Source organism: Serinus canaria, chromosome 1 (genome assembly GCF_022539315.1).
Source record: "Serinus canaria isolate serCan28SL12 chromosome 1, serCan2020, whole genome shotgun sequence".
NCBI lineage: Eukaryota > Metazoa > Chordata > Aves > Passeriformes > Fringillidae > Serinus > Serinus canaria.
Genome location: NC_066313.1, coordinates 86,776,772 through 86,920,950, shown reverse-complemented (window position 1 = coordinate 86,920,950; position 144,179 = coordinate 86,776,772). Strand labels below are relative to the sequence as shown.

The following is a 144,179-nucleotide window of genomic DNA, read 5'->3' as shown; positions in this document are numbered from 1 at the left end:
CTCTAGCTAGAAGACAGAAAGATTCTTTATGTGTATGCAATAGATTCTTAAGGCAGGAGCTGAGCTCCTTTTTCAATATCTTTTCCCGTGGTTAGACAAGACATAGGCTGTGCATTTAATTTCTGCTGGATTAATACCACAATGTGGATTACATTAGACTTCTCTTTAACAGCCATTTGGTGTCAGAACATTAAATCATTTTAAATATACAGGAACTGATGCAGACAAGACAGGTTTCTTCTCTGCTTGAAAAATAAAGCGAAGTTCATGAGAGGAACTGAACCAAGATAATGTCATTATTACAAGAGAATTAATGAGACATGCAGGACAAACCACGGACATAAAGACAAAGGACTTACAGACTGGATAAAGAATTGTCAGTCACAGATGTAACCTGGCTAGCAGTTGAAGAAAATAATGAAAAGCCAAGTGCATTTTGCTTTAAAAACCAGATCCAATATTAATATATTTTCAACCCCTCTCACACATTTTGCAGGCTTTATTTTGCCATGGGCAGACCAGTGTGATGCAACCTGACAATGTGCACAATACCTGAAAAAACACATCATATCAGTGGCAAGGCATCCCATTGAAGAGAGAGACAAATATCTGCAAGGGGTTGTTTGTGTGACTGCTTGCTCCATTTAGGAATGTGCTGTAAGGGATATAGTCATTATAGTTCAGCCTTAGAAGATGTAGAATTAATTGGAGAAAAATGAGAGGTTGAAGACCTTTAGTATCTAGAGATGGCATCAGGAGGCCTGTACTGTTGTCAGACAGCATGAAATACAGATGGGGGGAAACCATCTGTATTTCAACCAAATACCAAACCAAAGTTGTCACTTTGGCCACCTTTGCAATGCTAAATTTTACAGTTTTTAGTGCTTCTGTGGGCTGCCTGAAATGTCATTGGGTGAATAGTTTCCATTTCTTGAAAGCCTCTTTTTGCTTGGGTCAGCTCTTGGTAGAACATTAATACAGCAGAATGATAAATCATTCTTAAAAATGCACTGATTTTCTCAGACAGGAAATGCAGCAACCTGAAGCAAACAGTGTAAAGCACAGCAGTACTGGAAATTGATGCACTAACTGAGCCTCCAAACTCCTGTTGGAAACCTGGCATTTTGGTGCTGTAGTCACAGAAAAAGCAAAACCTTGATTAGGTCTAAGCAGCAGGATACGAGGTGGTACTTGCAAAAAAAAAAAAACAAAACAAAAACAAACAAAAAAAAAACCACCAAACAAACAAAAAAAACCAGGCGTACTCTCATTGCCAAATCTCCATAATGCTCACCCCAAAATACTAATCCTGGAGTTGCAGAGCTGATAAGAAATATTCTCTAGCTGTGCACAGAGGTGAATATATGCTAGAGCCATGACTCTGCTGTGACACAGGGAAAGAGACTTGACTATGGATAAGCATCAACAGAAAGCTGATTCTCAGGGGGGTGCACAATATAATGAATTGCTGGCTCTGGGCTCCTTAGAGCACCCATCTCTATTGTGCTCCTGGTTACACACACCCACTCTTCCCTTAACAATCAGCACAATTTAAATAATGCAGCCCCACATATTTTCTAAAGGAACTGAAATTCTTTTCCTCCAAAGACAGATTTTCCTCTCTTCCCTTGTACTGAGTTGTTCAAATATGGGTTGGCTCACAGGAGCAGAGCACAGCCCAGAGGCAGGTCTTGTGAAAGCTGGGTTTACAGGAGGTGGGAAAAAAAGGTACCTGCTCAGCAATATCTGGGGGCAGAATGCTTGTTTTGTTGCCCACTCTCCTGCTGTAGTAGCTGCCTGCTTGCAGGAGTTTAGCTATATGCACACAATTCTCTGAGGCATAGAAAATTTCATCTGTTGTTACTGCTCATGTGCTCTTATGGCACATTTGGAGGCAATTCTGCTTAAAACTGCTTAGATAAAGCCAGATGCATTTGATGAATATTACAGGGAAAAAAATCCTCTTTAACAGTTTCAAAATAAGGCTTTGGTTTTTATTGCCCATGCCTGGTTACCTACAATATTTCTTATAATGTAATGGAATTAGAAAAATAAAAGTTTATACCTTCTAATTTCGACTCTCAGATGCTTTGAACAGAATTGAAGCTAAAAGCATATCCAGGAGCATCTTGTCAGGGAAGGGGACTGGGATGAAGAGAAAACAGATATGCTGTGGTTCTACATCATCCCATGTTTCCTAATGACATACAGTTGTATCAGAAAACTACTCAGAGGTTATAAATGCTTATTTCATCAGTATGCAACACTGAAAGCATGGCTACATTATAATGAGCCACTAGGGAGTGCTGGAGGAAAACTCAATATCTAAGAATATAATAGAGTTTTCCCTATCACAACAGTACCATATTTTGCCCTTTAGTTTTAGGTTGTTTAGTTGATTGTTTGGTTGGTTTTTTTTTCCTTTTCCCGGAGCTAGGCACTAATTACCTGAGCCATTTCCTGCACAGCTGTAAATGGGTAATGTATTACTCCCTCAGAGCAGCACTGCTGTAACACATCTGTCACCCACAACAACTGCAATTGCAGAAAACATTGCAGATATTATTGTTATTACTCCCAAGTTTATAATCAACAGTTGATCTCATTTTCTACATCTGAAAGCCTATCAGGTAGAGGACATCTGTATAGAAAAGAGATTTATTTACATAAGTACTAATTGTTTTAATGCAAATATCAGTAGCAGACCAACAGTGTGGAATTATCTTCTGCTTCATCTATTTCAGAGGTCATACATCAGCCATACATCTTCAAATGCATATCTCTCCACTGCCTGGCTTCCAGTCTTAAAACTAATTGTGTGTTTTAACTGGTTACTTAGATGCAACAAGCAATATTTCAGGATTTTATTGCCTCTCCTTATCTCTTAAGCTTTACAGAGTAGTGGTAGTTTTTCAGGACAAAGAGAAAGCAGTTTTTTGTCAAGTTGAGCACAATGAGTAAAACTGAGTACATTGGTTCCTAGACTGAATATCCACTGCCACCAGCTGAGGGAGAGCTTCTGTCCCCTCACGTACTGACATCCAAGGCTCATGCCAACCTCAGCTTACCCTATGAATCCTCACAGAGTGTGTTTCATACTGTTGATCCTTATGAGGCATGTATGCTTCCCTGAAAGCCAAACTCCATCTCTCTGACCCCGCCAGGCTTCTCTACTGTAGGCATTTGTAGCGAGCAGAAGAACACTTAGCAAAAAATCCCACATTTCTTTAAAGGTTCTAGTGCATTTCTCCAGTTATCAAGTGGGTAAAGCAAAAGCAGTACAGGGCCATCAACTCTTCATATACAATTTTTCCTGACAGAAGAGAAGCTTAGAAATATTTAGAGGTATTTTCATTCAAATATGTTCTCAAATATTTTCATTAAATGTTTTCTAATTTTCTAGAGCTTATCTGAATTATTCATATCAATTTTCACTACCCAAGCATAAAAACGCATGTTTTGAGTTATTAGCACAGTGTGAGAAAGAAGCCTTTTTGAATTCCAAGAAGATTGACCTGTTTTAAACTGAAATGTCATTTAATTTCATTTAGAAATTAACTTTCTCAAATGAATGTATTTATTGACATGATATTATTTAGGTTCTGGTGGGAAGTACTGTGCATTTCCTTGAAACAAAAATAAGACTTTTGCAGGGGCATTTAGTGAGACCACAACTTTACAACTGGTACCAAGTAGTCCACAAGAAAATAGACAAGGATTGCATGCCGTGCAGTGCGAAGGGCCGAATCATGCCACATCTAAGCTCACAGATGTTACAAAAAACAGGGGAAAAGATCAAGGAGGAAAACACAATTTTGAGAGGAAGATACAAGAGACATGGCATGAATACTGGGGGAAAAAAAAACATAGCCAAAATGAAAGCCATCAAAAGTCATGGGATGCCATCAAGTGCAGGGACATGGACCGAAGATTACTCAATCAGTTCCCATTGAAATCGCAAGATTCTGTTTCCCTTCCTGAAAGGAAATGAAAAGTCATGCCGAGCAGAACACAAAATTGCCACAACATGGCTTCCTCCACAGCTTTTTCCTTTGAACCAGTCTTACTTCCAGGCTGGTTTTACTGCCCAGGCTTAGGGTTATGCCTAGGGTTAGGGTTTTGAAAGCAGAAAGCTCAGAGCTCCATGCACACTGCAGCTGCAAAAAGCATGCCAAGGAGAACAGAAACCTGCCACAACATGGCTTCCTCCATAGCTTTTCCCTTGGAACAAACCTTAGCCCTAGTCTACTTCTACTGCCTAGGCTTACAGTTCTGGAGACGCCATGGGTTAGGGTTTTGAAAAGGAAATGGAATTTCTTGTCCAGAAGGGAAACAGAATCTTGCGAACCCAAAAAGAAAGGCTTACAAACCCTCTGGAAAGGGGATAGGATCAAATGAAATGCAACAGAAAAAAAACCCAGAAAATTGGGACATTTAGTGACTTCCAGAAAATGGTCTGGGAGGAAATGAGTTGCAGAGAAAAGGAAAAAAACATGCCAAAACTAAGCTCACAGCTGCTGAAATGGAAGGGGAAAAAGCAAGGAGGAGAACACAACTTTGAGGGGAAGAGAGGAGAGACATTGCATGGATACTGGGGAAAGAAAAATTCATTGTTAAACTGAAAGCCATCAAATCGATTGGGATGCCATCAAGTACAGGGACATGAACCAAAGCTTGCCAAAATTCATCCTCACTGAAATTGTGCAAACAGAAAAGAAAGACTTAAACACTCCGGAATGTCTGGAATGGTGATAGCATCAAAGGAAATGCATTGAAGAAAAACAAAGAAGAAAATTAAGAAATATAATGACTACAAGAAAAAGGAGCAGGATTACAGCAGGTGCAGTGCAAGGGACCAAAACATGCCACAACTAGGGGGAAAAATCAAGGAGGAAGACACCTTGGAGGAAAAGACCTAAAGGACAAGGCATGCATACTTTAAAAAATAAAAAAAAAAAAAAAAAAAAAGGAAAAATCTTCCCCAAAGTCAAAGCCATCAAAAGGCATGGCATGCCATCAACTGCAGGGACATGCACCAAAGCATGCCCAATTGATCCCCACTGAAATCACAAGATTTCCTTTCGGGAAAAAAAAATTCCTTTCGGGAAGGGAAATGAAATCTTGCGGAACAGGAAAAAAAGACTTACAAACACTCTGGCAAGGAGATATGATCAAATGAAATGCAATTGAAAAAGAAACCAAAAAAAACCCTAAAAATTGAGAAATTTAATGAGTACTAGAAAGTTGTCTAGGAGGAATTGAGGTCCAGTGCAAAGGACCAAATCAGGCCAAAACTAACCCCACAGAGGTTGCAAAAGCAGGGGGAAAATCAAGGAGGCAGACACAACATGGAGGGGAAGATATGAGGGACACAGCATGGATACTTAAAAAAAGTTTTAAAAAAAGAAAAATCTTTGCCAATGTGAAAGCCATCAAAAGGCATGTCATGGACTTTTTTTTAATTCTTGTTTCTATATCATAAACTTAGGAGAACTCATTAATTAATAAAGTTTAAGCTTTAAAGTATCTGTTAATATTTTCACATGGAAAAGTCCTGCCTTGTGAGGGATTAACAATGGATAACAAGCATTTGTCAGCAGATTTTCACTGGCCTCCAAATACACTCTAAATCTTTGATTCGGTTTAGTGCAGGCAGCTTAAGCATTCAGAATTTTTATGCATGATGTTCCTGGAAGAGATGTGTGTGGACAAAGAGCTGTGCTCTCACACATTTCACAGAAAACACATTTCTTGGTGTTTTACTGCTCTGGGAGTGTTCCATGTTTGTTACAGCTGCTAAGGATGCTCCAGCTCCTTCATCTGTGGAGAAGTTTTTCCAAGCAGTGGCTGCTGGCACTCTGGACTAAGTCTTCTCCTTAGATGGATTAAAACACTTTGGCAGAGAAACTTGAGTGTTGACTAGCCTTCCCATCTAGTCCTTCTCTCCACCACCCATGGAGCCTACAAAAAAGCTCTCATGGTGGTGGCTGTGCTGTGGAAGTCAACATTTGGGCTCACATAAAAGGAGCACAAGAACCAAAAAGAAAGCACAAGTACAAGACAGCCTATGAATGTGAAGAAGACAAAACCTGCAGCGTATAGCTTTGTCTCCCTGTGATGGAAGGTGGAGTAGCTACCCCAGTGCAGCAGTTTCTTATATATGGCTGGGAACAATGAGCTTCCATAACTCAGATCCTGCCATCCCTGAAATCTGCTTCACCTTATTTGCACATTTTTCCAGCCACTCCTGATGTCAGGTGTGTGACCAGTTGTCCTTTCCAGTCTGGTTCTCCACCAGCTTGTCCTGCAACCTCTGGCTTGTGGTGTCTGTGGCCCCAAATTGTAACTTCCCACTCATGTTTATGGAAACAGGTGGGGAGCTGGGGTTCTTGAGAGAGAGTTCAGTCCTGGATGTGCAGATGCCCACAAATCCACAGCATATGTGTCACTTTAATACAGGTATTGATTGAAGGGTAAGAATCAATCAAGGTTTAAACCTAACCCACAGCTATACAAGTGATGTCTGTGGCACACAAGGGGATTGCTTTGGTTGGTTTTGATAGCTTCTATGGTTGTTTCATGCCACAGCTGCCCATCTAAAAGAGCACTGGTTTCCTCTATGTCCTATGTCAGGTCCTAAGGCATCTTAGACCTACACATGGCTCCTACACATGGCCAACTAAGACCCTAACACAGAGAGTCAATGAAGAAGACATCAGATGAGTAAACATGAGGTGCCTACTTCAGAATTAATTGAGTTGTGCTCCAGGCTACTCTGGCTGGATTGGCAAGAACTGTCTATATGGAGAGAGCCAAACCAATGAGCTTGGAGCTCTCCTGCTCAGAGGTTGTTACAAAAAATGTGTTAATCTCAAACCAATCTCAAAGAGATCTCTCCAAACCTGTGCTACTGGCAGTTAGTTATGATTGGAGCTGGGGCATCACAGTCCCGCAGCTGAGCAAGTCACATGCATCCTGTGGTGTGCTGTGCCCCCCTGGCTGTCCCAGCAGTGGCACGAGGCAGAGATGTGATGCTGTCCTTTGGAAGTCAAGCTCGTACGAAAGTTATGTCATATGGAGTTGTGAGGAACAAGGTAATTCACTTGACTTTGCTAGTTCTGTTGATACTAGAAATGCAACCAGCTCTGCAAACAACTGGGATCAGCCTGAGATGTGAATTTCTAGGCTCTGGAAGTAAATTTTTAGCATGTCCATTCTTGTAGAAATTTCCATTTCATCTGCTGTATGTGACACAAGTGTTAACTAGGAAATGAGGTAACACATAATGGTTCAGAAGTGCAGTGGTGGAACATGAATGCTATTCTATACACTCAACAGGAGGGTTTTAAATATAATCATAATGGCACATTGTGAAACAAGCCATTAAATTGTACTTTAGCTTTCAAGTGCTTCAGGATAACAAGTTGCCACCATCAACATCTGGCATCGTAGCATTTTATAAAAATATAAAAAGACAACTTTTATAAATGGTGAATAATTATTAGAAAACCAGAGTGACAGTTTCGTATTCTACACAGTATTTCCATGCAATCAAGACCACAAACAAAGGTCCTCCACAAAACAAATGAGAAACATGAACAACTTTGGCAATGGTTTCCTTTGACCTATCAGTACAAATGCTGTCATGCCTATTTCAATTGCAAATCACAAGTCTGTAAAATAAAGAAAAAAAATCTATTACATGTGACAATGGAACAGTGCTGTGCACTTAACAGCCAAAGGATTTATTTCCTCTATCTAAGAGCACTCCTAAAAACATTATCCATAATCCTCCTGCATTGGGGACCTACATTTGGTGGGATAATCCCATAATGCATTTGTCCAGCCATGTGATGTCAATACTTAAGGCTTAATTTATGTAAGACTTTAATACAGCTCCCATGCAAATGTGTGAACCAAAAGATTTTGGGTAAGTATATGTATATATATAAAATACACTTAGTCATACTTGAAGTAGGTATGTTGAGTTTAGGACTGCTGACCTTAGAAGAATGCTTTGTTTTTCTGACTTCTCATGTTAGACTAGGAAAGCACTGGTATCTGCATAAGAAAAGTATTTTGACCTTAGTATCCAAATGCAATATTACTGTATTTCACTTTTCATAAAATTATCAAACCCTTTAGACTTGGTTTTCCATGGGAACATCAATATCAGTACTTTAAGGCCAACAGGTATTGTAGGATGCATGCATGCATGTGGGGACTTTACTAAGGAACCAAGTAAGCCCCATTGTAGATAACACTTGCATTCAATGCCCCACTCTGGGTCATCTCAAGAGATTAAAAAGCTCTGGGCTCACCTCCTGTGTAGGCACCTGTTCAAATGACAATCGCCTGGAGATCTGCTGCAGTCCCTAGGGATGAGGGATCCTTCACACATGCACCATCAGTCCTGCCCTGTGCACACAGGCAGCTGTTTCTGTGTTTCAGGTGTTATCAGTGGCCCACAAAGGGAGAGCAAAGCTCTGCAGCAGTGAGATTAGTGAGCTGGATGCAATGGCACAGCAGACATCAGGTAAGATCAACAGTAAGTGCAGTGTCCCATGCAAGAAGCAAGGATACATGAGACAGCAATCCAAAATGCAGAATTTGGTGGGAGGATTCCCTTGTGCTGACATGCTGTTTTCTCTGGGTGCCTGATTACCCATTCATTTTCATTCTGATTCTTGGTCTGTGTGTACATAGCACCAAACAGTGAGGTGCTTGTGTTCACTGGAGTACCTGGGTGCTATGGAAACCCAACTCAGTCTAAACCCAAAAATCTGCAAATTTCTAGCTATTGATAGAAGAGCTGTGGCCCTCATTTGTAATACAGTAAAAACATTATCTTACAAACAGTACATTATCCTAAAAACAGTACAAAACATTATCTTACTGAGAAAGCATTATCTTGTCTAACCATAGAATCCTTCAGCTCAGTGAACGTTCAGGTTTTGCTATAGGAATAGCCACATTTACACAGTCCCTATTCTAATTACTTTGATCCTTTCATTTTCTTGAAGTAAAGAGCCAACTTCCAAAAGCAAAACCAAGCAACCTCAGTGCTCTCCCAGGTTAATGTACTTGTCCAAGGCTGTTGTTATTATACTGCAAAGGTTCCATATTGCTAGAGTTTGGTACCTCCTCGATGTTTCTCGTAGGCAGCTCCTCTAAGCACTGCTACTTCCTTCTCACAGTAGCCAACAGACTCCAGTCCCCCTCAACCAACCAATCCACTCTTTTATAACATTCTTCTTCTTATTGTCTACTGCTATGGCCTGTTAAAGCCAGGCCTGTTCCTAATCTCTAATAATTGGCTCAGCTGCGACTCCTTAGGGGTAAGATTACTTTCTATACTACCTTTAATTTCTTATATTGTATCCCCCTACAAAAGACATTTCAAATCTTCACTAGTTGAAATATAGTCGCTGTCATGAAATTTATGTCAAAGAACTCAGTTTGGGTTTTGTCTCTTCCTGATTCAAACTAAACAGTGACAGTTTATTGTGGTTTGTTGGTAGACACATTCTTAGAAATATTTTCTATATGTGGAAAAAAAAATTTGGTAAATGAACATGATTATACATTTTATAAGACAACACAATAGCCATTTAAATATAAATAAGCTATTCTTTACATGTCAAAGAGAAAACATGAACAATAGTAACACAGTCCAACAGAAACAATGATCTTTTGTTCAAGTTATTACCATTACCTGAGCTGTAATAACCATTTAAGGATATACACAACGGTGTCAGAGATATCTACTGCACTGGCCCAGAGCTAATAATTGTGCAGGGCAGGAGCATGTAATAGCTGAAATTTCATTTCAAAAGAAATTTTTTTCCAGAAGAATTTACCATTTTGTGTTTATTCTCCCCCACTGAGCAAACTTCACTTGACGAAGTCTAGGGAAACTGCTGGGTTTTCTTTTTTTCAGGTAACATTTCTCCAGTCTCCATGTGCACAGGCTCAGAGACTGATGGCCTAAAGTGATGGTTAGAAAGGGGGAATTGCTGGATCCATTAGGTATTGTTCACATTGACATTGCTACAAGAACTATACTAATGATTTTCAGAGGAGGCAGGAGGATGGCTGGACGGCTTTTATCCTGGGGAATATAAGACAACATAATTTCATTGGCATTGCTTCTCTACTGCAGAGGAAAATTAAAAAACTTCATCTTGTGCAGTTTGCACTACTTAGCTGTAAGGGGAAACTAGGGCAGCTCTAAAACAAGGCCTGTGAAGGTCAGCAGATGTGCCAGACATTGTCCTCTTCATCCTAATGCATTAGAGAGTTGGATGTCTTTTGATCTGATACTTTAACACACCGAGGTTGGTTGGGGTTTGTGGTTACAGGAAAAAAACATAAAACCACAGAGCATGAAAGAATTGATTTGGAAGGAGGCTGATTTTCAGTGTCTTGCCAACACTTCAGTAGCTGGACAGTTTTACAGCTGAGGGAAGGCTTTTGTCACCATTGTCTTTAACCATCTGACTTATTTGCTCAGCTCCATTCAGTAATCCACCTACCCTCACAGAATTTGGAAAGACAACATTTCCAGGTTCAGCTGCTTGTCTTAGGATGGAGTGAATTACTCTACAAGGTAGCCTTATTCTAGATTACTATCTTATAAGAGCAGCCTGTTTTTCAGGTGAGTGGCATGAATCCCACCTAGAATGTGAACATCTAAGTCAGTTGTAGCCAACAAGAAATCTTCTGTGGATTCCAGTGAGGACTGCTCCACCATCCAAATATCTGAAAATCCTCTCTCTGTATCTGGCTTAAAAATACTGATGTAGAGGATTCTTACAAATTTAAAAGTTGATACTAAAGCTATCACTTGGCAGGAAGGGTCTCTAATGGCAAGCAGAAAAACTGGAAACAAGATGAATAAGACAGGAAGCAAAAATATCCTTCTTTTGGGTCAAGTCTGTGTCTTGTGCTAAAATGGAAGCCTGCTCCTGGAAGTGTTGAAATTTTGCTCCTGAAGGGGCTATTTATTCACTGAAAAAGATAAAATCTCCACTGAGTATTTTTTTTTCTTCACTAAACCTCCTTGGAGTTCTGTCCCCACTGTGGGCATCCTCTGCAGTCCTTGGGGTGAGTTTTGTCATTCCTGTAAATCATTTCAGCACCCAGAGAAGGCAGCTCTGCTCTCTGCAAGTACAGCACTGAGATGTCTCCAAGAAGAAGGAAAGAGGAGAGCAATATAAAGAGACAACCTTGTGATTGCATGTGGTGTTTCCTTTCTCTGACTGCAAAGAAACAAAACAGCACTTGGCCAGCTCAGCTGGGGACTGCATTCACCTCCTCAGCACATCTTCATCCCACTTCTGAGCTCCTGCAGGGCACCAGTTGTCTAAGGATGCAAGAGAACACAGCAACTGTGACACCTGCCAGGGACAGGAGGGATGTGTTAGCTGCCCTTCAGCAAGCAGCTCCCATTCCTACATTGTCCCTCTTTCCCATGCCTCAGTCTCCCACCATGAGCAATGTTCACACCTGGAATAAGCCTCTTCTTGGCTCCAAGATTATCTTTCCAGCCTGATAACCTGGTAGAGGTCATGCAGGAACAACTCTGCTGCTGTAGCCAGTGCATTATCCCATATCTGAGCTTGAACCTGAGCCAGGACAAGCTCCCAGGGCAGTTTCTCTGCCCTGGCTGGCAATAGGAAAGTCACAGGACTTCTCTGATGAACCAATGCTCTCAGAGTAGAATAGTTTCTTACAAAAGTAACCTGAGGTTTTTTTCCCTCTGCTTTCTTGAATTTCTGTCTCCTTCCCATCCTTCCTATCTCTCCTTAATTTGACTAGGATTTTAATTTATCCAACTGTGCTTTTAAGTTCCAAAAATACATTTATAATATGTGTACCATTTAAAACTACTGCTTGAATTATTTATGTAGACATTATTTAAAAAGGCATAATGTGACTTGGTTTTTTTTCCCTTGCAAGTACAAATACAAATAATTAGGTCATCAATCTTCTTTTCATAATAGAAATGATTGGGTGATTTACCTAAGCTACAAGGATGTTATAAGATATCTCTGACTGTAAAACTTTCAGTCCCCAGTTTTATAAGAGATGTCATGAGCTTTTCAAACTGATCAGATGTACACACTTGAAAAATATAAATCTTGAATATCCTTGGCTTTTGAAATCCATTTGGAGGTCATATTTTTAATGGCTTTTAATTTGAGGGTGAGTAAGCAAGCTGACAGATAAACACTCTAAGGGCCTGCAGGATGCATTTTAATTAGTCATGAACTGTCATGCTTCCACACAAAAATTATTTCATATTTGAAAAGACATTTGAAGATTCTAGGAACTAAAATAACTTCAGTCTGCACACTGATTTCTGTTCTTATGCTTGCCTTCAGCTCTATATTATCCCTGATAATTTAGAGACTTTTAGTGTCTTGGACATAAACACAGTAAGAACAATGGCAATTCAGCAGCTGTTCCTGAAGTAAGGAGGAAATTCTAAGCAAGAAGTGAGAATAATATTGATGTTACACACACACACACACACACACACACACACACACACACACACATATTAAAAATAATACAAATACAGAATTATAGAAGAGAAAGGCAAAATTCCTCTGCCAACTTCAGAACATCACAACAAAAATACATATTTTTTTCAAGAAAAACTGCATTTTTCTTGACATTATCAGACATCTACTATATATTTCATTACATAATGAAATATATAATAGATGTCTGATGATCAAGAAAGGAACAGTGAAACTTTCTTTTGAATGAGTTGCATCTTATGCTGAAGTTTACAACAGAGGATCTAAAAGTCATCTGGAATATTTGGCCTTTTTTTATTATTATTAAGTAAAAATTTGTTTGGGAGATTATTTTTGTTTCAGATACAGAATCTGCATATTTAGGAATCTCATTAACTCTCTTCAATAAGATTCTTTATCCTCTTTTCTGCACACACTTCTGTATGACATGTATTACTATATATAAATTTATCTTATAATAAAATGTGTAGTTTTACTAACGTTTTTACTTAATAGCTTCTGGCAGCAGAAAAGGAAAAAGGACCATGGTGAGGGGCTAGAGTCAAATTCACATTTTCATTAATATTGAAAAATAATCATTACATATAGCTGGGTCACTTGTATTATATGCTTCATCTGTATTGTATCTAGTCAAATAAATTTATTCATTGCACTGTGTTACACTTGTCAGCAGATACAAAGAACATTTTCAATTGACAATATATAATTTTCAAATTTTTGGAAAACTAAATTTTTCCAAGCTGTGTCTCTGAAATCCCCTTGACTGAGAGCAGAAGTCCTGTACTCCTCTTCAGGAACAATATGACCAAAATTCAGAAGGAGCTCTCAATAACTGATTTAGAAGGAAAATAACTTGGATCTGATTTTATTACAATGAGTTTCTCCAGAAGAATGTGTTTTAGCCTAAGATGCATTACAGCAAAAGTCAAAGCTAAGTATTCCATGTACCTGATCTAATTTATTTTTATAATTATATTCCAGTTATGTTTTTCCTTTTTTTTTTTAACAATGTTTCCCATTTATCTTGGCTAATAAAAACATCACTGTTTAAGTTTATAAACTACTGCTTTTACTCTGTGTGAAGATGAAATATGACAAAATAATTTGGGTTGATCCAAAAAAGATGTCTACTGGATAAGAGATATAGAGAGGAGCCAGTTTTATTTTATGGAAAGAATAATAAGAAACGTTAGATAAAAATAATATTCTAGCCAAAAAAGGGCAAGCCAAAATGTTCCTTTTGTGTTTTGAATATTTTCAATGACTTTTTACTAGCCCTGCACAGTATACAAATCTGTTTTCTAAATACCAACCCTGTAAACTCAGGACAGGATTAGAAAGCCAAGTTGTGGTATTTGTTGGCTTCTATACTGTCAGGAATAAAATAATTTTTTAAAAATTAACATTTTGCATTCTTGCACAGATCAGCATCTTTAAAATTCCAGTATTATTTGAACTCTGTGAAGGCACTAACTTGGTAATATTGAAAGAAATAAAATATCATTATTGATGCTGCATTTTTAGCTCCTTGAAAAGCACTAAGAATTTCTACTTATCTTTTCTCATGTAATTTTTAAAAACTATTTTTGTTATTCCAGGTACATTATACCATCTATCATCACTGATATAAACAAAACTCCACTGTAGTGAAAACAGTAAACCCTGTGGAGGTACAGACAAATATATTTATATATTCTGTACTATGTTTTGCTCTCTCCTACTATTTCAAAATTGCAGAAATGTACAGATAGTTGGGATTTCTAATCTCGATGTCCACGCACTTATTTTAACTATTAAAGAGTTACAATATCTGTGGTTGTGCCTGGAAATTCTTATGACTAATAAATCTAACTTTTATGAAATGGATAATGTTTGAGGAGGCTAATGGGCTGTTGTTTCAATAAAAGCATTATAAAACTGTACTCACTTCCTTGAAAATTCCTAATTTTTATTATTTCTCTCAGAGGCTGCAAAAAAAAGACATTCAAAAATCTTTCACCAGTACATGTAGCCTTTTGTGCAATTAGGATAGGGTTAGATTACTGTTGGTTTAGCTGTGATCAAAACTGAATTTTTGCCTGGCAAAACCAAACTAGTTTCTATGATTGTTTAGAACCACTTTACACCACTGAACCACCACTTTGACTACAGTCTGTCTTTTGTGATTATGCTCCTTCTGTCACTGAACCACCTCTAGTCTTATATTGCTGAATGACCTCTGCTGAGATATTTAACCTAAAGCAATTAACTTCAAACCTGTTCTTAAAAATCCTACCTTCCAGTTCATGCCTTGAACATTTATGCAAGTCATATGCTTTGAATGGGCCTGACAGAGCTAGTTCCCAGGAGTATAAAATATGCAAGAAAGAAATTCTGCATTCAGAAACCCCTTTTCCATCTCTTAAACCAAAATTACATAGGCTTTTATCTTGACACCCACCCAAGCTTCCCAGATGCTGCTATATTATTCATAATAAGAACAACATCCCCTTTTTCAGTGATTTCGTTATAGTACTGTAATTCACGCACACAGAAACAAAAACATGAAGATAAATGAATTCCTAAATAACACCTCATTTATCAATATACATTTATAAATGGATTTGGCATCCACATTTACAATTGTGATCTGAGAGATACCAAGAAAGCTGCAGATTTCTTGATTTTTTCTTTTTTTTCCTATCAGAAAAGTGTAATAACAAAAAATTTTTATGGGGGAAGGGGAAGAGGAAGAGAGTCAGTCATGAGCATTGCTCACACAGATATAATGATACAGATTTTTTTCAATTTGATCTTGGTGGGTACAGAAAACATTCTGAACAGTGAAAACTGGCTAATAATCCAGAACATGTGCTAATAACACAGAAAAACACAGAAGTGCTGCAGTGCATTTCTATGGCACTTTTAAAGGTAGACAGTTTAAACATTTTGCTGTTTTTACATTCAGAAAACTGTCTAGTGTATTATTCTTTAAAAACAAATTCAGTTTTCTGCTTAAAAATGTCAACATAAAAACAAGGTTGGGGACTAAACCCCAGAAGAATGTGACCACCAAGAAACTCACTCTTTAAACAGATCTAAGATAATAATGTAGCAATGTAGGATACAAAGGGAATTTCTAGCCCACAGGTGAGTTGACAGCTGGCCAGAAATTGGGGAATAGAAAAACATTTGTGTCCTGCCTGTCTGCTTCTGCCACCAAGCTGTGAACAGCCTGAAATAAGGACATGGGGCTCTTATGTACCCAAGTATTCAGTGGATCACAAAAATGTGAATTACTGTAACCATCATTCCTTTGTTTGCATGAACCATTTTGGGAACAAAGGAGTGACAGGCATTCATATTCATGCCCCATCTATTGTCTACCCTGTTTTCAAAGCATTGCTACTGCTGAACTATAAGTTCTGCACCCCTACCTCTCTGTCCCCCTGGCTCTCTCATCTGAAGTGTCTGATTTTTAGAGTGAAAAATAATCTCTGACTCATAGAGAAGCTGGAGCCGGAACTTTTTAGATGGATTTACCCTGACCAATTTGTCGCTTAATTCTTTTTCCTGTCACTGAAAACAGGTCCAGCTGACCTACTGCTGTGGAAAGCCTCCTCAGGGCCTCTCTTTCTTCTCTCTTTTTAACTTAGCTGAGCAAACATCTTCCAGATAATTCTGTATTCCTAACGGAATTCTTTCTCTCTCCTTTATGTGTGTGTGTGTATGTTTAGGTTTTATATGTTTGTTGGGGTTGTTTGTTATTGTTTGGGTTTTTTTCCTTGGATGCTTCCACACATGTATTATTTTACTAACAGAATTCTCATGAAGTCAGGGATCTTCTCTCAATATAATTTCAATGTCACACATCTGATTTCCCTTTGGCACCCTCTTGCTGTCTCTACTTTTTGGAGACTCTTATGTCTGCCTTTAAAAATTCTTAATACACTGAGAAGAAAGGAAAGCCTTATGGCTGTGGGGATGGATGAAAGAGGCATAAACACACCTCCTTTTCCAGATTTTTGTATCTTACATTTTTTTATTCACCTGAACAATCGTTGCTTCACTTTAGTTAGATACAGCTATTTAGAATATGATCATTTGAATATGTTCTTCTGTGTTTCTGATCAAAATAACACTAGACAATGGGCTTTATGGTTTGTTTGTGGTTAGCATACCACTGAACACATCTTATCAGAGATATATTACATAGATAAAAGTATGTATAAACAGTTTACTATGAACTGCAGACATCAAAGATTATGCTTTGTTTTATTTGAAAAGTGCTTTGATAAGCACTTTTCTTGGCTTTGGGTTCCACCACAAACAGTGAAATAATAATGAACTCTTGGCTTTCTCTCCAGCTACTTAGTCTAATATATTTTCTCCCCTTTATACACTATTAAGACATACTAAACTTTTCAAAATAATTGTGTTTTGCTTTTTACACATTTGCCATTGGGAAACCGGAATTTCTGAGTGATAAAGAGATGTTTTTCAACACACAATCAGATTTAAAAAAATGGAAATAAAAGAAAACAAGATGGAAAAAAGAGAACTTCAGAATCACTTGCATGCCAGGCCATGAGACAACTACACATGGATGCTTTTTTCAAAAGACTTCCAAGTGTCTGAGTTTATGATATCACAGAATTTTTACCAAATTGTACCAAGGACTGATGGCTTTAACCACTTTAAAATTACATGTGTGAAGTGAGCTACCTTCCTGGGCTCACTAGGAACAGATGACTACTTCTGAGGACTGGTCATCTCACACTTAGGTGTCTGAACTGAAAAGGTTCAGTCACTCTCTTGATATTCTGTCAACACTGCATGAAACCCTAAAAGGTTCAAAGAGTTGAAAGAATATGATGTGCTTAAATGACTAATAAAGAAGTTTTATCTCACACAGAACATTAAGGAATGGCTTTCTTCTGTCCAAGAAAAAAAGAATTACACAAATAATGGACTCACTTAGAAATGGAAAATATTGTTCCCAGGAAAACACATTTATTTTATGTCACTACCAAGTGGAAAAATTGCAAAATTGTTTTCCATGATTGAGTTAACCAGGGTGGGTAAAGATCCCCACCAACCTACCACTGCTGTTTACTTCTACTGTAAGAAACCACCCCCTGAGTCTCCGTGCAGAGAAAAAGCTGCCCATAGGTGGGCAGAAGGAGTAGGAATCAAGATGGTAGCACTCATGACAAAGCCACCACACAATTAAACCATGACCTGAAATCTTCCTTAGAGCTGCACTGCCTGATGTTTGGTAAACTGTGAGATAAAATCTAGCACTAGGCTCAAAGCTGGGGAGCAAAAGCTTAATTAAGTTGACTAACCCAATTAATTCTTTTAATTCTCAGTGCAAGAGACTTCATGACACTACAAGCTGCAGGGCTGGACACTGCTTGTGTATGATTTTATGCTCTGCAGCAAAATGTCAAATGTCCTAGATATTTCCATAAATTGAATCTAGTGCCAGTAGTGCCAGATGTATGTTAAGAATATATAAATATATAAATATATTCACTGTCCTAAAACACTGGTGCTAATTTTGTTTATGCAGATAAAACTCTGTAGTGATACAATTTTTGATACTTATGGAGATTTTTTAGCTTGAGGGGTTTTTATTTCTCTGCTGCTAGTCTGTGATTTATCATTCATCTAATTTACCAGTAGTGATATATAACTTGTTCCCACCTGCTGGCTTTTTCTCCATTAGATGCACTTAATGTTTCCTTTCTGCCAGAGCATCTATAACTGTAAAAGCTCATATTTCAGACCTATTAAGGGGTGGAAAGGTGATTTAATTTTCATTTCTTTGCTTTTTTCCTGGAACATAACAAACTTTTTCAAAATTAAGAGAGATCTTCCTTGGTAATTATCAATTGTTCATTTCTCTCAAGACAATGACAACTGATGCTATTAGCTTTCTTTAAACACACTGTTAATGCCTATATAAACAAGCACAAAAATTCATGCTGTAGCCACTGTAATGTCCTGATTTTTCCTGATGGCTTGCAAAATATAGAGTAGGAGGAGCAGCACTAGAAGGTGTACTTTGTATTATGAAATCTAATATTTGTGCCATGTTTTCATAATCCTGTTTTTCTGAACAAAATTAAAATAGTTATAAAAATGTGTATTTGATATGCAAATAATGCCTTGCACTTCACTGAATTACTGTAATGGTGACATAGAAATTATAATTCTACTCAGCTGAATACTGTAAAACTAGTCAAAATGCTTGATTGTGGCCCTACATTATGAAGAGATGATTAGTATATATTTTCATTCTATTCTTTAGGCTATTCCCTTGAACATGCACTTTGCTTTCTGTAGGCAATACAGGCTCAATCCTTTTCCCATTGGCAGCCAATAAACCTTCCCAAGAGATGCTGTTATTGTGGAAGGCTTGTAGGGTGTTTGTCTGCCAGATGTTTAGAAGGCTGGATTCTATATCTGACTATTTTTTACCACAGCCAGAGAAAAAATAATCAATTTTTGAACTTTGTAATAAGCATTGTCAGTCTGGGTCAGCATTTTTGACAGTTGAGAAGCTCTATTCAACACAAGGTGTTGAGATGATTATTCTTCTCTGAATAGGAAAAGGAAAGTAAAGGGCAAAGGAAAAAAAAAAACCCAAATGACAGAGGTTTGATGACCTCCTCTTGCAAAATGTGACATGAGTAACAAAGACAGCACTGTGCCTAGTAAGATTAATATCATTGTGCCAAAATACAATTCCCCAGGCAACTTCACCCACAGTTTAAAACAATTTGCCTAGGAGCACTATCTTCTCAGCATCTTTGGGACAGTGATGTTTACAGACACATAAAGCATTCCCCCAAGTGGTGGTTTAACACTAACAATCCATTAAGAACATGCACTGACAAAGCCTGTACAGATCATTACCATCACCCCACTGGCCTCTAAAAGACCTTTGAGTCCTACTCACAGTTCAGCATCTCCAAAAGAAATACTACAAAGGAAGGAAACAGGAAAATTCACTCAAAATTTCCAAGACATATGAAGTTTTTTAGCCTCTTCTCTCACAACTCCTCAGTGAGAATTTGGTTCATAGGAACAAAGCCACAAGCACCTTCCAGGGGACTGTGTGGTCTCAGAGACACAGGAACACCAGCTACATGAGGATGTCTGTCCATACCTCACTTCATATCAGCTTCTCTAGAGGCCTTATTGGAAGGCCAAGAGGGTGAAGAGGAGTGGGGGCAGATCTTTCTGGTGTAATGCAGGAGATGCAGGCGGCCCAAGAGGCACCTTAAGAACCAGATTCTGAAGACCTTGTTTATGAACTAAGGTGTGGTACTGGTTGGGGTAAGATTATAAACTCATGGTGCTGCCCAGTGGTGAGCAGGGCCACATTACCACTTTGAGCTCACCTCCAGAAGCAGTGACACAACTTCTTTCAGAGTACTTAAAGATCTAATTCCAATTTACTCTTTTTTGCAAAAGTCCTTTTAAGGGCCCCACCTTTTGAGGAGTGGTGAAGAGATGACATAATCTGCCCTTTTTGTGTTGCTCAGCATCTCTGAGGTGGTGCCACATGGAGGTTTTCTGCAAGAGGGACAGTTTTATCCCCATCTGAATCTGAGTAAAGGCACAGCTTGTCACCCAGCCTCCTTTGCATCCCTTGCATCTTGTGTCCCTTCTTCTTAATTCCCTCTGACACTTGGGGTGTCTATCAGCTTTTTCTTTCAATCTCTTCAGGACAGACCTCCTGCTGGAGACTTCCCATCAGGTGGAAGAAGATTCACAGCACTAACAGGAACCTTCCTTGGAGGGGCTTTGACTGCTTTTTAGGCTATGCACTGTATGCACTTTCTGGGTGAACAGACAATTTTTCAACAAGGGTATCCTGCAGCATATGATGGAATTAGAAGACATCTCACATATTAACATCATGATTTGAAGTATAATTTTGTGCCATGAATAGGCCATCATTTGTCATTAAAAAGAGAGAGAATGATTTGCAGCTGAAAATGTTTTAATTATTTCTTCTTGAAATTACTTGGTCATTCAGCATCTCACACTATGTTGCCTATTTGATAGAAGGAAACAAATAACATCAGTAAGATCTTAGGAAGCTAGATAATGAGATCTCCTGGTATCAGTTCTTTAGTTACACTCATCTTACAATTTCTGATCTAATGTTTAAAGCTCACCAGTTGGTCTCAGTGTTTGTAATAGATAATACACAGAACTTCAGAGTCTTAAAATGAGAGCTGCTGAGCGCATCTCTATTTTTGTCTTCATAGCTCTCAGGCTTTTTGCATGGAAATAATTGAAGGTTATGAGAACTTTCACAAAAATGAACAAACTAATTTTAACAGCTGATTTAAAACTCTTGGTCTAATATGGTAATGTTTTACTGATGTGGAATGTGTTTGAAGTAGAGCTGTATAGAGATAAAGCAAGGCGGATTTTAGCCTTAACTTCATTTAGTAAGCCCATTCTCCCAGTTACAGACAGGTTCTTGCATGTCTGCTTAGTACAGTTACTATAGAAATAATTGAACATATCTATTTGCACCTTCTTCTGTTACTTCCTTTAGGGTCTGCAGAGTCATCCTCTCATTTCTTGTCTTCTTTTTTTTCAAAACTGCCTACAGGACTCCGACCCTTTGACAATTCTTTTTTGATATTTCTTCTTCTGGTGCTTTTTGAAGTTAATCACTTCAGCTCACTACAAAAACAAAAATAAGATCAAGTGCAATCAAGTAATCCAAATGACAGTTTAAAGTATCTTCCCAGTCATAGACTAAAATATTTTTTCTCCTTTCCCTTTTCCATTGTAAGATATTTTCATGTTGTTTATTTGAATCTGAATCTGAGTACATTCTCATGCAGCTAAGGTCTGGAAATTGGCTTCAGAAAACCAGCAACCTGCAGAAATGCTCAGACAGAGCAAAGGCCATTCTTACTGCCACCAAGCCACCCGTAGCTCAAACCTACACATGAGTCCAGATTCCCTGACTGCAGCTGGAGGATGAAGCCATGGAGAATGGAGCTCTCCTGGCACAGCAGGGTAATGCCCCTTGCAGCAAACCTGGCCTTTCTCTGCAGTATTCCTATGGCCACAACCTGAACTGCTTCTTCTGAAAATTTAACCCCAAACTTCAGCACAGTAGTCAAATGTGTTGTTCTCATATATTTCATGACACAATATATAAAGGGAGGTGAGAGCAGCACCTTGTGTCCTCTGGAGACTGTGCATTGCTGGTCAGCCTGCAGGTAACATCCAGAGGTATCAACACCTTTGTAAGAGAGACAGCTGTGAATTTCTAAAACAGCTAACAGGGACAGGAAAAATATTTTAGCCACTGTTTCCATCTATCCAGCCAGGATTCTGGTTGTTTCGGAAAAAACTTGTCCCTCTGGTATTAGTGTGCAAAGTGTCTTGTGCAAGGGAACCTTGGTGCCTCAGTAGAATCCCTAATTTTCTACAGTTGAAATACCCATGCTGTGCACAAATAGGCTAAAGGTTTCACACTACAGCTTCCTAATGTATTTTTTCAAATGCTATAACAGCCTTTTATTCTTTAACTGCTCTTTCATTTGTTAATTTTTTTCCTTTAAGTAAAGTTTGCCAAGGAGACTATTCTAACATGTATATCAGACATGAAAGCATTCATGTTTTATTTATAATCCTGACTATAAATTTGCTTTTCCTAGTGGGGTTCCAAAAGCCAACTACTTCATTTTCCCATTCCGAGTGGAAGTTTTGTATTCATTTGTAGCAGAGATTTGTGAGTCAAGTTCAGCAGTGGGAAAGCAGTAGCAGCCTGCAAACACAGCAAAGTGCATAATGAGCATATGTACCTGAACTACTGCAACACTTCACAGCAATAATATTACTATTTAAAAAAATCTGAGCTTCCAAAAAAAACCCACCACACCCTGCTACAGATAAAACAGGCTCTTTCCCAGAAAATATTATATTTATTAATATACTATCCCAGAAAATATGTAATAGGATGGTATCTTTTCAGCACCTCTGAGAGGCATTTCCATGGGTCTCTTAGCCAGAAATGATATTCACTGTATCAGCGGCTGGGGCAGAGTGGTGATGAGAAGCTGCGGTAGCCGTGTGACCCCTGCTGGCAGGAAATAATTAAGAGTTAAACGTGAGAGGAAATGAGACTCTGATTGTAATGAATGACACGCTGTGACTCAATCAGTAACCGACATAAAGATTTGCAGTACCAATAGAAGAAATAAATAAAAGCTCCTGTCGCTGTGAAACGGAAGAGAAATTATTAAAAATTCTTCATTTAAAATGTCATTTTAGCATTTCACCAAGAGAGGATGAAAACCTCTGCTAGCCACCTCTGCACTAGACTTGTCCTGATGTGTTGTGCCTCATATTCATCCCCAAGAGCCAAACCCATCTGTGATACAGGATGTGCTGACAAACTGCCCCTCCTGGAGCTAAGGCAGCGCTCAGAGCTTCCCTTCTGTCCCAGTGACGGCAGCTAACCCAGGCCAGCATCCAGGCTGCTGCAGGAATGTCTGAAACAAGAGAAGACAATGTGCAAATGCCAATCTTGGATGTGGTTACTGGAGTTTCCTAATGATTTTGGCCACTACTACTGGCCACAACAAATCCAGGCCTCAGTGGCACAGAGTTGAGCGTGGTCCAGAGCTGACACCTACCTCCCAGATGGATCACACTGAAGTCAATAGTAAGCTATAGCATATTTCACACTGCACTTTTTCTTGAAGCCAAGTAAAACTTAGGAGGTACAGGAAGGAAAATGCTCCAACAGACTGTCCGTGCTCTTGTTGGTGTATAACATTCCTGTTAGCATATAACAAATACCTTAATTTGGATTACACATTATTCCCCTTTCAAAACACAGTAGATTTCTAACACACTTAGACTAGCTCCATGTTGAAAAGCTGTCATGCATTTTATTGGTAATTTGCATTACTAAGCCTGAGACTGACTCATGCCCTATCAGTCCAGTGCTCCAGACTCTCCCTCCTGTCTGGGCACAGCCACTGAAACACACTCCCAAAATGAGGACCTTTTTCCCACGGAGAGGTCAGCTGAGCTCTCTGCTATAACTCACAAAGTTATTTTCTTCTCTGAAATATCTACAAGGTAATGAGGTTCAAAGAAAAAAAAAAGAGAGAAAAAAAAAGAAAGATGGATGCAGCTGAAATAGAAAATAACAAATACAAAGAGTTTAGTGCAGCTAAATTGCATCTGCCATTTACATGGGAGGAACAACCCCAGGCAGCTTTACATGATGGGGCCACCCAGAGATGAAAAGCAGATATGCAGAAAAGGACCTGGATATTCTGGTGGTCACTAAGTTCAAACCAGACATATACCCTTGCCATCAAAAGCCCTTTGCCACAAACCCTACAAAAGCTGGCTTTTGTAAATCATCAAAAATCATCAAAATTGGTAAATTTTGGTAAATTGGTAATTGACTGGTAAATCATCAAAACTGAAAGCTCATCGTGTATAGCAAATACTTACATTTCTGGTATTGCTCATGCAGCTAATTAAAATTACTGCATATTTGCCAGACTAAATGTATATAATCAGTCCCACATCCCCATCCCTTCCCTCAAGTCTGCCAATTCAGTGAGGGTCAGTCTTTCCCAGTTTTTAATCCACTGATCATTCCAAAACTCCATTTCACATACCACCTCCATGTTACAGAGACCAATATACAAACAGTTTTACACATCTTGCAATCCCAACTCACAAGGTATGTGTTCCCACATTCCGTAGAGAGAGGAGACATGGAATAAATAAGATGTATTTCCTGAAGAAGATGTCCAAACAAGAAGCTGAAATCAGCTATGTGGGAGTTAAAAAGCAAGACTGCACAGAGAGGACAGAAGAAATTACTGGTTTTCCATGCAGGTTGGACATCCTACAGGGCTTTGACTTCCAGCAGGGGTAGAAACAAACCACTTTAACTCATTAACCAAGGGCTGAACTTGGATAAAGAGTAATGAACTTGGGTGAGCTTTTTGGTCTAGCAATTTTACACTAAGTTTTCTTAAGTTTAGGGAAATTCAATATGACAAAGAACTGAACTGCCTCCTGCAAAAACTCGTGACAAAGCACTACAAGGCAAACACATACTGCAAGTAAGACTGGTGACTTATTAAAGACATCACTCCTCAGGTGAGTCCCAAGAGCTGAGGCAGAAATTTTGATGCATTAATGGCATTCAAAACAGAGCTATCCCTTCACTCAGTGAGCTGGAAGGGTATTTTTCATTTATTTCTCATGTGTGTTCCTGCTTCTGCATCTGCACTCTAGAGATATAGACACTGAATATGTGCTTTCTATAAGAAAACTCCTCAGGAAAATGGCAATGAAGAATGACTTTTATAATTGGTGCTAATATATGCATGGAAATTGCTGGTCTTAAACAAGCTAAGCAGGGTTTGGAAATATTACAGCATTTCTATTTGGTTGTGTGTACAACAAGCTGTTGAATGCTATTCTGACAATATTTGCAGAGTAAATATTTCTTTGTCTTAAACAAAAAGGCAAATATTCTGCAGATTTGTGGGCTTGCAGATTATGATTATTAATTAATATCCTCAGTGTAACTTTGGGCATTGAATTTCTTAAGTATAGTAGTCTACAAAAATAAGCAAGCAGAATTTGTTTATTTTTGGACAAAAATAATATGAAACTTGAATTTAGCTAGCCCTCACTGGACATATGTGGTTTGGCCATGCATATCAGTAGAGTAGGTCCATTTTATAGAACAAGTTTATAAAGGAAAAATTAAAATTAAAAAAAATTAATAAAGATATAACTGTTCTCAGTATAGATTATTTCAGAGGAACTAAAAACCCATGACAGGTGTATTGGTGGGCAGAGACAAGTTAACAGCTGAGGTCACCCAGACAGAAGTCTTGCCACCAGAAAGAATGTTTGAGTTCCCACATATTATCTTGTGTCAGGGTCACAACCAGCAGACAACCCAGACACTGATGACCATAAAAGCATCGTGACAGGAATCAGCCAGACATGGTTTCTTTTGTCTCTTTTCACTCTTTGCACATTGTGATTTTACAAATGCCTCTCTACCCTTTTAGCTGTTTTGCTGGTTTTAGCACTTCTCCTATCACAACACTTCATGTTGCCATTCCAAATCAATTCCATTCCTCTCTGCTGGATTTTCTCTTTTCTGACCTTTTCTTTTCAGAATGAATGAAGACAGACAAAAACAGGCATATGACTGGAGCAGTATGTCCCCACTTACAGCTAATCAGCAATAGCTGCAGTACATTCAATTCACACTTGAAAAAAAAAAAGGTAATTTAGATTGATTTTCAAGGGAAGCTGTGCTTGGAAAACAATAGACTTCAATTTTCAAAGATATAGTAAGAGAGACTAAGAACTCATTACCACAGCTCTTCTATTATCCTTCCTTCCCCAAAAAATAAAAATTGAACACTGCTTTGAAACAACCATCAGAGGGTGCATATACATCATGAGTTTGGTTTGATCCCTATTTTAGTGTTGGGCCTGGTACATTAGCTGCTCATACACATAAAATGTGTTCATTTCAACTCTGGGACCCAATTTCTCCCCTGAGGATTCAGCCCCAGTCTAAAGGATGTGGGCCAGATCTCATTAATTAGTCTGAAGGAGCTCATAGAAATTGCATGAATGTACTTGAAGCATTCTTTTCCTAAAAGAGGAGGACTGACCCTTAAAATTTATAGACTGATCTGAGTGTGAAGGATATTTCTATCTCTGTCGATAGATGCTTTGAGATAAGAATGGACTTGGAAGGTGTAAAGAATTTTTTCACTTCCTACTACATAGCCCATGGAAAACAAATCAGAGAAGAAGGATTTAAAATATAAATGGGGTAGTTACAAATAAGTTATATTCAGATTTGTCTGTGCAATGGTCCAGATACCTCCCAGTCATACGTTTTCAAATGTCAAAAACTGCTATACTAAAATTGACCAGAAACTTTAAACTATGACAAGAATCAATCAGGAGAAAACCAAGAACAAATGCAAAAGTTACAATCATATGATTTTGTGGCTTTGGAAGTTCTCATGATTACTGATCTAGCTGTGATGATATTTCTATGGCTATTAAAGAAAGAAACTCAAACGTGTCTTTTTTTTTACACTTCACACAGAATGTCCAGAAATAAGGCAAAAGTTCTCCTATTATATAAAAAGAGACAGGAATTTTCTCTTGGAGAAACTCACTGGCATGTATGAGGCTGTATTTCACAATCCTGTTTCCCATGGTTCAGAATTTTACTGAAGTCAACAGGGAGGTGAAGCACCAAGTTTCATCTTCAAAATTTGGCTGTATTTCATTTATGGTTGCCAAAAGAAAGAAAAAGCAATATTGTTATTTTAGAGGGAGAAATTAAATTTTCCACTCCACTCTTAATTAAAAAAAAAAAAAATTGAGAGTTAGTAATGTTTTTTTAAAGCAATCTATTGCCACACTGAAACCAAGACAGAAAATCAAAAACTGAGAAGTAGCAATCTGATAATCTGTTTGGTCTTTCATTCCTTATGCCAGTAGATGGTCCACACCCTCCCTCTGAATTATGTTCACTGAACACAGTTCAACATGTCATTTTGGACTCTTGAAGATAAATCTGCTCTCAAATGTTCTGATGAAAAGAAGTGATCCCGTGGCTTTAGCCTATGCTAATACTTCAACTGCTTTCTCTTGTTTTGCACATCCATAGATCCATATGGTTTAGCACACATTGTGCCATACATCCATCCATACAGCAACGTTTAGAGTATAGCCCCCTCACAGCAAATGCCTCTTTTATGAAAAATATGAAGTATTTACAAAAATACCTTTTAACAATGGGTTAGGGTAAAGACAAATACCAAATCACAGAATTGTTAAGGCTGGAAGGCAATGCCAGAGACCTTCTAGTTCAATCTTGCACTCAAAGCAGGGTCAACTAAAGCAACACTGAACACTGACCAGGAAGGGTTTGGATCTCTCCAAGGAGATCCAGAACCTCTCAGAGCAGCAGAGTGCCAGTGTTTGATAACTTCCACTGGAAAAAATGCAAACCTTGTATTTAATTGTAAATTCCAGTATTTAGTTTTTTTCCACTGCTTCTTGTCCTGCCACTGGCCATCACTTAGCAGAATTTGGTTTTGACTTCTATTTTCTCTTGCAAATGTTCATGCACTTGAATAAGACTCCCTGAGCCTTCTCTTCTTCAGGCTGAACAATCCCAACTCAGCCTCTCCTCATACAAGAGATGCTCCAGTACCTTAATCATCTTAGTGGCCTGAGTTGGACACACTCTAGTCCATGTCTTTCTTTTACTAGGGAGCCTAGAACTGAACCTGGAATTCCAGATATGTTTCACCAGAGCTGGTTAGAGAGGAAGAATTGACTCCCAAAATCTGCTGACAGTGCCCTTTCCCATTCAGCCCAGGATGCTGGAACTATTGTGCAGCTTTCTAATATTTACAGAATTAGCATCCTACAGAATCTATGCATAAAAATGCTATCTTCACATGAATTTGATTTTTTACATGGAAAACGCCAACTGTTTATATACATGACACTTACATAACAAAATATATCACTCAAGAATGTACAGCTTTCAGAAAATCCAGTCTGCTTAATAATAAAAAAATACTTTGTCTTGGAGCAACTGGGAAAAGACACAAACTCTTTAACCTGCAGTCGCTCATAAAACAAAAACATGAAAGGCAAAGCTATTTATAGTGCCTGAGATTATATAACTTCAGGACAAAAATCACTAAGAAAACACTGCTCGGTTTCCTCAGTCTGTTTCAGAAGTTGTTTGATCTAGAAAAGCAAATAAATTTAATTACTTGAAATAAAATACTAAAACGGCAAACATGATCAGAAATATCTCTAACCAAGGTGCAGATAGGATGCAACAAGTACAATTTAAAAGGGAATATTCACTTCCTGTGCTATATGAAAAAGCTTTTGGTGTGCTTTCTTGGGTATTTCTACTGCAATTGCCAATGGATAAATATCCTAAAGTGTAGCAGGGGCTGTAAAATCTCTGTCCTTAGTAGTTTCAAGACCTGCTGGACTAACAATCCTCCAAGTTTTCTTGCAAACTGAATAATTCCATTAATTCATGGTCCAGATGATCAGATTTCTTCTCTGATATATACAGTGTTTGGAGACCTGTAAGGCCATGCAGTCCCATATGAAAACAAGTTCTTTGCAAACTTGTTGAGTATTTCTTACTTTATTTGTACTGGGCTGTGTATGAAGCAGGAGGAAATATTAAAATTTGAAAGTAGAAATTCACTCCGAAAATTCATTTATGTTACTTAAACTGTAAGTAATTTCTTCCTTCCCTCAAGACTGTCAACAAAAAAATAAACTCTGAGTCTATCTGAGGAGGTTTGCAATCTGACAAAATAGGGGATGGGAAAATGTATCAGAGACTTATCCTATTTAAGCCTATCCCAAGATCTGAATGTCCTTTATGTGTTACAGAATTAATCCCACTTCTCCTGATTTTCTGCAGACTCTGGTACTCAAAGAATTAGGTTCATCTTCCCCTACACCCCCAAGTAAGCAAGATATGGAATAGCTCCAGAGTGAGAGGTACCTCTTTATGTTAAAACACATGTATTTCCTTGAATATGCTTGTTTTTCAGATAATTTCACAAAGATGGAATGCAGAATTTCACATTATATAAAAGATTTTATGAAGAAAAACACGACTGAAAACTGTTTGTCAATTGAAAGGAATAAAAAGCTATTCTCTGTGGAGGAAAAGCTTTTACAGGATACAAAAAGCTTTTACAACACAATCCAAAGCCAAACAACATCCATTTCACTCCAAGTCTGTCTTCCCAAGTGTTTTGCAGAGTTTTACAAACCTAAAAAAAAAGTTTTGTTTAGTACAGAGAAACTTTGGCATAAAAACTCCAGAACTTGAGTTTAGAATCAAAATATCACCACTGTTTTAACCACCTTTAAACCAAAATCTGTCAAAAGTGAAATTTGCAAAGAACTTTCCTCTGGAATTCTCCACTAAGAAAAAAAAAAAATCTGTTTTCTAATTTAAATAATTTAGTTAAAGAATCAAAAAAATTCAAGAATTCTAGCCAACTGAAAACTTTTTCTGTGAAGGTCTATTGACCTGGTATCCCTAGAGCATCATAGTGTTTTCTTTAAGATTTGCTAAGCAGTTCATCTCCAAAGTATGCAAAATAGTGAATCACACCAATACAGTGTAAGGAGTGAATTGAGACACAGCAGGGTTAATTCAAATGGAATTATAAAACTCAGTTTGATAACTACTAAAATTTCAAACAAATGAGTAAAGTTGAAAGGCTTTTTTCCCTTTGCTGTGCCTTCACACACACACTTAGTACTGACCTTCCACTGTAACCTCCAGCTTCACAACTCTCTTCTTTCTCCACTCCCACTCTGTGCCCCTGCAGACAAAACCCAAATTGTTCTACCCTGTGGGACCCCCAGAGTGTTTGGTGACTGTGTGTGAGTGTCAGTGCCACAGGCAGTGTCTGTACTTACATGCCAAAGCCAAGGCAGGCTGAGAAGGATGTCTGCCCTGAGAAGGCACCCCAAGAGGTCAAATGTATTTACAGAACAAAATCTTCCTCCTTAATCTGTGTTTGCACAATGGGCTGTGCAGGGAGGATTCTCCATAGCACCCTTTCAATGAGCACAGCCCTTCTTCCAAATAAGATTTCTAGGCAGAGCCACCACCCTTGCACCCTGCCCCGGGTGCCACAATGCCACCTTGGCAGTCCCTGTACGTGCCAACCCATGTACATGCCAGTCAGTGTACGTGCCTGGGTGTATCTTTAAAGGCCTTTTCTGCATGGAAGCTGGAGAAAATGGCTCAGAACTACACCCCTTGGCTCTCCTGGGCTAGAGACCAGGAAGGTAAACAGCTCCACATATTTAACAAACCTGAGCAGAGGTCCCACAGGGCAAATGCAAAACCCCTGTTTTTAAAAATGGTTTGCAAAGTCTTTTTCTACTTATTTATTTATATCCTGAATAGCATAGGCTGAAGATTGAAAGAAAGAAGTGTCATTAGGGAGTGACTGGAGACAAATAAATATTCTGCATTAGAAAGCAAACAAGCCAAAACAAGGTGCTTTTTGCTCTGTGAATATTCCCTCTAGGTCTCATTAACTGTCAGAAATTAGGCAAAGTTCTAAACATTTTCCACTGTGGCTCTTGCTGCTGGGATCATTCATATTGATGTCACCATTTCAGAAGTGATTCAGAGCAACTTGAAGGCAGAAGTCAGACAAACTTTCTACTGACACTAACATCGCCGGCTGTCATTTTACATTAAAATTTTGTTCCCTGTGCTGCAGCAGTGTTCAGTTTGTGTGACCTTCCTGGTTCTGCAGTGTCAGAAAAAAAAACGCTCAGGCTTAGCTTTCATGTTTGTTTTTGTGAGCTTTCATTGTGACCTTGCTTGCCGTGGGAAGAAATGGACCAAAAGTTGCCCTTTGTTTTTACTGCGCTTTAAACTCTGTCTTTGCTGACAGCTTTGGGAACCCCTAGGTAGACAGTGTTTTTAGAACTGTGTCATGCTCTTTTTCAGTGCAGCTCTTCTGGCACTGGGAGAAGAGGGGAGTTATGCCAGAACACCTCTTTTACTTCCTGTTCTGTGCCTCTGAGGCACAAATTCTCAAAAGCACATCGGCAGCTAATGCAGCCGCGACAGACACCCTGGCTCTCCCAGGAGGTGCCCAAACTTCTTTTTAAAATCCAAAAGAACTACAGAGGGCAAACACACATGGGTCAAGTTGAGCACAGCTATGACTGCAGGAATCCATCCTCTGAATTCATTCCCCCTGTGCTTACAAAATGAATACACACAATAAAATTAAGAGTCTACCAGCCCAACTATGAAACAGCTCCAAAAGTAGTTCTTTATGGCTGACATTGAGCTCTTCTGCTTCTCACTGTACCTGGAATTACTACTCCATATGAAAGCTAATCACAAATAATTTTCATTAGTTAAAACAGAATAGCAGGATGAGGAACAAGAATCTAGGGCAGAGTCACTGCAGACAATATGAAACCAACTAAGTCAGTTGATGATTTGCCATTTCTCTTGTTGCAAAAAGTGTGAATATTAATGATCTATACATTTAAAAAAAAAAAATAAAATGCATACAATGAATTATGTGACTGCGGCAGTAGCCTAATTAATATACCATTTCTGCTAGATCATCTGTTAAAAGCAATAGAAAAATTTTATTATATATTCAAGTCTATAAATGAATTTTTACCACACAGCTCAAAGAACCTATTAAACAGGGAAAAAGCAAAATCTAGAAAGGTCTGCTCTACTTCTGATGTGGGCATCATGGTCTCACCAATCCTTAAGAGAGGAGTGTCCTGCTGTTAGCTTAGCTTCATTTGGGAGTTACTGTCACAGATCATATTGCCAAGATGAGTAATACTTCTGTGAAAGAACACTTTAATAAAAGTTGGGTAATCAGCTTTTACCTTGAGAGTGGATATCTGAGTACAGCTGCAATGAGGAGTTTAGAGCAAATGCCAAATGAAACTCGCAACTCCGCCCACGATCTCCATTAACTGCCAAGGGATTGATCCTGGGTTTGCCAAGGCATTGCTGTCTGTTTGCAGCAATGAAGAACAGAGCAGCAAGAATTACCTGCTCTAAAAGAAGTCTGCATTCTGATTTTCTTTTTAGAATCTGAGCCAGAGCTTTATAAAGCCCCATTCCTGCATGCCTTTATAAATAGTAGAGCTTTAGAAGTCCTGTAAATTGTATTCTACAGCAGCTAGGAGTGATTTCTTTCAGAATGAAGCATAATTAGATGTGTCAGATGTTCTGTCAGCATTTTCCTCAGCACAATATAAACAGGTAAGAAAAAAATCCTTGGGCTAGCAGCTCAAAGCACAATGAATTACTGAAAATTAAAACACAAAGTTTAACTTGGTCAATGTTTTGCATCAACTACTAAGTGGAAGACCTTTGGATGAAGGACGAAATCCCATGTTGACGCTGAAAGAAATCCATACAAGTTTACCTACATATAAGTTATGCAAAATGGAATTTAATTCATTCTTATCAACCAGCATTAAATATACCAAACAGATGGCATTTAAGATACCACTACCTATGTGGGAGGCTCATATTGATCACCTCATCCATTATGGTAACACACTGCTCCTTCATTCTCACTACATGCAGATTTATGAGAAAGCTTGTTCATTTATTCTTTCTAATCCATTGGGTAATAATGAGAGAATATATAACTTAAAATATAACTGAGAACATATAAAATAAAGTAGCAAAGATGCAAGGCTTTGAGGTTTTATTGGGGGTGATGCTGGCAATGGTTATAATGAAATCTAGAGGTAGGAAAATGGAAATGCACATTATGTTGCTTCCCCTCAGTGACAGGGCATTGGAAGAAAAAGTCATTCCTGCCATATGCAATGTATTATTTATACACTGTCAGACTAGTATGTAGTTTTAGCAGTGAAGAAATAACCTGGGTAGAAATAGAAATCAGTAGTATACAGGCTGAATACATGAATATGAAGGTGGCCATAAACAACTCTAATTTAAAAGTGCTACAGCAAAATTGAATTTTTCTTAACATATCTGCAGGACTGCAACCTACATCATCAAGCAGTGCAGAACAGCAGGCACTGAAGAGTATGTGACAGCAGTTGTGCCTGACTCCTTGTATAGGATGTCACCCAGGGGGTGTTCTCTGTCACACATTACACCAGAGTACAGTGAAATGTGTAACCATAAGGCATGAGCTCTTGTTTCCATCTGGAACTGCCCAGCACAGTACATTGGGCTGGAATGTTCCTTCAGATTTTCCTACCCTTTTTCCTTCTTTCTTTAGGGTTCACTTATCACACAGCTCTTTGTGTCATGTATTTTGCACACACCAGTAGGACAGTGTATCATTTCCCAAGGCCCACAATATCCCTATGTTTTTTGGCTGCAATGATAGGATTTTCTCTTGTGAGGCTGCTGTTGTTTTTAAAATATCTTCTTGGCTGGGTCACCAGAATGTTGTTATGGTTACTGACATTTTGCTTTTGAAGACCGTCATCATGAAAAGCAGATTTTTCTATCATATGTGGAAAGAACATGCAGACATGGGGAAAATTATTAAATTGCAGTGGATTGTAAATATAAGTGCAACACTCTAGCACCTAAGGACAATGACAACAAGGGAAACTGGTGGAATTAATCTGATATAGAATAAGTGCTGTTGTATTTCCAGATGTACTCTAGGCATTTGAGGAACTATAAATGAACAGACACAATCATTACAAATTCAAGGACTGTTTTTCCCTAACTGTAAAATAAACTTAGAAAACCATCAAGAAATTCATCCAGTGTCCTAGTTAGCCAGTGAAAAGGAAAAAACTACCTCTGGAAATGTTTGATTCACTTGTTAAAAAGACTGTCATACTTTTCAGAAAAGTATTTAATTGCTACTTTAGTGATATTTATCAGGATGAGCTATATGCTGAGCTGAGATCAGTGGATACTGATCAGCTCACTGATACGGATCAGTGGGATACAAGTCAGCTCCACGGACTTGACCAGAACAATTTATGCTCAAAGACTTGAACCACTTTCTTTTTGCTATTTAGGGAAATATCAAACATTGGGACTCCTACTGCAGCAAGCCTTTCTGTAACTAGCATGTATGCCAGCTGAGGAGCACTACACAGCAGCCTCTGCTACCTTCATTATGCAAAATGCAGAGCTGGGTACTGTGAGCTGAAAGTAAGAATCCTGATTACATAGGTCTTCATAAGGGTTGATGGTGCTATATCTTGCAAAACAAGCTGCTTTTTATAAATCTTGCTCCTCACAAAGCCTGCTGTTTAGACCATGAAAGCTTAACTGTTCTCATTATTTGCACTAGACAGTTCATTACTTTGTGTTATTACCCTAACAGCCATTCAAGGCAGAAATTACACAGGTGCTTTACTCTCTATTATTATAATATTACTTTTTCAGATGCCAAAATCAATCACTCATGTGTATTCTGGGTGATTGCAATGTATTGACATAGGTAGGAATTTTGAAAATGCATTCAAGAGCTAAGCCAAAAATAGATTTTGATGATATGTTGCTGAGTACTTTTCCAGTTTTGAGGATGCTGTGCAAATTCCTTTTTTTTTAATCATAAAACATATTCAAAACAACCTTAAATACTCAAGCAAGTTTTAAGTTTTGCCCTAAAGATATTAAACTGATTCATTTGAGAAAGTCAATTAAAAATTTTTATTAGGAGAAAACCAAAACTTTAGCCAGAATTCACTCTGGCACTTCTTACACAACAGATTTTCATAAGATATATGATATATTCATAAGATATAAGAACTTCAGTGCAGCGTGAATCACTACATAAACCAGGCAGATTTTCATGGCTAATGCTGAAGGGTGAACAGTATCTTGGGAATACAATCATGGAATCACAGGATAGTTTGGGTTGGAAAGTTCCAGCCCTCCTGCCCATCTTCATGGCCCTTCTCTGGATTTTCTCCAACAGGCCCCCGTCCTTCTTATATTGAAGGTCCCAGATCTGGAAGCAGCACTCCAGGTGGGATCTCATAGAAAGGAGTAGAGAGGTAGAATTCTCTCCCTCGACCTGCTGGCCATGTTGTTTTTGATATAGCCCAGGTCAAGTTTGGCTTTCTGGGCTGTGAGCCCAGAATAGCTGGTACAGGGCTTTCAGTCCCCATCCTCACTGTCACCCTCTGGCTTAAGAGCATGTGCTGCTTTTCACCCACTCTGCTTTTTTATACATAATATGCAAATTCTTGTCCAAGTCTTACACAAATTTTCTGCCTCCTGTCCAGCCACTTGGATCTCCATTCTCTCCATTGGCAAAAGGGAGAGGATAGGAAATGGATTGTACCACGGCAGTCCTTGGGATTCCCTGAAAGAAGGGTTTTTTGTTTCTGAATGAAATAATAAAGATTTCTTCCCATTGTTCATAAAACAATTTTAGTTAGGATGCCAGCATGAACAGTGAATTTGTGAGAATTAAGGAGTGCAAAAGTCTCATCTAATAAAATACAACAATGTACAGCAGAATACCAGAGCATTAATACTGGAGATGCTTACTGAAGTGAAAGAGTAAATCTCATAATCACAATCACAAACATTCCATATCTGGTCTTGTAGAAAATGATCTCTTTCTTCTCTTTCCCTTAGGATCCTTGTCTAGCAGTAGATACTATGCAAAGTCTTCAAAACATGGTATTATACAGAAATCATGCAGAAATTAAACAATTTCTGGAATTTAAACAATACTAAACAACATGATACAAATCAAATGGAAGACAAATTAAAATTAATTCTTTCAGAACACTGATGAGTCCATGCATTTCCTTTCTGACTGATGCTGAGAAATGTTAAACTGCAAATTTTATTTGTTTTCACATGTAGATCTGTTTATGGCTTCACCATACATACAGGTTTTCCCAGGGAGACAAAAATACTGCAAAAATACTGAAGAGTTTAAATTTTATATTGTAAGCATATATAAAACCAGAACAGATTGCTGTGAAGTGGCTTGCCTTATTGCATTAGAGGGTTAGAATTTTGTAACCAAGGCCATGGGGGCAGAGCTCTGTAACAGGCCATGGGGCCTGTTCCTTGTAGGCTCCCTCTGGGCACTGGGTTTGGTACCCAGTGATCAAGTCTCATCAAGAACAGGAGCAAATAAAAAACAAAACCACAGTCAAATATACAATGAGATAAACTGCAAGATCTTTAGGCAGGTAAACTCCCACCTGAAGGTCCCTTCAGAGACCAGTGCCATGCTAGACTTGCACTGCTGTACATGAACAAAGATGAATGTTTCTGAAGTGTTTTTCTTCTCCACTGCTGCCCTGGGTAATAGCTTGTAATCAACTGTTTAAACTAGGAAAGTGACAGTTTGTGCTGTGGTCATACAAGGAAATAAAACTTGGGGAGTCATGTTGTGTATTTGGTGCTCCCATTAAGGGGTGGTTTTAATCTCCATTAAATACCAGAAGTTCGTCTGGTAGCGGTGAGGAAGCAGGGCATAGATGAAGAGAAAGAGATGCAGGAAGTTGGGCAACCTCAGTTCTGTTGTACACAGAATTCTTTGCTTTTCATGTGGTCATTGACAGATGGTCTTAGCAGACACAGTTTTCATCCTCAAGGAGATTACACTGACACCTATGACTTTGAAGAGCTATTTAGAACTATCACAGAAAAATACCTTTTCCTGTGTCCTGTCAGAAACCAAGTGACAAAGGCTGCCTTTAGACCATGTCCCTTGCTTTCTTCCCCTCCAAACCATTCTGAAGCTGCTATGTTATCCAGAAATTACAAGCTAAAGTGAAAGAAGAGCCATCACAGCACAAGTCAAAGCAAGAATATCTAGCCCCCTTAACTGATTTCTGACACCTCAGGGAAGCAAAATTATGTGTAAACTGGGAGATGAGTAGCTACATTTCTGTCAGGCTGTGTTGCCAAAAATCTGTCCAGAATGGCTGATTTCCTGTGAAAGCTTGAACCTCCAGTAAGAAAATTATTCCAAATTCACGTTGTATTTGTGCCCTCGTCTTTTTACACAATTTTTTTGTTCAATCAGTCACTAGTTTTATGCAGATCTTCTACATTTTGTAGAAGATTCACTTTTAATCCTCTCTAAACCTTTATCATGGCATAGACTCTCTGGGATTTCCTAGAAATGCTATTTGCCAACTGTGTTATGTGCCACCTCACAAACAATACTTCTCTTTCCTTGCACAGTACAAGTATTCTTAGCACAGTCCATAGAAGTAATACCTTTTTAAAATGCTTATCACTGATACACCATGAGCCTCCACTCACTGCACCTTTGTTACTGCTCATCACTGGCAGAAAAACCACACTCCAGGAGCAAATAGGTATTTCACTGTGAGGCAGCAGGGAGAGACTTATTTCTTGCTAGTTTGTATGACAGTTGTCACTGACTAAAACACCACTGCTGACTGAGAGGCACCTGTATTGCTCTTGCAATTCCTCTGCTTTACAAAATCTCTGCCTCCCTTGGAAATAGAGTTATTAATGAAACAAACTCATTCCAGTCCACCTAAAAACACAGCTGAGCAGCCTTCCCGGCAATGCCAGGAACACTTGCCCCTTACAGTTGCATAGCAGGTCTTACAAACCCCAGTGAATCCCCACTCAAAAGTATGGGAATCACTTCTTTCCCCCTTCATGTATCATTCCCAGGCAGCAATTCTTTATCTGCAAGTACCAAACCTGCACAAAGGACACAGAAAGGCAAATGGGACAGCATCAATATGGGAAATGTCATACACTACCTAAAAAGAAATAAGAAATGACATTCTCATCTTTATGATAACTGACTTGGTCCCCTGCCCAATAAAATGAAATTACATCACCCCTCTGCCTTGTTTTCCCTCTCACTTGTCTGCCCTTTTGACTCAGATACCATTACCTTTGGTAGGGGAAAGCACTCAAATAAAGCCACCCCACCTCCTCTCCCCTTTCTTCTCCCCCACCCCACCATGACAGAAAGACCATCCTAAACAGGGCCTGAGAGAGAGAAAGAATTAAATTGATGGGACTTCTCCATTAATTTGCTCATTCTCCTAGCTCTGTTAAATGAAATCTGTGTGCTGATACTTGCTACCAAACACACATTCCAAAATTATTTTTGCTACAGTTAATTTATAGCTACCAGATAAAGCATTCATTTGTAGTTTACTGGGAATAGGGGTGGAGGGGGAAGTGGATATATTGGTATTTTTGTGGGGTTTACACATTTAAAAATACATACAATATGTAAATGAACCATATTGTTCCATTTAGTAGTTGAATTGAATTTTTATCATTAAAAATAAATTAAAAGGAGAATTGATAAGATTAGAACACTGGAAATAATTAAGAGTGGTAACAATTCAGAATAATAGCTAAGCCTTCTGCACAGCTTGAAAATACTGCCCTGAAAATACTGAAAATAGAGAGAGCATTCCATTGCTTTCAGTTAAAACTAGCTCAAGCTCAGCAATCACTTGCACTACAGTGGCAAGAAGAGTGGCAGAAATATTTATTTTTAAATCTTCTTTTGAACAAAAAAATAGATTAATACATGGATTTAGACTAGTTCAAGGAGCAAAGGTATATAAATAGCAAAAGCCAGAGGTGACATGATGAAAATAAAATACAAAACATCTCAAATTCTGCTTTTCATAACATAGTATAAAAATGCTGTGCTATCCAACTAATTACCATTTTATTTTTTCCTGAAATGTTTTCCCACTCAGATTGCCCATTTGTTCTTTTTAAGCTAGTACTTCAAACACATTAAATTATATGATTGCATTTGTAGCATGTATAGTAATGCAATTGGCATTAAAGGGAACATCATGTTCAGAACAAAAGCTTTAATTAGATCTAAATATAGAATTATAGTGCCACAAGTAGTTTCAAAAGGCTTTTGAATCATCAAAGGTTAATTGTCAAGATAACACTGGCATGATTAAAGGGAATAAATATGTCACATTGGTTTGGCTCAGCATTAATGCACTGAGTAAATCCTATATTACTACACTCCCTCTAAATCAGGCTACTGAAAGTAGATTCTTAAAAAAACTATGAAATTATCTGCTTCCATCCTAGGGATTATTGTTCTAGATAATTGGAATGTTATATATCTGAACAAGCTGTCAGTATATGAAGGTATTGCACTGATTTAGCAAAGCAACTGCTAGACTGGGAAATCCCATGAGATTTGAGCATTTTCTAAACCATTTTGCTTAAATTAATTTTTCAAAAATTAAAAAAAAATAGGAAAACAAAGAGGCATGTAAGTAAGAGATGAAAGTAAAATGAGATTAAAATATTTCATAGGAAGTGAAGAATCAGAGGCAACATCAACTTTAGCAAATACTTGGGTATGAAGTGGGTCAGCAGGGAAGCAGTCAGTGTTTGTCTTTTATAGCTGTACAAGATGGTACAGAACTTTGACCTTAATCCACCCCTCTGGAAGCAGACTGAAGTTGTCCAAAGACCATGATTGATTTGGACCTTTAGGTCCCTTTGGGGTTGGGCTGCACTTGATCCATAGTAGAAGCACTAAACAGATTCTTGTTTAATATTTATCAAAAGAATATTGAGTTTGTACATCCAACTGCTCTACAAGTCACAGCAGCCAACGTAGAGCTAGAGATAATTAGAGGAAATCACTACATAGCTTTAGCTGTGAATCAAAGGAAAGTGTAATGCAGATGCAGCTACAGATCCCCACAATATGCTTCAGCAAATGGCAAGTAATGTCTCCTATCACCAGTTTGTCTGTACATCAGGAGAATTAGTTTAGAACCATTAGAAAAACAGAGATTGAAACATAGCTTTTAGACATGTACATTAGTTTTTTTTCATATTTGGTAGGCATGTGAAATATTCATGAAAATATGAAGCTTTAGGGGAGAGAATGGTATTGGAAATGAATCCCACTATTTCAATTTCAAATCACAATAAAACTAATACAACTTCATGATTTCCTACTTATCTTTGGACAGACATGAAATTATATATATATCTTACTAGATAAAAGCTCAACCAATCAGAACACTTTTTTAAAAGCAGAAAAGAGAGACTCTGAGGAACTGCACAATTCTTCAGCCATTGTTCTCTGTGTTGAAAAGCTTTAGACGTTACCCATTGTGCTTTTCAGCAGTTTTGTCTGTCACATTAAAAAGTAAATAAATCACTTTTATGCATTATGAGAACTTTTTCTAGGCTGAACTTCTTGTCTCCACAATGTGTCCTCAGCTTGGACATGAAATCCAAACTTTCTGTTACTAATTCTAGGAAGCATGTTCTTGTTTAACTTCTCCTGGAACACTTCTGGAGATATGCAGTGCATTATTAAGATGACAAATGAATAAAGTAAAAATTCTCAAATTCTAAGTAGAGCTTGCATAATTTCAGTTTCTTTGGTGGAGAGAGCCTGTCAAAGTCCATATTCGTGTGCTTCTTGTTCTTTTGGTATGGCTTTGGGAATCAGAGTGCATTGTTGTATTCAATATATGGCTTTTTGGCCTTCATGTGTTATACAGCAAATCCACTAATTTTGGTCTGAACAGTACTGGATTGAAATGCATACATATCTGACTTTATAATTTCTGCTTCAATCTGGATAATCAGTCATGCCTAGCTACAGTTTAAAATAAGTATTTAAACTTTCTTCATCATTATCTGCAAAGCCTCAGAATAAAATAGCTTTGTAAGCAGTGGATTGAACACTGCCTGGAAAAATGAATAGAATGGGAAAGATGCATCAGGAAGTGGAATTAATTGTTTTCTGTTCCCTTTCTGATTCAGCATGGTCAAATATGCTGAGCAACTGATGACAAATCGAATAATGTCGAAGAGGAAAGGTGGAAAGTAGAAAATAGTGACTAAGCAGCAAGTCTATGCTTCAATAGATAATTTTTTTCTTATCACCTACCATGTGAAAAATTATGATTTTTTCAATCTTATTTTTGGTCAACATGTTCTTCAAGTATTTATTACAAATGCAAGACAATCTTCCAGTTTAACAAATAGGCTACACAAAGAGTCAGCATTGGTTACCATCACCCTCATATTAAGAGCATAGAAGCAGGGAAGACAATATTCTAAGAAGCATTAAAAATCAGTGCCCTATTCATCATACATTCTTTCTACTGACTGAAACTTTGTAAATTTTGAACAAAACCAGTTTTTAAAATTTTCAATTCAAAATTTTCAAAATCATGAACATCAGGGAATCACTTTTCTCCCTGAAAAATGTCCTGAAAAGTAAAAAGATAATTTCTTTTTTGAGAAACCAAATATTTCAGTAATCAAAAGGAACTTACTTAGGAATTCCTATAATAAAGCCTCATGAGAATTCATTGTCTCAAATGTCCTTGTTTTCCTTATGTCAAAATCCCAGACATGATTCAATTTCCTGGTATGGATTTCATATGGGTACTCTTGGTGCAACCTCAGATGGTTTATCAAGAAGGAAAACCAGAAAACACAGCTAGGGCTTTATTTGAATCAAGGAACCTCACCTATACAGAAAAGCATGCCATGAGAAACCTAACAACAGTTCCTGTGAGTACCTCTGAAATAGAGATTTTTTTTTAAATGTATTTTTCTATTTCTGAATTTTTCGTCTAATTCTTCCATGAGTAAAAAAGCCTAAAAATACTGGCATGAAATGATAAAAAACAAAGGTAAATGTTCTCAAGGATTCATTGAGTTCACAGTGTCAAGTAGACATACATGAATTTTAGAAAAGTTAATCTACTGTGGTTTCAGCTTTTAGTGGTGCAGTTTCATAACAGAGTTTAAAAGACACAAAACAGCAAATGAACAATGTGTATGTTCTGCAGCACAAGAACCATTTTTCTTGACAAATATTCCCTTCTCTGTTGTTGTGAAGGCAAAATCTCAAGTTCTGGTAAATTACAGAGACTGCTACAAGACATGTTGACACATCTACTACATTTTCAGCCAGTAATGGCTGGAAAGGAGAAGACATCTGCTGAGGGAAATGCCTTATGGTGGAGAAGAGATGATGGGCAATCTGTAAAAGGATGGGGCTACCGAATGTTGTAATGTTACCTTCTCCATCATTTTTGACTGACCTTGCCCACTTCACTGATATTATAATTTGAAAAGTTTTGAGAAATACAGAGCTGCAACCTGTGAATGAGATTTAAGCTTCCCTGTGATGGTAAAATTTGTTAAAAAACAACCTTTGCTCACTTTTTAAAGAAACAGCTAACATATCTTGTAAAGGATTTGTAATATCAAAATAATTGCTGTGTGACAACCAATTCTGAAATCTACAAGACCTACTCAAGTCCCATCCAACAATAAGTTGTTCTCCAGTCTGGAATGACTAGACCAAGTCAGTAAATAAGAAATAATTGCCAAACTACAATATGTACAACAGCTCTCTGTGTTCCAGATGTCTGTGAGAGAGGGCTCAGGGGAGGGCAGAGGGCAGAGAATAGTCAAGGTGCACTAAGTAATTTTTTTTGCCATGGTCCTGGTGATCTCTGTGTTTAACTTGCTGGGAGTCTCAGCAACTTCTTAGCAAGTGAATATTCCCATAAAACAGAGTATGGAGAGAGGACCCAGTTTTCAATTCTTTCTTTGCAGCAAAACTCAAATATGTTTGAAAGAGAAGAATTCCATGTCTCTGAAAGTTTAGCCACTAAGGACTTTTAGGGTTTCTTATTTTTGCTTCTTCTTTCCAAAACTTTAATACCACAAGACGCTGTGAGTTCAGTTGTGCTGTCTTAGTGAAACTGACTTTCTGCTGATGAAATCACTGCCATTCCTGAAGTTTCTGAATCAACCTTCCTCCCCAAAAAGCAATCTTTACAGAAAGCAGGTAGTTTAAGGGAAACATTGTCTTTCCTGATGTAATTTGGTGAAGAAATAAAAAGTGGTTTGAAGAATCAAGCGTACTGGAGACATTGTTTTCCCCTTCCATTGAAGGAACGGAACTACTGCAGCAATGCCATATAGTGCTCTATTCCATATAGAGTCCCCATTAGGTGTTCAGCAAAAAATTCCCAGAAATGTAAGGTAGGGCAAATGTGTAGGTGAAACCCAAAGGTTCCTTCCAACCCACTTTGTTACACTACTCTGACAGCAATCCAGTATTCTCCATAGCAGAGCAGACCTGAGATTTTTGTTGCCTTTAGCAGACTGTTCTTCCCTGTTTCTTTTTCACCAGGGCTGTCAGTGCTGCCATTAACATTACTTCAGAAATAACTGCTGTTCTGAAACTCTCATCTGCTCCTATGTCAGAATTCTAGAAGGCTTCAGAAACTCTCAGCAGAGATGTCATTATCAAACCAGCAGCATCACAGTCACAACAGGAACCAACATGCTCAATTAATCTTAATGTACTGTATCTCTGTTTCTAATTTAATAGCCTTGCAACCTTTTCTGCAGCATCTGTTAGCTGCAGCAAGGTCATCAACTCTTTCATTAGTGCTGAATGGCAGAAAGAACTGGCAACATGCAGAGTTTCCTCAGAACACCCAGTTTTCCTGAGTGTCACTTATGGTTATTAGTACAGATAGCACTTCTTTCCTACAGAATCACTCTGCCCTTTGGTGAGTTGGAACTGGGTTAGAAACTGACAATTCTTCAAAGTACACTAATTACAAAGATGGGAAATTCAGTGAAGGAAGAGCTACAGTCAAAAATTTTTTTAAAGAGTGGGGAGTTTAATAATACAAACCTTACCTTTTCAGCAACAGGGGGAAAAAAAGTCAGAGAAATATATAAAAGTGTCAAAGGTACTGGTAAGAGTCACTTCTAACTAGCACTGCTAGAATTCAGTAGCCCATAAGGAATTATTGAAAAAGTGCAAAAATAAACTAGTCAGTTCAATTAAAGCATCTAAAGCAATGGCAGGGATGTGATATGACATATCAAGGAATTCAGGCTCACCAGGTAAAGCAAATGAGATCATTACTTAGACTGTTTGAAACACCTCAGTTGAGAAATTTGTTGGGGTTGTATTAGAAACAGTTTACATTCACTTAATGAAACTATTCACAAGAAGTACTATCTGTGTAAATCATTCAACAGTTCTGCACTTTTAACTAAATTCTGAATAAACCTTCCAGCAATTGTATAAGGGTCAAGATTTCTGTTCCTGGTATTTCTAACATTAGACAGTAAACCCAGAAAAAACTCTCTGTAAAATGCTGCTCATTCTACAAACATGAGGCTTTTATTCTTCTTCTTCTGTTTTTATTTTTTTAAAAAGAACTGATAAACTTTTTTGCAGATCCCCTAGAGTGAAATAGTAGATACATTCTCACTTGTTGATCAAAAGTCAGATAAATTTGGACCAAGACCAGAGCACTAAATTATATTTTGTCTCTGTACAGCCACATAGGATGGTATATGGCATGTCAAGACTCAGTGCTACATGCCAATTTTGCAGATTAACTTTCCAAAGCAACTAATATATCAAATTGTTCCAGCCACTTGATAACAATGTTTTACTTTGTCTAGGTCAAGATAGAGCTATGGGGTTTTAAAAATTATTTAATTCCCTTAATCTTAAACACATTTCATTACTATTACACTGAATAAGCATGAGTAAAGCAAATATAAAGAATTTTCATCAGGAATCATTCTTATCAGCTATTCCTTGCCAAAGGTTAATACCTTGCAAAGCACCTACACAAATAAGGGCTTGTGTTTGCAAATACATTCAATGAATATGCAGAGAAACTAAATGTTGACACCACTAGTCCTCCTGTTCCAACCCTTGTATTACCAGGCTTGTGCTGTTTTGCTGTATTTCTCCTGTGTTGTATATTTTTCGTTTTATTTCTGTTACATCTCAGAGACACCAACAGAGAATACAGATTGCCAGGAGCTGACAGCAATCTTCTGGTAAGCTATGGTATGGAACCAGTAAAACATATCAAGAGAGAAAATATACTTACAGTAACATTTTTATGATTAGCATCCAAAAAAAGAGGCAAGGAGGTAGGGAAATCAGCTCACTGCACGACAAAGCGTGTGCTGGTTGGCAGACTGAATTCCTTAATGACATTCTAATTAAGTTCTTTCTGCCAAATCCTGTTTGCTTTTGCTGTCAGAACTGTCTGCATTTATAATGAATAACTGCTTAGAAGTTACTTACATAAAGCATTGTTTTCATGTCACTGACATAGATGGCATCTCTAGGCAGATGAGAGAGCACCTTGAGAATGAGTTCATTGAACAGTAATTTTTAACACATTTGTGCTGGGACAGTGTTTCTATGGACACAGTCACATTGGTCTGGTCCTGAGGATGAAGACCTCCAGGCCTAACATATTCTTAATCTGAGTGATCTGATACCATATTTTTACTATGTTTGCAATTGAGTTAGCTCTACTGTGAAGGCAGGCTATCAGAGTAGTTATGAGAGTAGTGAGGTGCACTGGTTGTGGGAAACCCTAGAGACAAATGTAAATACACAGTATGTCAAAGCCCTAGTGTAATACAATCCCAGAGGCAGAAGCCTCTTGGCAGATGGGGAATGGAGGCAATACATAAATGAGCTTGCAAGGTAGTCTTGTAAAATCTTGCCAAAATTACACTGTTTACACAACAAATAAAGCAGAGGAAGATGTCTCTTTCCTTCCACACACTGCAGTTCTTACCTTCATGCTTTTATCTCCAATGTTTAATTTCCCCCTGGTCAACACCAGCTCTGTATGCAGAATATATAAAGAATGCATAATTTAGCAAAATTTCCACTATGGAGCTGGTTTGCTTGCAGTACTTTGTTACTGTGATGATATGACTGGTGTGAATCCTGGATATTGCTGGGAAGTTGCTACAGCAAGACTCATTCATTGGGAATAATTTTGTGTATAAATGTAAGTCAGTGACTGTTGTTGGATCACTAATGTCTTTTCCAAATAAAGTCTGACACAGATTGAGCCCTGGGCAACGAAACTGTTTTTGAAAACATCTAGACTTTTAAAAGTAAGCCATACATAGCATGTACTAGAGTCCTTCTCAGCTTTAAGAAGGCATTACTAGAAAGAAGTTTTTTAATGTGGAAAAAAAGTAGTGGTACAAAGAATTTAAAAGTGAGAAAACTATAGGAGAAGCCTAAAACCTTCAAAAGACAAGAAGGTAAATCCTAAAATGCAGTAGTCAAGGTCAATGGTGCAAATAGAAAACAGCCTTGCAGGCTGATGTAATTCCCACAAGTATTTACTTATCATCAGATACGTAATCCACACCTACCCCCATCACATTGGCTCCAGTGTGATTTTATGACCTGCATGTAAGGTAGTTGTATTCATGTAGTGTAAATTGAGACTGCAAACTGCTCAGAGAGACAAAAAGAAAAAGTTGCATATGTACCTCAAAGCATCATTGCATAGCATTATAGGACAAACTTTCTTATGTGCCTGGATTTGACTTTACTGATAAGGAGCACAGAATCACTGTTTGGGTAACTCGAATACCAGCCAAACCACATCAAAAGAAAAAATTGGAGTCTAATGCATATGTAGTTTTGCCTTTTTTAAGTACAGTAGTGAGAGGGTGTATGTTTTTGGGGTTTTTTTTGCCATGTTAGAAAATTCTATGCGCTGAGTATTTCATGCAGTCCAGAATACAGCCCTCAGCTTTTCATAGTAGGTCAAATAGTAACATTACTGCCCTGCTGAGAGTATATCTCAGTGGGTGGGTGATAGGGGAAAACAGAACATTTTTTCTGGCACAATTACAAAGGGAAGAATTGTCAAGGTCTTAGCATGACTATTCCTTATCCTGCACAAGAGCCCTCTTCACCTCTCAAATGCCTTTTCTTTCCTCAGGCAGGCATTGCACAGCATGATACCTAGGCTACTGCTAAAAAACCATGCCTGCTGCCATGAATCTCCCTGTCAAGAAGCAGCAAGGTCCAACCATGCCATAAGGAAAAGGCAGTGGGAAACCAAGGATGATGAAGAAGCTGGCAGACAGAGGGGCCATAACAGCAAGGGTCAAGTCCCACAGTATGTGACTGAGGTAGCCAGAGAAGGTGTGGTGACAGCACTCAGCTAGGCTGAGAGTTCAGATCATGAGACAAGATCACAGGGACAAAGCAGAACGACCAAGTCACAGAGTCAAGCCAACATGTCAAATCAGAGTCTGGAACAACAGTGTCCACAGCTGGGGATGGGCACGACTATGGCACAATTGCAAGGTAGCTCAGGTGGGTACAGAGGCAAGAAACTCAGCTTAAAAGCAAGTCTGAAGGAAAGGAATGGGAACCCTTAGACAGGGCATCTTCAATCTCTTTTTCACAAGAGATCTTCTCAATGAGCCAGCCTGAACACAGACAGCTACACCCTTGACTCCAAGCCCAGGCAGGCAACTCCCAGGAGGGGAGGGGAATGTGCTGATACCCTCTGGACTTCCAAAAGCACTCAGTGTGGGTTCTCCTTCTAAGTGATGATGATCTCTTGAAAGAAATGAGAACACAGCTCAAATGGAATGATATATTTTTAGAATGACTGTAATATACTTTCAGAGTAAATCTTACTGTTTGCTCTATGGTCAAAAAAGACATGTGGCTGTAAGAAAACTTGTCAACTACACTTTCTGAGGATACTGAATCTCAGAAAAATGGAAAAATAAACTGCCATCTGGTTGTGTTTAAAAATGGATAGAGACTGTTGTATTTTAGGTGACATGCATCCTATTTCTCAGTGACAGATGGAAAAAGAATATATACTCACACAATTTAACTCAGACAAGTCTTCATTCTTAGTATTGAATTCAGACTCCTTGTCAATGAAAAACTGAATCAGAATGTGAGATTATAATTAGATAACTAGTTAGCTGAGTACAGCTGAACTACCAAATTAATTTAGATGGAAAAATCAGCGAGAGACTCAGATAAGAGCCTTGTTATGAAGTTCTTTGTAAAACCTCCATGAATCAATAAAGAATTCCTCCAAGCTTACAGAGACCACCTTTGTTATTTAAGTCATGTAATACCGATTTTGCCAGCTCTCGTGCAACCACATGAACCTGCAACCCCATGATATTATAGGTTGCTCCAGTTTTTCCTCTTTTTCACTATAAATAAGGGGGAAGATAGTTTTGATCTAGTCCCATCATGATAACCGGTGCATAAGAGGGCCACTCAGAACGAAGGATGTTCAAAAGAGAACAACTTCTTGTGGGAACCTGAGCTAGAGCTGGTAATGGACTTTATCACCTCAAACGTGAATCCCACAATTGACTAATGCTTAGACATCTGACCCCAGAATTGAACCTATAACCCTGTGCCTTGAATTATCTGCATAAGACTTGAGGAGAATTGGCTAGCTCAGAGTAAAGTCCATCCAAACAATGAATTATAAATTGATTCATGTGATCCTGGTGTCAAGTAAGTTGCGTTCCCAGTAGATTCAGAACCTGCAAGGAGTTCACCTATGTCATATGAACCATTTTGCTATAGTGCTGTTGGGTAGGTGAAGATTACACTCATATTTTTCAACTTAGTAGATGCCATTAGCTTCTGCAACACAGTTACAGCTGAAGTAGGGTCTCAAAGAATATGTAATTTGGAATTGTGTTACAATTACACAATTGTAACACATGCTTACATGTGAATTGCAGATACAGCCTTTAGGAGACAAAAGAACTATCATTCTGCAAATGCATTTTTTCAGTGCGAAGTACAGAAGAGTAGGGGTTTCTGGATTTCATGTTTGGTAGCAAGTTTAGTGTCTCAATATTTATTTTGGAAAAGGTCTGCACGGAAGTGATGCAGTTTTTCTTAGAACAGCCAGATAAGATTCTGCTTCAGCCTTCACAGATCCTTTGTTACCAATCTCCGAATCCAGAGTTCAGTTTGGGACTTCCACTGCATCCAAAGAAGATCAACCATGTTGACAAAGAATTTAGAACACAAGTCCTGTGATAAACAGCAGAGGGAACTGCAGTCTCTGTCCTCAAGTAAAAAGCAATAGGACAAGATGAAATGGCCCCTAGTAGAGCCAAGGGAGGTTTAGATTGGATATTAAGAAAAATTTCTTGACAAAAAGGTTGTCAAGCATTGGAACAGTCTGCCCAGAGAAGTGGTGGAACCACCATCCCTGGCAGAGTTAAAAAAGTACGTGAATGTGGCACTTAGGAACATGGTTTAGTGGTAGGCTTGGCAGGTTTATCTTTATAATTGGACTTGATATGTGGAGGGTTTTTCAACCTAAATCGTTCTATGATATGGTCATTTAACAGGTGTATTAACTCTGTGTTTACAACAAATCACCTAATTATTCACCTTTTTAAAATATGCTTTCCTTACTTTAATCTGGTTTAATGCATGAGGGTCTTTACATACTTTTCAATGACCCACATTCATAAAAGGCATGTTTCGTATGTACAGCCCCCATTAAATTCACAGGGAGTGGAGGGACTGTTAAAAACTGTACTCTGGAAGAAGGGCAACATACTAACAGTTATTGAATATTGAAGCCTCTGAGTAGCAGCCCCTTAGCTGTTGTCTTCCCTCTCCTTGAGTTCCCTTGCTCCTAGAGGATTAGAGTGAGCCAGTGATATATAAATAAAAAATTATTTTCTTTTCCAAACCAGTAAGTGAGTAGGTAAATCATAAACAGACATTTCTTAATATTATTAGATTTAAGTAGAATTATATAAACTATAGGATTGCTTCTGCTGATGGAAGAGATTTTAAATAACATTTCTCCAGGCTTTATTTGGAAACTGGATGGTCAGATGATAATTACCCTATTTGCATTTCCAAATTACTGCCAGCAGAGCCTTAGCTACTGCAATCTAGCAGAGACCAACACTTCATTTGGCTCAAGAGGCAATTAAGCTACTGAAATCTAAAAAAAAGGGAAGCATGAACACTTTTTCAGATTCTTTCATTAATTGTTTGAAAAGCTTTACTTACCTTCTTGAGATTGTCTGACCTGTAAACTGGGATGATCATTTGCATGATGGTAATGAAAATCCTATACACATCAAAAGGATGAAAAAGTCCCCTAACTGCCTCACTTTTAGTGATTGATTTTCAATAATAAACCTGAGCAGGTTCAAGGCAAAGGATCTCACTGGGTAAATTGAAGATATGAGCTGTAGACTGAGTGCTTGCTCTGGCTTTACTGCAGGTATGCAAAAATTCTGCATAGCTTACTTCACTACATAGGTGAAATAAGGTTACATACAAATTCTACATAGCTTACTTCACTATTTTCAGAGTTCTGACTTTCCAAACTATTCAGGTATATAAAAAAAGAAAAATATTTGAAGAAGGTAGTGTCTGTGTATTTGGAGGGTAATTAACAAATGAAAAGCTGAAGAGTAAAAAACTAAAAATCATCTCAAGCAGAAGCAGTACCCAGGACCAGGCTCAGTGCTGAAAGAAATGTTTTGCAGACAAAGACAATGAAAGTAAAAATCTGAAGTATAGAAAGCTATTGCACTAAAACTATTCCTAATAACCTCTCCCTCTCCTTTCAGACTGCATTTTTTCTATTTGATTAATGAATATTAATGATCTTCTGAGTTTCCAGGACAAGTGAACTGACAACCAGATGCTGTTGCCATGTCCATGTACAAACCCTAGCTGGAAAGCCCCAGTCAAGACCACAGAGCATGATTTTACAGCCCCATGTGAGTAGATCTCAGTGGTCTACTCACATCTACAGACAGCATGGAATATAATAAGCCATGATGCCTAGGGGACAAGCCCAGTCAACATCCCACACCTTTCCTGGGCTCTCCTTCACACACTTGTTTGCACATATGTACTGCTTCATAGCGCTTCGTATGGTGTTGTGTTTTGGATTTGTGACCAAAAGAGTGTTGATAATTCAGGGGTTTTTTTGCTATTTCTGACACAGCTTGCACAGTGTCAAGGCTTTTTTGTTTCCCACCCCATCAGTGAGGGGGATGGGAGTGCACAAGGAATTGGGAGAGGACACAGCTGGAACAGCTGACCCCAGCTGACCAAAGGGATATCCCAGACCATATGAAGTTTTGTTCAGATATAAAAGATGAGGGGGAAAGGGGGAAGAAGGAATATTAGGAGTTATGGCATTCATCTTTGCTAGTAACCCTTAGCATGATGGAGCCTGGCTTTCCTGGAGATGGCTGAACACCTGCCTGACCATGAGAAGTGTTGAATGAATTCCTTATTTTGCTTTGCTCATGTGCAGTTTTTGCTCTACCTATTAGAGTGTTTTTATCTTAATCTACAAGTCTTCCCATTTTAACCTTTCTGATTCTATCCCCTTCCTACATCGGGGGGGGGGGGTGGATGATGGGAGGGCAGAGAGCAAACAGCTGCATGGGGTTGAGCTATCTTCAGTGGTTAATCCACAACACCACACCAGCTCTGCACCCCTCTTCATAAAGAGTCTTCATTTTTACTTACTTTGCCCAGTACCTTAGCTTAGTTTTATGTAGGGAAGAGGAAAACTTTTTTCAGGTGTTCATGTCTCTGGAGTATTGCCATTCCCTACTGTTTGACTGTGCTGTCCCCAAGACAGCACATGGCCACTCTTCAGGTGGAGCTGTGAGTGTTTGAATCCAAAGGACTCACCAGGACTGATGACAGATGAAAGGTGGGGAGCACAAAGAACATACTAGATTACAGATGATAGCTGGGGAGCACAAAGAATTTTGTGCTGTTGTAACAGCTGTTGTACTCTAATGATACTTTGATGCATGGTCTGAGATGAAAGCAGTGAGCAACAACAGGAATTGGGTACTAGGTACTTCAGCTCCCAGTGAGGACAATGGTACTCCAGACAGCATCTTACCTAACTGCAGGGTGAAATATAGACAGCAACTACCGCTAAAAAGGGAGGTTTCTTTGCCCTTGGTGATAAACTGTAACTATCTCCCAAAGTGCATGACTATGTTGAAGGGCATCTGGGGTACTTCACAGCTAGGGTTTCAATAAATTTTTGGTTCAGGCATAGCCATTTCATTCAGCAACCACAGAGAGTGCCTCAGCCAATAAATGTATGAGCAAAGCCTTTACTAAAGCTAGACAAATGTGAAGGGTGGCATCTCTAAAAGTATTCCAGACTTTGCAGTCTCACAAGATTAATTTAGGTGCTGTAAATCATGTCTACCTGGCTATAAACATTTAAATAAATTATAAAGGTAGTCAGGAATATAATGTTGGAATTTCTGGAGAAGAACACACAAATTTCTAGACAAAGCTTCTTGATGTGATACTTCAGTATGATAATTTTCTTTAAAAAGTGAAAATGGAAAACAAGGCCTTCAAATGCATTTTCTTTCACACTGTCTGTTGACATGTGAAAACCATACAGAAGACAAGTGAATGGCCTGACAGATGGAGTACAAAACTGGTTTTACTTGCACTTGCTCTCCAGTTGGCTGGATTTAGCAAATGGAGGCTGCATGAGATGAATAATTGGAGTCTCTACAGCTAAGTTCACTTTGGGTGAGAGTGGTGGGCTGAGCCAAGGCACACAAGTGCCATTCATGTGGATGTCACCCTTCATTTTATTCTCCTTACACAAACAAACTCTTCTGTTTGTAAAGCCATGGATTACTGGGTATGAGGAGAAAAAAAAGGAGCAGAAATCTACTTTAGGTTGTTATCATCTTGCATTGTTCTCAAAACCATTGAGAGAAACATGGGAAATTAAAGCTTTTATTTCAAGATATTTGAGCACAGCTTCATCAAACTACTTTCTTTTACTTTCCCTCTTTCCATAATACTTTCCATCTGCTGTAGACTTCTCTTCTTCTGAGGGCTTATTCCTTCCACCCAGGAAGCTGTCACTATGGACTTTGCTCCTGAGTTTTGCTATAAGGATTAGTAGTTCAAGGAAGATGACAGCTCATTAACCCTGGTCTCCAAAGCATTTGTGTTTTGTGGTTGGACTGTTTCATATCTAACAAACTGTGGGATCTGATTGGAACTCTCATGGTTTAAGTGTTCATATGTGTCTTTCTCCCGCATGGAATTTTTGCTTCTTAACAAGACTTAAGAATAACGTATATACTTCCCATCTGCCTACCACAAATAAATGTATGGGAAATTAACATCTCTAAGAGCTATGATATTTAATATTAAACAAGCTAGTGATTAAAAAATTACTGAGGGACCAGAGAGAGACAGGAGACAGGACAGCAGACATAGAGAGACGTAGGAAGGTATACATACATTTATAAAGGCATGTACCTAGGCTAAAGGAATCACAGCCCTCACCAGCAGAGATGTTAGGGCAAAATCTGCATTAACAGCTCATCTTACTGATATTGCCTGATTCTTTTCAGGGTACCAGTTTAAGTTATCTTGGCAAGGGAGTAATTTTACAATATTATCTATGCAGACACTTTTGTACTATCTGGAGGTGCACCTATCCAGTACTATCCAGTACAACTGGGAATACACAAAATGCTTTTGTATAGACAGTAGACAAGTTCCTGAGCCACCTATTTGCTGGAATTACCAATTCAACATAATGATTTTCCTTTCAACTTGCACTAGAGTTTGAGATACTGTTTGTACCTAGTCAGCCTATCACATGTGCATAGAAGAAAGGTTTCCAAACCTTTTTGATCTACAGTCTCTCCCAGACTTCAGATGTAAATCTGACAATAGATTTTTTTTTTTCTTTTAGAACCTTTTGCCGAATGCTTCAACATAGTCCACACACTGAAAGCTCAGCACATAGGAATATTTCCCAAATATAGTTCAGGTGTATGTTCCAGCTTTGCCTTCATTGCATTCCTTTTTCAATTCATTATTCACCTCACAGAATGGTTTCCATAGCTAAAAGCAGAAGGCTGAATAAACCAGTAAAGTCATATGCTCAGTCCAAGCCTGGCCTTATCAACTTTGTTTAAGTGTTCAGTGTGGAACCTATGATAAATGTAAACTTGTTTATTCATAAAACCTTCCCATGGAAGCCTTGGCATAACATGGAAAGACAAATTTCTGATAATTATTTTTGATCTAATAATGCAAATGCTGTATACATCAGGCCTTTGTGGTCTTTCGCTGGTTGTTTTTAGTAAGCACTGCAGTAATAAATCTTCAGTGCCAATGAGAGGCACAAGATGTGCACATAAGAATTGTCCTTTTTTCTATGAATAAGTTTCATACTCAAAAGTTCACATTGCTTGTAGATGATTTGGAAATCTATGGAGTATTGCTTTCACCAGCAGTGAATTTATTCTCTGTATAACAAGAAAATTCAAAGGTTCTTTAGCTAGGTTTGGTTGGTTGTTGGGTTGCAAAACAATTTCCAAATTCATTTAACTTGTATTCACCAGGGGAATTTACTGTTTATGCAAGATCATAATTTAACTTTCGAAGGCAGCAGTGAAAATTTATTTGGTTAAATCTCATTAGCTACTGGAAAACCTATCTGGAAATTCCTAATCCTCCTCACTTTAAAACAGAAATTTGATACTGTAAATAACCTTGACTATAGGCTATAATTCTAAAGCCTATAGTTGCAAACAAGAGTAAGTTTACACAGAAGGCTGTTCATTACTGTCCTTCCTCACAGGAATATTTCTACTGAGATAACTAAAGCTACTTTATACAAAGCTAGGCACTTGTCTGGTTTTGTATCTATTCAGCTGTATCCTGGAAAAATAACAAAAGCACACATCTAAGTAAAATATGTGGATCTGTGCTTTTGTTTGCTTTGTAAACACCAAATCACAAAATGTTTGAGGTTGGCAGACACTTGTGGAGGTCATTTAGTCCAATCCTCTTGCTCAAGTAAGGCTACCCATAGCCAGTTGCCTAGGTTCCTGTTCAGATGGCTTTTGAGTATCTCCAGGAATGGATATTTCACAGCATCCTTGGGTAACCTGTGCCAGTGCTCAGTCACCCTCACAGTACAAACATGTTTATTGATTTCATAGGGAACCAAATTGTTTCATTTTGTGCCCACTGTCTCTGGTCTTGTCACTGGGCACCACTGAAAAGAGCCTGGCTCCATCCTCCTTGGACTCTCCCTTCAGTTATTCGTACACACAGATGAGATCCCTCCTGAGCCTTCTCTTCTGCAGGCTGAGAAGTCCCAGCTCTTTGAGCTTTTCTTAACATGAGAGATGCTCCAGACCATTAAACACCTTAGGAGCCATTTACTGTGCTCTCTCCAGTATATCCCTGTACCTCTTGTACTGGGAAGCCCAGAACTGGACCCAACACTCCAGGTGTGGCCTCACTAGTGCTGAGTAGAGGGAAAAGCTCACTTCCCTTCATCTGCTGGCAGGACACCTTTTAATGCATCCCAAGATACCATTAGCCTTCTTCATATATGGGCACATGGCTAGTTCATGTTCAACTTGGTGTCTGCCAAGACCTCCAGCTGTTTGTCCCCCAGCCTGTACTGTTGCCTGAACTTGGCTTTTCCAAGCTGCAGTGCTTTGTGCTTTTCCTAGTTGAATTTTGAGAGGTTCCTATAAGCCCATTTCTCCAGCCTGGCAAGGTTTGTCTAGATGTCAGCACAGCCCTCTGGCACATCAGTCTCTTCTCCCAGTTTGCTGTCACCAGCAAATATGCTCAGGGTACACTTTGCCCCATCACTCATATGATACATGATACATGATTCTCTTCTCCTTGCAGCTGTCCTAGATCCCTCTTCATAAGGTCGTGGACTGTAATAGCTAAGGACTTCATAAGCTTAATAATGCTTCTGTGCTACATTTACAGAAATGTATGTGTAGACATGTCCTCTCTGTCATCCATCTAACTTCTCTGGCACTACAGCTAGAAAAATTCATGAAAGAGTAATAACATCAAACAGCAGTTTTGGAATGTTTGCACTCCAAATGCAATTCAACTGCACTGTGATACAGACACTTCTCAGTAATGTCTTTCTATAAATTCAACTGTGTAAGTTCTTGAACACCTTTAATGACCTTATTTACTTTCTGCTTCATTGACAGCCTGAGAGAAGTTGAACAGCACTAAGACTTTCCTTGCCTCAGAGGAGAAAACACCAATATCTAGATTGCAGAGTAGATATGCTCTCCAGCATGTTGCAGTCCTGCTCCTTCAGTTATTTAGCATCAACTCCTTATTCCCAATTAAGATGATAATCCTCACATTGCTGTAACACAGAAGTACTACTACTAAAGCGGCTTGTAAGTACCTGAGATTTGCATGAGGAAAGGAGAGGCAGACCTTTTACAAAGCACACCACTAACATGGGTAAAGTCCCATCCAGCTTGTACTACTGCAAGTAAAGATGCAGAAAGAAAAGGGTTTCCCTCTTATAAGTGCTATAGTGGCCAGCACGGACTTCCAGCATAAACCCCAAGTGGCTTTTCTTAACAAGGAGCAGTCCTCAGCCACTATGCCACATGCACAGTACATGTATATACATCCCTAGCCCACCCAGGGTATGTTTATTTTTGTTCACTTTCTGGGACAGGGATATAAAAGTAAACAGGGGCATACAGATTTGACTACTGTATATCATCAGAGGAAGGCATGGGCTTCTTCAGTACTAATTCCATCTTGATCTGGATTAAATACAGCCCAAAATGGAAGCATTCTAAGTCATTACTTCCAAAGCGCTCTAGGGTAGAGCAATACCAATTAAAAAGATCCAAAGGGCTTGGGAAATTATGAAATGTAAAACAGCAGTGAAGGAGTAACTTGCTGACCCAGCCTAATAAACTAGCTTCTTTGATGGATGATAAAAGAACTTTGAGGAACAGTGGTTTTAACTGCTCACGAGTTTTTATTATCACTAATTTAGCACTATCTCTGCTATTTCATTCTGACCCAATTACCAAAGGATCTTGGATGTGGCCTTCTGCACTTTCAGAACAGATAAAGCACCTAAAAATCTTCCAACTTTGAAAATGTACATGGCTGCTTTCAGTTAACTCAGGGGAAAGATGCATCATGAAGAACAAGTACTTTATGTACGTGCTACATTACTAGCTTAAGTAATGCTATGAGTCAATTTAGGAATGTGGTTTAATTTTATTTTTTTTCAATTGAGTCAGTATATCAATTTAAAGCCTGAAGCCTGAAGTAACTTTTTTGAGTAGTGTTGTGTCTTGGGTTTCTATATGCTTGATGTAAAAAAAAGAGCTTCAAATTTTACAGAATGAAATACTGGGACTACTCCCACATGAACAAAACTGCTTAACAAAATAGATAGACCTCACTGTAGTCTGAAATACAGTTCTTTCCTTAGATGTTATAAATTTATTCTTTGCAAATAACTGTCGAAATCATTAAATGATTCATGTAATTTCTGCAAATCCATATTTAAGTAGTCATTTTCATATTATACTTTGACACTTACTTGATAGCTTGCATTCACTGGATGATCTGTCTCTTAACTTGTATGTTTTCAATGGCTGGGATTGTCTCAATTCTGCTTTGAACTGTTATGATCCAGTTTTATTTGAAACTGTTTATTACCATGCAGATAATAAATAATAACTGTCTGAAGCACTTAGCAGTTTTCTTTTCCTTCAGAGATGTTAATATAAAAGAATAGACTCTCTTCCCAGAACTGCATGTTCTCTTTTCATTAGCCTTTATAAAAACCACAAACCCTCAAAATTCTAACTTTTCCTGAAGAGAAACACTGCAAGTTTTAACTCATTTTTGTCTGAGTTCCCACTATGATAGGTTGTTAAAAGTAGAACAAACCAAGACAAATAATCACATTCCAGTAATTTTTTTTTCTTTTAAATCATGTTTTACAGTATGTGCATGCACGAATGCCATCAGTTTTTCAAGATTATCTTGGGCTTTATAGATCTGAGTGGTTGTGCCTGTGCAATGCAACAGTGTAACTCCACAGAATCATCTATTTTTAGAGGAGGAAAATACCAGAACACTTCCTCCCAGGTAAGCATCACTAGGATGCAGCTGAATGGTGAGGAAGCATACAAGTATCTGGGCAACTCTGTGCTACTTCCCTGGTTAAGCTGAGCTTTCTAACTTCAGAGACCAAAGTTACAAAAGATGAAAGTAGCGTACTGGTAATAGCTTGATTTTATTCTTGCATTTTCTTCAGAGCTTTGTAACTAATTTTGTTATCATGTACATAGCCATTCTCTCTGCTCAGGTCTCAGTGCCCGGGGTCCACTTATGTCTCCCACATCATACTGTGGAACATCATCTCTGGCAGAAAAATGAGTGGGACAGAAAGCAAACATTTTCCTGGTATTTCCACATGGCAGAATAGTGTCTTGCAGGCAGCTTCCTGTGAAAATTCTACAAATTGTAGCAGTTGGTTTGGTGGGGTTTTTTTCCCAATTCTGGAACAACAGCTGGGCAATTGCATAGTTTTGATCTGGTGTCAAGGAAAAGTACATTGCAGGGGTGCTGTGAATTCTAAACTCATACTGGTTGTTAGGTAGATGAACCTGCACACACATTTTTAATCATCATCAAAAGTTATTTTAAAATCCCATCATTCAAAATCCCCCATTGTGTTACAGGCCATGATTTAGTGAACAAAAAAAAAAAAAAAAAAATCAAAATCCTCTCATAAAGCACTTTGAGAACTTAAGTTGAAAACTGCAATGTGGGAGACAGGGTGTACTGCCTGCAAACCATCTCAGAGAAGCCTGCCATTAGCTGATGTCATGTGATCAGCCTGACCAAAATAAGGACCCAAAGACAGATGAATGCCCACTACCTGATTTATAGCACATTAAGACTCAGCACTCAAAACTCTGTCATCCCTGTCTTGGCACATTTAGCAGCCACTACATACCAGAACCTCTGCTACTGGTACCAGTCCTTGGTCACAGAATGTGACCAGCTGTATCCTGAAATAAGTTGGCTGTTGGCCTGCTGTTGGCCGTCATGGGTCTGGAGAAATTTATAGTACTTACATGTGGATAGTTATAGTTGAGAGGGGACAGACTTACAGTCACCAACCTGCAGTTAAGTCAGACACATTCTGTCTCTTGCAGAGTGGCATAGACACAGCTGGCCGTGGAGTCATGCATGACAAACAGGCAGCCCTGCAGAGAGCATGGCCAGCCTCCCTCCTGCAGAGTTCAAGTCTCCTCCACCATGAAGTTCCATAATGCACCCTGCTCCTTTGCTCTCTTTTTCCCATCCTAACAGATTGCAGCCTGTCTGAACAGGTTTCTGCAGCAAAACTGGCATTAAGACTGAGCAAGGTGCCAAGCAAAGTGTTTTACAGAGGCAGCGTGATTGAGTCACAGACTGAGCAGCCCAGCTTAGGGCAGGACAACTGTCAAAAGCACCTTGGGCACCCCTACAGGCTTGTGGAATTTGTATTGTGCATATGAACATATCCTGTAATATTCTCTAGCTTTCATGCAGCACTGTTCTGCTGTAACTTTTTGATGGCCAAATTTACTGCTGGTATAAAATTCTGCTACTTTTTGAGAGATTACTACACGAGATGAATTTGGAGCTAGATCATGTTTTAAATGATGATCTGTTCTTCCCTTTACTCCATGTAGCCAGATGCAGCGGAATGAACTCAGGTATAGCAAACACAAATCAAAGGAAACAAAAATGAAGAGGAAAGGAGTGGCCTTATAATCAGAGCCCAGGGTTATGAAATCTCAATTCTCAAGGCTTCCTGAAAAAGTCCCTTTCTTCCATGGGTCTCACAGAGGGGGATATTCTTAATCACTCTGCACAGCAACTTACTACACTTACCCTTCTGACTCTCACACATTTGTTTCACTGACTTTACTCCTTGTAATAAGGAGTTAACTCTTGTTAACTCTGTTTGACTGAGGTCATAGTTTCTTGGTGCAAACAAACTGCATTTCTAGACTGAAAAGAAGAATTTATTTCAAGAACACTTGCTCTCGCAGTCTTCTCCCGTGGGAGGCAAGTGTGAGAAAGAATATCCCTTGCAAAGTATGTGGAGGCCACACTACTCAAGGGGAAGGTCAGGTTGTGGAGAGAGATTTCTCTTCAGATTAAGTGTATTTGCTGGCAGGAGAACATGTTTTGACACATGAAGAAGGCACCTACCCTTCCAGGCAAATACCAATCTGCAGTACCACTAGGACTTGAGATAGAAGCTGCAGTAAAAATGTAATAGATTTTAAATCAACTGCAATTTTCTTATCCTGAACAGGGGCAAAGCCATAAACTACAAGTTGGCAGAGGTGTAGGGGAGAAGGGGGAAATCCTCACATTTTTCATTTACAGAATCACAGAAAGGGCAAGATTGGAAGGCACCAGAGCAGGTCATCTGATCCAACCCGCATGTTCAAACAGGAGGTCCTACTGCACCTTGAGGGGAGACCTCATCACAGTCTTCAACTTCTCACATGGTGGAGGGGCATGCACTGACCTCCCTTCTCTGGCAGCCAATGACAGGACCTGAGGGAATGGCCTGAAATTATGGCAGGGGAGCTTCAGGCTGGGTATCTCAAAAAGATTTTTCACCCAGAGCCTAGTCAGGCCCGGGGACAAGGCTCCCCAGCGAAGTGGTCACTGCACCTAGCCTGACAGAAGCATCTGGACAATGCTCTCGGGTACGTGATTTAATTCTTGGGAGTGTCCTTTGCAGGGTTAAGAGTTGGACTTCATTATCTTCGTTCGTCCTTTCCAACTTCTGTGATTCTGCAAAATTGTATCCAGGTGGTTCTCCTTACTCTGCAGATATGGAAACCACATTGGGGACGAGCCAAACGGTACTTTCAAAGGACCAAGTACTAAGGGTGCCAGCGCGACACACGTGTTGTGTAGGCGCGTGTCCACGTCTGCCGGCTCATTCCAGCAGGTCACCATCCAAGGACCACCACAGAGGGAGCCGACAGGTGACCAAGCTCGCCAAACCCTGAAGCACCCTGAAAGACGAGACGAGGCCAGCGGGAGGCGGCAGGCGCACTCCATTTCCCGGGCACCCCGCAGGGAACGCGGCCCACAGCGAACCGCTCGTTATGAGGGAAGCACGGGCCACGCGCATGCGCCGCCACCGCTCCGGCCGCGTCCGCGGCCCGGGAGGGAAAGGCCGGGCGGGGGAGCGGGCGCGCGCTGCCGCTGCCGCGCCTGCGCGGGAGGTTCCGGGGCGGGCGGAGCGGGGCTGAGCGGAGCCGTGGGTGGCCGCGGCCGTGCCCGGCGCTCTGCGAGCCGCTGCCGCGGGGCATGGTGAGCAAGGGGCCGCTGCTGCGCCTGCTGACCGCCATCAACCGCAGGAGGATGAAGCTGCTCATGGGGCTCGCCTTCGTCGCCTACGTCGCCTGTGAGTGATCGGGGGTGGGGGCGGGTTTGGCACGGCCATTCATTGCCCGCCGGCGCGGCGCCCCCCGTGCCCTCCTCCCGCCGTGGGGGAGAGGAGGAGGAAGGGGATGAGGAAGATGTGGCGGCGGCACCTCCCGCGCCCCGTTGCGCTGCCCCGTTGCGAGCGCGCCGCAGCGGCGCTGCTCCGGCCCGGCGGGGCAGGGGCTCCCCGCGGGAGGCTCCGGGCGCGGGGCTCGGGGCTCCTGCGCTGCCGAAACTTTCCCGCGTGCTGCGGGCAGCCGTGCCGGGCGTCCCCCGTCAGCCGTCGCTCCCCTGCCCCGTCCCGAGGGCTTGCGGGCAGCGGTGCGGGCGGGACGTGGCTCAGGGGTTGTTTCCGCAGCCGCTCCTGTCCTCAGACCGCGCTTTGTCCGCCCCGATCGCCACCTGGTAGCGGTGAGCAGCCCTCAAGGAAGTTTTTCCAGGGTAGGCCTCGTGTCTGTTTTCTGTAAAATCCTCCCAGGTCCTTTGGGGGCTAAATAAATGTTTGTTTATTAACTCAGCGCGTAGCTGGAGTCTTAAGAGCCGGGGAAGAGGCACAGAGGTACTTTAGAAAATCTTAGAATAGCCGGTGACGGGGATGTTTATGACTTCACTTACTAGCAGTGAGTCAGATAGATTTAAAATGGATTTAAAACGCTGTCATGTCAGCTTTCTTCCCGTACTTGTTCTTTGTGTTGCAATTTTAATTTATTTTATTTTAGCCTATTTTGTTTTCAGACTTAGGTAGATTTTATGTGGACAGCACAATACCTTGTCTGTTCAGGTAGGGAGTGTGCCATTCTCTTGAGGCTTGGAGGCACATAGGTATAGGTGAGCTGCTTTTGGGGGTGAGTGTGTACATCGCATTTCAGATCCTTCCTTTGGGTTTGGAAGTTGGAGAGGTACAACACAAGTAATTTTGTTAGAGCGGTGGTGTTTCCAACCACAGAAACACAGCAATTCCCTTCATTACCATATGTTATTATCTTTACTGGACCTCACTATTTAGGTACTTCTGTTACCATTGAAGTTGTGTTTCAGCTCTGACTTTCAGAAGTTTGTCCTGTGACTTCAGGTCCCTTGCATCATGACAACTAATGTCAGTTCATATTTTGGAAGGCTTACATGTTTTGCTAAGAGTTATAGTTTTCAAAATGAAAGTTAATAGACTGCTGTGAAAACTGGATTTGAGTGGCAGGTGATGTGGTCATTGGGACTTAGCTATTGATTATATTCTCTGGATGGTAATTGGTGTTTGCTTTCTAACTTTATGAGTAAAAGCCTTAGGGAGAAGCCTTCTGACAGATTGTTTTTTCGGGATTCAGAAAAAAAGTGAAGGAGGAGAGGGACTGCAGGTCAGTGTGGCAAAAAAGTGGCTTGAAAAGGCAATAAGTTGGTGTCTGATGGGAACATGGTTTTTTGCAAGTCTAACATGCTGTGCCTTACCGTCTTTTGACTAGACATCAAAAGTAGTGGAATGCTTAGGTGTCAGCTACATAGTATGGCATGTTAGTTGATGCTACTGCTCTATCAGATTCTAGAGAGAATATTTTTTGTTTGCTTTTTTCAGAAGTGATTATTTATGATCTCATTCACCTACCCTAGAAGGGTACTCCTCACAATGTTACTGAATCATCACTATGCTCTGCTTGCAGTCAGATAATGCCTGACTGAAATAGCAGAGAATCTGAGAAAACTGAGCAGCTGGTGTAGGTGTATGTGCTGGCACTTCTTACATTCCTTCTTTCTTAAGTACTCTCCAAATGACTATGTGTTTTTAGGCTGTGCGCCTCCTTTCCATGAATTTCCATTCAGTATTATGGCATGGGCATTCAGACTTAGAGCGCATTTTACAAGGAATGAAATAGTTGGCAAGGACACTATTTTTTTCTGAACTAGAGGATAAGACTTTTTGAATAGTGCCATTTTGTCAGCCTGTGCATGAAACCCTGAGCAAATGTTTTGGGAATATCATTTAGAAAAATGTCCTATTTCATAGAAATATTTTGCCTTTGAATGCAAATTGGTTACAAAGGTGCCTGAAGAACTTCTCTGTGTAAGTTTGCAAACTAGACAAAGAACTTTTTGCATACAGTTGGAAGGGCTGTGAGCTATTTCACTCTGAAGTCATTGAGTGGCTCTCTTGGTAGTTTCACACAGTGGTGGATGGCTGGGCTGTCTTCAGGATCTCTGCTCCCCTTCCATACAATTACTGCAATTTCTTAGTTGTGCACCAGATGAAGGAACTGGTCTGGACTGAGATCACCCTTTTGTGTTATAGCAGTTTGACAGTGTGGGTATTCAACAGCTGTTTGGACCCAGCTTGAGGAGGTGGTGCAAAGTGTAAAATGGGATAAAAGCTGGCAGTGCTGCTGGCAGTGTTGCCATTACCTGCTTTGCAGGTCTACAGTTAAAAGCCTGTCTCTGAAGGAGTCCTGTTTACTTTGGTTGAAGTAGCATCATGACACGGTATACACTGTTGGAGTCCTAGTATAAGATCCCTAGAACTCCTTTATGGACTTCAGTTGGTTCCATAGTAGTGCTTCCTTCCTAGTAGAGCCAGAAAGATCCTTACTTTGGATTTGAATTAAGGTAGTATTTGATGCCTCATTTCTGTAAGTCTAATTTATATTAATTTTTAAAAATCATTCACTGGAAACATTGTGCTATGCATGGTTTTTATGTATAAAAATAGAATTCAAAAGGAGTATTTCTATGTAGCAGACAATTAAAAGCTGTTGTGACTTAAGCAACTGTTTCCTGGAGAAAGGAAATTGAATAAAGTTTAAAATTTACCTTTACCTTTTCTGTAGGCACTGGGTGAAAGGAGTGATGTTGTTTCCCACTGCCCAGGTGATGAATTTGGAGAATACTGCAGCTAGCAAGCTGTCTGAATCACCAATATGTCAGACTGCTACTCAATTTTTTTTAATGCTCTTCATAATTTGGTTAGTTGGCTCACCTTCAGTGCTGTCTTCTTCTGTGAACATTGCATGACTATAGTGTGCTACGTATAGTGGGAAACCTTGCCTAGAGGTTGAGTTTGCATTGCCCTTTTAAAGGGAAAAAAATCTTCTGCTCCAACTTTCCTCTGATTTAACCCCCAGCAAAATAGTGCAGGATGCTATTGCTAACCAAAGTGGGGTGGAGGGGTGTGTGGAGGTGGACTGAAACAAATTAATTCAGTCTTAAGCTCCACTTACATCATCTTGAAGCTGTTGTGAAACCACAGCTTCAGAACGTGAGGTGATTATAAACTGAAGTGTAGTGGGTTTAATTGATTTTTGTTGTCTGTAATGAGAAATGTAGACAGATCATAAAAGAGTAGTGATTTAAATCAATAATGTTAAAAAACTTGAGTGTCACCACAATATGAATAACTTATAGAAGGCTGAGAGTGTTCTTCTGTTTTTAAAAACCCCATCTGTATATTGGGATGTCAATACATAGACACCTTAAACTCACTCCCTTGGAAGTTTTAAGTAATGGACATGCAGCCATGCCTCAGAGGCACTGTCTTTGCAGAATCAGAACCTATTTAAGTTGTTAGAAATACACTTAGAATCTCATAGCCAGGGCTTAAAGACCAGAGCTCATCAGTCTGCATGGTTTGATTTAATCTTGATGCTACTTGATGCTGCTGATGTATGACAGGGCAGTTGCATGTTTTTAAAGAAAAAGTTAAGAGCTCTATTTTTGGTAAAGTAGAACAGCTCTCTTTACTCATTTGTAGATCAAATGGTTCTCAGAAAGTATATCAGTTGCCTTGTTCCTTTTCCCAGGAGAAAATGCAATAGTAGGGTGCTGTCATGAGATCCAAGCTTAAGACCTCATTTCCTTTGTAAGATAAGTTATAGCACAGCTACTAGAACAACTTAAAAATGAAATGTCAAAATAATGTGAGGGAAGTACATCCTGTAGTGTAGTGGCTTGACTTTTCACATCATTGTTAGTTTCCATGGTTGTTATCCTTTATTTTATAGGATTAGCCATTTGTTTTTGTCAGATTTTCATCAGCTAGGAAGAATGCAATGTTCTCTTCTCAAAATATCGAGGTGTGAGTGAGCTTTTCAGTTTGAATCTTACTAGCCCCTCACATGCTGCTTGTCTTGCATATGTTCAAAATGAAGATTAAATGTTACTTAATGTTTTGTTTTGATAAGCTTTTACTTCCACTTTTTATAGTAGAAGAGCAGTTATCAAGTTGGTCCTGCCCTATTGCTTCAGACTGTCTCAATGTTTTTCAGCATCAGAAATCTTCCTTCCTCAGCCATTTTTTAACTAGATGTCAGGATTGATTGGCGATGGGAGAGTTCAAAATGGTTGTGCAGGACATTAGGCTTGCTGGTTGGGCTCACATTCCCCAAGCTACCTTTCGTTTGTGGGTTTATGCAAATAAGTTCACTGTCGTAACAGCTTCCAGTTCCCTGCTCATCAGGCTTGCAACTGGCTGTACTCATGAAGCTTATGAAAATTTTTTCATGCTTCAGTTGTTTGTTAGGAAGAGATGGACTCTGACTATGCCTTGCTAACCATGATGTTTTAAAACAATTTTTGGCATCCTGGAGAAATTAATCTTGCAGTTCCTCTCTTGTCTCCATTTAATATTTATCTTTTGCCTCCACTTAGTATTTGTCACTTCTGCAGCGTGTACAGGAGACAGCCCTGTCATTATTCCACTCAAGGACAAATACTCTTAGAGCTTCTACCTTCTTTACCCTCTGTTTTTGCAAAGGGGAATATTTCTCTGACATCTATATTGCTTGTCTCTTTTTTTAAGGTAGGTTGACCAAAGCAGAGTTTGGTTGAAACTGGTAGTTTTCAGCATCTCGTTTATGGAGTGGAGAGAGGGAGAGATGGGGGTTATGGCATAATTTACCTGAAGGGATTTGTGAAAAGTAGCTGGGAAAAGTGAGTTTGTTTTCAATTACAGCGCTGACCATTGGACCATTCTGTGAGTCCACTGAAAACAACTTTAGCTATCAACAGATGGGTCAGTGGAGGAGCAGTGGTAAAGAATGGTATGCCGAAGACATGAGGCAGGAAGGAGTAGTAACAGCGAACAGAGAACTGGAAAAAAGACTTAATAGAAAATTTCAAGAGAATTTTCCATCTGGGAAACTAAGAACGAAATTCCGTCATAAAGTGATGATGCTAATTGAAATGTAAGAAAAAGTACTCTTGGCTACCTTCCCATGCAGTATGAAGCTCCATTAACTCTTGTAAAGAAAGAAAAATTGCTTAATGTTATCTCTCACAGCTGTGGGAGAGTATTGGCTTGCCAAGATTTAACCATTTGTTCTTAAGAGAGAGTGGAGAAATATCCTGGTGATGTGTTGCCTTTGTTTTGCTAGTTGATGACTAGCTGAAGGGTTGACATAGAGTGGCAGTGATGCTGTCTAAGATGCAGACAGAGCATCTTTCCCTTAGCAAATCCTGTCTTTGTGTCTAGGATACTTCTCATGTGGGAAAAGCTACGGTTCCTATCTGCTGTCTTTGATTTGGGGCAGGAATTTTACTGTTGAGCAAAGCATCAGTTCAGGAGATGCAATAAGAACTATTTGCCATACAGAGATCTGTGTAGACTTAACAGAGGTGTATTTTTTAAAAATATTTTTAAATATTCAAGTTGTTATACCTTCCCCAAAGGCATAACCATAAACTTCACTCAGTAAAGTGACATTTCTTAAAGTTACGATTAATAATTGTATGTTCTCATCTCCACTAATATTGAAAAACACTCTCATCAGTAAAAAATTTCTAAAGCAAATTAACATACTGCTGGAATTATAGATGGACTACAGTGGAGAGGGTTTTTTATTCTTATGGAATCAAGACTATAAAAGGTGATTTGAAATATATTGGCCAAATTGTAAAATGGTTTGCATTGGATGAGACTTTTAAAGATCATGTAATCCAGCCCACCAATGCCCTGGGGGGATGTTATACATCTTTCAGTAGAACAAGTTGCTTATACCCCTGTCCAACCTCACATTGTTTACAGGTGTGGGCCATCCAAAACTTTTCTGGGCAATGTGTTCCAGGCTTGCCACTCTCATAGTAAAGAATTGCTTCCTTGCATCTTACTTAAACCTGCTCTCTTTCAGGCTAACACCATTGCCTCTTAAGAGTCCTGTCACTGCAGGCCTTGCTGGAAAGTTTTTCTTCATTGTTCTTATAAGCCCCTTTTAAGTAAAGCTACAGTAATGTCTCTTCAGAGCCTTTTCTTCTCCAGGCTTTTTTAGCCAGCTCTCTCAGACAGTTTCATAACAGAGGTGTTCTGTTCCTCTGACCATGTTTTGTGACCCTCCTCTGGACCCTCTAACAAGTCAATGTGTTTCTTGTCCTGGGAGCCCTAGAGCTGTATGCAGGTAATGTCTCATGAAAGTGGAGTAGACAGGAAGAATCACCTCAGTTGACAGGGTGACCACACTTCTTTTGGTGCTGCCCAGTGTTTTTGATTTGTTTTCTGAGCTGAAAGTGTATGTTGCCATTTCATGTCCAAATTTTCCACTAGTACTCCCAGGACCTTCTTGACAGGGCTGCTCTCAGTCCTCTTGCAGCCCAGTCTGTACTTATACTGGTGGTTGCTCCAACCCAGGTGCAGGACCTTGCACTTTGCCTTGAACTTTATGAGGTTCACATTTGCCCACTCCTTTAGCCTGTCATTGTCCCTCTGGATGGCATCCCTTCCCTCAGGACACTTACAGCTCAGTGTCATCTGCAGACTTACTGAGGCTCAATGCTGTGTCATTAATGGAGATACTGAGCAGTACTGGTTCCAGTGCACCCCCCTGGTGGACACCAGTTTTTACTGATCTCCCTTTGGGCACTGAGCCCTGGGTGCGGCCATACAGCTGCCATCTCTTGAGTAGTCCATCAAAGTCATATTTCTCCAATTAAGTCACAAGGTGTTGTGTGGGAAATAATAGTTTCCTAAAGAAAATAATTGGGTTTTTTACATTATTAAATATGTAAAGTAATTAAATTAAAACTTTAATGCAATTGTGTTAAAAAGCATTTTATGATTTCACTTTGCATGTTCTCCCTTTTTGTCAGGTTTGCATCTGGAAACTAAAACCTTATTTCTTCCAGGAGACTGAAGTTGCTGAGTGACTGTGGAGAGTCAGATTTAAGTAAAAAAAAAACCAAAAATCAAAAATCTCCTTTTTTGAATGCTGTTGCATCTCTCTGAAATAGAAAGTTTGACTGAAGCAATTCACTTGGGATGTTCAGAGCATATGAGTACTCATATGCTCTGAACATCCAAAAATTCTGATTATGGCTATCAGTTAATATTATTCCTGCATGCTGTTTCTGTTGATAGTGAAATCTATTTATAACAAACATCGTCTTGTAATCTCTATATTAGTTTAAAGGTGGGTGATACAGGGACAATCCCTGTGCTTTCAGCTAAATCTATTTAGACAAAAGTTTGTGTAAAAGTTTCTTTAACAGTCCTGAAAATGCAAACAACAAAGCAATTGGTAAAGAATATGGTTTTAAAAGAGATTGCATCTGGTTTTGGTACAGTGGGATCTCTATGGACATCATGGTTTTGCTTTTTAAAATATGTTTTAAAATGTATGTGATGCTGAAACTAGTGATGTCACTAATAATTTCAGATTGAGTGTATACTACTGTTGAGGGCCTGTGGTAAGTCTGTGACTTGATAATAATGTTGTTTAAACAGACCCAGAGAAGAGGGATAAAGATACAGGCTACTTTTAGAATTGTCTTTTTTCCCACCTTCAGTTTGTGACAGTGTTGTTTTTCTGGTTCCTCAGCCTGTTGTGGATGAGTTAATTATGGCGTGCAAGGTCCTCTTAGTGTAGTAATCGATATTTGATAGAAACCTGTACAAAAATATTATTGCAGATGACAAATTCAGAGGATATTCAGATGAAAACATACATCCTATTCCTATGTTCTGAGGATCTGGAAAGATAACACTTGCCTGCTGTGAAATGCAGCCGGTCAGTTAAAAAGTTTGACTGAGATATTGAAGTGTACATTTAATAGTAGATGCTCAGCAAAACCCCAGCCAAATACTTGGGGTTTCTGTTGTATTTTTCAAGTGTGATTTAACAGATTTTATATTTTGTGTGGTTGTGGTTTGGGGCTTTTTTTTTTTTTTGATTGTTTGTTTTTTTACTTAATGTAGGCATGGTTGGTTTGGATCCAAAGGACAGCTCCTGGACTATTCCTTTACTGGCAGTATCTGAGTCATTGCAGTCCTCTGCATTCAGCATCATTTTAGAATGGGGCTTCTCTAGAAAAACTAAACAAACTTTTAAATTTCCAGGAATGTAAGTATAGTCAGCAGGAACAAAACCAACACAAAATTCTTTACTCATATATGACTAATTGCCTTTAAGGGAGGTTTGAGAAGTCTTGAAAACCTACAACAATTTTACTGTAAGATTGTGCCTGCCAAATAGTTGCAGCTTAATCTCAGAAGCTGGGGAAAGAAACAAAAAAGCTTTTGGATTTTCTAAAAACCTGGAATGGTTAATGTTTAGTCGGATAAATGTAAAACCTCTTTAATAACAATACTGTGATTAGGGCTTTAAGAAACTTTTTTTTTTTTTTTCCAGAAGAGGCTCTTTTAGAGAGTTCTTCATCATTTTACTCAAAGCATGTTGTCCTTCTCTGGAAGCCTTCACTTTAAACTTTAATGTCTATGGAAATGATTAATGACCAATGTACTTTACCCTTCATGGTATTTGCAATTAATCCTTGCAAAAATCCTACCAAAAATATTTCTCTCATTATTTTATGAAAAGGATTCAAAGGAGAAACAACATCTCAAAACAGATTGGTTTAATCCAATTTTTACTCTTCCTACAGACCATTAAACCAGGCTACAGCAATTCAGATATTCTGCTCACTTCCCTAATGCCAATTCACTATGACCTTAATCAGTCATTGGGTGAGGTTTACAATCCATCTTTGAAAGAGGAAGTAGAACCCCTGTCTCTTTCTCTTGTAGGTGAGTGTCTTAATTGTTAGGTTACAAGTCATACATAGTCCAATGAATCATGAATTCTTCCCTTGCACAGAGTTTCAGTAGATGGCAGGCCGACTGTGTTTATGAATGCTCTCTAGTTGGATGAGTTGGAAATTCTTCACAGAGTATGTGTGGCTGTGGGGGGTGAGGATATTAAATCAATACAGTCTGAGAATTGGCACAGGACTATTATCCTGGTTTAATACCTTTTGACTTAAAAGATTTGGCTTTAGACTTGAATTTTTAAAATTGGCTTTTACAGTGAAGTTCTGGGTTGTGTTAGTGTTTTCTCAAATTTGGTCCATTAGGAGTCTCATGCTTTTGAAAGCTGGGTTTGTGTAGTGTGTAATTCATGACCTTGCTGATGTGGAAGAATTTTTTAACCACCTGTGTTTGCAGCTTTTGGGGCCTGAACTTGATGGGCCTATCAGGTGGTTTTGTGATGCCTGTAATGATTTTCATCTCGAATTTAGGCTTGTATTTTTGTCATTCTGCTTGTGGATTTGCTCTGTGTTTCCATCATTCTTGCCTGAATGTCAAACCAGCCTTGACTTAACCTTTAGGGCAAGGAAATCCTCTGTGAGCCAGTCGTGCTTCTGGTTCTGCTACTGGGTAAGCCCGTTATATAAACAGCTGTGTATTTGGAAGAAAAACAGCCAAACCTTATTTCCACTCTTGTACACAAATATTAGCTCTGATCTCTTCAACCTTGGTGTAAGCTCCATGTGAGCACCAGTAGCCAAAGAGATCCTTTTTAGAATTGCGCATTCAGAATTCTTTATGAGGGCAGTCAGTATGCTGAAGTGAGTTTTTGTAACATCTCTCTACACATGAGAGACTTCAGGATTCTTCAGATCTCTCTGTATGGTAGTTCCTGTGTGATTAATTTTTGCAATTTTTTTTCTTTTTTTTTTTTTTTCAGTGGTACCCAGTACACTTCATAAAAGTTTAATGCAAGGTCATGTTCTCCTACAGAGCTGAGATATCAAAAACAGTGTTTCTGGAAGGATATGAATGCCTTTTTGAGCTTCCCTTCCCTGCTGTGGACACTGAGCACACACAAGTCACATGTTTTCTTTAGGAAGTCAGTTCTTTGTATGCTGTGTGGCTTCACTGTCTTTGCAACAAAACTAGGAGGGTGGCATTTGTTGCAGCCGGCAACTCTTTCTTTTTTTTTTTTTTCTTAAATCAATTCTTACTTCACCAGCTAAACCCAGATGCTTCCTGCCACTGCATAACCATTTGTATGGGTTTCTGTAGCCCAGAAAAATTATTCTTTGTAAGTATAGCTCAGTCCTGTTTAACTGGAGAATTCTGTACTTGCAACTGCCAGATTGTCATTGCTCATTGAAAGAAAAGTGTTTTTTTCATTAGTGTTATCATACATAATTCTAAAATCCTGGCCAGAGGGTAAATAAATTGAATTTAACTGTGCTCAACACTGTATTCAATTTTCACCACATTAAATTTACTTTATCTAGTTAACACAAAATCCAGGTTATTTAAAAATTCAGTTGGATTTTATAGGTCATTTGTTCTAATATAATACAGCTTCCCCATCTTTTCCCCAGAAGATGGCAGGTGGTTTTATGGTATCACCACAGATAACACAGAGCCCTCCTACAGCTTATTTCTTAGTCTGTCATGGATTCTTTCCAGTTACTCTTGAATTACTCAGCAGCACTCAGCACTTAAAAACAACTCAGTAGCTTTCCCATCCCCTGAAGGCTCGAACAACTGCATTACTGAATCCTCATTTGTGTCCTCCCCACTCCTCCTTCCTGGGAATGTTTCATTTCTCCTGCCTGGAAGGTGCCTGTGACTGTAGCATTGTTTTTTGTTTTGTTTCTGTAACACCTCATCCATGAGCTCATTGAGTAATAGTGATGGAAATGTATGTGCAAAGCCTAAAGATAGGCAAAATACTTTACAGTTTACAAAATGTATGGACACTTTAGAAGTTTTCTATATGTATGGTAATACAGCATTAAGGCTACTCCCTAAGACCCAATGTAATTTGGTCCTTAGCTTGAGCCTTGTGTCTTAAAGAGCAACTCCAGAATGATTTCTGGAGATGTTTGGGGTATATTTCTTGTGTTGCTTGTTTTGCAAAATCCCTTACATAACTGTTCCATGTTAAACTTGTTTATCTTGATGTTGCAAAGTTGTCAAGTGTTCCTTGTCAATGTAGCCTGGTTGATGGCTTCTAATTTTTTCACTTTAAACTGCATTCTGTTTCCTAGTTGAAAGTTAAAAGTAAAGTCAGTGTTCTCATAGTCTTCCTATAATCTCCTAAGCCCTGACCAGTTACATCTGTTACATCTTTTGGTCGTTGATTTTATATTGTGATTTATCTTTCTATAAAGCTTTTTCCATACAAACAGTAATAAATTAGTTTTGTTTGCTTACTGAGGCATTGTAAGTTATATTGCTTATGTGTCTTTTGTGTTTACTTCACATTATATATGTATTGAGACACAATTATATGTGCACACAAGCACTTGCTACCTTTAATGCAGAACTCCTGAGGCGCCTCTTTGGACTGGTGCAGCTCTTGTCTGAAGTGGCAAGTCTTTTGTCACTCTGCAGTTTCCAGTTTGTGTGGTTCAGGTCCACAGGGCTCCTTTCTTGCTCTTGTCATTTTTTCCAGTATCCCTAATAAACAAGTCGAGTGTTCTGGTTTATCCAATCTGTGTGCAGTTCCAAATTAAAGGTTAGATAATTCCTGTGTATTTTTTTACAGTCCCATGTAATCTCATCAGAATTCCACCCATACTCTGAATGTGTAACTTACTTAGATAGTTTGTAATTGACATACTTAATATTGTCTTAAATTCCTTCTGATGATAATAGGAAAAAACTACCTCAGGTACTGCTATATGACATTGTAATGTTTTCTCTTTTCCTATTTTCCAGCTGTATGGGGAAACTTTGTCAATATGAGGTAATGTATAAAATTTTTGTATTGACTATCCTTATGTTTAATAAAATTAACTTACCTTTCCTATCAGTCTATATAAAGCATGGAGAAAAACAGCAGCTCACGCTGTTGTTTGGGTGGTTGCTAAGCAGTTGATACCTTTTTTTTAAAAAAATACAAAGCATTCTGTCTCAAAAATGGTTGTATATTTGCTATAGATCTCACCTGGAATTTTACTCACACTTCATCTTCTTTTCTTTGCACAAATTCATCTTCTGATTTTGGCCAGTTGGTTGGCATACCTGTTTGTATAGGCTTGGATTCTGCTTTTCCTTAGCACAGATGTGACTGTATCTTTCCAGTCTCCAGAACATATTCAGTGATAATGTGGGCTTAAATATTGAAGAGCAGCACATTTTCCACTGCTTCCCATTATTATATTTCTGTACCTAGAATCAGAAATGTGCTTTGGAGAGCTTTTCCTCCTCCACAGTTAATTTGTAGAGAATCTGATGGTTTAACTGCTAAAAAGCAGAAAATCCTGCATTGTCCCCTAGAATTTTTTCCTTTAGAAATAGGAAGACAATATGTATGCAAAACATGCAGATTTTCACATTTCTGCTTGCATGTGAGTTTGTCCTGCAGGAAAGTTCACAGCTGCAAAAGAAATTGAAGAGAATATGGGGACAGCTTGTTCCCTACAGCAAAGTCATTGTGTATAGAGGACAAAATATTTTACCATGTTTTGCTAGTAAAGGGTTTTGATATTCTGTTGCTGCTCCTAGCAGCACATGGTAAGGAAAGTTTGAGACAAAATGAGAATGATAATAATGGATTTTCTCTAGGCTCTAATGCACCCAGCACGGCTTACCCTGGGAGTCTCTTCCTATCCCAAGTGGTCCACTCTCCTCCTCTTGGAGTTTCCCATCCTTGATGCAAAGAGTGCTCAGCTGTCAGGCAAACAGCTGCTGGGCTGCTGTGGGTTGCAGATGGGGATATCAGTTAGATTATCATGTTATCATGACCAGTGAATAATGGCAGCTTTGCAGCTGTTACATGAGCAGCTGAGCATTTCTTAACAAAGGACAAGAACCTCAGAGAGGGGTTTGAGGAGGACAGGTGGGTGTGGGATCCTGATATTCCTGTTTATTTCCTGATCCTGTTTATTTCCTGATAAGCTGTCCTTACAAATCCTGCCACTACCTGCCTCTGAATTATTATTTGAGATGTCTTTTTTAGAGCTGTTGAGGATGAAAATTATTTCTGAGGGACTGATGTTGGTCCTTAGCCAGTAAGATTGTCTTTGTTAGGAGGAAATGCTCATAAAAAATAGATTGCAGAGTTGCCAGTCCTTGAGTTATCTGTTCCACAGTTGTTTGCATAGTTTTTTGTAAATTTCTGTTACTTGGGAAAACATTTTCAAAATCCACCAGGATAGCTTAATACCATTTCCTTATAGTACATTCATTCAACATTAGCTTCAGGGTTTTTATTTGCCACTAGTGCAATAAATGACAACTTCTTTTGAACAGATGGTTCAGGGAATGTGTGTCTTACTGTTGGAATTTACTGTATTCTTTAGAGATACAAATGAATCTGGTCAGTAAAGTCTTTGCCTCAGTAATACACAGAGTTGACTTTCTTAAAAAGTGAGAATTTTACAGAGGGTTATGAAGGGAATCATTGCTTTAACTTCTAACAGTGTATATATATATCTGCTTAACAAAGGATCTTCTGTTTCTCTAGGTGTAATGAGTTCAGATCCCAAGTAAAGGAGCTCTGTTTTTCACTTGAAAGAACTGCATTTTATGTTGGATACCCATGATTCCTCTAGTATGCAAAAACTTAACTACTGTGACATAAATAATTCCCCTTTCAGAAGGTTTAATTGGAAAAAAAAAAAAAACAAACCAAAAACATAGTAACACAAATATTAGGAAAATTGCATAACCTTGATACAAGAGGTAGAATTTAAAAATACATATTCTACACTTGCAAAAGTTTACTCAAAAGTGAACATAAGTGAGACACTTTACACAATCAGATGCTAAATAAGACCACACAGATTTGTGCAAGACATTGGCCTTTTAGACAGTATTCTATTTTCATGAGTTACCACAACATACTTTATCCTTGTCCTCATGTCAAATGAGTAACATTCGTGTGAGAAGTCAGTGTTGCCCATCAGGCAGTTGATGAAGATGTGTTTTAGTGCAGTTGGGGTTTTTTTCCCATTTGGAAAAGTTCAAAGTCAAAATGAGATACATTTGTCTAAGGAAAAAAGTTCTATCAGCATTTTTGTCTCTGCAGTAAGCAGAGACCTCAAAGAGACATTTTGGGCCTTTGCACAGTAAATTTGCACTCAAAACCAGTAATTACACACTTATCTAAAATGCAGGTTGTTCTCTATGTAAAATGAATGTAACTTTTATTGGTACTGTTCTTTCCTGTGGGTTTGGTTCAGTTTCTGCCAAACTGATGGATTTTAATGGAAATTAGACCATCCTCTTTAAATTGTTCTAATTATGTTTTTGAAATAATACTAACTCGAGGTGCTTTGAGGATACTGTTTTAATATGATGCAGGTGCAGTGGAGCAATTATTGCTTAGGTGTGGATTATTTTTTTTTTTTCTTTTCTTGCCAACAGGTCTCTTCAAGAAAATGGGGATCAGAAGGTGGAAAGTAGAATAGAGGAGGTTGGTTTGCTAATAGTTGTAATCTGTTTTGAGTACTCCATTTTACTAATTTCAAATTAAAGTGGTATATTTAGTTGTATCTCCTTACTCTTGATTCTGGTAAAACCAAAGCGTTGTGTCTGTACATAAGTTTTTGAACTGTTCTTCACTCTAGTTGGAGTTTCTAACATTGATCTCTGACTACACTTTAATTTCTTTAAAACCCTTCTTGAAAGTGATAGATCTGCTGATACATTTGCTGCAGAGACTATGGTAGAATCCTCCCAAATACTGTTTTATTTGTTACTTAAAGGATGTACACAGATTCTTTCCTCTGACTGCCTGACAAAATGTGAAGTATTTACAAGGTGCATTACAAATTTGAGGGTGCCCAAAATTGCTTTGTTTTGTTCTTAACTAATGAATAAATGTAGCAATGTTTGCGGCTGGGCAGAGTGTGCCGTGCCAAGGCTTTAAGCATGAGTCCTGACAATTTCTGGAGTAGACATGGGGACTGAATTTACTAGGGGTTCTGGACTGCTGTACCAATACCTCTGAATTTCCATTTCAGCCTCAGTTTATTGTGAAATATTGAGAATGTGTGCAATGGATCTTTCTCCAATTGTTTCGGCCTTCCAGTCTAATAACAGTAAAACAAAGTATGAAGTAGATAGTCCTTGAAGTTGATATCCCTTACCCTTGTGTGGGTGTGTGTTCCTGTATTAGTGTCTTGTATTCCAGCAGGTTTGTATAGCAGTTGTTCCTCTGGACACAGTGAGCAGCCTACTGAAATGGCTTAAAATCAGTGGAGAGCCTGTATGATTAGTTTGTCTTTTGCATTCCTCTTTCTCTGTTTTTTTGGTTGGTTTGTTTGAATTAAAAAAAAAATCTGGTAAGTGTTGCAACAAGCATTGTGAAAATTCTAGTTGTTTAAGAATGGCAAAATATTTGAAATTCAATGTGTAGATCAGAGTTACTGTAGGGTCTGAGTAGTTGGGCATTTCTGGATCTTATTTTTAAAGTTGTATTTGTATTAATGTCTTACACCATCAGAATAACTTTCAAGAATTATTTGCTCTTCCACAGAGCTAAATATTTAATGAATATACATGATAATACCATATAATTTCCTCTTAACGTGAATATGCAGCTTTATTCAGTTTATGAAGTTAGTGAATTGTCTAGCTCTAACCAGAAATATTTGTATAAAACAAATTAATGGTGATTGCTGATGGGCTGTCACTTAGTACCAGTTAGAACCTCTGACAGCTTTCAACTTATGTATAGCCCAAGAAGGTAAATTTTGTGACAAGGCTTTAGTAAACTTAAAAATAAGAATTAAGGGACTCCTGTTGAAATTTAGAAGGACTGTTAGAAATTTGGGTCTGTGATAAAGAAATTGAAACTGATGCTGGCTTAAATGATTCTCTCTTCTAAAGCCATGAAAATGCAAACAGAAGTAGGTGAACTATATTTTCTAACAAATTTCCTTTCAATATCTTCTTAAGCCTAAATATACCCTCAAATCATTATGTAGAACATATTTAGGTATTTAAACATGATGAATCTTTAAATTTGCATAGCATGTTCTGAGAGAATTACAGTCATTTCACGGGAGCTAATGCCCCTCTTTCTGTGTCTCTGTCCTCTGTATGCTTCTCTGTTGTCCATTTAGATAGCTGATGTTTAAATACTGTCCCATTGTTCTGTTGCTAGATATAGATTACCTTTGACAACCTCAGACAAGTCACTAATGGCTTCACTTTGTCAACTAGGAATCATATTATTGGATGTCCTTGTAAAGACTGTGGTACTCATAGCCTTGAGATGTTTTGTTTTCAGTGGTAAGTTAAGGGATTTAATTTCACACTTTTCCAGGTGATTTGATTTTTGGTGGAAAAGGTACAATTTTTTTTTTATGTAAAGGAGGCATTAAAATGTAAGTTTCTTGGAGTGTCTTCAGTAAAGATCTGCATAGGAGACTGTTTGCCATGATTTCTGCTCTAAGGCAACTTCCTGTGTGTGTCCTTTGTGATGTGAATCCTGTTTTATTCTTCAAAGATTAAATGTTTTTCCTTTATTTTAGGCTGTTGCACCTCTAAGGGAGAAAATCAAAGATCTAGAAAAAAGGTATGTCATCTGCTGAATTTGGGAAGCATCTCAAAGGCACAGGTTTTTTTCTGTAGCAGTCAGTTCTGTAGTTGTAGGCTTGAAGTAAATTTTTGTATATACCTTCAGCACCTTTGATTTGTTGTTGTATATAAGTGAGGATAGGGCATTGAATGCTGAGACAGTAATGGTTAAGGTATTCTGCCTGATTGATCCTCCTAAATCAAGCTGGGAGTGCCGGACTCTGTAAAGTTCAAATCCTATGGAGGTGTTTGGAGTCCAGCTGATGGATGGACTACTGTGGTTTATGCCTGCTAGGACATACTGGTTTCATCTTCAAGAGACTTAAAGTATGTTTTACCACTCTTTTCCCATATTTGTGGTTGGTTACTCTGCTTCAGCTACTGTGCAGTGACTTGCTTGTGCATCCTAGCCTGTGTGTGTGCTTTGGATGAGCCTGGCTGACCTGCTTTTCTTAGGATCTGTAAGGGAATGTGTTACCTCCTCCCCGCCTGTTCTCCTTGATGTCACATCAGTTTTCTGATCTGGGTGTCCTCATGGACAGATGATTTCATCACAGAATGAGGTCTATGGCAGTGGGAAATGTCAGCTCTGACTAGGGCATGCTGCTTTTGCCAGTGGTACTGGTTTGCAGGTGACACTGTTGGTGTCCCAGGCAAAACAGAGAGAGCTGTATTGCAAAGGGTCAAGATTGGATTGTCCAAGCAGTACTAGTAAGCCCTTGTAGGATATTTCATACTGGTGGTTGTGTGCTCTTCCTCTGGCAAGGGGGCAGAATACCATTGCTGCTGGCCAGAGGTGTGCTTGACACCTGCAGTACTTTGCTGTTCAAAGGAGCAGCTGCTCCTCCTCCTCCCACGCCTCCTGGGTAAGGAAAAGAAAAAAAAAAAAGAGGAGAAAAAATTCTGTGTTTTACAATTGATTTGAAAGGTTCAGTGACCTGCCACATGCAATTTATTTCAGTGAGAATACTGAGCTGGTTGCTCATCTCTTAATGTGCACATGAACTTCATAGGTTGAACAAGGTGTATATTGGCAATGTGAAACAAATTTCAGGTTGTGTCACCACCTTGCCAATTACAATATTAAATTGATTTATTTAATCTTTTTTGATAGTCCAGTAAGCCTTCAGCTTCAGCTGTGGGTAATTCAGGTATTTTCTTCTGCCATCCATGGAAGACCTTTGTGGGAGGCTATCCTGATTAGCACTTTTTTATTTAATAATTGTTGTATTTTTTCAAATGAGCAGTGAGTTATTGAGTAGAGTCATTAAGTTAAAATTTCTCCTACAACCCATATAAATACTATGGCCTTTTCATGTATATTGATAAGTCTTGTTTCAGAACTCTAGGAAAAAGGAGAAAGAATCAAAATATTTTTTACCTCTGTATGAGCCAATCTGAAAATTATACTTTCACAAAAGGGGTGCTTTTATTATTATCCTATTATTATTTTTCAAATAATGTAGCCATTTACCTCTGGTTGTTTAGCTGAATGTGGGTTGTTGCAATTAATGTTTTTTAAACTTTGTATGTGTGAAGTGGCAGTAAATAACTGCTCACTGTCAGATGCCTGAAAGCTGATCCTGCTTGCAAAGTTTATTCTAGCATCAGTGTTTTCTTACTTCATAAGCTGATAAAACTTGAAAGCAAGCCATCTTCATGCTTTTGGAAGCAGGAAAGACAAGAATTCCTTAATGCTAGTCTCATGACAAGAGATTGTTTAACTGAAGCTAGAGCTATAAAGTTTTTATTAAGAATTTGCACAGCAAAGGCATTGCCATGTAGTCATCAAAGCAAGCATCAAGTCAAGATCAACTCCATTTTGTTGCCAAAAGGTTTTTGGCTGCCAGACTCTATCCTACTGCCTCTAAACTGCTACTGGTGTAATAGAAGGAGCAAAAGTGGTTCTGAGGTCCTTTGGTAGCAATATGACCCCAGGCTGCATTACTGCAACCTTAAAATAGTGGTCTTCAGAATGGAGGAGAGACGTGCCTTGCATCTAGTTATGTGGCACTTAAACTTATTTTGAACTCCATAAATCTCTTGTTATGAGTGAATTTTCCTCTCTGCCTCAGGATATGGATTACGCATTGTGCTTATGCACTGTCTTTCATTGCTTCAGCATAAATGAAAGAAATTTTTTGTGACCTGTATAGTGATGTAAGGCAAGTGTAGGTAGCTTCTTTTTCAGTCTCCCTGTGTGGCTAACACTGGAAGGTTCCATTGCCATATTTCCTCTATCCAAGAAACTGAAAGCAGCTTTCATGCTGTGATGAAAATTGGATAAAGTACCAAAGCATCTGTGCTCTGGTGCTGAAGAATTCCTGTTCAGCCAGTATTGCAGGTTAGAAGCAGAGGAGGGGGTGCTTCAAGATCGCAGTTGTAGGGTCAGTTCAATCAGCAGCTGTTGGTAAGTAGAAGAAAATGTAACTCTTGGCATTTTTGGCTCCTGCATGCTACACAGGGCTGTCTCTAGCCTGTGGACTTAGTGGAGGAGAAGAGTAACCACAGCGTGTGCAGTGTCAGCCGATATTTAGTTGAGGAAAACCTGAACTATTAAATTGCCAAGACTATGAGGCTAATTATTGAAATAAATAAATAAAATTCACACCTTCTTTCAGAGGACTTTGTTGCTCTGTGCAGAATGCATGCCAGGGAGGGAGAGAAGTTCTTCTAGGGTTTGAAGCATCAAGAGCTTGAGAGAGCACTTAAGGTTCATATGTTGCATAATTTTATTTTATAGTGGTTTTGGTTTGATTAAGTTCTTGTAAAGAAGATGCAAAAATTAAATTACTTATCAGCAATCAGTTGATGATATTGCTATCATTGCCTGATAAGCATTACTATCAGGCAATCTAGCATGTCTAAGAAAATTAAGATTACTTTTCATGTTAAATAAGATCTCTTGTAGAAATTGTTGAAATATCTTAAAATGTGTTTTTTCAACATTCTGATTGTCAACTTTTTATTGGTTTTTGTAAAACTTTAGACAAATTAAGACTTTATGTTGTAAGTTTCACATTGAAACTTCAAGGAAAAGTGTTTGAAGTCAATGTGATAAGTCAACAAAATTTGCTTTGTGTTCCAGAGCTTTTAAGAGGGTTATTTGCATTTTAAAAATGTAAAAAAAAAAGTGTCCAGTCACTGCTCATGTTTTATTGTTTTATTCTCTTGTGATGTCATGCTTGACACTAGTTCTGCTCTCAAAAGATAAAAGTCAAGTGATTGATTATATAAAATCAGGCAGAAATTTTAAAAGCACTCTTTGTAGATGAATTTTGATATTTCACCATGCTTAGACATTGTCTTGTGTTGACCCAGATTCTTTTTTAGAATAAAGGAAATATACTCTTAACAGGACTTTATGAATGGAAGGTTTTCAGAGTAGTTTCTCACATATCAAAGAGAGGTATGTGAAAGAAACCAGGCTGAAACTTACTTAGTGTTTCTTCTTTTGTTTTGAAATGTTCTGTAGTTTCACCCAGAAATACCCACCAGTGAAATTTTTATCGGAAAAGGATCGTAAAAGAATCCTGGTAAGTTTGTGTTTGTTCAGAGGTTGTTTTGGGGAAATAACAAAAAAAATTCTGTGGAATGTAGTCTGTTTTGTAGGATTAAAGACATGAGAAGGGATGAAGGGAGTTACCTTGAATGTCATATGTGTTGCACAGGTTTTAGGGCACTGCTTCATTTATTTGTGTTGATGTTCTCAAACTCAGCATATGAACAATACACGTGGACTCTGCTTTGAAGTTTGACTTGCCAACTAAACTGCTCTTCCCTGTAACTTCTCGGGATCACATTGCCAGAAAGTGTTTGTGTGTGTTCCCAGATGGCTTAAACTTTCAGAGACTGGGAAACTTTTTAAGCACATCTTAAGAGGAGCCTTGTGTGACTGAATTGGGCAAAATCTAGTCATAAGGCTAGAAAAGAAGTTGCTCTGCAGGGAATGTTCATCTCTCTGTATCTTCTGTTGTTTCTGTTATTTTGAAGCGCCATAAGCAGTTGAGGATGAAGAGGATGGCAGGTTAACTCAAAAAAAAGGAGTTGTCCAGGGCCTTCTTAAACTTAACAGCTTTCCAGTTTTGTCTGCAAACACTTTTGATGTTATCTGTGACCTAGATTTTTCCTTGTTTCTGTGTGTCTTGGGGGGGAATTGTCCTCATGTTTTGAAGGCAGAGAAAGCATAGCTGCTTGAGATGTGTAAAATAGAATATGAACTTCTGCTTCTGTAGTAATGAAAGTAAAGTCTAAAATAAAACCCTGCTAATGTGTCTGACTTAGCTGGTGCTTTTGTTTGCTTTGAGTTCAAGATCTTGAAGAAAAAACCTGAAACTATGAAGAAAAATTATTTTACTGCATTTTTAGGCAATAATCTTCATTGCTATTGAAAAATTTCACAAAATGTTACCAAATTAGTTTAGTGGTGTTCTGTCATTGGTGTTCTGTCATTTTTATGACAGTCTGATGAAGGGAGACCTGTAGACTCCCAGTGCCCCTGTTGACTACAGAAAATAAACTGAGGAAAATAGAGAGAGATTTAATTTTGAAAATTCCTAAATTGTGTACTTCGTGTGTTTCCAAGAGTATAAGGTAACCTTAATGTCATGTTTTCTGTGTAAGTGAGAATGTACTTCCAACAAAAGTGTCAGTGAAAGCTGTTAACAGGCTCTTGTGCTCTTAATGTTCACTTCCAGACTTTGCCACTGAAAAATACTGGATATTTTGTTGAAATTTGTTGCTTCAACAGAGATGGCAAGTAGTTAGAATGGGAGAGTTTTCAGCTGACCTGGAGGTGAATAGCTTTTTGGTTCCAGAGTATTTTGTAGAGTTTAAATGACTACAGAGAAAGCTGGCCAAAAGGAGTAGAAGGTTGTTCTGACTAGTTTTGTGCCAACTCGGATTCATAGGCCTCCTGCCCATGGGGTCAGTTACCTTCTGTTAAAGTGTTGCTGTCATACTTTTAAGGGAAATAATCCCATGTTCTTTTGCATAGCTGAAGTTCCCATAAAAATGTTGCACAACACTTCAAAATTCTCAAGAACCGACCAGCCAAGTGAATTTTGCTAGATCATGTATTTTTGCTGTGTATTTTGTTAATACTACATCTTTTTCTAGAATGCATTCTTTATTTAAATTTTTTTTTATTCTGACTGCAGTCTCCAGCTCCAGCCTGGAGATCCCCACAACATTGTCCTGACAAGACAACAGTTCTAGCAGTTAGTTTTTATTAAACAGCATCTCTCTGGAGGTGATTTCTAGTAGTGGTGGTATCTCAGCTGATACCAGATATCCTGTCACTTTCAGTGAAAAGAGATCCTCACCTTGTTGTGCATGATTTATCTATTTCCTGAGTTCTCGGAAGTGACTAGGCCATAGGCTTTCATATGCAAGAGAAAGAATTCTGTTATGTGGAAGATAGTGTTGACATTGGTTCAATCTATTGGGTGGGGTTTTTCACTGAATTTAATATAGTAAAGTGATAAAAGCAGAAAACAAAAAAAATTAATATAATTTCCTTATGGGACATAAGATGTTTTGGATCTGATTGCAGACAGTAGAAATGTGTAATAAATAGACAAACCTGTAAGTGCGTGTAGTGAACATAATTATCTGTAATATTTGTGCCTTTTAGTAGGTGCTGAAGTTCTCAAGCATATGTGCTCTACTATGTATTAAAAATTTTCATTAATGTTGTCTTAATAAAGAATTCCTTTTTAAGACCCAAGTGCTGGTGCTCCAGTTCTGATATGGATATGATTTATGTACAACTTATGATTATGTGGATTAATATATTATTGTGATTTGCAGGAAGTAATATTTAGAAGTGATGCTTGTATGAGTAATTACAGGAAGGTTGTACAAAGAACTTCAGTGATAAATCTTTTTTTTAATGTTGCATCAAGTAATGATAAAAAATATAATTTACATAGTTTTTTTACTTTTCCAGGGGAAATTCAACTCCTTTTTCAATAATTTCTTAAGTTCTTTGTCTGATACCAGTGGAAGTGATATGTTAATAAAGCCAACTTAGTTTCATCATAAAAACTACTTGTAGATTTAAGGTAATTGGAAACTTCTTTACAGACAAAATTGGTTTGTGCTTTTTTTTCCTTTTTTGTGCTTTTTTTCTTCTTATTGTGTGTATGCTTTTTCCTGTGCTTTTTATGCTTTTTTGCCTGTTTTGGTTGGCTTTGTGATTTTTTTTTTAAGGGATATTGGGTAGAAGACACTTCCTTTTACTGCACCAAAGACATGTATTGCAAGCATTGAGTTTATCTTCTCTAGTACCTTGACAACAGAAGTAGCAGCAGGAGATTTCCTTGGGCCTCAGTTGAAGGAGTAGATTCAGGTCTTCTACAGAAAAGTCTTATCCTGGTCACCAAAGGAAAGACAAAACCCTCGGAACATTCAGCAAGGCTGCAGCTTGCTTGCAAGTCAGGATAAACTCGTGTCATTAGGTTTGCCATGCATGGGTTTGGTTTTTTCCCTCTTGTAAGTGGTGACACATGGCAAAGGGCTATTCTCCCTCAGTTATTGGTCTTCTGTCCTCATTCTCAGCATTCTGCCAGAAACCTGCTCTTGCCTCTTCTCTGTTGCAGCATAACGTGTGTCTTGAGATTCTTTCTTTTATTCCAGAGGAGATTTGTCCTAAATCCTGTTTCTCCTTCAGATTTGTCAGGGAGCTGAATAAGATGTTGAATCTGTCACAAGGAAGCCGTGACAAACTCAGAAGAATACTAAATAGACCAACTAAATGATTCTTTCATTAACTGCTAAGTACAATTGTTTTGACACACTGGTGCCCCTGAATTTTTAATAAGAAGAGGAAGGATGAGAATACAAGAAGTGGACATGCAAGTTTTTGCAAAAGAAAACAGATGTAGTTTTTGTATGGTGTTTTTTTTCCCTTTTCAGTCTTTGTTGGTTTTCCTTTGCTTTTTTTCCTAGCTAAAAAAAAAAAATCTGCTAATCTTGCTTTTTAAAACAGTAGATGGCAGGGTAGTGGACAGGATTAATGTTTAGTCTTTGACTAACTCAAAGAAAAGAACCTCAGGCATCAGATCCTTTTCCACACAGGACTTAGTCATTTCAGTACGTTATCCATTCATTAGATTCCTGCTTGATTCCACCTTGTCCTTTCATGGTTTAGTTAGTTGTCACTACAGCTGAAGAAAGGACATCAACAGCTGAATCACTTGGAAAATGTGAATTTGACCATGCAGATATATTTTATAGCTGATACCACACAGGTCTCTTACAAGTCTGCTTTTAGAGTGTTGTGATCTCTCATGTCTTGGTTCTTGAAAACAATTTATGAAATGCAGAGAAAATAATTGCTTCTGTAGATGGTCTGGGTTTGTCACACAACTTGCAGTTCTGCTTATTGTGCTGACTGCTTCAGTGTTAAATAACTGAATTTTTTTTTTTTTTGCTTGTTTACTGTTAAAGTCTGTGGTGTAAAAAGGGAAAAATTAATGAGATTGTTTATTCAATGAAACTGGAGTACTGAGTTTTAAATATTTAATTTCTGCTTGTTTCTTTGCAGCAGAACATCAGAGTTTCAAGACAGGCAAATGCTGCATGTCAGAGCTAATGGTGTAGAGTAGAGGTTTTTCAGTTGTAAGGGACCTGCAAAGATCATCTAATCCAACTGACTGACCTCCTCAGGCCAGGATGATGTAAGCTATAAATGCATTAAGACACAGAAAGAATGATTTTGGTTTTAGGAGATATTTCAAATGAAAGGTCTTCAGAGAATTCCCTTCCTCCTTTCTGGGTGAAAACTTACAGTACTTACTTAGAACGCCCAGCATGTCTTCCATGTAAACCAGACAGAAGCTGGATTTGACATGTCTAATAAATCTGACTCAAAAGTAACCTGGTATTCTGTCATACCTTTTATTTTTCTCTGGGAAATGGGACTTGTAGAAATTTCTTCTAATACCTTTCTGCATCTTTTTAAACTTTGCTATCGCAAAAAAAGAGCACAATCCAATATGAAGCCAAAAAAATAATATAATGTAATCTGAAAAAGAGATTTTGTTGATGTGAATATGTAGCTGACCTTCTAGCCTGACAGTGATGGAACTTGTCAATTATGTCTCTCAAAATTTTAAAGTCTGTAAATCTTGGGAAAAAAAAAATATTCATGGAAATGGAGTTGTTTCCCCTGGAGTAAGCAAAGATCTGAAAGCTACTGTTCTGTCTTCATGTTTGTAGACTTTGTCTAGTGTTTCTGTAAAAAGAAAAAGAAATTTATACCAACTGTCCTAACGCAGATAACTGGAGGAGCAGGGTTTGTGGGTTCTCATCTTACTGACAAACTAATGATGGATGGCCATGAGGTTACAGTTGTGGACAACTTCTTTACGGGCAGGAAAAGAAATGTGGAGCACTGGATTGGTCATGAGAACTTCGAACTGATAAATCATGATGTCGTTGAGCCCCTGTACATTGAAGGTAGGTAGTCCCTGCTTTGGTATTTGCACTTTTTTGTGCCTTTTCCTACTAAGTGTGTGCGTCTGTAAAGAAATGAAATTGACGTGCTGACTTCTGGGTTGATCTGTCTATAATATCGGTATGCTTTTTTATTATTAGCTTGTTTTCTGTGACCTGTATGGAGTAAAAGGTTCAGAGCACTTTTGTCTAAAGTCAGTTCTACTTTTCTAAATGAACCAGAGGACAGAGACCGTAAAAACATCTTGATATGTCTGATTTTGTGAGCAGGCAAGATGCCAGCAGGTCAGTCTGTCTGTCCCATCCATTGTCCCACTTTCCTATGTGCCTGCACAGGCTTACACACAGAGAATATTTGGTCCAGATATTTCATGAAGTGTAATTGAGGGCTGCAGCTACACTAGATATGCATCCTGCAACTGTGTATGGTCAGTTGAGAAGAAATTAACTTTCCTTAGGTGCCTTCAGTGTCTTCTGTAGAAAACATTGTTCCCACTTTAAGTACAGGCAGTCTACAACCTGAAGAGTTGGAAAACAGCAGCACTGAATTTCCCTACTTTTCAACATAAAAACAAAAAATTGCAATAATTCTAAAGAAAGAAGCAAACAAACAAAAATGTGTTCTGCTTTAAAGTAGTAGCTCAACATCTGAACTGTCATTAACCTCAAACTATTAAACAATCATATTTTAAGGCACCATTAACATGGTTGTATGGGAGAGAGACATGCATTTATAGACTTCTATGGGAGTATCTAACCATATAATGACTCAGTGAAAGCATTGCTCAAATTACACTGCAGTTCTGGTAGGTGTGCTCCATCCTTTTAAAACTCTATAGCAATGTACTTGTTCAATTTAAGGAAAAAAATGAGTGGTTTGGGTTTTTTTTTAATTTCTAATGAATTCTAGTGGATGGAATTTCACAGGAAATATCTCTAGTAATTGCATCTCTTGTATTATTGCTTGTGATGAATTCCTAGCAACACTACTGAAGCAGTCCTGCAAAAACACATGCTCCTTCTCTGTTCTGACAATGCCCTGCTTCAGTTACTGCTTGTTATTTAGAAGTTATTTCAAACTTTTGCTTCCACTGACAGGATAATGGAACAAGGATCTTATTAACTGACTCCAGGTGCTGGTAGCTCATGCCTCAGCCAGATCCATTTGTCAGCTTTTCTGATCTTTTCCATTCTTTTCCTTCTTCCTGACTAATTACATTTGAGACTTTGTTAGAGAATTATCATCGTTCCTATGGCCTATGTAATTAAGACACCAATTCCCTATTTAGTACTGGCAGCTAATTATTGCATGTTATTCAGTGGGTTGTTTATTGAATGTCTTTTCATCTTCCAACAGTGTAAATTGAGGGCTGGCATGGTTAAGTGTTAAAATAAAATTAACTTTCATACACCAAGAACATGATAAAATTTCCTTTCATTTCAGAGTTTATAGTCCAGTGGGGGGACAGTTTTTTAACAGATCAGTGGGGACAGATGGAGACAATGGGGGGACAGTTTTTTAACAGATCAGCAAGTTGGCATATAGATCAGATACTACTTTTCTTACTCCCAGTTTCTCCTTTTTACTTGTAAATAGAAGTTGGAATGTCTGTGCAGTCATGGTAAAAAGTAGGTTTGTGTCTAAAGAATTTCTCTGTATTTGCTGTCCTGTTTAAACCAGGTTATATAAGGTTGTTTGACAGCTCAGTTCCAGAGAGGATAATCAGTGCTTTATTTCTGAAAGAGACCTCATTTTTGGTCTAGAAAGAGCAGTGCTTTCTCTTTGGATATGGGAAAGTGAATTTAGTCTCGACATGGGTAGCTTTCAGCTTCACAGTGGTGCCTACGCACAGTCTGCCTTGGCTGCGTCATTATCTTTGAGCCATGACACCAAGTGGGACTCAGCATTCTTGCATCTTCATCTAGGTGGGCCAGAGACAATTACCAATCACATAAACCACATTTTATTTTTTAGCCTTGTGACAACTGTAGTTATCTCTAGTGCTGAAAATCTTTCTTCTCTACTAGGATTTTATTTGCTTTAGCATTTGGAAATGTCAGTGGGAGATGCACAAGTTTTCACTTTGTTTTTTTAAAGCAGAAGAAAGAGGCATTTGAATTCTTTAGTGGAATGAAAGTAGTTCAGGAATATTGAAAGATAAATAGTTAAAAAAAAAGTTGCAAATAGCTATATTAACCCTTCTTTTCCTATTATGGTTCAGTTCTGTGTTTTTAAAGATATTTTCATTGCAGCCTAACCTTCATATAGAGCTTTAATACACTATTAAATGGGCACTTTTTTGGTACAGGAAGACAGGGCTTTTTTTTTGAAGGCTGGTCTGGAAATGGAAAAATTTGATAATACTCTTTTTTGTATTATCAGGAAAGAAAAAATACACCTTTACTTATTTTCTGCCTCATTGTCTGCATTCATTAAGGTTACAAGTGCCCCAAGATAGTCCCTTGAGAGCACTGTGGCTTGTGTTCCTACAAACCATATTGTAAGGACACACAGATGTTAATTGGAAAACAAATGAGAATTAATGCTTCATCTGGTGTTACTGTGATGTACCCCAATTTAGGGTAATAGATAAACTGCATTAGGAAATGCCAAAGGAAATTCTGTATTAAATAAATGTATGTTATTAGTAATGTACTTGGTTTACATAGTGACAAAAGCATTAGTGCAGTTTTGTTTATACTCACCTTTGTACTCTGTGTTTGTAGTAAAAAGTAAGGGTTTGGTTTTATGTCACTTCAAGCCACCCAAGTCTCTGTTTCTATTGTGAAATAGTGTTATACTTAAATTTATGTGTTTAAAAAAAGCAAAAAACAAACAAAAAAGAACCCCCCAAAAAAACCAACCAAAATAAATAGCCTGTATACCCCAGAAAATGCCCAAAAATACACACATGAAAAACCAAGCCACTTTCAAAGTGATGTCATAAGATGGCACATGATCGTTCCACAAGCCTAAGCAATACCCCTAAGCAGGAAAAAATGCTTCTCAGTTCTCAGTCTTGAGGTCCAGTTTTCAACTACCCTTAAGCACACACAGCAGTTGAATAAATCTGGAAGAAAACATCAGACAGTTATACACAGCCCATATCCTTCTCCCACTGGTGTTTCTTCTTCCTGCTTCTTCAGCAACTTTTGGAAGCCTTAAAACAATCTTCTGTAAAGTGGTAGGTGCACATTTCCTTTAAACTGCTATCTGCTGTATCTGAAAGATGTCCTCTGTTGAACTGCTTCACAGTTTGCAGGAATACACTTTGGCCTTGTATTTCTTTTTGGTTGCTTGTAGTGTTGTTTTGTTTTTATTACACCTTTCACAAATTTGAAACAAAACCAGGCCTGAAAATGCCACGGATTTACAGTCAACAGTGGAAACAGTTGAGTCAGTTGAACTGATTTCACTCCCCTAATCAAAGGTGCACAGTATTTTTTGAAAAATACTGAATGATACTTCTAAAATTGCAGTCTCTGGCAGCTGAAACTGCTGCCCAAACTCTTTTTGGGTAGAGCAGTGAAGAGTTGTTCCATTCTGATGCTCAAAAACTTCTATTTAAAATAAGTGCATGTGCACTACCTAAGTAATATAATATGAAATGAGAGAGTAGTGAAGTGTAAGTGTAGGTAATGATCAACTGTTTTATGGCTTATTCTGAGATTAACTGATCTTCAGTTAAATAAAGCTGTTGCTGTTGGTTTGTTGTTCTGTTTTAATTCTTCCTGCCAGCAGTCCAGTTTCTGGAAAAACATTTCTTAAATGTAGGCTCTAATTTCAGTGACTATTGTGAACACAAAGGTAGTTTTGGCTCTCTTGACTCTCACTGAAAATGTTTTAAAAATTATATAATACATTTTGCAAGTTGAGAGACAGGGTGTTAGCACATGGTACACATAGTGGCAAGGATAAATTGTCTTTCAGAGTTTGCAGGAGGTGTTGTAGTTGTTAGTTACATGCACATAGGTAAGAAAAGTAACAGTATTTATAAAATTTTAATAAATCATTTCCTTGACTGGGACTAAAAAAACCTTTTTTTTTTTTAAGGACTTTGCTGCCTTGTAGGCCTGAGTTGATTTTTAAGGCTAAGACCAACAGTCTCACAAAATGGGTCAAAAGAATAGTCTATGGCCTTCTTGTGAGTGACAGCCTTCCAGATGTCAGGATGGTAACATTTTACTAAACAGTGTTCTATAGTATCCCAGAATTGTTCAGTCTTCAAATCCTCTCACAGGTAATTTAAAGCACATACAAATACGAACACAAAGGATATCGTTAATACATGGTGCTTTTCTTTGTTTTTCTTTGGCTTCCATACTTCCATCTCAGATTTTTCCCTTTCTAGTCTTTGTTCTCTGTGCTTAATATATTCAGCTTGCTGGTTTTAAGTTGTATGGTCAGGAAAGTCTATGGCAAGGCAGAGGGTAACAAATACTACTTTATTTTGTTTGTCCAGAGCCAAGTGCAGTGGTGCCTTGATCTTGGTCTGCTGTGAGGCTCTCCAAAACTGCTCCAGTATGAGCAATATGGTAAATCTTTATGAAGTTATTCCAGTTTGCCTGATTTTACAGACAACATCTTTAGCATCAGGTAAATGAACTAGTATTTGTCCTTTTTAGTTCAGGGCAATAGAAATGTCTCGCTTCATTGTGTTAGCTTCTCTGGCCTGACCTCCAGTAATGAAATCAGCACAGCTGGGTTTTTTTTACAGGAAAAGTCATACATTCAAGCTGTAGAAACCTATTTGTATGCTTCTGATCAAAGCTTTTCTGCTCAGTGCTTCCTGACTAGCAAATACAGCGATGGATGCAGGTGTTTAGTGGACTTAGTGACCTGTTTAGTCCTTTCTGGGACTGTGACACATGTGGAAGGCAGAAATTGAAGATGAAGGTCATTTCCTGTCATAGGAAAGGTGGTAGATTTCTCCCTTACCATTCACTTAGGAAGCATGGAGAACATATCCAGGGCTAGAAAATGAAGGTGATATGAAAGAAAGTAGTTTTATGGCAGTATTTTGGAATTTTATGTAGTGTTTTGTTCTAGTCACCCTAGGACAAGTGGTTTTACTGATCATTTTTGTTTAGCACTAAGGAAAACACAAGATCGGATGCTTGTGTCCAAATGTAGATATTGCAGATTCCATGTATGCTAAATTTTAGGGATTTTTTTTTTTTTGCTTTTCACATAGAGAAGGGCATAATTGGCAAACATTAGTTGTTGTTTTTCTTGCAATATGTTACTTAAACCTTATGCTGAGCACAGACTTCTATATTTGCCACAGTGTACCTTGTGTACCTGACTTGAATGTTTATGCCAGCTTGTGTGTCTGTGCTATTTTGAAATTAATTTGATTTTTTGGTCTAAATAAAATTGTAACATAACAAATTTGTTTCATTTTTCTTTATCAGTAGTCTATGATCCTGTGCTTGCTAAACTACTTGCTGCTGTCTTCACAGTTAACAAACTATCTCCCATGTGAGCTACACATAAAACTTGCAGAATTTTATTATTATTATCATTTGTTATTCTGTTGTGGTCCTTAACGAAACACTTTGCACAACTATTCACACAGTTATTTTCAACTAATTGCACTATTACTTTATTGCAAAGCCAGCTCAAGGCTTTGTATTAAATGTTGTAAAACTTCTTTACCTCATGTAACAAGAAAGTTGTGGAGGTCGATTACTAGATGTATTGTTTCTGTCCTTCAGTAATATTTTCCCAGGCACCCAAACAGTTAATCCTTTGAAAAGCTGTAGCTTGGAGAGCTTTCCACAGCTCTGGATGGAACCAAGTTGTCTGCTTTCTTAAATAACTGTTAACTTTGTGCTACAATGCACAAGGTTGTCAGCCAAGCTGGGTGGGTGGCTTTGTCTGGCTGGCCTGCTGAAATTCTGAGAGAGAACAAAAAAGTAGGTGTTTTTCAGACCTGACAGTTAATAAAGGGAAGGTGAAATGAGAAACAATTACTTTTATTTCAGCATTGTCAGCTTGATGGATCAAATATGAAAAGTTTGTGGTAGAAACTTTTCACCCTACTGAAATGTGCAGCGTTCTCCAAATATTTTGGAAAAACTGTGATGTTTTCATTGGTCTGAGGCTTGATATCCAAAAGATTCCTTCCCAGGCAAGAGGCAGAGGTCCTGTGGCTGCCTGGTTGCCTGACACTTGGCAAATTCCCTATCTTCCATCTCTGTGCCAGTTCTGCTCTTGCTGAACCTTATCCATACAACAGTCAATTTTTGCCTTTATGCATGGGGGAAAAGTGTATTGAGGCAAATGAGACGGGTAAGACTGTACATTTGGCAAGGAAAACCTTGTTTTTTTCCCCCAGCTCCTTCTTTGTTTCACTTAAAACAATTGCTAGCTGGGAAACAAAGGAAGAATGAAGGATTAAAAGAAGGAGAGTGCTTTCTTGCTTTCTGTCTTTGTTTTGCACTGTTTTTCACACTTAGTTTAATGTTTAAAAATGCATAAATAAACTTGAATATTATAAAGAGTTTTTGGGGTTTTGTATTTTATATACATTTGTTTCTAGCTAACAGTTAAATTACCACTTGGATAATCACAAGCCTAGCTGCATCCTTGTAGAGCAAAAGGAATTGTAATTTTTGACCTTTTGTATCTGAATTGCCACATGTCATTAAAGGAACCATTTCTATATGGGCTGCTGTGTGCCAAAAATTAGCAATATTAAAAAAAAAAACAACAAAGAAACCACAAAACAAAATAAAGTGAAAGGAGAGGGAGGCAGGAAAGAGTTCATTTCTGCTTTGACAGGTTAGGATTGGAGAGTAAATTACTAACAGACCAAAGTGGTTTTGAAGTTTTTTCTCTTTCCAAAAATTCCACCAGAGCTTGTCAAAAACCTAATTTAGAAAGAGATGTGAAGGAATAGGTAGAGAGAAATAGCATAAAACTCAAGGTCAGACTTCAGCTTTGAGTTGGCTGTAGGTGACTTCAGCAATTACTTTGTTTATTTTTCTGTACCACTGTGCTTGAGTTGTGCTTGCTGCTTGCAAGCATCAGTCAGCATCTTTACAGAGCATTCCTTTTCCCAGCTTCCAGTCTACTCCTTGTCTTTGGTTTTATGACAGTAGCATGCTGTGAGAAGGGGATACTTAAAGCGAAACTTGAAGCAGTCATGTATTTTATTCATGTTCAGAACTCATCTGTAGGAAGCGTGTTGAAGTTCAACAATCCAGTTAAAATTTACCCCATGCTACATTTTTGCATCATTTCCCCAGCAGATTCCAGATTTATTCACTGCTTAAGTTTGCAGTGTCACAGTGACCAAAGCAAGGAGTAGTTATTCCATGTCACACTTCATCATGCAGAAAAATTAACTAGCTTCATGTTGCAGATAGACTCCTACAAGTTTCAGTTGCATTAGCAATGCAGGCAGGGCTTGGAATCGAGCCTGAGCTGGGAACTTTGTTCTGCCAGCTCTCACTGTATCAGGTCATCTTTGGATGCTGTTTGTATTGCTATTACAGGTGCCTTGTGTGACAGACTCTCTCTTGATGCTGCACCGGAGTTGACAGTGGTTGGATGTACTATTTCCTGATCATTCAACAACAAATAGCAAAGAACCTACTGCATGAAATTTTACTTCTCTGCACCTTTTTTTATGTGAGAATAAATATTCAACATTACACATCTACCAAAACTCTGTCTTTAGCTTTCTGGGTGGTTTTGACATCTAGGCAGCAATTCATCCCTGCTTTGTGGAGATAAACAACTGTAGACCAAAGAGAGAATGGCAAGATAAAAGCAGATGTATTTTGTGGCATCTGCATGAGCATACTGTCCAATATCATTACTCTGTCAAGACAGTAAAACTTGCAGTAACAGTCATTAAGTTTAGCTTAGGAGCTCATCTTATGTTTATGTTGATAGTTAATTGTTCTCTGGGGTGAGGTATGGCTTGAAATAATTTCTCCTTATTTTGGTCACTTGACATTGTGAGTTTAATCAGTGAATAAAATTATTTTGCAGGATTTCTTGTGTTGCAGTTATAATGCAGGGCTGCAGTATGTGGTAAACTTTGAAATGCTTTCTCTACATGAACCAGTGTGTGCTTATCCAAGCTTATCAGGAGCTGAGCTTGCCCAGTAGACAATAGACACAACAGTTAATCTAGAAAAACTTGACTTACATACAAGCACACTTCATTAGGGATTCAGAAAGAAAGTAGGTTGAATATTTTACCATGCCAATATTGCTGGTATTTTTAAAGTGTTATTACTAGAACATGTGCTTATCTTAAAAAGAATGTGATGTTTTACTGTGAAGGAGATACTTGTGTTTTGAAGGCTTACCTACTTTTCACTTTTTCATTGCTCAATAGACTGTTGAAAAGTATGGGGTGACTTTCATATGGCTAATTCAAGCCACTTATATATGCTCTTGCCCTACTATGCTTTTTTTTTTTTTAGTATATAAGAGGTCAGAAAGCAAAGGTTTGCATACTTGCTTTGTCAGATGAAATTTGAGAGTGGGAAGGAAGACTTCAACAGGAGGCACATTCATCTGATATTTCAGTGTTCTCAGCTAGTTAAAAGCAGGTGATAACTTCATAGCTGATATTTTATTTTTTCATATTGTTATAGAACAAGGCAAAATGGCTTTAAACTGTAAGAAGGCAGGTTTAGATTAGAGATAGGAAACAGAATCACTCCTGTGAGGGTGGTGAGGCACCAGAACAGGTTGTCCAGGGAAGCTGTGGATGCCTGATGAACACTTGAAAGTGTTCAAATCCAGATTGGATGGGGCTTTGGTCAGCCTGGTCTACTAGAATGTGTGGTGGGATGGAGGTGATCTTTAAGGTCTCTTCCAATTCAAACCATTTCTGATTTTGTTTTATTTTCCCTACTAGATGTAACTCATGTACAGCTTGTACTGTTTAAGTGAGTATAGTTGTATTTAAATAGAGAAAAAGGAAAACTTTTTTGGTTTTTTGTTTGATTTGTTTTTTGGTTTGGGCTTTTTTTTTTTTGATAGTCAAGGGTGCTTCTACCCTGTTTTAAGTAGGAAAAGTAATTTCACTGGAGGAAAAAGTCCATTATGTCACAGATTCTGTGAAAGTTAAAGCTCCCAACAGAAGGCTATGAGAAATCAACATGTGGTCAAAGTACAGATTATTTTTTAATGCTGTGATTTTCTATTGCTTTTTAGTAATAAAACACCTAAGGAAATAGAAGGAAAACATTTGTTTGACCAGTAGTGGTTCTGTTCTAGGGCAAGGCAGCCTTGTGCCATGCAGTATTTTCTTCTGTCCGAATAGCAGCTACCCTTGACTTTTCCTTCTTCTTTCTGGTTTCAGTGTCAAATCTTCTTTAAAAAAACCCTAACTTTTCTTTTAAAACACAAAGGAGTTCTTTTTCCTTTCTTTTATCAGGCTATTCTAATTATTACTTCTCCTTTTGATTGATTGCTTTTCTTGAATTACCTTGGCGTAGGGGATTCGATCTTCCTTAAACATCTCATTTGAGCTTATGTTCAGTTTTTACTTTTGCAGTTGCTTATCCATGGGTGGTTTTTTTAAGGTAATTCTGGCTTGCTGTGATTCAAGTTACATAGAAGACAGAAAGACATTACCATATTTGCAACAGTCACGTTATGAAAGGCTTGCAGGTTGAGCTTTTGAATATCAGATACTGCCTATGACAATATATCCAGTTTTCATTGCTTTCTTTATTAAAACAAATTTGTTTCCAGCAGTCTTTTGTTTCTGATAATAAACCTTCAGTCATCTTAGACAATGAATTTCGACTTGTTCTTTGGTTAACTGTATTTCATAACAGGGAGTGGAGGAGTGTGTCAAAATCTCTGTATTGGGTTTTGATTTGTCTGTTTGTTTTTTCAATTAAAGCTAAAATACTGTATTATCCAAAGCATTGCATATGTGTGACAAAAGTAAGGGGAAAAAAGGACAAAAGTTGCATGCTTGTATCTTGCCATATATATTTAATATATAAATGATACAAACCTGATTAATGTTTCATTGACAGATCATCTAGAAATAAAAATACACTATTTAGTTTTCCCAAAAAGTTTCTCCTTATATTGAAGAAATTTTTTTTCCATTTTTGCTTCACAGTAAATACTCTGAAGCTTGTAGCCTCTTAAAAACTTGAGGCTAGCAGAATGTTGCAAATACTTCTTCAGCTTCTAAACATTTTGGAAGTACTCAGCTAAATTTTTTATAAGTGGAAAAGTGTGATCACCAACACAGACATTTATATCCATGTCAACAATGTTGATATATTACATTATGCTCTAGGGTTTTTTTACTAAAAATAAAGTTTTTCTTAGAGTTACAATAGTTTGTGTACATATCATCTGTAGGTAGTGATACAGGAAGTGATGGGTTCCAGTGCTAGGAAGTACACAAAGGAATACTTGTTTCTTGACTTCACTGCTTTCTCATTTAATATCGTATATTAAATAAGATATAAAATAATAATGCTATCCCCTCCATTTTTCTGCAGTGGACCAGATCTATCATCTAGCATCTCCTGCTTCTCCTCCAAATTACATGTATAATCCTATAAAAACATTGAAGACCAACACTATTGGGACTTTAAACATGCTGGGTAAGTGGAATTTTTTTATTACATAACTTGTTTAGACATCATATAATCCTGACAGAGTTGCTGCGCAGATGGGAGGATGAAGCAAATGAGTTGTACATTTTAAAAAGATGTTTCATTAGGCAAAATAAGGTTGGGGGGTATTTTTACCCTCTTTGAAGATTTTTGTGGTTTTCCTTTAAATATATCTGCAAATGAACACTAATAACATGGCTGTCAAAGGACAAGAACTTCGTGCCTGTGAGTTTACTATGGAGTGTGCAGTAATTACAGAAGAACAATTAAGAGTGTGGGATTTTTATAGCCCAGTTGTGTTCATGATTGCAGTTTTCACTTTGGTGACTGTGGAACTTTCCCACGATTGCCATAAGTTGGTGTTCCTTTCCACCTCAGCAAACATTGGACTCGGTGGAACTGCTCTGGTTTAAACTCCAGACATCAGGAGTACTGCAGGAGTACTGCACCCTCTTGTGCATGCCTTGGCTATCAAATTCTGAAAGAGTGTTTCATGTCTAGCATCATGCTGGATAATTACAAGACCATGTTTTCAGCTTTGTCTGCTAGTTTTGGTGCTGGGAAGGGGTCTGTGAAAAGAAGACCTCAAGCCTTCACTACTTTTTCCTCCCATCTTTCTGCCATTTGGTATGATGCAGACTGATCTGAGTGTCAGTGATCCTAAGAATTGTTATGAGTCAGAAAAACTCCTGGGCATTATCATAGTGGAGTTTCTTATTTGAGTGATACTCTAGAGAGTACAGTTCAGAGAATCAAGTGATTCAGAAGCTATTGAGGTACCAGAATGACAGAGGTGAGAGATTTGTTTAATTTACCATGCCAACTTGAAGACCACAAAGCCATTGAAGTGGAATGGAGGATAATCTCAAGTGATGGGTAGGATGATCCAAGCAGTTTTAAAGGGCATAATAAAGGAGAAATTATTGATTTTTGTCCTATAACATGTCATTCTGTGTAAGTTTCTTTACATGGCTTGTCTTTAATCTGTGTAAGGAAGGATTTAATCATCATAATATACTATGTTGTTTCAAGATCCTGATTTCCTAAGTGGAATGCTTCCCTGGCCTTTATTTAGATTGTAATAGATTAAGTTCTTGGATCTTGATTCAGTGCAACTGCTAGTCCCAGAAGCAAACACATCACATGCAGGGGCTGCTCTGATATTTCTTTAGTTTTCTAGTTTGGAAGTGGGAGCTAAGGATGTGATTTACAGCTAAATTTGCCTACTGAAAGAGATCAAATTGTCTTTAAAAACATGTAAAACAGGATCACACTAAAACAGCTAGCATGAGGGAAAGATTCTTGCACTTGCTCTAATTGTGTTCTTCTTTCCCTATTGCCCAAAATCTAGGTTTAGCTAAACGTGTTGGAGCACGGCTGCTGCTGGCCTCTACGTCAGAGGTTTATGGAGGTAAGAAGAATAAAATAGTATTTAGAGCTCTTCAGATATGACTGTGTAAAAGGATATTTACACATCTTTTGTCAGATACCAGAATGATAGATTTTCATCACTGTCTTAGCTTGCTTTTTTAGGAGATGTTTTTCTTACTGTTTAATTTATGACAAGGGCATTTACAGTGCTTGCTTTATGTATCTAGTCAAGAGTGGTGACAGGAGACTTGCAGTGTTGTCCATATCTTTCCCGTGTCCTGGTTTACATCTCTTTTTTCAGAGGGCTTCTGTGGAAATTTTGTTGTACTCTAAATTCCAGATGCCATAATGAAAACCTGAGAAGAAAGATTTCAATAGTAAATATGCATATTTTTTTCCCATCACGTAGGAATTGTATTGTTAAGATTTAGCAGTTGCCCTAGTGTGTAAGAGACAAAGGATGTAACCTCCAAGCTAAGAAAATGCTGGTTGTGCATGCAGGTTCTTCTGGTGTCTCTTAAAATGTAATATTTGACAATGCTCTCCATCTTCCTCTTACTGTTAGAAGTGAAGGAATGAAAGAATGATGGACAGAATGGTGACTGGATGCAGCAACAATCTTTAGTACTTCCTAGGGTGTGTAACAGACCCTGTGCCTGCTAGAGAAAATTCCTTCTGTTTTGAACTATTGTATAATTGATAATAGCAGTGTTACAAGATTAGTAGCGATACACAGGCACAGTACCCTGCTCAGTGGGAGGAGATTTGAGTCTCAGCTGAGAAGAACAAACAAGTAAACAAAAAATTGTCAAAGGTACAAGATACAAAGCTTTGTGAGCAAAAAGTGAGGAAAGACAACATGGCTCCAGGTGTACACTTTTGGTGGAGCAACTTCAGAAGATTGAAAGTAAATGCCCAAGCAAGAGATCACTAAGATGATTGGCCAGCCAAAGTGGTCTGAGCATGTGCAGCATTCCTACTGCCTCCCAAGCCTTAGATTATCTATGTTCAGGCTCTACAGAGAAAAATGATAGCCCCAAGGACTCTTCTGCAACTGAACAATCTCCCTTCTGGAGTATTTCCTTTCCCACAGCATCTTCTCAGACCTTTTTAAGATTGTTGTGAGCTTTTATAATCATGTAAAACTTCTGTGCATTTACCACTGCTCTGTGGCTGTCATATGGCACAAATTCATCCATAATCATGTCTGAACAGCATAAAATCTGGAAGGTTTAATCAGAACTGACTGTCAAGGTTGTTTCAAAAAATTAGCTCTCAAAACTAGGAAGTTCTGTAGTAAACTGTATGCAAACTTCAAACCAAGTAGAAATTATACCATTCTTAAGACAACAAAGGGAGAGATTTAACCAAGTGTTTGTAATTTTTCAAGCATATAAAGCACACACCATCAAGGTTCCTAGGTGATTGTTGTTTGTTTGTTTTTTATAATCAAGAACTTCTGTGCTGGGTCAAACCAAAGGATTGTCTAACCTGATTGTGCCCAGTGATAGCTAGTAAAAATGCTTAGGGTAAAATAGAAGAAGTGTAAGTATTTTGTGGTGTGTCACTCTTACCTCTTTAAGAAACACTGTAAATCTCTATTTTCTCTATTTTTTATTTCCTTGTTTCCTATTTAATGAAATTTGTTTATATTTTACTTACCTACATAACCTATAATGCCTCTTACATAACTGCTGCCTGCATAGCCTGTAATATTTCCTCTGAAGCACATTAGGTAAAAGTTGTATTTATGCCCTTGAGGTGGTCTGTCTTTGCAGAGAAGAGTTGTCTTTAACCCTCTGTTGACACACTCTTTTAAGAAAAGCAGTTGCTGGCCATTGTTTGCTTGTACTCTGTTATTTTACTAGTCTTTTATCTTCTGCCACTGCTGTTTTCATGATTTCACTTGAAAGAAATTGTGTTAAAATGTAAGATTTTCTAAAGTGCAGAATTCAGAGAGAAGATGTGCTGGCTTGTATAACACAAATGCTCTACTGAAAGTTTCATCACATGTAGTCATCTTTTGATATATCATAATCTAAGGTAGGTGTTTTTTCCCCATAGATCCTGAAGTTCACCCTCAAAATGAGGATTACTGGGGACATGTGAATCCAATAGGTCCAAGAGCCTGCTATGATGAAGGAAAGCGGGTTGCAGAGACCATGTGCTATGCATACATGAAGCAGGTATTAAACTTCTATCAGACTTGGTGGTTTTTCTCTAATTACTGAAGGCCCACTATATGGCAATATTGGAATACATGCATTTAGGGGTAGGAGGGCAAAAGAACATCTTAAGTAGGAGCACTTATCCTGTTGTTGCAAAATCTCTTTTCTTTAATGGGAAGGCTTTATTGCTCCCATCTGTTGTGTGTTTTTAGATGAGCAGTCTTCTTGTGGAAAATGTGCTTTAGTGTTCTTAATAGGTATAAAATGTCTTACAGCATAGTAAATAGTTTTTAGACAGATTAAACTGAGGTGACCTTAGTGTGCTTAAAAGTCAGTGGGATTGAAGAAGGCCATTACTGATAAATGTGTAATGTTGAAGGAGAATAATTAAAATCAGAATATGCAGGTAAGAATGGGGAAGGTCTTTAATGAGTACTTACATAAAAGCAATGTATTTTAAGCAATTTTGAAATGTCTTAAAATTATGTACATATAAATTACAGACCTTAATGAATATCTAGCTCTGTAATGCCTGTTTTCAGACAAAGACAGTAACATGAGGATAAAAATGCAATTTAAAATATGTTTAAGAAATTATTCATGTCAGTTTCCTTGTGTTTCCTAACCAACAAGTAGAAACTCATCATTAACTAACATAACATTGGCTGTTTACCTGTAAGTAAATCTTGCTTAATTGTGGTTCATCTAAGCTCTAGAGGACAATTCAATTAGCAAATATGGCACACTAAAGAAAATGGTACCAGTATTTCTTGTTATTTGCAGCCTTAATATAAAAAAGTATAAATCAAACATAGTATATTGTATAGAATTATAAACCTTTAAATTATAAAATTCTAAATACTTTATAAATTTGAAAATAGAATCAAGCTGAAGTGGTGAGACTTTAAGAGGTGATATTTCAGTGTAGAGTAGTAATTTTGTCTTATCTCTTCTGCCAGACAGAGAAGGCAGAGGTTCTGTCTCCTTTGTTCTCTTTTAAATCATTTAAGGTCCAACATGGCGATACTTCTCTCGTTCAGGATGATGTCTCCAGTATTTCACTGTAGCAAAATATTCCTTGTCAGTCTGGAAACCCATTTGCAGTTGAAGATTGCAGTTTTTATGAGAAATTTTTGTGCTCTAGGGTATTGCATTTTTTGCAGGTTTGTGATACACTGCAATATTCTTTTAGAAGGGCATGAGTAGGTAATTTTTGAAATCATGGGCTATATCTTAAAACCACAGAGTGAATCCTCATAGCATCTCAGAGATTTTATGCAGGATTTACAGTGAATAGGAAAGGTTTATAAACTGGAACTGCAGTGCACATGTACATTAAGTAAAACCTCATTATGCAAATGACCTCTCTGTCCTAGAGGCAGCTCTGTGACATATTTCTTGTACTTTGTTATGGATTAGTGAAGTCTGCCCAAGCTTGTCCTAAGTTCAGGTATATTCTGAAACACTGTTGAGCTGGTGTGGGGAAAAGAGAGGGGGTGAGTAGTGTTTAGGTGATGTGCTGTTACTAGTGGAAGAAACCTTACCTTTTGAAATGGTCTGATTTCCTCTCTGCCAATAAGCATTGTGCTTTTAAGAGGATTTTCAGCAGGAGTGACCTAGCCCCAAACAGTAAGATTTGCAGTATTTCAAGCTAAAATATTTCCAAAATCCCTCACCTGCAATAAAAATAAGAAACAGGCAAAGTTATTTTGCATTTTTTGGTCATTCCTTAAAAAGATTTCCATCATCATGCACATTGCCAAGTACCTTAAATACATAATAGTGTTTCCAAAAATTGTGAAGCAAAACTGACCTTCTGCATTATATCTCAGACAGCCTGTTTGAATCAGAATGGTTTTTGAATCTAGTCAAAGTTGACTATTTGCTGTTGTCAGAGGTCCTCAATAGCTTGTCCTGACCAAGGCATTTTTAGTGTGTTCTTTTCTGCTGGTGGTGTTGTTTTGTTCACTTATTTTGACCCTGTGAATTAAGCACTTCTTGACATTATCACCTGAAAAAGTGGTGAGAGGGGAGTTTCAGCACACACTATCACAGTGTGAATTTTGTGCTTCATTCAGGACTTACCATTCAATTATCTGTGCAACCTTAAAAAAATTGTATTTGACATTCTGGGGCTACCTGGAAATCTTAGTACTAATGTTTGTGCCAATACTCTGGATTAATTTAAATACTGACTAGAATCTGATGCTACCTTCATGGCAGGGATCTGCATCATCTGCTTAGGTGTGTTTTAAATAAAAATACACACCAGTTTAAATGCTGTGCATATTCAGGGTGTTTTGTGAACTAGATTTCTTTCTTTTCTTATACTACTGACCTGTAAGGAAATTCTCCAGAGCTGAAGAAACACTTCAGGTCACTAGGGAGTGTTACAGGAAAGTTTGTCTTCTCCTTCCACATTCTTCATCCATTTTTTCATACCAGCTATGTGACCCTGAAAGCTTTGGGGGTAAGAAATGGGCTTGGTTGTGATACAGCTATCACATTAAGTGATAGTTTTGGAACTGTCTTAGAATAGCTGAAGTGTTGAACTATAAGCATAACATTTCAACTGTAAAATTGTAGGCTGTGTTCAGGGACCTGCATTATGCCCAAAGTATAGAGTCAGATGATTGAGGCTGTCCTTCCTAACTTGTTTAGGAGTTTTAGTGTTTGTGTAATTCAGATCTCAGCATCACTGTTTTTGCAAAATAATTCTAAAAATCTGTTAGTGTAGTGTTAATGGCATTTTTTTTATACAATTGACAGCACATACAAATAAAATTCCTTGGACCCAGCCTCACTGTAGAGTAGTGTAGCTTAAACACATCATAGATTAATTCAGTGTACACAGTGCTAGTAATTCTGCTGTGATTGCAATTCAGAGGTTTGGGAACAATTTTGAGAGTTAATGATCTGTGAAATACATGGGAAAGAATATGTAAGAAAGGGACTATTAGAGCAAGGAATGCTGACAACAATGTATGTAATTTTGGCTGAGACACTGGTAAAGATTTTTGTCAGGACCAAGTGATACCCCTGCTACTGTCTGGACTTCTCCAACAGATTTTTTTAATTCCAGTTGTCTGCAGGAGAGCAGAGATTTTCCTTTCCTGATCTTTTATGCAAGGAGGTCTGGCTCATACTTGCTGTTTAGATAGATCCACAGACTTTACAAAGAAGGAAGCACTGGTAATTAATAGAAGCTTACCTGATATCCTTGTGAATTATGGCCACAACATGTCATATTCAAATTGTTTTGGTTAAAAGAAACGTGGTATTTAAATTGTATTCATCTGTTTTCTAAGACAGTCAACACAAGAAAATGGCTGTTCTTAAAAAGCTTATAAAATTAATATATGTCTTTTTAAATTAAGGAGTTATTATAGCATCCTTGATACCCTTGATATTTCCTGGACCTGAGATCTTTAAAACTAAATCACCAGCAAAGACCCATGCTGAAAACCGTGGACAGCTTTGTTTTGCAAGACTGCATAATTAATATTAAATTTTAACTGACAGCTATAGAATACTCTTGAGTACTTATTCAGAGGCAGTATCTCTATAAGCAACCTTTTCTGCTTCTTTACTGTTTATTTTCATCTGTACAGGCACAGTCTCTGTGAAGAAATTCATACTGATAAATAATAGAGTGAGCTGAAGTGTTTTGCTAGTCCACAATCCTGCATTTTATGATCTTGCTCTCAGGCTCTTTTTTGGATTGCTCAAGGCGTTTTCTTTCTGATCAATCTGCTGTGGGAAGGCATTGTCTTAAACTGTGAGGGCAGAAGGCAGCTGATCGCATTTTATCTCAGCATTAGGGATAAATCTCAAGCACTCTTATGTTTAGCAGTATAAATATGAGCCAAAGAGGTTTTTTTTCTTTCTCTAGGGTGTAATAAAATACTGTACATGACTTACTGCTACAAATCTGGGGAAGTAATTGACTTTGATAGTGGGAATATGGTAGAGGTAGTCAGTCATTACTAAATGTTATTGATAATATTCAGAGTAACAGGACATAGCTAACACAGAGTTGATACAAAAAGGAGTAGAGTTACTCAGCATATAAAAAGGATCACTTCAAATGAGATGTTCATGGAACAGCAAAAGGAAAGTTATGACAATTTTTAAGTTACTGTCTCCAAAATCTCTTTGTCTGCGGAAGAGTTTCTTTTGAGGTGACAGATTCCAGTTTTAAAGGGGCAGATGAAAAATTAGCTGAATAGAAAATAGATTTTTCAAAGCAGTAGACTGCAGGGAAAAGCTTTGCTAAATGATACTATAAATAAAAGGTTACTCATTTTAAAAGACAACATTACAGTGAGGTGAGGTGAATAAATAAAAGGGAGAAGAAATAATGGGTTCATTGTTACTATGAGTAAGTGCCTATAGAGAATGTGTTGTTTTTCTTTTCTAGATCCCTTGCTAGTTTCCAACCAATACTGGAAAACAAGGCTCCTGCTGTAGCTTGTGCAGTGCAAGAGAGGCTTTTTGGTCAGCATTGTTGAATGAGTTATTTTTATCTTGAATACTAGCTTCCAAGTGCCTTATTTTCTGCACTTGTTATTAATGGCAGTATCTGGAAAGCCCATCCGAAATACAACCCCTTCCTGAAGGAGTCAGTGGCCTTCTTAAGATAAAGTGCTGGGCAAAACAAAGGAAGGAGCAGCTCTATAAGAGTATATATTTCCAAATGCTTTGAAGGCTTTGGGAATGGTTCTGTAATGTGCTGCTAGAAGTATTTGAAATGTTACACTGCTGTACATTTTAGCTAGCAAGAATTAAAGAGTATGGTCCCAGCTGATGTTTTTTTGCATGGAAAGAGACTTCTGCTCTTTCCAGAGTCTCTTTCAGCAGGAAGCACCCAGTGGATGTTGTGAGGTTGGCTTTTTGCCTCTGTTGTGGATACAAGCTTGTTGGACAAAGACTGTGTATCTTTTCCTGTGGCACAATAGTTACCTCCCTTGTTGCTGTTAATTTACCATTTAGTTGCAGTTGCAAACAAGGTTTGATCATGACAAATGAAATCTTACCTGCAGTTAAATGGAATTGAATGTTGTTTGACTTTCTCCACAATGGGGGGTGTTGGGCTTTACCTGTACTACTTGGTGTTTCTGATTTCTCAACACCAAGTAGTAGCTGATGTGTTGAATGTGCCTTTTGCCTGTCTCTTGCCTGTAAAAAGCTAGTTCTACTGCTTTCACAAAACATCTTTGAGGATTTGTTTATTAATCACTTGGAGACCTAAGAGAGAAGGTCACATTTTCCTGCAAGTGTCTCTTGTATGTGAAATTACATATATTTCCAAGAAGAATGTCTTTCCAGATCTCTTCTGAGTGAAGTGTGTGTGAGCTGCAGCTTGTACTGAGCTGCAGATGTACTGACAATGTACTTCTTCCACATATACCCTCTTCCAAGATGAGAGCAAGCATTGGTCTAAGCCTTAGTAAAATATGTAATAAATACAAGATGTTCTGTGTATCCTCTGAAGGAATGGTTATGGAAGGAATGTTTGCAACTCCAGAACACTGTGGTTGTGACTTCAGTTGAATCAGAGCACACAGTTAGCTTCAGACAAATTTTTTCCAGTAACTGATACAAGGATGTCTTTTTCTGGGAGGTGGGAGGACTAGGTAATATGAGGAGGATACATAGGCCTGTATTGAGGTTGATACCTTCTTCCCTACCTTGTGACTGTCACTTTCAGATGGTAGCATCTATCTGCTTACAGCATACCATATTGCTCTGAGCTCAGCAGTATCCTGTTTTAGCTCACAAGGGCCAAACATCCTTCTTGTAGGCTTTATCATAAACTGTGGCTTGTCCAAATGAATGTATCAATCAAAATAACTCAAGAGAGATTACTTCAGGCTGCAGTCTCTACCTGTTAAAATGCTTTGTCCAGAAAGGTTCCAATTTCACATATTTGTTGAATTTTACTTTAAAGATTTCCAGAATATTCTGTAGAAAGAACTTCTGAAAATGATAAAAATGTTTGTCAGAAAAAACTATGCCATTGAAGACTTTGATTGTAATGTAATTTACATAGCCTAATAAGAAGGGCACTAGAAAACATTGTGGCCGTGGTTACCAAACCACTTTATGGCCTTTGTAAAAGATACTTCTCTGACATGTTCAGCTTTTCTGAAGTATGGACTTCTATAAACTATGGAAATGCAGCCTTGGTACTATATCTGCTGATTGTGAGACTTCACTTTTATGTGCAAAGAAAGTAGCTAAGTCCCAGGTGAAATAAGTTGTTATTGGAAGGGTATTATTGAAAAATCTTCCATGTTCTTAGTGGAAGAAAATGCATGTGCTAAAATCATGAGCTGTTCTAGCACTGATTTAGATTTGCATTACAAATACTGAGAGCTAGTATAAATTAGCTTGGTGTATGGACTACATTTTTCACAAGGGCTCAGGAGAGATTTGAAGTGTTTCATTATTAGAAAATAATGCATGTTGAAGCTGAAGGAGGGATTCTTAAAACGCTGTTTTGTCAGGCTAGAGTTTACACATTTAGGGAGATAGATGCTTTTATTAAGGAAGTAACAATTCTTTTTTCTTTGGCTACAGGAAGGAGTTGAAGTGAGGGTTGCCAGAATATTCAATACCTTTGGTCCTCGAATGCATATGAATGATGGAAGAGTTGTCAGTAATTTTATCCTGCAAGCTCTGCAGGGAGAACCACTAACAGTAAGTGATGACCTCCTGGTGGTGTGAAGAGCCATTCACTTTTATATCTTGTCCGGATGTGTTGCAAATGAGGATAGATTTTAGACAATACTGATGTTCCCCTCCTCCAAAATGCAGTGTTGCAGTATATCAAACGTAAATGTATGGAAGTACATGTCTGAAGATGTGCTCTGTTGATGGGATTGATCTTTCCCAGCAGGAAACAAGGCTACCAGTTGAAATTTGCACAAACATTTCAGCATTCTTTATATTGGGGATATAAACAAAATCCAATCATTGCCATGCTGACTGAACTTCAGCAAGAATGTTATTGTAATAGGAGTTAGAACAGAATGTTCTGCCGAACATCACTGTTCTGTAGGAAATAACTGTTTGATGTTGAAAATTACTGAATCTGAGAAAAGAAGTAAGGGGAGAGTTCTTTAGCTGACCAGGTCAAATAAAATTAATTATCAGCAATAAGCGGTGACTGAGACCTAAGAAAAAAAACATCACTCTTACGTCATCACAGAATTTGGCTGACAGGAATACCAAGTGTGTTGACTGTCTAGAAACTCTATGTATTTGGTCTCTCAGTTCAGAGCACTTGTTCAAACAGGGAAAATACTCTCTTGAGAGAACAGTGTCACTGAGTTGTAGAAATTCTGGCCTATGCAAACATGACGATTGTTGTTTTGTTATTCCAAAGGAAGATTTATTAAAAGAAACTGAAAGATAGAATCTCTATTGTATTTTCCAGCTATTGCCTGTATGTGGGAAAGATAACCACATGGGTGACCTTGCAAAAATCATGTACAAACACTTAGTTGTGTAAAACTTATCCTACATGCTATAAGTTAAGCTGAATGCAGGAAACTCTACATAAATACATAAATCAGCTTCCTATTTGTTTGGGAGTCCATTAGGCTGATATTATGCTCCTGGTGTGTTCCTATCTGCATCAGTTTTTGGATAAACTCTTAGACTCCTGATCATACCCAGTGTGTGCTGAAACTGGAATTCTTTTGGGCTCTGAATCAGCCTTGGAGAGCACAAGGCTTACCAAGTAACAGATGGCCTGTGTACCATTGTACCGCCCTTTCTGTCCTCAAGGAAAACAAGCATGCTTTCTTTTCTGTCCTTCCAAAAGCCTTTCTGTTGCAGCAGGTTGATGGCAAAATGTGTGTGTCCCCAGTTAAACTGAAATGTTTTCATCTCTTAAATGTGCCTGCCAATAGCTTTCAGAATGTAAGTATTCATGTTCTAGAGGCTTTAGTGCTGCACTCGGTTAAAATGTGAAAAAAATAATGGCATCAAATACCATTCTGTACACTTCAAGTATACATTAATGTCTGTTTGAACTTCAGCAACTTGCTCCAAAGTACCAGCATATAACCTGAGAAAACTTCTTTTTTTTCCCTCTAAGGTTTTCATACATATCTGTACAGGTGACTTTGTGAATTGTATCATCTAGAAATTACTTTGCTTCCATTTCCCTAGATAGTAATATTTAGAGCCACATGATTTTTGATTTATTATGTCCTGATTGCTTTAAACACGGTGCTTTTTCTCAACAATTTTTTTAGCAACCACTAACATTTAGTGGTCTCTTTGATGCTGGCTGTTGTTAATGTGCAAATCAAAACTGCTCACCATAACCACATCTTAGTAGTCTGAAGTTTGCTTTAAATGTTTGGCACTCTTTTCTGGCTGTGAGTGCAGGCTGCACCTTCTTCCAATGTTCCAGAAGAGCACAAAGCATCACTCTGTCCTACACCCCGAAGAAGGTTTTCTTCATGCAGAGTTCTGATTAACAAAATGCCTTGGGATATGTTTACTGGAGACAGATCCAAGAGGAAGATGACCTTCAGTGAACTGATACTTTGCCAAAGGCTCTGCAAGCACATTTCTATCCATTCCTGTAATATTGAGCTTGTGTCTTGAGTGTTTCTTCTTGAGGCAATTTTTTAGAATAGTTAAGAGAAGATAATTGGGCTAGAGAGGGCTTCTGTGTTTATTAACGTGCCCATTTTTCATGTGGTTTTAGGTCTATGGACCTGGAACTCAGACAAGAGCTTTCCAGTATGTCAGGTAAGCCTTGTTTGTTCTTGCTGATAATTTACTTCATGGTTCACTTAGCCTGGTCAGCTTTGTATGCATGTGCAGTTGCTTTATTTTTTAAAATAATTTTTTAATACAAGCACTCAAAAAAATATGCACCCATTGAAATCTGATTTCAGCATTCCTCAGCTGCCCAATCTGCTTTACTGGAGCTCTTAGGATCCAGCTTTACTTTCAGAAGGGAGACATAAAAATTTTTTAAAATCAAGGAGAAAAACATTAATTGGTTTAGAATTTTACTTGAGATACTAACATGCTCTTCCCTTCCAGAGGCAGCAAGTAGCAGACAAGTTTTTAGTGCTGAACAGTTTGTCACTCCTTGCATTTTAATGCAATGCTGCCACCTCGTGTCTTTGGGACTGCTGTGGTTGCTGTGCAGACTGTGCACAAAAAAAAAAAAAAAAAAGGCTAAAAAAATCCCATGCTGAACTTCTGGGTTGTTTTAAGCATTTTTGGCTTGGAAATACTCTTTTTTTTTGCTGAAGGTGGTATCAGTGGTAATAGATGTTAAAGAAACACCATCCGGTCCAAGTACCCATTCCTTTCTTGATTTTGAGTCATAATGAAAAGATCTGGATTTCTACGTCTAGGCCCAAGGTGCTACATCTGTGGCTAATAATCCAAAATAACTTTGGGTTATATTGCTGGGGGAAAGTAACATCAAAGTACTGGTTTTCAACAAACTTGGTTTAAAAAAATTTGAAAATGAGAAGACAATTCAAACAGCAGGCTGCAAAGCAGGTGGTAGTGTTATGTGCCTCTGCATTACTACTTGCTTTATTCTGTTTGAAATTCATTGGAAATTAGCCTCCAGATACCGGAGAGAAGAGGAAATATTAAGCATTTTTTAATACAAACACTCAAGAAAACATGCACCCATTGAAATCTGATTTCAGCCTTCCTTAGCTGCCTGATTTACTGGAGCTCTTAGGAGTCAGCTCTCTTTTTTAGACCAGGAATATTATGTATAGAGAAGTGGAAATAGCCCAAATCTGTTCTTCCCTCTTTTACAGTGATCTTGTGAATGGGTTGGTGGCATTGATGAACAGCAATGTCAGCAGTCCTGTCAACTTGGTGAGTATGAGTGCTCCACTCTCCTGAGTTACAGTGCACTGGTCAACACCACCTCTGTTTTCCTCCTTGTCACTGATACTGATTTCTAGAAAAAATAAATGGAACGAAAAAAGGTCTTTCCATTATGAAGAATCTGTTCTCCCATTCTCTTTATAAGTAAGAAGACTGAGCCCCTGGATATTGAGATTGTACATTTCCAAGAACAGGATAAAGTTGCTGGACTTTTAAATTTGTTTTAGGAAGATGGATGTAATTAGAATAGGAAGGGAAAAAATATGGGTCACACATGCAAAGTGCACCAAGAAAATGATTGAAGACTGATTTTAGTGGAAAAAAAGCACTGAAGGAATACTTAGCTCTGGATAATTAGAAATAATTTCATACTACCCTGGATTCAAGGAAAATGTGATAGTATTTTGTGGAATAGTTCTCTAATATAGTTTAAAATGCTTGGAGCTTGACTTGTCTAATAAGATTTTTGTTCTGTCCTGTTATTCTTAGTAGTGGATTTAAGAATAGGAAAAGGATGCATACCCCAAGTAATTTCTTGTGTATGCCAGCTTTTGCCAAATCAAATATTCAACTCTGCAGGACAGTTCATTAGATTTTCCTTTTCTCCTGTGGCCATGAATTAATTTCTGTGTTTCTATCCAAATGCTGATACGTTTAAACTCTATCACATGCTTTGTCTTCAGAAAATTCAGTATTTAAATCTATATGTATCTTAAGTGCTCAGCTTTTGGTCAAACAAGATGTGATAAAGAAGAGTTTTGAAACAAGGAAAGCTAGGGATGGAGGGAATTGAGTCTGATGAAGGGGAGCTAATGCTAGCAGAAAGTGTTCAGCATTTGATTGTAAAATATTGATCAGGAAATTATGTGCAAGTTGGTTAAATAAAAAAAAAATGAATATTGCAAAGGAAAGCAGATAGCCCTTCTGTATTGATATGTAAGCTGTAGTGGATTCAGAAGCAATTGCTTGCAGCTAAATGAGCCTGGGTTCCTAACTTTGCATGAACCAAGAACTTAGCATACTTCTTCATGATACCTCAACTGGGCACAGTCCTTGAATCCAGATTCCCAAATGATATGGCTGTGTGGGCTGCTTGGTGAAATAGGGCTTTACTGTGATTGCCAGCTCTTTACAGACTGATTTTATTTTTTTGGGGGCGGGGTAGGGGAGGCAGAAAACAACACCTCCCTACATACACTTAATTACCAACATGAATACAATGGAGGAAAATTTTCTAATGAGTAAGGAACTTGTCAAAGGTGTTTTTTTGTTGTTTTTTTTTTCAACAAAGTAGAATAAAGCTTAAAGTTTAGCTTTCTCAGAGTTGAACCTGCCCCTGTTGGAACCATGTCTAGCATGTTGTAAGGTGTTTAATTGTAATTTAAATGAGTGTCTTTTATATTTGTAGGGAAACCCAGAAGAGCACACTATCCTAGAGTTTGCCCAGTTAATTAAAAAGCTTGTTGGTGAGTACAATTAGTAATTCTTTTGTAAAGTTTATGAAGTACTTATTGTCATTAGATAATTATTAATTGATTAGTGTGTGTAAAATGTGGATAACTTAATTAGTCTTTAGATTTTTAATAATTTTAACAAAGGCATTTAATCATATCAGTAAATATTAATAAGATAATCAAAATCATCTCAATTGTCTGTAAACTGTTGCATGAAGAGTAGAATGAATACATTTTCTATGTGTCTATGCAATCTGTACCCACTGGTTTTTATAATGTTTAGACAATTTTCTAGGTTTTAGCACAAGGACTATACAAAAATGAAGTGTAAAATGTGTGAATGAAAATGTCCTGTAAATTATCTTAGCTGCAATAGAGATACTTCGGGAAGGTGGTTCACCAGTTGTGCAGGCTGTATTCCTTCAACTAGGGTTAAAAACCTCATGCTGTGGCAACAGTCTTTCTCTGTTCTCTTCACTGTTTCTGACAGTGATTCTTGAAAGGGTTGACAGCTCCTGGGAAGAAAACACTGTGGCTTCCTCCTCACTCTAGCTCTGACACCTGTAGCAAATCAGAGCTCTCAAGAACGGAAGGAAATGATTGTGCTTGGTGTTCTAGTGTGGCTCCTTAATGAGTTCAAACATCCTGCTGCCATTAGGCAATGGCTTTTAAGTTTGTACATTTCAGAAGTGCTTCTGACAGATCTGAAAAAGACAAGTTCAGACATATAACACAGAAGCTGATGCATGTGTTGTTTCTAATAAAAGACTGTTCCCTCTGGAAAACTTTTGTGAATTCACAGATCAGGGAAGGAAATGGAAAAATCACAGCACCAAACCCATCAGACAGATAGATTAATTGTCACCTCTGTTTTTCTGTTCACAAACAACTTGATGCGTTCCAGTCCACTCAGGGAGGCGGTTTAGTTCTAAAATGGCATGTAAACTATTTGCTAGATTTGGGTAGAAGAATTGGCCTCTTTCTGTGTGTTGTTCTGAGGAAAGGCAAGTGCTTGGTTATTTAAATCAGACTGGAGAGTATGGGCAAAAAGGAACTGATGCCTTTTTGTAATGCCAAAGTGCTGACAATCATGGAATGATTGAGCTTGGAAAGGACCTCTGAAGGTCACTTGGTCCAAGCCCTCTGGTCAGGCAGGGCAGCCTACAACCAGCAGTGGCCCAGGACCGTGTGCAGATGGCTTTTAAGTGTCTCCAAAGGCAGAGACTCCACATCCTCCTTGGGCCATATGTGTTTCAGTTTGTCTCTCTGATCCTGTCACTGGGCACCACTGGAAGGAACCTGGCTTTCTCTTCTTAATCCCTCCCATCTGGTATTTATACACATGGATTAAATTCCCCATAGCCTTTTCTTCTCCAAACTGAAGGGCCCCAGGTCTTTCAGCCTTTCCTCATATTTCAGTCCATTCATCATCATCGTGGCCCCTTTGTTGCACTTGCTCTGTATTTCCCTGTCTCTCTTGTACTGGGAAGCCTAGAACTGGACCCAGTTCTCCATATGGATCTCATCAGTGCTGATTAGTGGGAAAGCCCATCTCCCTTGTCCTGCTGGCAGCACTTCTGCAGCCCAAAGATATCATTTGCCTTCTTTGTGGCAAGCACACATGGGTTCATATTCAGCTTGGAGCCCACCAGGACCCTCAGTCTTTTCCTGACAAGTTGTATTCCAGCTGGTTGGCCCCCAGCCTTTACTTCCCCAAATTCAGGACTTTGAACTCATTGAATTTCATGAGGTTCTTGTGAGCCCTTTCTGCAGCCACCTTTCTCGAGCTCTGGATGGCAGCACCATGCTCTGGTGTATCAGCAATTCAGTATTGATCCAACGTTGACCCTCAGGGTATAGCCCGAGTTACCAGTCTCTAACTAATCACCATCCTCTGGGCCTGGCCATGCAGTTTTCTGTCCCCCTCACTGCTCATCCAGCTCATCCACTCAGTGAGGGTGTAATGGGAGACAGTGTCAAAGGCATCACTGAAGTCAAAGCAGGTGATATCCACTGTTCTGTCCTTTGCTACTGAAACAGTCATTTCCTCATAGAAGGTTAATAGACTGGTCTGTGAGCATAACTTGATTTTTGTGAATCCATGCTGAAATCTTTGTGAAATGCTTTATGGACCCATGTTGCTGTGGGACAGGTGGATCACCTGGTTGTTGCATGAAGTGCACCTGTGTCTGTGCAAAGCATTTCAGTGATTGAATTATGAAGCAGAGAGCTGCAGAAAGACCTATGCTGCTCCACTTGGTAGAACAGATGTAAATGCAAAGCATAGTGAATTGCAGATGATAAATCACAGTATCTTGTTTAATAGGCAGTGGGAGTGAAATCCAGTTTCTCTCAGAAGCACAGGATGATCCTCAGAAACGAAAACCTGACATCAGAAAAGCCAAGTTACTGCTTGGCTGGGAACCCGTGGTATGTACAGATGAATTACTGTTTCTGTGTGGTAAAACACCAGGAGGCAGAGGGGGCTGAGGAGGGGCCACATGATAACAGTACATTTCCCTTACTGGAGTATCTGCCTAATGCCATCTCCAGAACAGTTTTAACATTTTAACTTTTTCACTTGCATATTATGAAATGGTTACCTTTCTGTAAGCCAAATAAATCATTTGCAGTGTATGGTACATAGTTACTTACATTACCAAGCCTGTAGCCAGTGGGTTTGCTGGTGCTGCTGCAGTCCTCGTTCCTGTTGCTGGCAATAGGAGTTGGTTTGCTTTGAGAGGTAAGATCTGCCTAATTCTCAAAAGTGGACTTTCATAGCCAGCTCCCCATTCTAACTAGCACGGTGGTTTGTAGCTTTCTTTAAATTTGCAGACAAAAATCATTCCAGGAAACATGTGAGCCTACCTATTAAATGTAAGCCTAATAATAGAAAAAGATTCAGACCTTCCTGAAAGGATTCACAGAGGCACCTGATATTGATAGACCATGTCTGACAGCATAAGGGTGAAAGCAAAGTGTTGCAAACACAGAAGGTTTAACTTTTGTATTTCTGGCCTTCTGTGTTTGGCACAGGCAGTAAGAAAACTTGCTCTGAAGTAGCAGTTCAGAGTTGGTACAGCAAGGCAAGCAGTTTCTGTGCTGCTGTTTTTATCTTCCTGTACTGATGATGGTGTCAGCAAGCATGTCAGAGCATATGGCTCCTGAGAAAACAACTCCTCTGTCGTTCCTGTCTCCATATTCTATGCCTGTGTTTAAGCACTGCAATTTGTAGGATTACAATTATTTGTATAGGATTGAAGAATATCAAATGAGATACTGGATGCCAGCTTTATACCATGCTGCGAAAGATGATCGTTAATCCTTACAAACAGAAGGGGCTTAAATGCTGGGTGCTTGTCTCTTTCAATACATTAGGAACTGAAAATAGAATTATGCATGTCTGTTTTGATACTAAACAGACCCATCATAACCATGTGTGAGATTTAAATTTGTTGGGGTTTTCTACTTATGTCAGAAATACATGGGCTGTTTAAAAGCTGAACTGCATCAGCAGTGAGGAGATGTAACCAGCATGTGGTGCTGTTAATACTTAGATTGGCTGAGTGAGATTCCCTGGCTCCCTTGTGATAGCTGTTTTATAAAAGATGCTGTTGTGAAATGAGGTGATGTGAACCTAGAGTGATACGATTCTCTCCTCACTTTTGGAACAGGTCCCATTGGAAGAAGGTTTGAATAAAGCAATTCATTACTTCCGTAAAGAACTTGAGTATCAGGCAAACAATCAGTATATTCCCAAACCAAAACCAGCAAGGATGAAAAAAGGAAGAACAAGACATAACTGAAGACTATTAGTTGGACAGGAAATTCCCCGCTTGACATTTGACGGATGTAATTTTTTTTAATTTTTTTTTTTTTTTTTTGAGAGAGAGACTTTAAAACAGGTATCATGAAGAACGAACTGGAATTTCATTCTGAAGCTTGCTTTAAAGAAGTGGATGTGCCTAAAAATAACATAAATATTCCCTTTCCCTGCAAATCTTGCCTTGCACTTTTTAAATCTGTCTTTTTATGTAAAATAGAGTAGAAGCATCTTTTAGTATCTTCAAGTTTTATATCTTGATGTGAGATCATTTTGTTGTGACTGTCCTTGACAGTTTTATTTACTGGTTTCTTTGTGAAGCTGATGATAAACACAAATGGGATGAAAAATGCCAATTTATTTATAAAATGGGTACTATAAAATATGAGATGTTCTACTATGCATAAGAAAAAAGCTAGTGGTATTGTCAGGTGAGAGACACTGACATCTGCATATAGAAGAGTTTAAAAGAATTCTGTATGAGAGCTTTATGTATTCTTTAAAGGAGAGATTTTTTCAAAGGTTTAGTTTTAGTTGTACACTTGAATTTGAGATATTTTCATTGATTACCATGGATAAGGATATTTTGAATCACTACTGTGTTGTGCGTACTCTGGGAATAAAGTTAATGTATTATTGGTTACAGTGGTTGAATATGCTATTTTAATAAAATACTGAAACTTCTGTTTGCTAGTTTTAAGGTTTCACTGTGGGCATTTCTCTGGATTTGCACATCTGTGGATTTATTGTGTATTAAATATGAAGTAACAGTCTGTAAATAATCCACTCAAAGTTAATAACTTTGATCTTGCGTTGCTTGTCTCCTAACAGATATATAGTAAGGGTTGCAGGATGTCTGTTGAAATAGATCAGACAAAACCATCCTGATTTATTCCAATTCAGGTAGTTGATAGTGATGCAGGAATATAATATTTCTTTAAACCATGGAGCCTAACTTCAGCCTTCCTGAGGAAATACTGAGGAAGTGTTTCTATTTTAAGCAGTTACCAAAGTGCCAGTAAATGCTTTCAACTTTGGTAGCTATGCCTGTCGTCTTAGCAAAAACAAAAACAAAAAAAACACAAACAAAAAAAACCAAAACCCCCAAGAAAAAAAAAAAACAAAAAAAAAAAATTAAAAACTCTTCAATTTTCCCCTTATATTGAATATTTCTCCTAGTTTTTAAAAGATGTTTAAAAGGTGTTTTGGCTTCGTGCCACTCAAAATTGAAAATCCTAAACCTCATCAAGCAAAGTGACTTGACTTTATCTCATTAGAGCTTGATGGTTTTATTAGTTTTTGAGTATCTCTAGGTTGATGGTAAATTGGGAGTTAGCAGTAGCAAAGATGTTATGCCCAGCCCTAGGAAGACTCTGAGAGCAGTGTGTCATTTAGGCCCCTTTGTCTGACCTCTCTGCCAGAGCCTCACAGTGTTTGCATGGCTTGGAGTCCCATCCCAGTCAGTCTGCTAAAGCTCCCAGGGAGTCCAGCAGTGGTGGGGTTGCTGAATTCATTGCTGTGCCCTGCCTGGGGTGGGGCTGCAGGGATCTTTTAAGGCTTATGGGTTTTCCTTGCTCACAAGTGCACGTTTTCTCCCATTGGAAATCTGCCATACAGCCGAGATGGGGAGCCATGGTGCATTTTCCTGTCTGGATTCAGAGATGGAATTTAGATATTATACATTACCTTCTTCTTTTCACAGCCAAGCAGCTTGAGATCTGCTTTTTTTTGTATGAAGCCTTTTTCTAGGTTCTTGATCTGGTTTTTATTCCATATTAAATTGCCTGAAAAGTACACCATGGTGTGCTGCTCCAAATGTGCCTGTAACCTGTCATTACTGAAACACTCACAAAGCACAGCCTCTCCCTGTACTCGAAGCCACAGCTGGACATGTGTGAAAGTAGTGCCCACTTCTTCAATAGTTCTTTGGAGAGAACTGTAATCAGCTGCCAGCATGGAGGTTTTAACCCTTAAAACTCTTAAGATGGAGATTATATTTGGGGGATGATGCTCTTTCTCCTTAGATTTCACTCCTTGTGCAAATTGTGCCATTGAATGCCAAAGTCTGTGAAGAGATGGGACATGGGTACAACCCTGGTCACACATTCAGCTCAACCATGGAGAGTAAATGGGAGCTCTGGCTACCACTGTTAATTCCAGAGCTATTTTTTTATTTAATCCAGTGACTTCAGTACTAAGTATGTGAATTTGTACAGGCACAAGCTTGCTGCTACTGACTAGCACAAAATGTGTATATTCAAAAAAAAAAAAACCCTGGTAAGTCAGAACCTTTAGATACAAGAGAGAAGGATTTAAAAGCTCTTTAGGTTATGTCTCAGCCTGACTTCCTTCATAAAAGGAGCAAATTGGAGAGGCCAAGTGTCTGGTACCAGTACAACCCATCTGTGAGTGTGTGTGATGCCTCCCACTGGGCCTGAGCAACAAGACTGCGGATTTGCTGCTTTCCTCTTCTGTTTTTTGTTTCAGAGGTTCCTGATTCAGCTCCCATATTCTTTTTTAATAGTGTCTTCCAGCAGCAGGAGCTGAGGTAGCTGTTGCCCTTAGGTTTTGAAACCAGTGACGTGGGGCTAATTCAAACGGCATGAATCATGTTAAGAGTCTGCTGGTGCTTGAGACTGAAAGTCTGGGGTACTTTGAAGTTGTCTGGTCTGAACTGAGTCTTTAAAAAGGCAGATGGAAGTTTGCAGGTGCTCTGCTCCTGTCTGGGTTTAGACATATCAGCAGGAGAAAAGAGGCTTCAAGTGTGTTGGGAACCACAGGTAAGAAAGAGCTGCTGCATCTCCGGAAGAGTTGCTTTTGATGGAGGGTAGCAGAATACAGCACTGAAAGCTTGGGAATACAGGATTTGGGAGTAAATGAAGCTGAGATGTGCTCTCAGGAATTTTTTTTTCCTTTTGAAAATTTGAGAATTGAAATTTTCAGCTGTCATTGGGTCAGGCAAACAAGGTAAAAATAACATGACCAAACTTGGTTGTGCCTATTTACTCACAGTGATCTGTACAAATGGGCAGCTCAGCTGGTGCTGGGTGCAAGTCCTCACTCTCAGTAGGAAATAAACAATGCAGCAGAGGGAACTGGCCAGCTTAGTGCTGCTGAGTGGGACCAGCTTTCCAGAAGGGTGTGCAAGGCACCTGCTGCTGTGCATCCTTTGATCCTCACAAGTAGGACCACTCCTGCTGCTGGAGGTTACAACAGTGTAAGATCCACAGTTGAATTTTATTATTTATTTCACGCATGATGTACTTTTCCTTTATTTCTCTATGTGGGCTGCTAAGGAGCATTGTCAGCCACATTACTAGTCTACAGGCAAGTTACAGAGGGGCTTGCAGACCTAATTTATTTTAAATTGTTACATAAATATGTAATCTAGAGAATCCTCATGCCTAACTTTTTGCTATATGGGGAAATAAGGATCTGTTAGTTTCTGTTCTAAGGTGTTCGCAGCTCCCCTTAGCCTGTATAGATTGGTTTGGTAGCTGGTGAGTTCACTGCCATCTAGGTATTGATGTCTTAATCTATTTTTTTCAACAAATTTTTAGAAACGTAATGTATTGGAAAAAATACAGTTTTTGCCAGGGTTTGAATTGAGTTTCAAAGTTGAAAGAGGCATAATTGTCTTAGAGAGCAGGCTACAGAGGGCAAAACAAGGCTTCAATTAGTTTGATGGATTGAGCCAGTCCCCAGCCTTGCTAGTATTGAGTTCAATGCTACGTGAGGCCAGAAAGTCTCTGAGGGTTGTTAGGGGCTGGTCCACAGGAAGAAGATGCTTTGTTAACAGTGAGGGAACTGTATGCTCAACACTGCTAGCCCTAACAACCTTACATCCCCTCCCTGAAGTTCCTGGGAATGTAGCTGCCACAAATCCATAGTTCCTCTGTTGTGAGCATTTCCCTGTGCGAGGATTTCAGGTGGCAGAAGGGAATGCCTTATTTGCAGCTCTTGACTCTGTAGAGTTACCATGAAGAGCAGCAATAGTTCTGAAGCAAAACAGAGCTCTTTCTATATGGCAGGAGGCTCCTGAATGCAACTCTGTATCAACAGGGAAGCTTTGCTAAAATAACAATTCATATTTCTTGCAAAAAAGAAAACAGATTTTGGCTTTCTGTTCCTTGTCTCAGTCCTTCTATGGCTTATTTCATAATAGCAGATCTGACAAGTCTTTATCCATCTTGGTTTGTTGCCATATACAGCCTGGGACAGGCACCAGCTTGTTTATTCATGCAGTTTTTTCCCTAGATGCTGACATACTCTTCAACAAGGAGCAAGATCCTCTGAATGTGCTGGTCCCTACCCTAGCTGAAACAGTTGGAAGGTCCAAAGCACAGGGAACAGTGGCCTTAAGTGCTGTCAAAAGTGCTGTCAAAGCACAAGTCACAGGGAACAGTGGCCTTAAGTGCTGTCAAAGCCACGCACAGCAACGTGGGCTCCATCCACCCCACTATAGAGAAAGCTGTTCTAAGCAAGGAAGGCTACATCTTCCACCTGGGAAACAGTCCTGGGATAGAAGTGCTCAATCCCCCATCCCCAACATGTTTGTATCACAAGTAGGAACTTAAAGGAAATGATGACCTGTCCTCCTCAAAAAAAAAAAAAAAAAAAAAAAAAAGGCACAGCCATAATACTTCCAACATTCTTTGGCAGAATGGTTTGCTGGCAGGTGTTACCAGCAAAGGAGGCAGCACTGCCCTGTGAGTCTGATGGATCTGCCTGGCTGACATGGACAAACTCAGGGATGTTGCAGCATCAGGCTTTGAAACATGAAGCACTGGAGCATGGCCAAGCTGTTCCTGCTCTGAAAGGAGCCTCAGTGAGCAATTGCTGCTCTTCTGTCTTGCTGGAGAGGTTACATTATGTCAGTGCTGGGATGGCAGAGGGTGATGCTGATGTGAAGTGCTCTGTGCTGTCTGCACAGCAGCATGGAAATGCTGAGAGGAGGTGCACAGTTCTGTCTATGTTTTGGGACAGAAATAGTCAAAGGAAATTAAACTTTGGAGCACTCCATGCATATCTGATGATTTTTTTTTTCCCAGTAATCTTCCTCCTTTTGCCCAAGCCTGATTGCTCATCCTTGCTTGCTATCTATCATTGCAACTGCTGCACTGCCAGGCAGGTGCACCCCTGTGCATCTCACAGAGCAATTGCCTTGGGGTGAGTGACCCCAGCCAGCAGCAAAGTGCCCTCATAGCCCCTTCCTCCTCCTGCCCCAATGGGAGAGAACTAGACAATCAAATGGGTTCTCTTAGGAGCTGAGGTAAGAGCAGTTTAATGAGTGAGGTAAAGAAGAAGAAAACCCAAATGATGCAAAGACCACTCACCATCTCTCCCAAATAAGCCTGGTGCTCACCCAGTCTCTGAGAAATGGTTTCCATGGAAGGCAAAGCCCCCACCCTCTTCTTTTTCCCAGCTTTTAGTGTTGAGCAATTGCATCATTTGGAATTGTCCAGTTTGGGTCAGCTCTCTCACCCAAGTACCCTCCCAGCCTCTCACCTACTCCTAGCCTGCCTGCTGGGACTCTGTGTGGAAAACTGGCTGTGCAGGCACTGTTCACCCAAAGCAAAAATGTTTGTGTTCTGCCTACACTGCTTTAGTCACAAATCTAAAACATATAATCATATGTGTTATGTAGGAAGTTAACTCTGTCCCACTCCTTAACCCTGCAACACAATATAATGGGAAAGATTTTTTTTTTTTCCTCTTGGAAAATTCAGAAGACAAAGACCATAGATTTGGTTGTGAGCCTGCAAGGCACAGAAAGCTGCTAGACTGAGTCAGCTTGCAGGAATGGACAGAGTTTACAAAGGCCTAGGGAGGGATGGATGGTCTTTATTTACAGCACTTTTTTTATTCTTCCTTATTCAGCTGGTCTGAATTCCCAATTGGAAATTCTGGGAAATGATGGAAATTACCAGCATGGTTCAAATGTTGCCAAATTCAGTGCACTTTTTGGATAATATACAAAATGAAAGTATTCTTCTAGGAATAGGTGTTTTCCAACTGTGCAAAAAAGTCTGTGCTTGACTCAGAACGGGATTATTCCGTATTTGGAATAAAGGCTCTTCTACCAAGGAAACACACCAGTTTAAACCAGTTAAACTGGCAAGGATTCTGGAAACACACCAGTCTAAACCACTTAAACTGGCTTAAGGATTCTGCTGAGATTAAGCCCAGGGAAGGCTGAGGTTTGGAGCATGTTAGGCCAGCGTGGATCTGTGTGTGCAGAGAAGTGACCAACATGTTGAGTTTGGCTCCCTCAGCAAAGAGCTGTCTCCTGGGAAGTGTTCCTGCAGGGAGCTGTGTAGTGCTGGGCTGCATCTCCTAGACACCAGTCCATCACACAACAGGGCTTTAAGTAAAAGATTAGGAAATACACTCAGAGTTAAGAAAGTAGTGAAGCATAAAGAATGGTGTTACCATCAGCCATGCTTTGGAAATTTCTTGTAAGCTTTAGATGAGAGACAGCTAAAGCATCCATGCTGTCTTCTCTGACTGCTACAGTTGGTAGAACACATTTAATCTCACTTTATCCTGATTCTTCAGTTCCAGAAGTCAGAGAAGCCTCCTCACCTGCTCCTTCCCAGTCCATTTGTCAAATGCCAGCAGCACTTTCCTCTGCCCAGCTCTTCCTGAAGCCCCTGACAGCTGAAATCTCCCTCCCAAGCTGATGTTGCTGTGATACAAAAATTGGTTGTGTTTTGGGATTCTTAACAATCCCCAACAATCCCCCTTTAATCCACTATGTTTCACTAACAGATGCCTGGTCTTTGATGCTCAGCTTAATGTGCGTGTTTCAGTCTGAATTGGGGTAGAGGGAATTTTGCAGTAGGAAATTATGATGTCAGGGGATTGTGTTGGATGCTGTCTGACACTAACTTAATTTTAAATAGCTTACTTTGTTGTTTTATTCCCTATTTTGAACCAGGCTGAAAGCTTGATGCTAAGTGGAATGGACACAAAGGGGAGTATTCAGCAAAGATAGCCTTTGGATTATGGTGCCTGGGAGGGGTTGGGGCCGCTCAGGTTGGATGCTCTGTGCCTCAGCAATTACTGCTGAAGTCAGGCTCCTGTCTTGAGCCTGTTCCCTGGAGGATCCCTTCACAGGCTTTGTAGGTAGGCAAGCTCATGTGCACTCAATTTAGCTTTTGTGAGTATCTGTCCTTGACCCAACAGGAGCTGCAGAAGTGCCATGTCAGGCTTGGAGGGCTGCACGCTCTGGGTATGGAAATGGCAGAGGAGGCAACAAAAGCAGCCCTTGGATTGACAGGAAACCTTTTTTTTTTCCTTTTCTCCCAAGAATAATTGGATTCATTTGTTAATAGAAATGTGAATGGGAAGGCACATCTTAAATGTACTGGCTAATATTATGTATTCTATATGTCAAAGTAGATGATATAATGTAATTTTGCAATTGATTGTAGGACAGCAAGAGAAAAAGCCCTTTAAAAAGGAATCTGTAGTAGTACAGTTGGAATTAGACTTGCTGTTATGAAGTCTACTAAATAATGGCAACCATATTATCAAAAAAAAAAAAAAGCTTTATTTCTATAACACTTTTTATATATAGTGTACTACTAAGTAATGATAGTTTTAAAAAAGTCATGTTGCTTTCATCAAAGTTTGGCAGTTCCTTTACTCTTGCTGTTTGACACGAATAGAAGAAAAAGCAGGGTCATCCTGACTGAGGGAGGGCTCAGCCTTGCCCAGTGCAGCCCCGCAGGCAGCAGCTGCAGTAGGGTTAATGGCATTAGTAATCGTCGTAGTTGACGCCTGCCCCGTGCCTGAAGGCGTGTGGGTCTCGGGGGCCAATCGGAGCATCTTCATCGTAGTGGTGCTGGTAGTGCCCCCCGTAGTACTCATTACGAGCACGCCCCAAGTTTGTCCAGTAGGAGATGTCATCTTCGAATTTCTGCCAGAAAAAAAAAAAGAGAGCATTTGCTTTCCAGCCTGAAACTACAGCGATGAGATGAAACAGAAGTGGTGCAAGAGCCTCTTTCAGAAATTTGGATCCTTTGCACCTTTGTCATGAATTAAATCTTTCCATCTAAGGGGTTTTGTGACTTGTACCGTGGGATTATCAGGATCCTGTGTGCAGGAGTTGTCCTGCCCAGCCCCACTCTGGACCCAGCCCCACACACCCTGCACACTGCAAAGTGCTTAAACTGAGAGCGCCTTCATCCAAAATGTGCACTAAGCACCTCTAGTATTTCTATTACCTTGTCAATGGTGGACTGTAGAATTATGTCAATATTTTACAGCTAAAAATCTCCCTTGCCATGTGCCTTTAGTTGCAATGTCCCTGACTGGGGTGCAACAGGCTTTTGCTTTCTGTCTGATCTCTCTCTCTCCCACCTTGCACAGGTAAAAACAGAGGTACAATGCAGCCTTCCAGCTATGGAAATGCAATAAGCACTTCAGTTCTGCTCACAACAGCAGAGGAAAATAGTGTGCAAGGATATCAAATACTTGCCAAGTCAAAGCCTTTCCATCTGAATAACTCTTTGGAAATATTTTTGGCTGAGATTTGGGGGGGAAAAAAATGAGTTTTGCAAATACACAATGGATAATACGGACCAAGTCCTTTGCTGGAACAAACAGTTATTTCATTGTTAAGACTGTGTCTTAATACTCAAGAAAACCTACTAAGTAGATTCATTGTATCCCACAACAGGCCTCATTTTGGTTTTTGAAATGCATACAGGAACTCAGAGGAGAAATCACTTTATCTGCATGGTTTGTCCTTGTTCCTTTTGGTATTTTCCCCCAGCCTTCAGATGCCGGTGTATAAAACCACTTTTCCTATTTTTCCTATTTCTGTTAGTGAAGGGGGATGTAGCCATACTGTTGAGAAGTGACTTTTTCCCATATAATATCCAGGAGAATTTAGAAAAAAAGTACCCTTCATTATTTCAGCTCAAGCAAAGGATTATTTTCTAATTGTTGCAGCTTTGAAAATGAGTGCATTCATCTTCCAAGCAATCCACATAGCATGAAGCTTTAAAACGTACTCCAGCTTCCCTGTGCCAATGCAATCTCATTAAACATATTCATACGGCTGAGAGAAGCCAAGAATTCAACATCTATAACTATTTTTATCTCTTATTAAAAGCAGAAATTATTCTACGCATGGGACTACAACCAAACACACTTTTTTTGCCCTATTCCAGCATCTATTTAAGTAGAGCTTTGTGTAGAGTTTGATTCCACTCCAGTGTTTTTACAAATACAGTGTTTTTAAAAAATGTGTCCTTCTCATTTGAAGGGAGGCTGACTGAATATTATCCAAAGGTTTTCCCTTCACATATAGAGTGGAGGCACAGCTGCCAGTGTTCATGATGGTCAGGAGCTGCCCACTCTGTGAAGGCACAAGTGTGCATTGGGTGCATAATGTCAGGGCCATTCACTGAGGAGTGCCAGTCACAGCCAGCTTGGTGGGGAGTTCTCATGTTTAAAAGCTGATCAGGTTGAGGCTGGCAGGAAATTACCTTCCTGAAATAGGATTGATTGCTTTGAGTCTGGCCACCTATTCCACAAAGCAAACTTTGTTCATATGTCCAGTTGCAATTTATTAAGCTTAAGTTTGATAGGAGGGAGGAACTCCATACAAGACCTTAATGTAATTTTTTTCTATTAATAAAGTAATTCAAGGATCTCTAACACACAACAGAGGTTATATTTCTGTGTGATATGTGCCACTTTAAAGAAGAATTCTGGGCAGGGACCCCTTCTACTAGACCAGGTTGCTCAACACGCCATCAGACCTGGCCTTCAACGCTCAGAGGAATGGGGCATCAACCACTTCTCTGAGCAACTTGTTCCAGTGCCTCACCACCCTCACAGAAAGGATTTCTTCCTAATATCTAATCTAAATCTCTTCTTTTTATTTTCATTTAAACCCAGTCCTCCTTGTTCTGTGCCTGCCTACTCTCCCTCTTTTTCTGTAAGGCCTCCCCATTTCTCTCACTGACCTGCTCATCGAAGCCCAGGTACAGGAACTGCTGGTACCACTGCTGCACGTCGGGCTGGCTCCTGTCCCACAGCTGGCGCCTCTGGCGTCTCAGGCTGCTCAGGAACTCCTTGGCTGCCATTTCTTTCACTGACACCTCCGGCTTCACAGCAGCAGCAGAGGCTGAAATTAATCCCCCCCACAAAAGGCATGCCAGGAAATTTTTGGTCAGCCTGAAGTGTACTGCTTGCAGCAAGTAAGAAAATGATTCTCACATCATGCCGTTACTTTTGTGCTTGCCAGTGCAATGCCTGTAGCAGAGTAACAGCAATAAACTCAGGAATCACCAATGTAATAGGATTTCTCTGCTACCCTCATTCTCCTGGATTTTTGAAGAGCATTTCTGAGCCTAAGTACAGCAGCTAACTGAGGAATTTAAATAAAAACACCCACATTCAACGAGCACATACACTATGTGTTTGTGTTTTCAGGAGAGAGCAGGAGACTCTACAGTTCTGCAACTACAGTTGCAGAAACTGGGTTGAAGAGGAGAAGTGAAGTTAGAATGACTAAGGAAGCTGGAGAAACACTGCTAACATATTAGAGTGAAGGGAGAAACACTTAAAAAGATAGATTTTTTTAACCTGATGTGTAAAAAGGTAGCATTTAGATGAGTGCTACTAAATGCCCTGTATGCCTGAAAATAAAAGCCCATCAGGTTTTCATAGCAACCTACATGAGGGATGCATGGAAATGCCCTCAACCTGCCAGACCCAGATGTGCCATCTGGCTTGCTCCATGCCTGAGAGCAGCGTGCTGTGGCTGCTGGAGGAATCGATGCAGCTCCCAAAGACATGGATGAGAGGACTAAGTAGGATGAGAAGAAATGGCCTCAAGTTGTGCCACAGAAGGTTTAGCTTGGATGTTAGGAAAGGTCCTTCACTTAAGAGTGGTCAAGCTTTAGAACAAACTGCCTAGGGAAGTGGTGGGAATTGCCATTCCTGGAAGTGTTCAAAAAACACAAGTTTTCTGGGGACATGGTTTAGTGGTGAGTGTGGCTCTGCTGGATAAATGGTTGGACTTAAACTTAGAGATCTTTCCTGATCTGACAGTTCTATGGTTCTGTGACTGGCCAGCCCCTGGCCGCTCATGGAAATGATAACACATGGCATTGACCTGGCTGTGAAACAAGAAGTGTGTAGGAGTAGGAGAAGTCTTGCCTTCAGATGGTTCATTTCAATGAGGGAGAAATCAGGAGCATGGGTGGAGGTGAGGGAAGAGACTGGGTTAGACAGGGAAGTCAAGTGGAGATGTGAAGAAAACCACTGAAACAGGAGCTGGGCAGACTCACAGAGGAAGGCAAAGGACTGCAGAGAGAAGGAGATTCTGAAGATAAAAGTGATAGATGAGTTGTTGCAGTAAGTGGGAAACAGGAGGCTGTCCTGCAATGATGAGCTGGAAACTGATAACTCACCTGAGCTTGAGCTGAGTATTATTGCTGGGAGGGACAGCTAAGCAAATGTCCCATGAATGAACCCTCACACAAGGGACACTGGGCAAGCAAAGCAGTACTGTGTGCTTGGCCTGCTCACTTTAGAAACCAACCAGAAAAGGGGAGCAAGGCTGGAATTAAAAAGGCTGCATATTCCCTCCATGATCAGTTTTGCAGCTCTTCCTGATCTAAGCCGTGTTGTCTGCATGCCCAAGAGCCCTCCCTAGGCAGTCCCTCTCCCCAGGGCACCTGAACAAACAAGTGGCCACTGCTGGGGTGCAGGAGGGTTGGTCCTATCTCCACATAAGCCCTGCAGAATGGTAACATAAGGAACCCACACACAAGGAAAACAGAGGTGGGTGGGATATATATTTAGTTCTGGCAAGAGGTGTGGAGTGATGCCAGAAAAAAACCCCAGAACAAAATTAGAAAACCTGGCAGGAAGTGGAAGTCCCCTCTGTGAGGGTAGAAATTCTTTGCTTCAGCCATAGAGCAGGCTGAGGGGAGGTGGCCAAAACTTCTGGGATGTTTCATCTGCTGTGGTGGAGCTTGTTCCCAGCTGGCATCGTTTCCACCACCTTCCCTCATCCAGCAAGCCATTCCATGCTTCTGACTGCTGGGCCTTTGGCCATCATCTTTCCTGTAACAGAGCAGTCTTCCAAAAAGGAAGCACACGTGGGGCCAAGGAGACAAAAAGAACAAGTCAAGGCATCACAGGCAAGCCAGGTTTGCACACACTCTTCCCTGTGCCTGAGCCAGCAGTATTTCCATGCATTCCTTGGAAAAGTTTGTGACTGCCCCAAATAGATAAATGCCACGTCTGCCATGCACACACTAGAGAATGTCGGTGCTGTGCTCTGTGCAGAGCAAAAGGCAGCATGCCTGAGGCTGGGAACCCCAGAGTTCAGAGGGAGCTGTGGTAAGCAGAGCCTCCAGCCCAACATCCCAAACAGACATGCAGGCAGAGGCTCTGCCTGAGCAGGAGGTTTTGTGTGGCCCACAGTGAGTGTGGCCCTCAAGCTTGTAGCCTTCTGCTCCATCTGCACTCCAGGAGCTGGAGGTACAGGGACAGCTCATTGACAGCTTGGACTGACAGCAACTGACTCCGAGGAAAAACAAGGGAAAGCACTTTGCTGTCTCTTCACTTACCTTCCCGTTTCTGAAGCATCAGTTTAAGCTTATTTCCCCTTGAAACATCTAGACAAATAAAAATAAAACAGATGCATCTACTGAAAAGGAAATAACTACAGCAACCACAACAGAAGTTTATTTCTCAAAAACTGCCAGAAGTACTTCTGTCATAGCTCCAGTTCAAGAGGTAAAGCAGAAACTTGCTCTCTTTGCTCCCCGTTCCACACTTGAATGCAATATACACTGCAGGGAAGCTTCTGACGCTCCAGCATCTTCTCCCCAGCTCTCTTGGCAAGGGAAACCTTATAATGGCCTTCTTCACCGAGTAAATGATAATATTTTTTCATCAGAAAACTGCAGTTGGTGCCAGTACCAGCACCCAGAGTAGCATGATAATGCTGAAAGCCCCTATTCACTGGGTGAGGGCTGTGCTAACAATCAGAGTGCTCCAAAATTGTGCCTGGCATCCTGCCCCAGAGCACATCGAAGCAGTCATCCTGCTGATCCCCAGACCGGCAGCGCAACGGGAGACCTGCCAGCGCTCGGCTGCTCCGAAATGCTTCAGTCACGGGCAAAGAAGCACCTTTTTAAAGAGATGCCCAACTCGCACAAGGCTTGGAGCATCCGAAGGCTCTCACCCCCGCGGGATGCCAGGGAAAGGCTTTTCCCCCTCCCCAGGCCGTGCCGGGTTAGGCTTTCCCCATGTCCCGCATCCCGCACGCCGCGCTCACTCACCGGGCGCCGCGCAGAGCAGCGGGAGCAGGAGGAAGAGGAGGAGGAGGGAGGCCCCGGGCAGGGCCCCGCGGGGACACGGCGGCGGCATCGCGGCAGGGGCGGCGAGGAGAGGAGAGGAGTCCCACCTGTGCGGGAGGAGACGGAGAGGATGGAGGTGGAGAGCGGGACCGCAGGATGGAGGAGCGGAGCGGAGCGGAGGGAAGGGCCCGTCCGCCGGGCGGGGCGGGGCGGGGCGGGAGGCGGCCGGGCCGGGAACTCCGCACCCCGCGCTCCCGGCGGGGCAGCTCCAGACCCCCACCCACTGCTCGGCTACTTCCCAGAAGCAGTTTTGTGTTGGAGTTACACCTAATCGATCCGGTGAGACTGGTAAAGACCTTTCAGCGGTTTGTGCAGGCTTTTCTGACAGGAGAGTTTAAAAAAAAATTGAATGGCTGTAGTGTGTCATTTCACATTGCTCCCGATATAAACCTAGTTTGTCAGATCCTTGTAACAGTGCGTGGAAATGGAGAGATTGTCCTGAGGGAAAGACTAAACAGAATCAACCAAAGGTGACTTAGTTCAGGATTTTCTGCCTCCCCTCATCCCACCACCCAAACCCACAGAAAATCACAATGCATTTTAGCTGATTAGCTTTAAAAACTAATTTGGAAAATTTGTTTATCTACATATGGACAGTTTTAGTTTATTGTAAGAACTCAGGGACCAAAAGCCATACTCATAAACTAAGAGCCCTTGCTCAGCAGTTCCATAACTATAACAGTGCCTAAACTTACTCTTGCCTTTTCCTAATTTGGACTTAAACCTTCCCTTCATGAATTAATCTTCTGTCAGTTCCTTCCCCTGCAGATGCCAGAAACACCCCAGATGAATTCCCAATGAATTCCTTACCCATGCTAAGACACAAACCTCTCTCTTCCCTCGCAGCAGAGACCCACAGCCCTCAGGAGACCATAATGAACATCTCACCTCCTGCTGAAGCTGTGCCAGCAGAGAGCAAGGGAGAGCCAGGGCCCCTCTGTAAACTACTTGTGAGAAATCTGGCAGGTGCTGGGGCCTTGGCTCTGTGATAGAAGGATGGGTTCCACATCAGTTGCAGATGAATACACACACACACACAGAGTGCATGCTCTATATTGCAGTTGTATATAAATATGTACATTGAATGTGTATGTGTGTATATACACATAGCCACGAGTGCATGGTGGGGGAGCTGTGCACTGGCAACTCCCTGTGATGAGATGTGGAACACAGACAGGCACAGCAGATCTTGGGAGCGGGACCAGACCCCATGGCTGGCTTCACCACTCACTGTAAAACAGCAGAAGAATCACCAGCGTGGGCTGGTCCCTCAGCAGTGTCCCAGCCCCAGCCTGAACGCTGCTTCAGGAAATCCTTCCTGTTTTCCCTGCACATATTTCCTCTTCTGAAAAAAAATGATTTGAATTTGCACTCAAAGCTTTTCCCTTGCTGCCCTTCATCCCCCAGCACCTCTGAGCTAAAGTTCAGGCATCTATGCTCATCCTTTTTATAAGGACTTGTTCCCAGATCATGAAGTGGTAGGACAAGAGATGAGGGCTTCAAACTGAAAGAGGTTTCATTTAGATATTAGGAAGAAATTCTTTACTGTGAGGGTGGTGAGACCCTGGAACTGCTTGCCCAGAGAAGTTCTGGATGCCCCATCCCTGGAAGTGTTCAATGCCAGGTTGGATGGGGCTATCTGAGCAAGCTAGTCTTTGGGAAGGTGTCCCTGCTCACGGTGGGGAGGGGTTGGAGTGAGATCATCTTTAACGTCGCTCCCAACCCAAACCATTCTGTGATTCTATTACCCCAGTTCAAGTGGCAGTGTCAAACAACAGCTCCACACCAAGGGCCTCTTGCTCTCTGCAGGAGCCACATCTTCCCACAGGGAGAGAGAGCCGGAGGGAGCAGCACCCTCCCGATCCCTGCGATGGAAGCACTTACATGGGAGGCTGGATCCCAGCTCTACTCCCATGCAAATGTGAACCAGAACTGGTTTGTCTTTTCTGTCACTCTTTTCAAGTGGTTTTTCCCTGTAGCCCCATGGTTCAAGTGTCAGCAGACAACACCATGTGTTGGAGCAAAGGCCCCTTCTGCCGAATCAATGCACTCTTTCATCAGGTTAATGCTGACAGCCTGTTTGCTAAAACCACCAGAGCTTTTGGGATAGCTATTTGCAGAATATAGCTAGAAGGGACAGAAGTGAAGAGCACATATGCAAGGCTACATGGAAAAGCTGTGATGGAGTTAATTTATAAAACCAGGGCAATAATACATGAATATTCATGGTTTACTGCTATACTGGTAATGGCAAAGGGTGTTTTGTTCAGCTGCTTGGCTTGTAAGAAGCCTTGTGTGGGAGCTGGGGCTCTGCAGAACTTCAGGTGCTTTGTGCCTCTCAGCCAAGGAAATACAAAGCACAGAACCTCTTCTGGATGCTAGATACACCATGATGACTCAAGAAACTGCTGGGATAAAATGCAATCTTGTGAAACCCAGAGAAAGGATTGACTCAAGTATAAGGTTATTGTAGAAATTCATTGCTCTAGTGATGGAAGAAGGGATTGACAGAGGACTGTAACCCTCAGGTTTAAAGTGAGTTCAGTGTCTTCGAGAAGAGGTCACTTTCTCAGTTCAGGGGACAGAAGTTTTTGACATAAAGTAAAAAAAGCATAATAGAACTTCTTTTCAAAGGCAGGGTGAAAGGTGACTGATGTTTTCCCAGTAGCAATCTCTATTTCTTTTCAGGTTGTTATAAGGACTTAAGGCAGTGTTGCCCAAGTATTGCAGTAAGACATGTATTTTTCTGCTGAGCTTGCAAATACTGCATTGTTGTTCCAAGTATTTACTCCTGAGTGAATATCCAAGTTTATTGACATGTCTGCAGTACCCCTTTCTGTTATTTACCATGAAAAACCACAGTTGCTCTGTGTACAGCAGGAATACTGCAGTGTTTCCCTGGGATCTCTCCATCAGCAGTGACACTCCTCTCTTTAAAACCTCCCTTTCTTCAGCATCACCAGGATCACCAGTCCTTGTTCCCCTTCTAGGTGACTTTAACCTGCCAGACATCTGCTGGGAACTTAAATACAGCAGAAAAGAGGCAGCCCAGGAGGTTCTTAGTGTGTGTGGATGACAACTTTTTGTCACAGCTGGTGACTGAGCCCACCAAAGGAGGGACTAGGTAAGAACTGATATTTGCAAATAGAGATGGGCTGGTGGGAGATGTGGTGGTTGGAGGCTACTTGGGGCATAGTGACCATGAAATTATAGAGTTCTTGATACTTGGTGAAATCAGGAGGAACATCAATAAGGCTCTTACATTGGACTTTCAGAGGGCAGACTTTGGCCTATTTAGGAGACTTATTCAGAGAGTTCCTTGGGAAGCAGCCCTTAAAAACAAAGGAGTTCAGGAAAGGTGGGTGTGCTTTAAAACAGAGGTCTTGAGGGCACAGGAACAGACTGTCCCTGTGTGCCAAAAGATAAGCTGATGAGGCATATGTCCAGCCTGGATGGGCAATGAGGTTTTGAAGGAACTTAGAGATAAAAAGAGTATGTATCATCTTTGGAAGGAGGATCAGGTGTCTCAGGAAGTATTTAAGGGGGTTGCTAGGGCATGTAGGAAAAAATTAGAGAGGCCAAAGCCCGGTTGGAACTTCATTTGGCAACGTTTGTAAAGGATAATAGAAAAAATTTTTACAACTATATTAATGGGAAAAGGAAGGGTAAGACCAACCCTCATTCTCTACTGGCTGGATGGCCAGGCCCAGAGAGTGGTGGTGAGTGGGGCTGCATCCAGCTGGGGCCAGTCAGCAGTGGTGTCCTCAGGGCTCTGTGCTGGGACCAGTTCTGTTTAATATTTTTATTGATGACATGGATGAGGGGATTGAGTCTTTCATTAGTAAGTTTGAGGATGACACTAAGCTGGGATCATGTGTCAATCTGCTGGAAGGTAGGAGGGCTCTGCAGAGAGACCTGGAATGGTTGGATGGATGGGCAGAGTCCAATAGGATGAAGTTTAATAAGTCCAAGTGCAGAGTCCTGGATTTTGGCCACAATAACCCCCTGTAATGTTACAGGCTGGGGAGGGTGTGGCTGGACAGTGCCCAAGTGGAAAAGGACTTGGGGGTACTGACAGCTGGCTGAACATGAGCCAGCAGTGAGCCCTGATGGCCAAGAAGGCCAAAGGCATCTGGCCTGCATCAGGAATAGTGGGGCCAGCAGGAGCAGGGAGGTCATTCTTCCCCTGTACTGGGCACTGGTGAGGCCACACTTTGAGTGCTGTGTCCAGTTCTGGCCCCTCAGTTTGGGAAGGACATTGAGACACTTGAGTGCATCCAGAGGAGAGCAGCAAGGCTGGTGAGGGGCTTGGAACACAAGCCCTGTGAGGAACACCTGAGGGAGCTGGGGGTGTTTAGCCAGGAGAAAAGGAGACTCAGGGGTGACCTTATCACTCTACAACTCCCTGAAAGGTGGCTGTAGTCAGGTGGGGTTGGTCTCTTTCTCCAGACAGCAGCTGACAGAATGAGAGGTCACAGCCTTAAGCTGCGCCAATGGAAATATAGGTTGGCTATTAGGAAAAAGTTTTTTTACGGAAAGAGTGATAAAGCACTGGAATTGTCTGCCCAGGAAGGTGGTGGAGTCATCATCCCTGGATGTGTTTATAAAAAGACTGGATGTGGCGCTTGGTGCCACAGTTTAATTGAGGTGTTTAGGCATGGTTGGACTCGATGACCTTGAAGGTCTCTCCCAACCTAGTGATTCTGTGATTCTGTGTATGGAGGTGTTTAAGGTTGGTTTTAGGGCTTGATTTGTCTCCATTGGCACACCAGTGCTGGAAGCTCTCTGCTGGAAGCATTCTCAAGGGCATTAGGTAAGAAAGTCTGCACCAATGATGTCATTTGGTTAAATATCTTTCCTCACCACTACTGACAGTAGTAGACCCTTGATGTCGAAATTTTGTTGAAAGATGTTAATTAATGCTGTCAGCAGGGCTGTTCCCCAGACAACTCTGGAATCAGGAGCAGTGAGCAGGGCCCCTTTCACACATGGTGTAAACTCCATCAAGCCCCTCAGCATAACAAAGACCATGAATTGGAAGGAAGCCTGCAGCAGGATAGCAGGATAGAACTGGTGGGTTCATTACTTTCCTAGCATGGGGTTAGACTGAAGACTATGGTCTTGCAAGCCTGAGGCAAAAAATTGGGAGCAATCCAGTGGAAACCACTCTGAACCTGACTTCAAGAATATCCAGGCAAGAGCCAGGCAAGGAGCTCACTGAAGAAATTCTGGTAGCTCTTTTTGAGGGGGCAAGGGTGGGGGAGAGTGTAATCTCTGCCTCAAAGCATCCTGAAATGTTTAGAAACACTTATTTTAACACTTATTTTAACTTATTAACACTTAGAGTTAATTAAAGTGTTTTACTATTATTACTATAGTTAATATTCTACATTTTGCCTAAAATTTTGTACAAAGAGATCTCTGAATAGGAGAGATGCCTGTTTTTGCCTCTCATCACAGTAGCTGTTGAAAGAAGTGTGTTTTTTTCATTAAAATGTAAAAGATAGTACCAGTAATGGCTATTCAAGGATATTAAGTAATTCCAAGAACAACAAAAAACACACTAAAAAGATTGATCTTGGTTTCTTTCCCTTCTTTCTTTATTAGGATTCATGATTTTAAGTGTTTCAACACAGGATGTTCTTAAACACAATGTAGATTAAATGCTTATGTAATCACAGGACTCCCAAAGCTGGATTTCCAAGAAAACCCCCCCACCAAATATAATAAGACTTAGGATAAAATAATGAGGCTCAATGTGATCATAACTTGATAGGCAAAGAGATAAGTTGGGAACTGGCCAGGGAGTGCAGGAGATGACAGTTCTTCTTTTAAAAATAAGCACGTGTAGATTTAACAATCCACTAAAGTGATCCATTTGATCAAGAACATGGCAGCACTGAACAGTGTTCCTAACACCCAGAAAATTACTACTTTCTGCTAATAAGGTTTCCATAAATCTCCCAGCCATATTGTCCAGGTTCCTTGCCTTAGGGTAGAGGCACTTGGCACTCCAAATAATTTTCTGCAGCCTGTTCCAAGAAAACTGCAGGAGCCATGTTTTCCTTCCAAACAGAAGGAAGAATATTTAAATCATCAGTCAGTTCTTTCCAAAATATTTTGAGTTTCATACTAGTTCTTCCACTGCCCCCACAGAGATATGCTGACAGTGAGAGGACCAGCCCTGAGGACCAGCCCCAAGACCCAGAACAAACATTGTTTCTTTAGGAAAAGTTTATTTGTTGTCGGCTGTGAGTCTCCTTGTCCTTGGCACATGGTTTGGGACACATTTCAGCCATTGCATCTCAACTCTGAACTATTTCTTTGGTCCATTTTAGTAATAAATATTAGAGCTCATATTTTCCATAGAAAATAGGTTAAAATAAAGTTATTGGGATTTTTCTTCTCCTGTTTGCCTACTGCTGATATTTTTCTCAGCTTCTGTCTGAGCCTGTCAGGTAAGAAATGGTGTCTGTTGGTCTGTCCATCCTCCTTCCTTCACTGGCTGACAGTACTTTGCTGCCCTCACTGCAGAATTTACCTTATTGCTCTGGTGATAAGCACACTGAGAAGCAGATTAGTTCAGCAACCTTATCAGATCATGGCTGCTTCCTTTCCACAGAAGGATAAAAACATTCTCTTTGAGAAATCCTTCTCCTTTTTCTCTTCCACTGCCTCCAGCATATTTTTAGGATAAACCTGGAAGCATATAGAAACCTGTATCTCAGATTTAACAGAAAAGGAGATGGAGAGGGACTGTAGTGCATTAATACCTGCCTTTCTGACATGGCCTGATTTCATTCAAATTATTCTTTCCTTTGCTGCTGTCATTTGGGATACTTAGTTTTTATGCTTCCTATTTCTGAGCAATATTTTACTTGTGTCCGTTACCTTATTTTATTATTCACATCCAGAATGTTCACACACTCTCATAAAAAAAACCCTGAAAAAAACAAAAAAATCCCAGACTCACCTAATAAACAAGCTGCACCTACTCAAAGATTAGAAAGTGCAAAATCTCAAAAATCTTAAATCTTAGCAATGACAGCAGTTAAAACGTGGGCATGTTCCAGAGTGGATTTCAGCCTGTGCAGGGAAGTTCAAGCAGAACAGGTTTGCCTCCTGAGCAGCAAAGACCCGAGACAGTGGCAGGTGAATCTGTAATAGGTCTGTGCAAGGTTTCCCTCCCTGTGCCTCAGTCCCCACAGCACCAGGAGCCACAGCAATGCTGGGCAGCCTGGGCAGCAGGGCGAGCCCTGTGCACCTCGACTGCTCTCACCAGCACAGCCACGAGCCTCAGGGACCTGCAAGACACAGCACGTGCCTGCTGAGCACACACTGTAAAAGTATGTGGGTTTTACCTGAAATGGGAGAAAGAGTGTGCAATTTCATGGGGAAGGAAAAGGGGGACATCCCAGAGGGCTGCTGCCACCCTTGGCTCGGTTTGAGCCCCACGTTTCAAAGCAGAGGAGGGGGAACATTGCCTGGAGTGTGCCAGGCATTTTCAGCATTAACAAAACAACCTGCTTTCCCTTGCCTACCTTCTCAGGCAGGTAGGGATCACATGGGCTGCAGTTTCCAGCAGCACTGCCAGCCTGCCTGAGGCAGGCCCACGGGATGCAAAATGTCTGCCCAAAAAGTCGAAATACAAAATACAGCAGCCCCCTGCAGCAGAGGGCAGGTGACTGCTCTCTGCTCAGGTCAAAAACGAGCCCTTGGGAGCCTTAGGAACATGCAGTGCATCACATCTTGGAGCATGATTCTCAGGTTATTAGAGCAGAAACCTCACTTGTCTTCCTGGCTTTATCACACGTGACCTTACACCCCTCTTGATCTGCTGTGTGGCCGCTCTTGCTGGCTCTGCTTTATATCTGTGCTTCCCAGTTCCACCAATGCCCTGCCTGGGAACAAGCCCGTGCTTCTGCCCATCTGATGTTGGATTACCTCTCTGATTTACAGTTCAGTTTGTTTCCAGGAGAATGTACTCTCTGTACTGCCTCTGTGCTGATGCTGAGTAAGAGATAGTGACATCTTTAATCTTCCCCCACGAAGCCCCACTGCATCCAGCTGTCCCTGGATGCCAGTGACTTCAAAGGGTGGGTGGCTGAGAGCTGTGGAAATTTGAGGGAAGGTTTTTTGCCTGTTGTGACCATTTAGGCACATGCCCTGCAAGTATTCATGCACACATGCATTTTTAATCACAAGAGCCCTAAGGAATCCCATTTATCTCAAAAAGATTAAATCCCACTCTATGCCTGGATCTCACAAGACACTGTTATACAGAAACATGACTCCACTGGAAAGGTGGGCATTTCATCCCCATCTCTGCTCTCCTGGGCCTGTGTTTGGTGAGCAGCAGAAAGGAAGGCTGCTGGTCTCTGATCCCAAATCACAGCATGGGGCCTGACCCAGCTCACATCATCTCTCCTGGTGCTGGTAGGACTGCACAACTCCTGAACCCATGTGGGTCTCCATCAACCAAGCAGAAGAGCCTGCCTGCTCTCGTCAGTGTAGAGAGGCCTCCTGAGTCCTGGCTCACTCCTTGAGGCACTGGCATAATTGCTCTTTTGCTGCCATCTATGCAGCATGTTGTTTCCCTCCCATCAAAAATATCCTGGGAGGCAAGACGTACATGGTTTTGGTCAGATCACTCAGTTTCTGGGCCAGACCAGATATCAACTTTAATCTGAAAGTTAACCAGCTTTAGAGAGAGCAATTCTGAGGATGTAATTCTTCAAGTAGGAATGAGCAATTCAATCACGTACCTTCACCAAAACCAACACAAAATTCTTTCGCCTCCTCCTCTCTCAAGATCTGCCATTACAAATCTTTGTGTCTGACTCCTTTTTTATTTAAAGAAGACCCTGGTGATTTTTGCTTTGAAGAACCTTGTCCTGGTTTTACACATTTTCACATCCTGCATGGCAGATCTGAAATACTGTTCCTGAGTGAAGGACAGTGATTGTCTTTTTATTAGGAAATGTTACCACCTAATGGCTACAATTCAAAGATGCTTTTACCTGATAATTATTTGTTAAAATGGGCTGCAAGTGTAGTACATATTCCTGAATGGTATTTGGAACTGGGGACGACCTGAGCTGGGTAATGCCCTGGTGCCCTGATGCCACCAATCTCTTTCTCTCGTGTGTGAGTCCACGTTAGGGTTTAGCCATACAGCAGTGAGTAAACACCCAGACAAAACTGTGAGGATTTCTTTTACCTTACAGAAATGGCACTGGCACAGTAATGACTTTATGATAGATTGGGGGAGGCCACAGAGTGGTATTAGACTGTTTATTTTTACTATAACTGGAATAGAAACATCTTAAAGATGTTCACTTAAACTTGTAATTTTTAGTTGATTAATGTAGATGTAGGGACAGCAATATAACTTTGATGTTGGTGATCAAATAGAATCATTTAGGCTAGAAAAGACCTCCAAGGTCAGCAGGTCCAACCACTGAGCAATCACCGTGTGGTCAACTAAACCATGGCATGCAGTGCCACATCTAGCTGTTTCTTGAACACTCCCAGGGATGGTGACTCCACTATCTCCCTAGGGAGTCCATTCCAGGGCTGTTACCCTTTCTATGAAGAAGTTCTTTCTGAATTTCTGTTGTAGATAATCACTTGCTAACCAGACATGGTAAGATCACTGTATCATAGGAACATTTAGTAGGGAAAGAGCTTTAAGACCATAGAGTCCAACAACAAACCTTCCACTGCTGAGTCCACCACTAAACCATGTCTCTAAGTGCCAAATCCATACATCCTTTGAAAACCTCCAGGGACCATGACTCCAATGCTTTGCTGGACAGCAGGGAGGAGATTGGAATGGATAGGAAGCTTTTGCTGTTTTGTTTTTTTTTTCTCAATTAAGAGAAAATGACAGATCAGTCATGCTTTGAAGAACACCATACCCATTCTGGGACCACAGTTTTCAAAGACTGGGCCTGGCCAGCTGCTGTGCAAAATTTAGGCACTTGGAGAAGAAAAGTCATGGTTCTGCTAATTTAAATACAATAGTTGTCCTTGGGTTTAGTAAAGCCAATCCTTTACCCTTGATAATTTCGTATGAAATTTTTGTCATGGGGTTTGAGTTGGCCGTGTCATGAAAAATTATTTTACCCTTTATAAAAACCCCACCAAATACAACAAATTCACTGAATCATTACAAGCTTTTCCATAATACTAATCTTACATGACCTACTAATTTTATTTTGTACTTAAAACAATGCATACTGAGATGTTTGAAGAGGAAGGAGAGAAATACAAAAAACAGACAAGAAATACATAGCAGCAAGAAGAGAGAAATACAGAGTGGGGAGAGGACTTTTTATCTGATAAGAAGGAACACACATTGTAAGGTATGTATTTCAGTAAAGAAGCCAAAACCCTCAAATCTCCACTGCTGTCACCATTCCTATAGAATTCCCATCAAACCTACAGTCTCAATATATGAAGCAATCAATCAGTGTCCCTAGCCATGGAGAGATCCCACTGCACAAGGCACAGATTGATTTCCTTGCGAGCGCACAGGCAACTCCAGGCAAGACTAAAAAAAGAAACAGATTAAAACAAAGGCTGACAAAATACCTTGATTTTGGTTTCATTATGAACAAATTCCAACTCTTATTATTTCATCCAAACTGTCTCTCTCCTATTCGACTCCAGTCTCCACTTAAATATCATGTATTTTCATTTAAATATCATTTATTTTCATTACAGAGGACTAAACTCTTATATGTAAATAAGCAGTACATACTAAGAATATTAATCAAAGATCTGAGCACATTTTCTGCATAGAAAATATGTTGGAAAATGTATCTTCCTATTCCCTTCCCCTACTATATGGGCAGCTTCAGGAACAAATCATCCCAAATGATCTGAGGCTGAGTTTATGACAAGAACAACTACATTTACAAAACATATGTATTTTTCTTACTGATATCTAAATTTTGTGCGTGGACAATGCATGTGCAGGTGGTGGAGCAGCCTCCCTTCTGAAGCACTTTAAACCTAATTGGATGTGTAACGGGCTCAGAGTCTAAGGGGCAACATCAGATGGATGCTAGCAATAATGGAACAACTTCTAAAGAATTGTCTTGGACTGTGGGGATCTTTCTTAATCAAGGAGAGGTTTTCTTCTCCTTGTCAAAAGACAGTCTCTGTCACAGGTACTCTTCTTGATCCTGAAATATTACTTTATACAGGGATGTCAGAGGACCTGAATTATGCATGTGGTCAGCCCAGAGTGATGTCATCTAGCCTTAAAATCAATGCTCCTCTCTTGGATGTGAAAGGAAGGAGAAGACAGGTGGTAGTGCAGAGTTTGTACATTCACAAGTCACCTATAAAATGGATTTCTCCAAATTTGTACAAAAATGCCATCTGAAGCCATCTTTCCTCCAACCTAGAGAGGTGGTTACATGACAAAGGCCACGTAGACATGCTCTGGATAGCTGACCAAGAATTGGAAAAGTACCGGACCCAGCTAATCTGAGCCCCTGCACCTGCAAGGACACTGTGGCCTTGAGCATAGCTGTATTATGATAACAAGATGATGTAGCTGAGAGAGAGAGATGAGAAAAAGAAGATGTAAGTCATAAAGAATGAGGAAGTAAGAGGGGAGCTGATATCTATAGTATAACTAATAGATTGCTTAGCTTACAGAATATGCAGGAGCTTATTATTTGTTGTGCATAAATATCTGATGTTCTAATCAATAAACGAAGCTTGCTGATCACTCATATTGAGCGTCCCGAGACTTCCCTCACTGCGACACCTAACCAATATTGTTTTCCCATCAATTGCTCAGCAGTGGCTTCAGGCAATACCTGAAAAAGTTTGGTGGCTGATGACAGCACTACAAGGAACAGAGAGGCTGCAAGTAAGAGGCAGAGAAGCCAAAGGGCACTGTTGTAACATTAGAAAGGCCAACAGGCACGAGTGATTTTACAAGGCCTTGACAAATTCCATTTACTCCCCAAAGTTAACGACTTGTGCTTGTGCCTCCTGCTGAGGATGAAATCTGAGTGGTGAGTGGTTAGAATATTCTCTGCAAGCACAGCCTTCACACAGCAGAGTAACACAAATGTGCCTTTTCCCAGAGCTACACTGAGACCCAACCATCAGATCTAATGGCTGCCACAGGGAAGGACTGACGTCAGGGCTGATCCTTCCTATAACTGAAAATCCAGGTTGGATGCACAATCTGTTAACTGTTCAATTCCAAAGGTTTCAGCATCTTTTCTCAGTAACCGCACTTGGCAATCAATATTTTCAGAGGCCTCTGACACAGCCTTAAAGGCATCCCATCTGTCTGTCATCGGAAAGCTTCTCATCTCTATATATCCACATTAGTATTCACAGGGATTGAAGCTGTATTAAAAAAATACATTGAGTATGAAGCCTCTAAAAATGCCCTGGTGGATTTATTACAGAGTGTCAGTGTGTTGGAACACCCAAATGAACATTCACATGAGAAGCCCCAGAAAAGAGCAGACCCCACACTGTGTCTTACAGACAATGCTTTTTTATATCATTAAGTCTTCCCTATAGTAAATCAAGCCAAACACAGCATGCAAAACATTTCTGTATTTCAGCCTGTTCTAAATAAATGCTTTTTCCTATTGTTTTTTAATGACAGATGTTTCCCTTTGAATTTTCACGGTCTAGCACAGATCATTCTACAGTCACCTTAAAACTCTACAGGTGTCCATGAATGTATGTGAATAAATTGCAATGGTAAAATATGCAGAACCTCTGCATGCCATTTTTTTAAAAAAGCATTATCTGTCCATCATTTTGTTAAGAGATGGTTTCATTTCACCCTACCAAAACTTCCCTAAACAAGACAGATTCTTTAAAAAGTCCAAAGTAAGACTTGTTCATGAGAACTGTCTTCTTTATAAGGCACTTGTTTGAGGCCAAGAATATAGCTTGGCTGAAACCAAGACCTTAGGAGGTCTTAGTAAGAGTTCAGTTCAAAGAGTTTAGGAGTAGCCCCTGCCTGATTTAACCACATGCCCCCAAACAGCACACACAGAGCAGGCTGCCTTGCTCCAGATCCTCCTGCCCAGCCTGCAGCACAGCATTTTCCTGCAGGATTGTGGTGAGCTGTCACTTCATTTGAATCAGTCCAGCTGTAGGGATGCTGTGGCTGGATTGGGATGTGTGTGCCCTTGGAGCACTGCAGCTACAGCTGCATCACTGAGTTTTTAATGTCTTCTGCAAACCTGGCTCAAGTCTCCAGGCTATCTGGACTATGAGTAAAATCCAGCCTGAGGAGGTGGGGCAAACATGTTAACTGATTCCAGATTTGAAGAGTAAAAGTACCCTCTGGCTGCTGCCTTCAGCTTTCTTTCAGGAATCACAGTGAAGCTGAGCAACTCAATTGTCAAGCTTGCTTTTGTTGCAAATACTCTCCCTTTATTCCCCAAACATGGCATCCTTAATTGTACCTATACATTATTTCTTCAGTCCTCTTGTGTAGCAGCATGAAAAGTAAGTTTTAACATGGAATGTGACAAATCTACAGAAGTACACAAACTATCAGACATCGCTGTTACAAACTGCACAAGTCATCAAAGTGATTTTTGTAGTTGTTTTCTCATTGGTCAGCTGCAACAAAGAAAGTAATAACAAACAAACATTAGATTTCCCAGAGACTCTGCTAATATCCCATTCTATGTGCACTCACTTCTAATACTTTCAGTCATTTCCTCCTCTGCAGAGCATGCATTCACACCCCAGTGTGTACACACACAGGCGTGCACAGGCAGACAAAGAGCATCCTTCCAGCAAGGAAAATGCCCTGCATGATGCTGCAGATCACTGAAGGCTAAAACATTTCTTTATGACACCCCACAGCTGTTGTCAGGGAAGGAGTAAGACACCAAATAATTTTTTCCAAAGGACACTGACACGTTTTTGACATTCCTCCCCTTCTTCCAGCAGACAAATATTTTATCAGTTTACCTTTAATGCAATATGCTTCCTGTCTCCTTCCCAGGGTGGGAGTGCCTGGCCAGAAGAAACGACCTTTCCTGCAGCAGAACAAGTTTCTCTTTATTTCAGCATGCCTTGCCTCCTGCAAGCAGGGCAAGAAGCGACCAAGGCTGGGAGCGCGGGAGCCACGGCGCTGGTGGGGATGCCGGGCGTGAAAGGCGCGTTTATTCTGCCTCTCCCAAATCCAGCCCCTTGGCTGGAGGCGTCTACCCAGCCCTCCCTGGACCAAGTGTGGAGAATCACATTTCTCCTTGATCAGGCCGGCTGCCTGGAGGAAGATGATTGCAAGCAGATGTGCCCATGGTCTCATGTGAAAGGAATTTCAGCTTTTGTGTCAGCTGTACTGTACGATGAGCGCCCAGCTCCAGGGAGCATTTTAGTGATCTTTAATTCCTTGCAGGTGCTGGGAGCAGCATGTGTTGGCACAGCAGAGCTGAGACACAAGAGGGACAGCACACCTGGAGTCAGCAGGAGGGCCAGAGGTCAAAGGCATGACCAGGAGGCTCCTCTTACTGCAGGGAACAAGGCTGGGGTTCATAAAGACCCATATTCCTGGTAAACACCCATTGTGCTCAAAACTTCAAGGCTGGGGCAGCAAAACTGTGCTTTACCCCAAGTGCAGTGCTTTCAACTTCTTGTTACAGATGATCCAGGAGGAACAAACAAGATGGAGATCAATAATATTGAATTAATTTATCTGAATATGTAGCTAAAGAGGAATAGACAATGAATGTAGCATCCGTATATTAAAAAGATCTTTTTTTCAGTGGGATATCCCAGTAATGTTCCAAATGGCCTAAGGAAATTACAATCAATTTAAAGAAACACTTGATGCAGTTACAGCTGCATTTTGTAGGCACATCATGTATTTTTAGTGACAGAATGCTAAGATACATACCAAGACATTCAGTGGAAATGGA

The 144,179-nt window shown here is 39.5% G+C and overlaps 2 protein-coding genes across 5 annotated transcripts; one reads left to right on the top strand and one right to left on the bottom strand.

Annotated features, from left to right (window-relative positions):
* Positions 1 to 61,136: 61,136 nt before the first annotated feature.
* Positions 61,137 to 116,536, top strand: UXS1 (UDP-glucuronate decarboxylase 1). Of its 3 annotated transcripts, none has more exons than XM_030234837.2 (15): positions 61,137 to 61,316; positions 73,260 to 73,287; positions 75,912 to 75,960; positions 78,026 to 78,069; positions 81,547 to 81,607; positions 86,354 to 86,534; positions 97,032 to 97,136; positions 98,500 to 98,559; positions 100,584 to 100,705; positions 107,270 to 107,389; positions 109,416 to 109,459; positions 110,503 to 110,563; positions 111,984 to 112,041; positions 114,356 to 114,459; positions 115,704 to 116,536. In XM_030234837.2, the coding sequence occupies exons 1-15, from the start codon at positions 61,220 to 61,222 to the stop codon at positions 115,833 to 115,835; spliced, it is 1,266 nt and encodes a 421-aa protein (XP_030090697.1). In that variant the 5' UTR covers positions 61,137 to 61,219; the 3' UTR covers positions 115,836 to 116,536. The 3 variants fall into 3 exon arrangements, with proteins under 3 accessions (XP_030090697.1, XP_030090698.1, XP_050833978.1); XM_050978021.1 differs by lacking the exon at positions 61,137 to 61,316 and adding an exon at positions 70,308 to 70,325; XM_030234838.2 differs by lacking the exons at positions 73,260 to 73,287; positions 75,912 to 75,960; positions 78,026 to 78,069; positions 81,547 to 81,607; positions 86,354 to 86,534.
* A 6,854-nt stretch (positions 116,537 to 123,390) lies between these two features.
* Positions 123,391 to 143,425, bottom strand: ECRG4 (ECRG4 augurin precursor). Of its 2 annotated transcripts, XM_009085434.4 has the most exons (5): positions 143,230 to 143,425; positions 129,172 to 129,296; positions 128,455 to 128,502; positions 125,836 to 125,996; positions 123,391 to 123,776 (listed from the first exon to the last, which is right to left on the bottom strand). In XM_009085434.4, exons 2-5 carry the CDS (start codon positions 129,257 to 129,259, stop codon positions 123,615 to 123,617), a joined length of 459 nt encoding a protein of 152 aa, XP_009083682.1. In that variant the 5' UTR covers positions 129,260 to 129,296; positions 143,230 to 143,425; the 3' UTR covers positions 123,391 to 123,614. The 2 variants fall into 2 exon arrangements, with proteins under 2 accessions (XP_009083682.1, XP_050834021.1); XM_050978064.1 differs by lacking the exon at positions 143,230 to 143,425 and having other exon boundaries at positions 129,172 to 129,380.
* Between the last annotated feature and the right edge of the window lie 754 nt (positions 143,426 to 144,179).

Coding starts and splice junctions, on each gene's coding strand:
- UXS1 (XM_030234837.2), top strand. CDS start 61,220: ATGGTGAGCAAGGGGCCGCTGCTGCGCCTGCTGACCGCCATCAACCGC. Junction 73,288..75,911: donor GGAAACTTTGTCAATATGAG/GTAATGTATAAA, acceptor TCTTGCCAACAG/GTCTCTTCAAGAAAATGGGG. Junction 98,560..100,583: donor TACGTCAGAGGTTTATGGAG/GTAAGAAGAATA, acceptor TTTTCCCCATAG/ATCCTGAAGTTCACCCTCAA.
- ECRG4 (XM_009085434.4), bottom strand. CDS start 129,259: ATGCCGCCGCCGTGTCCCCGCGGGGCCCTGCCCGGGGCCTCCCTCCTC. Junction 128,503..129,171: donor GCTGCTCTGCGCGGCGCCCG/GTGAGTGAGCGC, acceptor TTATTTGTCTAG/ATGTTTCAAGGGGAAATAAG. Junction 123,777..125,835: donor ACCTGGGCTTCGATGAGCAG/GTCAGTGAGAGA, acceptor TTTTTCTGGCAG/AAATTCGAAGATGACATCTC.